We start from the raw sequence: 133043 nt of genomic DNA on the forward strand, positions 1-133043 counted from the left end.
ACAATAGTAACAGCAACAACCTTTATTGAGTCTGAAGCGTGCCAGGCACTGTTCTTGGCACTTTAGATGGTTTAACCACCACCACTAAACTTCCCTGGAAACAAATCTCCCAGTCACCCCTGTAGCCCATACTTAAGTTTGAATCAGAAATCTGTTCTCGCTCATTTCTAAGCTCCTTTGTATAGCATAACCCTGTCTTAGAAGTCCTTTCAAAAAAATTCAATCACACCTAAACAAATAAACAAAAGCAAACAATTGTTTGCTCCATTTTTGTTTTTCACCTGACATGAGTGAAGGCAGATAAAGAACCAGAATGATTCTGAGGCCTGAATGTGGGATGGAGACAAGGAGAAGGAAGCAGCATCTGAGGCAACAAAGCCTGGGGGTGCGAAGAAGCAGGCTTGAACCAGAAGAGCCCCTCCATGGCAGTATTGCCCTCAGGCTGCACCCCTGCCTCCCAGATGCAGCAGTCATGGCGATGCCTTTGTTTGTAAAATGCCTGGACCCTTCCTGTCTATGCCAATGTTCTTCCCATTCCTAAACTGGGCAAGGTAGAGGGAAAAAGATCTTTTAAGAGTGCAGTGCAGATCTAAGCTAAAGGACTCTGCCTCTCTCTAGTGCTTTGCAAACAACACCTGGTTCAGCCTCACCGCAGCATCATAAGGTAAGTGTATACCATTACTCTTTCCCCTTAAGGAGATGGAAAACAGAGGGGCTTGTGGCAATCTGAATGATTCTGCCAAGGTCACAGGCTGGGCCTGAGTACCTGAAGTGGAAAGAGGGCCTTGACAGTCTTATATCATGTTTGAATCTCCTAAACACGGGGTTACCGCCTAAGGGGGATCTTCTGCTCACTGCAAGACATGCCAATAGTCAAGAGGTGAGCAGGTAGGAGTGAAAGGACTTTTTATTACAGCTTGCTAACAAGAGGGAAGATGGCTGACTAATGTCTGAAAGAACCATCTCAAGGTGGCACAAAATCTTACGGCAGTTATATAGGCCAGTGGGTTATAGGGGAGAGGGTTAGGAATGTTGACCCTCTGGTGTTGCAGATGGGGAGTCGCCACACCAGATCTTTCAATTTTCATTGATGATGGCTATCAGCCTAGATTCTCCGCCCAGGGGGTCATCACATTCCTAGACAACTCAAAAGAACAAAGTTATCATCTTATCGCAGCTGGCAGGGGCCATAAAATCTACAGAGCCTGCAAATCTACCACAGACAGACTCTTACTTATCTAGGCAAACTAAAGCAAAGATTCAAAGGGGCTGATTAGTCAGGGTTATTCATAGCTCCAACATGGATTTCTTCTATAAGATGACTTCCCTTATGCTAACTTTGTGTTGAGCCGCTATCAATGGGAACATGGATTTAGTATTGAATATTGTACCTGACAACTGAAGTTCTTTAAAATCAGTGCAATGTAAATCTGAAGAAAGGAGCTCGTATTTATCATTTCACACACTGATGCAAACTTCACGTACCCTTTCCACCTTGGTATCCACCTGTACCTCTTGATCAGTGTTACGGGATGAGATTCTTTAAATATTTAGCATCTTCACACATCCTATTGCATCAGTCCTGCTGTATCAGGAGGTTAAAGATGCAAAGGTGGCCACGGCATGGAGTATTCAATGTGGCAGATATTTCGCACATCTCTGGATGCCCTTGCTGCCTCTCCTGGTGCTGTGGCTGACCCCAGCTCGCACCCTCAATGAAACAAAATATTTCAGTGGCACAAGAAGTATCTAGGTTAATAGCTGAAAATTTGCACCTGTTGTCTAACACAGCCAAACTGTTCAATAAGCCTCACATACAGAAATCCTTTAACCTATTATGAAAACTCAGTCAACAGAAGCAAATGGTAGCCTTTAGACAGAGCCCAGCATGGAGCAGGAAATTGTATTCCCAATACCTACAGATTTAGCTGATGCGAAACATAGTATTTAGGAATGGGGTGACAGATATCGGAAGACTGGTTTTTGACAAGAGACACAAATGGTCGGCATTCTCTGTGAAGCAATAAAACCTGTTTAATTCTGATCTGACTAGAGCTATAGACTTTCTCTGCCTATTTGCAAACCATCACCACCATCTTTTTTGTGTGTGTGTGTGTGAGGAAGATCAGCCCTGAGCTAACATCCATGCCAATCCTCCTCTTTTTGCTGAGGAAGACCGGCCCTGAGCTAACTTCTATTGCCAATCCTCCTCGTTTTTTTTTTTCCCCCTTTTCTCCCCAAAGCCCCAGTAGATAGTTGTATGTCATAGTTGCACATCCTCTAGTTGCTGTACGTGGGATGCCACCTCAGCATGGCTGGACAAGCGGTGCGTCAGTGCGCGACCAGGATCTGAACCCGGGCCCCCAGTAGTGGAGTGCGTGCACTTAACTGCTAAGCCACAGGGCCAGCCCCCCATCATCACCATCTTTAACACCACTCTCACCAGAAATCATCTGCTCTCCACGTGGGACACTGAACCAAGGATCTGGGTCCCAGTTTTGTGGGATCTTAGCATCTTAGCTTTGCTACACTGACACCAATAGACTTAAAAATACACCAAGCAGAAGAACCTGGACCAGCATAAGCAATTACTGGAATACAAGTTTAGGATCAAAAGAATTGAGTGTTGGAGGATGAAGATAGAATTTTAAAATTCCATTTTCAGACTAATAATGATACACAGCACCAAATGTATAGAATGAATGAATGCTGAAGCCCATAGCTGTCCAGTGTTGCCATGTATTCAGAAGAATAGCATCAAGATGTCTGAGGACTGACTGACTGGCCTGCATTTCATCCAAACATGTCACTTTGAAAGTCAGTTTTTCAAGGAAGATTATGTTTCAGGAGCTCTTCAAATGCTGGAAAGAAAAAATGAATAAGACTAACATCCACAAAGCAATAGTGTAAAGCAACATCCTTAGTTGTCTGTTAGGGAATATATGGCCCACGGGAATGCAGAGGAAGAGGTAACAGGTAGGCATTCTAGGCTCTGGAATGATAGAACGGCAAATTGGACTTAAATTTTCAGATTAATCAATGTTGATATCAGTGCAAATAATAAAGCCATATTTGTCAAGTTTTGTTCCCTGACCAAGGGCACTATTGTCCTTAGTGACCAAAAGAAAAGAGAAAGGTCACATGTGGTATTTACGTGCACCTTGCCCAGCTGGAGTGACCTGTCGAGGTGGACATTTAGTAATAGCCGATGGAGGAGGGTGGAGGGTATGGGGAAAGGAGCATCTCACAAGCACAAACCTGTTCATAATGCATCCCCTGCTATTATCAGGACAGAAGTAAGCCAGTCACCCCTCTGCCAGAGCAGTCTCCATATGTACCCACACACATATGCACATCATACACTTTAAATTTCTGGGTTTCGGTCCCAAGCAAGAACAGCTGAGTAGACAGGGGTGACTCTGTGGACATTTTTTATTTTTTTGACTGTCCACGTTCCAGGCCTTCCACTTCCCAGTGTGCTTGAAAGAAGTACACACAAGGAGCCTGTTGTGTCAGAGATACTACCCCCATCTGTGGAAGCTGCAGGAGCCAGATCTTTCCTCCTTCCTACTCCTGCGCAACCTAAGGTGGACAAATGACTTAGACGAGGCCAACTGAGTGCTGTCTTCCAAAACATAGACTCTAGAGTGAGCGTCACCAAGATGTTGGAACAGTGGAAGTCATTCTTTATGGCAAAAGTAGCAGCAGGAAGCAGACTAGATTGTACTTCGTGCCCTCTGGAGCTCACTTTATTCCTCCCCATTTTCCAAGCCCACTTGTTGAGGCTCCTCTTGAATCTGAGAGATGCTGATATCCTTCCAATAAATGTCCTTTTTGCTTACATTACCCAGAGTTGGTTTCTGCTACTTGCAACCAAAAATCCTGACACTGTTACGGATTCTGGAGTCTCCCATGCATACCCCTCCTGAAACTTGCCTAGTCTGTCAAGAACCATTCCTGATAGCAGCTCTCCACATCCAGGCTCTCAGTTATCTGGGAGATATATCATGCAAACATCATGCTTTCTAAGTTCTTCCTCCAAATTTCTTTGCCTTCCAATTCCTTTTCTGATATACTTAATGCCTGAGAAATTTCTCTGAAACTCTACTACTTGCTCCAAGTATTCCTGCAACATAGAAGTTGTCGGGGAAGAAAAATTTTCCACCTACCTTTCTAGGCTCTTTGGCTAGTCAAACAATTAAAATGACATAAATAAGATTAACAGGAGAAAAACAAATTTAATCACATGTGTATGGGAGCCCCATAAAAATATGAAGACTCAAAAGGCAGCCAGGTAATTTATGCTTATATAACATCCTGAACTAAGGAAAAGGGTAGGGGTCTGAAGATACAAAAGGAAGGAAGGCCATTCACAGGAATGCAGAGGAGATGTTTGGAAAACAAAGGTTGCCTTGTTATGCAGACTCTGGTAATAGCCCTCTTCCTGGTATAGGCCCTCTTTCCAATGTAAATTTAGGCAGTTGAGTCAGAAGCAAAGCTCTTTTCCTGACTCTGCTGGGCTTTGATTGCTTTTAGCTCAAAATAATCCTCATGCCAAAGTGGCATATTTTGAGGTGACAAATTCTGCTCCCCTTCAAAGTCTTAGTGGAATAATCTCTAGGAGACACTAAAGAGTCTACAACTGGACAAAACGCAAACTTTTTAATGCATTGAATTCAGTACATTCTCATCATGTACCCAGAGCTATTTTATTTAGTTAGGTTTTCAGGGAATCTAGCTTCTATTTGTCAGGTTTATGGTGCTGATGCTTCCCTCTCTTGCTGAGGTGTTCAGAGTCTTAATGAGATAGCGAGTGTAAAGTGCTTTGACAGCATCAGATGAAAAGTGCTAGAGAAGTCCCTAGAGAATGTCTTCATTTTGGCTTGAAAGACACAGGAAAATTAGAAGGCTTTAACAATCAGAGCTAAGTTTACAAGTAAACTTTTGGCTTTTCTTATGTGTCTGTGTGTGGTATGGTACAAAGGTTGAATTTTTTTTTTTTTTAATTTTTATCCTCCTAACTGTAAATGAAAGAGCCATGTTGAAACCCCCTTCAGGAAACATTAAATTCAAGTTCTCCATGATGGGTCTGTGGGATGTAAATAATCAAATTATTGTCTGCGGACCTAGAATCTCTTGAGCAAAGGGGAAATCTGTCCAGACTCGTATTTAGTTAACACTTCCAAGGGGAAATCTGGGATCCAAATTTTAGCAGAGTTATGAAAGGAAACACCCCCTAAAATACACATCTCCTGAGTAGGGGTCCCTTCTCTGAGATTGAGACAGAATATTCATTTGTTTCTAAGAGTTTGGATTTGGGGTTAATTTAATTACTTCTCAGGAAGCCAAATCCTCTGCTTTGAGGCAGATAAATGATGGTAAACAGCAGTATGCATGGATCAAAAGCCTTTTCATTTAGAATGAAAGGATGTGGGTAGAGGCAGCAGTCTCCACCAAGCCAAACTCCACAAACAGCGACTCATGGCCTACCCAGGGTGGGAGGCAGATGTTGACCCTGGAGTGGTGTGCAAGTAACAGACTGGTGTGTTTGACGGACTGGGGGTGAGACCAGATTAGAAAAAGAGAAACCCAGCAGGCCTGCAGCTCTGCCCCGGAATCTGAGCCTCCTCCGCAATAGCCACTTCTCAAGGGAAGCTTCTTAAAATGCAAAACTCACCTAATCTTTCTTTACTACGCAAACTGTTCACAATGTACCTTTTCTCCATTTCTTATCTTGGCTTAAAAAAAAAAAAAAAAAAAATCTTTGATTTCTTATTTGAAAAGAATTCCAAAGATCTCACTCAGGGAAATTGGAAAAATATACATGCAGTATATATTTGGAAAAGGACATGTTGGTCTCCTGTAAATACTGCCACGTATTTTTACAAGAAAAACAAATATTTATTTATTAATATATAATAAAGTGTCATTTCAAATCAGTGAGGGAAAGATAGAACTGGGACAACTGGCTGTCATTTTGGATAAAATAAATCTGATCCCTAGAGGATTCTTTGTACCAAAATAAATTCCAAATCAATCAAATATTTAAATATAGTTAATAATACATATTTGTAAAACAAAATCAAGTGAATTTTGTGTATAATCTCAAATGGCATAACTTTTTCTGGACATGACATAAGATTCAGAAGTATAAAGGAAAAGATTGGTAAGTTTAACTACATAAAATGTTAAAACTCTTTATGACAAACATGTCATAATGTCAAAAGATAAGCGACAAATTTTGACAATTTTTTAACAAATGTGACAAAGAGGTAATGTCATGAATAAATTGAGATTCCTTACAAGTTTATTTATTTATTGATTGATGAGGAAGATTGGCCCTGAGCTAACAACCATTACCAATCTTCCTCTTTTTGTTTGAGGAAGATTGTCACTGAGCTAACATCTGTGCCCATCTTCGAATATTTTTTGTATGCGGAACGCCACCATAGCATGGCTTGATGAGCAGTGTGTAGGTCCACGCCTGGGATCTGAACCCACGAACCCCGGGCCGCTAAAGCAGAAAGCGTGAACTTAATGACTACACCACTGGGCCAGCCTGTCTTACAAATTTATTTTTTTAAAAAAAGAGAAAGAGAGAGAGAAATAATCCAATACAAAAATCAGTAAGGGAACTGAACAAGCAATTCATAGAAAATAAAATAAAACAGCCTTTAAATGCAGAAAGGTTGAAACACACTCATAATTAAAGAAATACAAATTTGAAAAAAAATGAGTTAGTTTCTCCTATTAGCCTGACAAAGATGAAAGCATCTGCTAATCCTCACTGTTACCAAGGACGTGAAGAAATGGGCAGTCACATACGCTACTGGTGAGAGCATGAATTGGTGCAATTTTTGAAAGGCAACTGGCAATATCTAATAAACTTACACCTCTAGGAATTTATCCCACAGATATACGAATATAAACATAAATAGATATTTGCTACATTATTTATAATAATTTGTAATAATTATTTGTAATAATCAAAACACTGGCAACATCTTGCACATCTATCAATAGGGAATTGGTTAAATAAATTATGGAAAATCTATACAATAGATTGCAGCCATTATAAAGATTGGAGTAGATTTATATGCACTACTATAAAAAGATGTTCAAGATAGATAGTCAACTACAAAAAGGCTAATTGCAGAAATGTGGGTGTAATATGAACTCATCTGTGAAAATAAAAATGTGCTTGAGATGCAGACTCATTGGACATTTCTGGAAAGAGACACAAGAAACTTCTGATAGTGATTTTTCTCTGCATGGTGGGAATTTCATTTTTATTTTTACCCTTGTGCTCTTTTAATTTTTACCATGGACTTGCTTTACTTTTACAATGAAAATCTAGTTTTCAAAAGTGAAAATAGAGGGGCCGGCCTGGTGGCACAAGCGGTTAAGTGCGCGCGCTCGGGGTTTGCCGGTTCGGGACTCCGGGCGCACAGTGACGCACTGCTTGTTAAGCCATGCTGTGGCAGCATCCCAGATAAAGTAGAGGAAGATGGGCACAGATGTTAGCCCAGGGCCAGTCTTCCTCAGCAAAAAAGAGGAGGATTGGCATCGGATCTTAGCTCAGGGTGGGTCTTCCTCACAAAAAAAAATAACAATAATAAAATAAATAAATAAAAATAGAGGCTCATCTACCACTTAAAATTAATTAAATCAAAAGTTTTACTCAACAAATATATACTGAAGGTAGACTATTTACCAGACTCTGAAGATATAAAGATGTCTATGATGCAAGCCCTGTCCTCCAGGCTTACCTTATGTCTAGAGAGGAAGAGAGAGAGCCAGGCACCCAAATAAATAATTGTCCACCTAGATGAGTGCAGTAGGAAAGACCCCATCCTTCGGGATACCCAATGCTGTCCCAAGCAGGACTCCAAAGAAGCTCACACTGGACTCACTCACACAAAGCACAGCCTTTCTTGTGATCTCAGACACCAGAATAAAAACCCCACCAGGAGATGGGGTCTCCACAGTTCCCCCAGGAACTGGAATATAGCCATCCTTTGAAAGGCTTTTGTCAGTCACTCAATGAAATATTAACCTTTGGAACTCATCTCTCAGATGGCCCAGGTCAAGAGATCCAGCTCTCAAATATGAGCCCACACTCCCCAGGAACTGCAGGTCTATTAAGCCCTGGATACAGAGCAATTACGAGGAAGAGGGAGAGCAAACGCCTGAGGCTTTCATGATGGGCAGAGAGGTCTCAGTGATGGCTGTGTAACAAGTATTCATAAAGCGCCATTTGCCTCTTCCTCCAACCCCCGCTTTAATGCTAACACCCGCTTGTCAAAAAAGCTTGTTTGATAGTTCTAAGGAGATCTCAGAGGTAGAGTGATTTCCCAGCTCCCCACACTTCCAAATGGCGGGACTCCAACATCTGTGTTCTTCCCCACACAGTCCTGCTGTCAGAAGGAAGGATTGAGGTCAAGGAACAATCCAGCATATAAAGACTAACCTGGCCCGTCAGAGCTCTGAGCCCCACATGGTGCTTCCACCTGCAGCTCCTGGTGAGCACACACTTTGCTGTGAAGATAGCAAATGGGACTAATGAGCTGATCCCAATAGGAATAGAGCCTTGTGCAGAGATCTAAATCAAAAGATTTCACAAACTGGGGCAGAAATTAAAGATAAGGAAAGTTCCACTAGGTTGGGCAGGAGAGAATGTTAGCACCCCTCATCAGTAGCCTCGAGTGAGCATAGCTTTCATGCACAGCTGGACTCTTTTTTCTTCATACTCTGTGTTATCTCAACAGGCCTCCAGAGGGGTCCTCTATACGTGAACAGCATGAAATAGCCCCTCCACCTTCACAACCACTCCCCAGAGAGCCACACAGAAATATTGTGAATGCCACAAATCGAATGGGAAGAGGTGGCAGAGAAGTTCTCACCACTTTGCAGGGAGGGCAAAAGCACCTCCCCAGATCAGGATAGAGGGTTGGAGAGAGGGAGTCAGAGATTGGTCTTCTGTACCAACATGGCCAGACTTTAGAAAATCACAGTCTATCTAGGACACAGTCACCTTGTCTGGAAAATACTGCTTGCCTCACAAGCTATCAGGGTCAATGGAGACAACATTAGTGAATGAGTTTAGTAAGTGGAATGTCACATAGCATGTACCCTTTGCTCCCAGGTAGCTGACTCATACCTTCCCTACTCTGGGAAATAGGAGCAAACCTCTCTAGCATATCATCACTTCATAGTCAAGAAGCAGAGAAATGCAAGAGGGCGTAGTCCTACGGAATTTCTGTGCAACGGGTGCTCAAATTTTATACATGTTTGTAACTCTGGGGGAGGCTCAGCAGATAATAAAAGAGAAAAAAAGACATTTCACATTTGTCCTCCAAAAGAGATTAAATACATTTCACAATTATTATTTTATTTTTCCACAGAAAATACCAAGTAAAGAGGAAAGAGGAGTGTTAGTGTGACAGGACGCTGTCACAGTGTGATGGTAGGAGCCTTGGGAAGTTATTCTACCTCTGGGTGCCTCGGTTTCCTCGTTTGTAATGGTTCCTACTTCACAGGCCATGGAAGCACTTAGAACATGCCAAGTCCCGAGGAAGCACTGGATACCTGCTCTGTTGTCAATGGCCCCATTTTGTGCTGGAAAAACTGAGGCAGAGATGATAACTTCCTCTTTCAGAAACCAGAAAGTGGAGCAGTTTCCAAAGAAAGGCTGATCTCCAATCTGTGGATCTCTCTCAAACCTATTCCTTTCTCTCATTTTCTACAACACAGGAACGAAACCTCCTTCCTGGTCTCCCTGCCTTTTTGTTCTGCTCTAGTCCTGCATTAGTTTTTTACCAAGTCTCTCTACTTCTTAAGGGTCAAGTCAAACCTTACATTTTCCAAAACGTACTTCACTTCCACTTGGCATTCATAAATGAAGTTTGGTCCTCTCGCCCAGGCCTTGTCTACTTTCAGGCCCCACCCACCTACAGACCCTCCCACTCTTGGGATCTCCAACTCATAGGCCGCGCTCCCCAAAGAGCCACACAGTAGTGTGTGGGCTCCTCCTACTTGCAAGAGTAGCTACTCTTTTCTTTTCCATTTCTGAACTGACATGACTACAAATTTTACCTTAATTTTCCACAACATGTTGGAGACCAGGCTGTAATATTTAACATGATTTTCTTCTAGGCTCAGAGCTAACAGAAAAAATTAGGGAACAACTCGTAACTCCTATACTTGGCTGTCTCAAGGACTCCAAGCTTGGCCCATTTGCAGAAATTCCCCATAGGGGGCGCCTCTCTCCTTGGGCAGGCCATCTTCCTCTACCCTTTAGAGTGTTCCCAGTATGTCTAGGCTGGTCCATGACCAGACCTGAAGAACAAAACCAGAGGGGCCCCAGTCTAAGGCCCACCATCAAATGTTCATTTCCTGCTATTTCCCACAACAAATGGCAATAGAAATGTTGGAAATGTTCACTCCTTCCAAAAGAAACCCATCACCACCCGGCAGGATGGGACTTGACCCCCAGTCACCAACAGGAAGACTGTTCCATGTCTAAGTCTGAGCTGTATTAAAGGTTCAGTCCAGGGTGAACTTCTCTCCTCTCCATCCTGCTCCTTTCTCACTGCCTTGCTCCAGTACAAGGTGAAGATCACTCTTGCCGTCCTTCCTGCCCTCCTCCAGTCTTCCTACCTCCACAAGAACAAGTCACACTCTTTAGCCATAGCCCATTCTAAATCAAAACACAGAAAAGAAGCATTTCTCTAAAAGAAACACAGTCTTCAGAGATGCAAGAAGCCGACAACATAAACATTCACAGTTTCGTTGCTTATAGTCACAGCCTCTCAAACACATTTTCTGATTATGGTGTGCATTACATTTACCTAATAGAATTATATATTTGGGTTCTTTCCAGAGCAAAGAAACAGGCTGCTTCACAAGTACACTGCAGTCTTTATTTCACGCAAGAGAGAAAATTGCTTGGAGCTTTGAAACTCAGGTTTATCAGCTGTGGTCACTCCCCTCTAGGTTTCGAGAATCTTAGGACCAGGTTATTGCCAAATTCAGGTTCACAGCACTTGGTACTTCTTATTCTGCCAGACTTCTCTGCTAAAACAAAGCACAGAGCTCAGGATGGGAACTTAGACCTGACATTATTGCACCAGAATATCTATTTTCTTCCCCCACACCTTGATCCATAGATTGTTGTCTTTTGCCTCTGCAAATGATAACTGAACTTTCTGGCAAACCCATTCCCATCCTCTTCTGCTGAGACATCCTATCTTATCCTACTTCGGAGGTATGTGATGAAACCCAGCCTTTGAAGTTTCCACACACTGGGAAAGGCAAAGTCTCCCTGGCCCTGAAAGCAAAATGCCTTATAGAAATGTCCAATCTCTCTCTAAGTGAAGTTCTTATTTTGACACAAATTATGTGGAAGGAGGAGGGGAAGTCCCTGAAAAACAAATGAGCAACTTTTAAAAAGCTTTCAGAATCAAATGTAAAATTCATTAAGAAAAGTAATGGAAATTTTATGGCTGGTGCACAGATAAATCCATTGCTGCCTCTTAATTCATCAAGCACACATACAAGAGTGTATACCAAATTAATTGGAACTAACAGCCTCTTAGAAACTCTAACCAGCTCCAGACGCAGGGTAAACTAGTTGGAACAAAACAAAGAAACCCTCCTCCTCCTCCTCTTCCCAGGCCCTGGTTAAATTAAAGGCTAAGCTTTCTCAACTCTAAAAATGTTGCACAACTGTGTTCTTCCATGACTGTGAAGACATCATCTACCGTTCAGGCCCAAGCAGGGTCAGAATTTGACACAAATGAGATTTCTTTGGATATTAGGAATCCCAATTCTATTTCACCAGAGCTAAAAAGGCACAATCGAAGAATTCTTGAAAAGAAAGATGTTCTAACACTGCTGGTAGATGTGGTTCTGATCCGGGTACGTGGGTTAGGGAAAGGAAAGTTGAATGTGAATGATGCACTTCTTGTTACTTTTGGGATGATTTGGAAAGAAAGCTCTTAACCTCTTTCTTCAAGTTAATCCTCTAATTCTTGGGCACGGTTTCCTTCCAGTAGATCCAAGAAGAGAATCAAAGGGACTCTATATAAGTCTTTACCATTGTTTGTTTAAAAAAAGAATATGAAGGGCCCGCCCTGTGGCCTATTGGTTAAGTTCGGCACGTTCTGCTTCAGTGGCCCGAGTTCATGGGTTCCGATCCTGGGTGCGCACCTGTACCACTCGTTGGCCACGCTATAGCAGCGACCCACATGTAGAGTAGAGGAGGATTGGCACAGACATTAGCTCAGGGCTGATCTTCCTCAGCAAAAAAAAAAAAGACATGGAGGGCATGTTCTCCTGAAGACAAGTCAGCATTACCTACTTTAATCTAAAGTAAATTCTTATCAGACCATTGTAAATATTATTTTATTAGTAATTATTCATTATTCATAATTGACGACTTAATAATATTAATTTTGTGAATAACAAGTAACATTTATTGAGGGCTTAGTCTATGGGAGGCACTGTGCTAAGCGTTACACATGTATTATCTCATTGAACCATCACAACAACCTGATGAGATCAGTCCTATTGTAATTCCCATTTTAAAGATGAGGAAACTGATACTCAGAGAAGTGAAGTAACTTATCCAAGGTCAGCCAGCCAGCATATCTGTTCCAACCCAAAGTTAAGTTGCGAAAGCTCAACCATCAAGTGATGGCCTGATAGGTAAAAGTAGAAGGCAGAAGCCTGCAGGTTTTTGTCCTTAGAGAGACCATAGAAAATTTGGGTGAGCCAACAGAGAAGCTTTATTTTAACAACCACATATAGAAGATGGGTTTGGTCGGAAAGTGATAAGTCTAGATTTTGGTCCTGCTGTTTGGGATGCCAAATCGGAACTCTGAGGCTTTCATCCTTCTCTAGTAGGTTCCTTGAGGTTCCCCCATATGGAGAGGGGAGAGAATTTCCACCTGGTTCTAAAAGGTACTCATTTGAGGTTATTTGTCTAAGAAAGGAAAGATAATATGGAAACTAACAACTCCTTATTTACAATTATTATAAGTGCTGGGCAGTTACTGTGAGGGAGAAAGTCTTCTGGGAAAAATAACTCTCTAATTTGGGTTGCCCGTTCCTTTTGTCCTTCCCACCACGAGAAGGTCTCAGACAACTTCCAGACGACATCTTTGGAGTAGTGACAGCCTGAGCCAATATTGTCCATGGACTGGAGCAGCCTGTTAAAAGTTTTATAGCTTTTTGGGAGAAAGCTTTCCCAAAAAGATATAAAAATGAACAAATCTAACATGAGAAGTTATTTTTACTTGCACAGTGTTATCAATTTATCAATATGATAAACATCTGCTGATTGCCTTCCATATACCAGGCTCAAGGCAAAATCTGGAGACCGAAAGATGAGTAATCTTAAGTGATTTTTTTGCCTTTAAATGATGAAAATGATGATTCAAATAAGAAATTATAGTCATTTCAAATAAGGGGCTCTGGGGTTGGAACACAAAGGTAGATGCTTTGATCAGTCCATACCTTTTCAAAGATATCACATATCTAATAAAGTCTCTGGAGAATTGATAACTTCAGACTTGCAGCTTTTAGTGTATTTGTTTGTTTTAATTGTGTTTCTGGATGACTGCTTAATTAGCTGCTTGTAGGGAGCAGCAAGAAAGCAAATGCACACTGAGTTTTTTTCGGGGGTGGTTTTGGCAGGCGCTCTGTATCAAATAGAATTCATTTTTCTGTAAGTATAAGAAAATCTAACGAATAGCGGCTTAAACAGAGGAGGTATTTTTCTCACATAATAAGAATTCTGAAAGTACTTCCAGGGCTGACAGAGAAGCCTAGAATTGCCATTAGATACCAAATCTATCTTTTTCTCTACCATCTTCAGCATGTTGGCCTTCCTCTTCATGCCAGTTGCCTCCTGATTGCCAGATGGCTGCCACATTGCCAGCCATCATGTTTGAGTTCCAGAAAGGAGTAAGGAAGAAAGGGAAGAAGAGACACCAGCAGATTTCAGCCTTTATCTCATCAGCAACACTATCACATGGCCACTGCTGATGCCAAGGAAGACTAGAAAATCAATATTTTGTTTGTTTTGTAGTTGTTTTAACAGCCTCTCTCATAGACACAGAAAAGAGAGAAAAAGAAGTTGGAAACAAAAGTTTAGTCAATCAAGAGTTTCTGCCACTTCTTTCACCTGCTGTAAAGAGAGGCCTAGGCCATTTTTTAGGGTCTCTAGATGTTTTTAAAGGAAGAAATGCAGAAGAGGGGGAAGCTGCAAGAAATGTAACATATAGTTTAAATGTGTGTATTATGCATATCTAACAAATGACCTTTTTAAAAAAAAAAAAAAATGCAGTAACTACAAGTAGAACCTCATTTGGCAGTCCTAATCTTTCAGAGGCCAGGCCAAATAGCGCCCCTGCCTTCCCATTGCTCCCCTAGACTTCCGTGGTAAGCCCTGGTTATGGGTCCCATAAGCAATGATGATGGGAGGGGCTGGAGGCCTTCTCCCATCAATGTTCTCAAGAAAAATGCATCATAACAGTCTTTGCCACAAAAACTAGAAGAAGGGAATCTGAAATCAAAAGGACAGAGAAAGTTCTGGAAAAAAGTCCATAAATTATAAAGGGACATCATTTAATAATGTTCACAAAATAAGAAAGTATAACCCTAAAATATTTGGGAAGATTATGATTTAAGTGTTATTCTGAAGAAAATCACAGATTTTTACTTTATGCTATTCCCAAGTGTCCTTCTTATATTTATCTAGATCCGTGTGGCCCAGTAAAGTAGCCACAAGCCACATGTGGCTACTGAGCATTTGAAATGTGGCTGGCCCAAATTGAGATGTGCTGTAAGTATAAAATGCATTCCAGATTTCAAAGCTTTAGTAAGAAAAAAGAAAGCAAGATATCTCCTTAATAATTTTTTATATTGAATACATGTTGAAATGATAATATTTTGGACATAAGGAATTAAATAAACATACTATTAAAATTAATTTCATATGTTTCTTTCTAATTTTTTAATGTGGCTACCAGAAAATTTAAAATTACATATGTGGTTCATATCTGTGGCTTACGTTATATTTCTATCATACTGTGCTGGTTTTAGAAGGATATCTTAACAAACGTCTGTAACAGTTGCTGTTGATGCCCTACCCCATGTCCCCTTGGCCATTTCTGAGTTCACCAGCAGCATCCAAGGACGGTGACGTGCATGCCAACAGCTTCCCAATTCCCTCCTCAAAGAGATGTCTCCCTGCTTCTCTGCCTGAAGGCCCTCCCTAGCGCCCCAGGAGCTTGCTCAGGGCACGTTGGAAGTGCCCAGGATTCAATGCTCCAAGGAGCAACCCTCAACCAAAAAGAGATGGTGAATAAATCCCTCTGCTTCAGCAGTCCCTCGGCAGGACAACTGTGAAGTGTGTTTTACACGGTCTCTCAGAGGGTCCCCAGCTGGATGGCTCCCAGTTCCCACAGCAATAGCTTGTTCATCAACAGAGACTTTATTGACCCTTCTCCCTTTCCTATCTTACCTTATTCACGCTTCCTGGGATCACCTCCCAAATAAACTCCTTGACCCCGAGTGTTTGTCTCAGCTCTGCTTCAGGGGCCCCAAGCATTTTCACAGTCCCTCTTTGTAGGACACATGCCAAGCATCCTTTGACTACAACTCCCATTGAGTTCTTCTTCCTGGGCTATTATCAGAGAAGACGTCTTTAATTGCTATTGTTTTCCATCAGTTCATTTAGGATTCCATTGTTAATGGCTTTAAAAAACAACAAAGAGATTCTACTCTAATTAAACAAATGGTGTACCATTTGAAAGAGTTTGCGTATTTTTTTCTTTTCCAAGTAATTTTTTACATTTAAACTGTGCTTATGTAGTGTTGTCTTAATTATCAAGTCATTAAGGACATTGATATGGCCCTTTGAAACATTTTCTTCTGTTTTGGGGCAGTGGCAGATTCTTTTCCCCAACAGACTCACACTCGACAAAACTATTAAACACATTTCTCATCTGATCTGCAAAAAAAGGCACAGCCAGCAGGGCAGCTGTGTTGGTGGGAGACAGCCACCATTCCCTGGGCTCTGGAAACAAGGATCAAACAGCAGGTACAGCTACAGGATGTTCTGGATGCCCTGACCTGCAGCTCAGCCCTTGCCATCTGATCTACTATTCCTGCCTTGACAGTATGGTGTCGTTTTTAAAAAAAGGCTTTAGAATCCAATAGATCCAGGTTTAAATCCTGTCTCCACCACTTACTAGCATAAGCTTCTTCAAATCACTCATTCTTTCCGAGCCTCAGTTTCCCTATTTATAGCATGAGGATGGGAGCTATCACAGAGTGAGCATGAGGGACATTTGGCCCACATTTAAAAGAGTCTCATATTTAGATTGTTTACATTGTCTTCAAATAAAACCTGTTTGTATATATATGCACACACAAATATATACAATTTTTTTTTTTTTAAGGTTTTAAAAAACAGCTACAGGGGCCGGCCTGGTGGCGCAAGCAGTTAAGTGCGTGCGCTTCGCTGCAGCGGCCCGGGGTTCGCCGGTTCGGATCCCAGGCGCGCACTGACACACCACTTGGCAAGCCATGCTGTGGCAGCATCCCATAAGAAGTGGAGGAAGATGGGCATGGACGTTAGCCCAGGGCCAGTCTTCCTCAGCAAAAAAAACAAAAACAAAAAGAGGAGGATTGGCAGATGTTAGCACAGGGCTGATCTCCTCACAAAAAAAAAAAAAAAAAAAAAAAAACCTACATTTTTAATACACTTTTCTGTCATTTCTTCAGTTTCTTGTATACCAGCAGCCTTAGATGTATCCTGGACCTCCCTTGACCTAGACTATGATGAGAATAATAATTCCTCTATGTCCAACAGTTCCTTTCATTGATTCACAAAGAGCATTAGAAAACATGAGACATTTCAAACCACCCGTCCTTTCTTTCTTCTCTTTATTTCTTCTTGACAAGCTCCGCATGCAGCTCTCTCTCGGGCCTTCCCATTGCAGCCTTCCTGGAGTCCCTGGAGCTCCCAGTACTCTCTTTTATCTGCTGTCTGCTGTCAAATTGGGCATTCATGTGTGCCGTCGTTCCAGGAATGAATACTTCACGTGGCCTAGGATGCTCTCTCTCGTGAATTATCTCCGTGGAGGGCCCTGACAGTCTCTTTCCAAACCCCTAGAGCTAGACCCTGGGCTCTCTATCCCTGTCGGACAGTGGATCCAGCAAAGTCACTGGCATATGGTACTCAATCACTGCTCAGTTTTCCCCTCTTCTACCTAACACGTTTCTTCTGGTCTGAAATCTTCTCAGGAAGCTGGGACTTTATTCAGCGTTTCATTTAATTAGAAGTAATTACTTAGCACCTACAAAGTGTGGAGCACTTTGCTGGATTCTAAAATAAGGAAGAAAAGAAGACAGCTACAAAGGAGTTTAAAATGTAGCCCCTTGCCCTTCCAGGAATTTACAATCTAGTTAAATCTAGTACAGAGAAACCTACTAGGTCTTCAATAAAAGCTTGTTAAATGAATAAAAGATATATATACAATGAAAAGCTAAAGAATTATTGCCAGGGTTTTGATGAGGTTTAAGAGGCTACTGTCACAGACGCCTAGGAATGCCCAAATCCTGCCTTAGCCAGGCTCCCTTCCACACTTTGGTGTCCCTCACACAAGGGACAATGACAAACAGGAATTGAAGAACTGTGCTATTTTTAATTACCTGGAATTATGCTCTAAACTCCTGTGAAGCGTTGGTTGATAACCTGGTGGGTACATGTGTTCTACCTGAAGGCCAAATGGGTCTTCGCCATCTTCCTAAGCCCAAACCCAGAGCTTAGGATTGCGCCAGCCCCTGGCTAGAAGGTTTGTACAGGGTAGGAACACGATAAGCACCCACAGGAGAGGAAGGAGAGAGAGAGTAAAGCTGGCTGTGTTACTAAACCAAGTGGACTCGACTCTGGTGAGTTAAATAAGACTCTACACCAGTGGAAGTTGTCTCACAAAGTAAAGTGTATTTGCAGCAAATAGGAGGCCGTGAGGAATCATTTCCAAAGTCATGGCGTCCCCCAACAAAGGGAAGCAGGAACTTTTACGTCAGTTGGGGAATGAATATTCAAAAGGGGGAGGTGGGTATTCGCTTGCACAGGCTCAGTTGGAGAACATGCTTCCACATAAGGAGGCCTAAGCTCCTCCTGGAGAGATCTTTGCATTAAAATATGGCAAAGGTCATGGGCGTAGCTCTTGTGGTGAGGCTTGGTCAGTTTCAGGATGGTTGGTGATTACATCTCCTTAACATACAAAAGGAAAAGAAACAACACGGAAAAACAGTTAACTGCTTCCAAACCCACCTTTGAGTTTCTCAAGGTGCCTTGTCGGTGACAGCTGGACCTGTCAATGGCTGCTGCCTGTCCGAGTGCTGATTAACTTATTGAGGTCACTCGAGGGAGGCAGTACCTACATGTGAGACTTTTTAACACACAGTGGTCCTGACCATTAGTAAACACGGCCCATTTAGTGGACGGAAATTCTACCCCTCTTCCCCCTATGCTGATATGAAGCAGTATATCATTAATCCAGAAGAAAATAGCAGACAAAAAATGCTATAAAACTCAAGGGGAAGTGAATTCACTTTGGGCCAGAATAACAGAAGAGGTAACAGGATATTGTTTGACAGAGTTGCTCTTCTTTTAAACATAGAAGAGTCTTTCCACATGGAATAAGGCCAGAGATGAATTTGCTCCTCCCCAACCTTCCTCTGAACCTCCTAGGCATTCTTACAAGGGAGCTTGCTGTGTATTACTTCCCCTTTACAGTCTCAATAAATGCTTGCTCCATGGGCAACCCAATTATGCAGTCAATTACCAGCAAGTTCACAAGCTGATCCCTCTTTAAAACATATATACGAGAGGAGAGCTACTTGGTTGTTTAATGATATTCTTTTCACAACTTCTTTCTGGGTATTTTACATAATTGAATTGTCTACAAACAAAGCAAGGATTGCCGCTTCTAATAGCATGTGGCATTTCGTAGACACCTTTGAGTGAAATGTGACAAAGCACTTTAAACAAATGTTCATTAACTGTGTAGTTCTGTTTGAGGGCAAGACACTCTACATTTCTTAAATGAAAGTGTTCAAGCAATCTAAACATGTCTAAGAAGTATTGAGTAACTCTTGTTCATGGAGTATTATGGAAAATGGTATCTTTTGACAAAAATTAATTTTTAAAATGTTGTTCTCTCTTTTTCACTTAATTAGTGTATGTATATAAAGAAATGCTATATTTTACATTGGCTACATGAAATGACTTAAAAATTCTGTACTCCAACTCCCTTATCTATTCTACCTTATTCTCTTACCTGCACGTCTTTCTACTCCTTAGCCCAGGTCTACAGCCCAAATATGTTTTTCTCCCTCATCTCTGTCTTCATGGACCTGGAAACAGTGATCAATGTAATGCAGGTTGTGAACCTATCTTTTCCAGAGTCATTCAGCTTTTTCATGTGTACCTGGATCACACAATCAAGAGTCTTTAGTCTTGAAAATTTGGCAAGAATGGCAAAAACAAATCCATAAAATTGAAGGTGAAAAATCGTCGGCATTTAACACATACTTGTACCTATCAATATTTTTGCTATCCCATTATATTGTCCACTGATTTCAAAAGAAATACAGTATATGAGAAATGGAGAGAAGGGACATTGAGCCACTGGAAAACTCGGGTGCTCCAGATGGCTCTAACTTTCAATTCCTACCTATGGAATTTGGAAAAATAACCAAAGCATTTGTATTACTCTGCGTATTTTTGATATTCAAAAAGATCTTGAAGAGTTTTGGTATTTGGATACCTAAAGCATCACACTTCAATGTCCTCCAAGGCTGGAAGAAATAGTACACAAACTTCTGCCAGGGATATATTGAATAGGATTCTAGAAATGCCAGTTAGGCTAGCAATTGACAAATATGGGGACTGTGGACTTCCATATGTTTGCTCCAATATTTGACTTGTGGGCTGGTACAGCAGACACTTAAAGCAGACAGCCTAAGCAGCTGTCCACATGATTTAAGCAAAATAACACTGCGCTATAGATTATAGGGGATGGGGGTGAGGGGGAGGAGACAAAATGTTTAACCTGAATAATCCAGACTATCTCTAGAGAGCAAATTCACTAGATGATGATTCAACTCACTAATTTGATTGTTGCCATAATATGCCAAACAGATGGAAAATCAAGGCATGATGCTAGACTCTAGGATTCAAAGATAAGTGAGCTACAACACCTGCTCTCCACAAGATCAGAATTTAGTAGGGACATCCATAAAAGGAAGGAAGAGAGGGAGAAAAGAAGGGTGGAAGGGAGAAAAGGAGGAAGAGGGAGAGAGATAAATAAAAGGGAAGGGGAGGGGAGATAGATTCTACCTGGAGGGGGCTAAGGAAAGAGGAGATAACATTTAAACAGACTCTAGAAAGATGTGTCAGCATTCACCCGAAAGACAAGGTGATAAAGGCAACCTAAGCCATGGGAAATACTTGGGCAAGATATTTGCATTTTCTGTTCCATAAAATAGAGCTCGCAATCTGAATCTACTCTTTGAGTAATAAGAAGAAGAAAGACTGCAACATTAGTATAACATTCCTTAAAAACAGAAAATACATTTTAGCAATTACCTTTTGCAATAATCTAGAACAGTGGTTCTCAAAGTGTGATCTCCAGACCAGCAGCATGAACATCACCTGAAAACTTGTTAGTAATACAGATTCTCGCCCTCCATGCATTGGCTCAGAAACTCTGGGGATGGGGCAGCAGTATGTGTCTTAAGATGCTCTCCGGGGGATGCTGATGCTAAAGTGTGAGAACAGTTACCGCAGAGCGAGTAACATCAAAACATCCTGTGATATACTTTCTATATCATACCAGTGGAGATAATTAAAAGTTTCTTAAACCTAATTCATAGAAATGCATGTCATGCATTCAGTTTATTCCTAAACTTCTGTCCATGTATAGAAACACTGCCTGTCTTGACAAAAATTTTCACTGATCCCCAGCAAAATGAAATAAACCAAATGCTCAAGAGTTTTTCATGCAGCTAATGTTTTTCTCAATGAATAAATTTAAAGGCCTTTATCGTGAGATTATATCTTTCCTATCTTTTTACAGTTAAATTTTCATTCTTCTTATGAAATAATGGTAGTAAAAGAAGTGATTTTTTTTCAAGTAAACTAACTTGGCAAAATAGATTGCAGCCCTATGTTGGTCCTCAAAAATTTTTTTTTAAATATATTGGTCCAAAAGTCCAGACATCTATAAACCACTGAAATTGACTGGATATGCATAGCTTTGCCAGGAAAAAAAAAAGCCATGTGAATGTATTTTTCTACCTGAAAGTCAATCATGTTTTACTACGATTTTTATCTATTTGTATTCCAAAAATGTCTATATTAAGTTTGAGATTCAGAAAACCAAGTTTCAGGAGTATATAAATTTAATAAATGTCCACCATCTCTAATGATTTTTACTCTAGGATTACCATTTTCTTTATGAACTGTCATTTGGAAGATTTCTGACTGTAATAAAATATATATAACTATTTCTTCTATGTATATATGCCTGTGCGGGTACATTTGGTAGCTTTTTGAGATCCCCAAGCACCTTGCTGGGAACATAGGAAGGGTGAGTAGAGACAGTATCATAAATAAACTATCATTATTTATAATGTACATTCTTCCTTCTTATGCACTAATGCACAATGTTATTTATTAGTTTAATCACTGTTGTGAGAATTGTTATTATTATTTCATGACATAAAACTAAAAATGGAAATCGGAAAACAGAAAAGAGAAAAACACATTCTATCTTGAGGACATGTAAGATTTACTATACCTAATCTGTCCATAGACAAACTATATTTATTTCTATTTTGTTGTTAGTGCCGTCAAGTCGATTCTGACTCCTAGCGACCCTGTGTACAGCAGAGAGGAACCCTGCTCGGTCTTTTTGCACCATCCCCTCATCTTCTGGTGCTCTATCAGAAGATGCTCTGCTGCTATTCATAGGATTTTCATGGCCAATTTTTTGGAAGTGAGTGGCCAGGTCCTTCTTCCTAGTCTGTCTAGTGTGAAAGCTTCACTAAAACCTGTCCACCATGGGTGACCCTGCTGGTATTTGAAATACCAGTGGCATAGTTTCAGCATCACAGCAACTCGCAGCTGTCACAGTATCACAACCAAGAGACGAATGGTGTGGCTCCCTGACCGAGAAACAAACCTGGGCTGTGATGGTGAGAGCGCCAAATCTTAACCACCAGACCATCAGGGCTGGCTTTATTTCTATTACAATATCTTATTCATCAATGTATTGAACTGCCTCCTACTCCAGTAACCACTGGAGCATTAGTGACCACTGGAAAACAAATTTCATTTCTTCCCATCATCTCCCACGTCCTTCCCTTCATTAGTAGTCTTACTATAGAATCTTTCTAGTCAGGTTTCAACACCTCAAGCCTCAGATTGCTGCAAGGCAGAGTAGGCCACTTCTGCAGGCCTGGATGGTTCAGGGCTTTCTGGGGATTAAAAAATCCTGAGTGTGTCAACTCAGATGTCCCCATCCCAAGTCTCAGAGTCCTCTTCCCTCCCAGTCAGAGTCTTGACCTGGTGAAGTGCACCTGTTGGGTTGTGAATTCAACCTTCTCTGGAGATCAGCAGTTCTTGTAATTAAATACTGAGCCTGATCTTTAGCTTTTCTCACCCTCTGGCTGCAAAAGAAGAGAATATTTATATCTATCAAGGAGGACCACTAGCTTGCACTAATCAATGGCCTTAAATCGGTCATTGATCATCCTCAGTCTTTCACTAGTGCATCGATAGCCCCCAGCAAGAGCTATTCAATTAGTATTCCTTATAGCTACCACTTCCCCCAAACCTTCCCTGTACCTGAGGGACTGAACCCACCAGCCTGTTCTCTTTCACTGTTATCCCATCCCAGTCCACTGCTGGTGAAAGTTCTAACAATTGCACCATTACAGCGTGCCAAGGGCTAGCATTACTCCACCTGCTACCAGCACCAGTTGCAAGCAGCTTTCTTAGAGTCTGGGTCCTAGAACCACTTCCATCTCAACTGGTTTAGGCCAGTTTCCCCAGGAAACAGATACCAAGACAGTAGATTTCCATGCAGAAAGTGTATTGGGGAGTGCTCTCCTGAACCACACCTAAAGGGAGTAAGGAGCAGAACTGAGCAGAGAGAGATGTTGAACTAGGACAGAGATCTTGGCCCATCCCATGGGAGCTTGGAAGCTGAGATGACTCTTAAAAGTTCATCCACCTTGAAGCAAGAGGACTGGGCCTTTGTACCCTCCCACCAATTAGTCATTCAATAGGGGACACAACATTGAATGAGGCAGCTCCCCTCCTGGGGACGGACTCCACTATGAGCTCTCAGCAGGCAATGCTCCTGACAGCTGGGGGAACACATGCTTGGTCCTGAAGGGGGCATCTGGGCAGTCCATGCACCACAGTGTCCATTTCATTCCTGGGAATCAAGAACCAGGATGATGCAAATGATAAAATGGCCATTGCTTCCCAGCCTGGCATCTGCTGACTTCTCCAACCTCATCTGCCACAGCACCTCTACTCACACTTCTGCAGCCAGACTGGTCTCCCAAGTGTTCCCTAAGTAACCCACAAACATTACTGCCCCCAGCCTTGGCTCATAGCTTGCCTCCTGCCTAGGATACCCTGCTCTCCCCCCTCCTCTTTTCTCACTGTTTCTCATTCAAATCAAAGCCCACATTTTCCAGAAAGCCGTACCACACCCATGGCTCCAGCCCACACTGCCCTCCTCCTGTGATCCTGACAACGAACACCCTGTACTAATCAGGTGATGCTGAGAATTTCCTGCATCCACTAGCTCACTATTCTCATATGCATCTTCCCTGACTTCAACCAGACTTTAAGTTATGCTACTTGCTAGGATGCAACCTTGGACAGTGAGTGAGCAGGTCTCTGAGCCTCAGTTTCTCTGTTTGTGTTAAACCTAGAACTTATTTACTTACTACTTTAATGAATATCTGAGCACCTACATGGGCCAGGCCTAACAACTGTCCCCTTCTTCAAGAGGGGGAGCAGGGAGGTGGCAGGGTGACCTTGTTTATGGAATCTTTAGCTCAGCATATAAAAGCCGGAGAAACCCAATGGCCATGCCACAGCCTCAGCAGGAGGACAAAAGGGGAAAGAGGTAAGGGAAAGGGAGATTCTGGAGAAAACAGCCCTGGAGGTATGCAAGGTTCAAACTCCGACTCCAGACCCACCTTCTTCCGCTGTGACTGACTTTCTCTCTCTGAGACTCATTACTAACACCTGCTGTCTACAGCGACTCATTTTAACTCAATTCTCCCAAATCCTCAAGAACGATGTCCTCCCTCTCTCCAACTATAAAAGAAGTTCAGGAAAAACAGCGAAAATAGCAAATTCAAGTCAGTGGCGATGAAAAAGTAACTTTAAGAGTTTGTCTTTTGGGCCGGCCCTGTGGCTTGGTGGTTAAGTGCGCGTGCTGCAATGCTGGTGGCCCGGGTTCGGATCCCGGGTGCGCATCGAGGCACCACTTCTCCGGCCATCCTGAGGCCGAGTCCCACATACAGCAACTAGAAGGATGTGCAGCTATGACATACAACTATCTACTGGGGCTTTGGGGGGAAAAAATAAAATAAATAAAATCTTTAAAAAAAAAAAAAAGAGTTTGTCTTTAAATCTGTGCTAGTTCCTTTAGATTTTAGGGCCTCGAGGCACTGACCATTCTTTACTCCTCATTTACTTTAAAGATCCAGCTCCCTCACAGGTGTTTGTCTCGTTGGCTTTAAAATCATGCCCTTAGAATGAACTTCTCCAGAGCTGGGGTAAGTAAACATCCCTCTTCTATGAGATCATGTCTCCTTTTCATAAAGTATCTTTGTTCCGTTCTCCTGGAATTTCTAAAAATGTGCTTTCTGGATTTTGCAAATGGGAAGACCCTGGAGAAAGGAAGAGAGTGAGGAGAGAAGGGGGCAGGTGGAGGCCGAAGATAAAAACGTGGCAAAGCACAAATCTCAGCCCAGGCCTGTCAGAGGGTCTGCCAGGGCTCATCTTGCAAGAAGCACAAACATCCAAGAAACAGACTTTCAATCCCCACGTGAGGGAATCACGGTCGGCCAAATCTGCCGCCTTCAGGCTAAAGACCTATGTCTAAGAAGGTGCAAGAGGCAGTAACTGCTACTCCTGCCTGCTCTGAAGTCTCTGTGGATCTGTTTATTCCCTGCGCTACTTCATCGCCAATCCTCTCATTCCCAGGGTCTTGAAATAAACCCACAGGTTAGACCTCCACGATTATGCACAGGGACCCATCTTGTTCCTGACTGAGCTGCCTCCAACTCCCCTGTTACCAATTGGCATCTTGCCCTTGGCCCCTCACTTCTGTGTCCAGAAGCGCTCCTGGTGCCAGCTCTGGCTTTGTTCCTCCACGTGGTCTTCTCCGGGGCCCGGGAATGTTCGCTTTCAAGTCTCTTCCATGGACTCATCACAGAGAACAGTTATTGACCAGTGATGCTTCTGGAATTCAACAATGTGTTGGTCAGCAGGCCAACTGAGGAGAGGAGAAAAGATGGCAATGCTTCCCGGCAGCAAGGAAGTGACTGTTTCACCACAGGGACACATATGCTACTGGAGTCATAGCGTCCTCATGGATGGCCCATGGGCTATGACAGGGCATGTTCAGGGTCAACTCTTTTTTCCCCAATCTCGTTTCTGACCTTCTCTGCTTTTCCATAAGCCGGTGCTTTCTTTCAAACTCCCCTGTTAGCCCGAAGTGAGACCCTTATTCTAAGTCAGGATGCTGAGTGCTTTTGTCACAGCATTGCTACTAACTAGTAATATGAGCTAAGCAAGCCTTCACCCCTCTGGGTCTCAGTGTCTTTATCTAGAAAGTGAGGATGCTGGACCAGCTGCATTCCCTCCAGCTCTCAGTACACAAGATAACACGTGGGCCTCACACACTTGTTCTTCTCTACAGCTTCAGGGCCATCAGCTGGAACATCCCATCTCTCCCTCTGAATAAAGTTTAATTCCTGTTTCATTTTGCAGGTCCCCCAGTGGACTCCCTGTGTGGAATGGTAATTGGTCAAGTTGGAAATAAAGATAGCAGTTAAGAGAGCACACACCTTTCAGGTAACAGCTGGTTGATGGTCATTCCAGAGAAGGAGAAGAGGTTTGCCCTGCTCATCAACATGCTCCAATAGTAATTACCTCCACTGAACTATTCATCACTCTTTACACATACGTCATCTGAATCAAACCCAACAAAGTCGGCATTAGGATCTCCACTTCCTGGAGAAGGAAACCGTAGGTGGAGGAGCGGGCATTTGACTTTAAACTTCACGCTCTTTCGACTTTGCCGTGCCTGCAGGTCTTAGAGCACCAAGGGAAGGTTCAGGCCAGTGTAGTTAGGACATTATGAATGTGTAGCTACTTTTTGGCCTTACTGGTCTTATGTTTTACCTATTGTTTGGGCATCATATCCTCTTCCTATTAATATAGCAAAATCTGCTCTTATTTTTGGTATAAAACTTTTATTGTTTCACTAGTTTTCATTGACATATTTCCCTCTGTGTTGAGCGCTTAATAAGTAGAATAAAATTCCATTACAAAGTCAATGAAAAAATTAACACCTATGAGTGTTCCCAGACTTTACTAGGTGTTATGCTTCAAGGGGAGAATTGAGTCATGGTGCATTTAAGTATTTGCAATGATGAATAGGTCTGACTGTTCTCTTGAAATTTCTATGATTCTCCTAGTGCCTCGAAAGAGACTCCCAGTACCCAGACACTGTCACTTTTCTCCTGGACCACCCAAGAGTGGCCATGTGCCACACCAGCCTGTCATCCTGCAGCTTATTATGACGGATCCTACAACCCCTTCTGACCAGCCAGTCCTATCAACCTGTACTTGAATTTCTTAGGCAGCCCGTAAATGCGACCAGCATGATTGCCTTTCAGTTGATATAAAGCAGATATTCTCAACTTATCCTTCCTTTTTTTTTTTCTCTCTATAAATTTTTTGAAAGTTAAAAAAAAACAGAAAAGTAAACACAAAAACATCTCGTAGTTATCCAATTTCTACCCACCTAGAGCTAACCACTGCTAATGTGTCATATTGATTTCCACTCTTTTCTTTGATTTTTAAATTAAAAAATAACTTATTTTGATAAAAATGGTACATGCCTATTGTAAAAGCTTAAAGAATATAGAAAATAACAAAGCCAAAGGTAAAAAAAAAATTGAAATCCCACAGCCAGGAATAACTGTTCATATTAAGTTAAAAGGACCACATTTGTCTTTCTATGCTTAAATACAGATAGAAGGAAAATAGATAGAGAAAGAGCAAGGGGAGAATGCATTTATTAAAATGAACTTATTCTTATATATGCATCTTTCCATTCAAAAGTGTTAATTTGAAATTTACTTTGATTTTACAAAAGTAAAAGAAACTGCAGAGTGAAATAGAAGGAACTGTTGAACAACAAATAAATGTTTCCTCACTTTTTAAAAAAATATTTTTTAAAAGATATCTCTGAGGTTAAGAAATGAGTTTATTAAAAACATCAGAGGATTGCAGTCTTTTTTAAAGCTACTTATTTTGGTATGGAGTTTCTCTTCACTCCCTATTTGCTATGAAAGGTGAAGACTCATATTTTCACCTTTTTTCCTATTCTCTCTCCCTCTCCCTGATGTCTGTTAGCTATATTATTATTTTTACATTGTCTATGTTTATAACATTCACATTTTGTTCTTTACCCATAATTCCCGTAGTTGCTTAACATTAATTCTACGTTTAGAAGAATTCAGTGATGACCACCCAAATTTACTAGTGCTTCTACATTCCCGTATTCTGTATTTTGATTCATATGTTTAATGGCTGGCTTTTACTTGCGTGTAGTTTTTTCTCTAAGAAGTTCTTAGGGCGCCGCATTCTTTAAGTTCTTTTGTGTTTCAAAATCCCTTTACACCTGAATGTCATCTTAGACAAGTAAAAGAGTCCAAGGTCAAATGTTTCCCCATGAGGACTTCAGAGCTCTGGTTCCATTGTCTTCTGCCGTTAAATATTGTTGTGGGGAAATCTGAGACCAGCCTGGTTTTTTTTTCCTCCTTGTAGAAGACTTGCTTTTTTCCTCTAGATTCCTAAAGAATTATTTCTTTATTATTGAAGTTCAGCTTCTTACTTAAAGTATGTCTTTGAGCTTTATGTTCCTATTTTCCCAGAACACACATTCAGTGTGGATTTGGATTTGCACATTCACTTATGTCTCCCATTGTTTCTTCATTATTTCCTTGAATACTTCTTCAGAGATACTCAATATTTTTATGTTAATTTTTCCTTTGCATTTTACATCTATTAGCTTCAATTTAATTGCTTTAATTTTTGTCTTTTTAATTACACTTACTCAGATTGTCTCAAGCCTTTCTTCTATGGTAACAATTCAAATTTGAACAATGTTTAAATTTTTTGTTCTTTGCTGTTACCAATTGTTAGTTCTACAATGACATCAGTTAGTTCTTGAATTTAATTCCATAAAGCTTCCATAACTCTGATTTTACTCTACTGTTTTATTATCTTTGAGTTCTTGATTTATTATATTTGTTCTCTTATAAAGTCAAATTGGTCTATAATATAAAGTGATTGCAAAGAATTTTCTTCTCTTCCTTGAGTTATGTTTTCTCCTAAAATAGAGTCTGTGTAATATACTTCTTGCTTGCTCTCTTTGGTTTGTGGTTTGTTTATAGTTTCTTTTGCTGTAGTGGGTTTGCATTGCTGCCACACCATTTTTGTTTTGCTCATGCTCGACAGCCTTGTGTAGACTTTCTATCTGGTCTGATATATCGGGCTGACCTCTTGGCTTTCTTCCCACTGTATCTGAGACCAGTTTAGTTTCCTGTCCAAGAAACAGATGGGAGAACTCACTTGAGATGGTGGGAAGGGCAGATTCGGTTGGAAAACTGAATCTTGCTCTCTTTTCCACTATTTTGATACATGTACTGTACATAGTGTCGCCCTACCTAATGCAAATGGCGATGGGTGTATCTCACTCCCATTGCTGGTGAGCTTGGACTTCAGAAGGTTTCTCCAACTCCACGGTTAGGCAAATTTAGAAAATTGGTAAATCCTTCAGTATCCATGCCCACTATTCCTGAGTCAGATGAAGAAAAACATAAGGTCAGTTTGCTTCTCTTCAAATTTGGGGCTATTCGTGAGAATTCTCAGAATTTTATGGTCTCAGCAGTCTGGCTTCTGGAGGGTCCAGGCAAGGCTAGGAATCTACTCTGTTCCAGCATCTTCTGAGTCTTTCCATAGAAGGCAGTTTTTTACGTTTATTATACTACAGCATGTCTCTTTCCTCCTTTGGTTACTGTTTATGATTTTTTTGGCCTTTTACTATTTTTCTTTATTTCACTGGGTTTTGGGGAAAGGATGCAGTTAACCCAAAGTCTTCAAATGTTTCTAGATGATGGTAAATTGTACAACACACTCCCATGTGCACCCAGGGTTGTGATAAATTTCTGGCACACTTGCTGTGCCTCTTTCCTTTCTCTCTTACTCAAGAATGCATACAAGGAAAGCAAGGGAGAGCCACCCACTCAGTCAGTAAATACTGGCTGTGCAACTACTCTGTGGTATACACTATGCCAGATGCTGAAATAGAGCAATGAGGAGAACGGGGCACGGTCTGAGCCCTCATGGAGCTTAGAGCCTAGTGGAGCAGATAGACATTAATCAAAGAATTACACAAATAATATAAAGTTAAAACAATTCAGTTTTTTAAGATGAAAAGAATTCTATGGATGGAGGGTGGTGACAGTAGCCCAATGATATCAATGTACTTAATGCCACTAAGCTGTATGCTTGAAAAATGGTTAAGATGGCAAGTTTTATGTTATGTGTATTATACCACAATTTTTAAAAATGAGGTTAAGTATTATGAGAGGGAGAAAAATAGTGCTATGAAAGCATAGATGAGCGTAGGTCAAGAGACCCTTCCCTGAGGAAGAAATGATTGAGCTGAAATCCAAAGGAACAATAGGATGGAAGTTATTACAGGGATAACCTTGAAACCACTCCAACTTATAAAAAAGATAAATCATTCACAAATGTTGGTGCTTTATTATTGGTATGGCAGGATAATATATTTGAAATATTAACCAATATTTTTTCCTCCTATTTCCTTTCACCTTTCTACCCTTCTCCTCATGCCCACCCCCAAGCAGCTAGGTTCACCTGTACTTGTCTCGTGGGGAGAAGGGAGGCAGAGAGACACAGCAAGGGGAAAATCAAACAGCCTTTAAGATTCGTTCTAGATTTTGGGTTTTCCAAAAGACTAGGAATTTAGGTGAAACAAAGAGAATTGGGGGTACAGGTTTTTAGAGAGAAATCATGAATAAAAGAGCAAGGATCCTTCCCACTCCTAAATTAAAAAGAATTTCCAAGCTTGAGACAGAAAGCTTTAGGGAAAGCAATGAAATCATAGACGTTGGGGAGGCTGAGGAAGGGGCACTTTGGGCCAACCCCAGGGAGGCATTAAAATGCCCAGGTAAGTGTGAGATGACACGTCTGAGAGCAGGAAAGAGGCTCCCCACTCTCGGGGAAGAGCCCTGGGAAGATGCAGCAAGATTCAGAAAGGAAATGACTGCCTGGTGTCTCTGGGACAGCTAGCCAGGGCCACGGTGGCCTCACAGTGTGTGACAGAGCAATTCCTGTGTTCCTAAAGGCACAGGAGGTAGTAGAGTGAGCTAATGAATCTAAAACTCATGGGAGAGAGGATGGATGTCTCCTTGGCAACCTGAGTGAACTGGTAACCAAGGACCAGATGAATAATGGGCTTCTCAACAGATGCCTACAGCCCAGAAGACATCGAGGGCTTGAAGGACTGCCCCCACGCACACACCAGTGCCTTCACATTACCCTCCAACCCCTGCTACTCCACCCACCCCAGAATTAGAGACATTACTTGACTAAGATGAAGTTTCTGCTATCCTAACAGAATGAGGGAACAAAATAAAAACAGAATCACTCACAGGAGGATAAAACAAGCTATAGTTTTGGCTCCCTGATTTCCAAGCTGAGGTTCACAGTAACAGCAAATTTCTCCTATATCCTCCTTACAGTTTTTGGTAATATACCTGTGTGTGTACGGCAGGAAGGTTTAGAATCACTGATACAAATGTTCCCTACTAGGATATCATGTTGGCAAAGTCCAGCCCATCGGCCATGGGTGAGGGCCAGCGCTGAGCCCCTACAACAAAGGGATCTATAACAGTCGCAGGCCCCGGTGCAAGAGCCAGCAGCCCTGGCCCATTGTTTCAGCGTCTTGCACTGCTTCTGTCTGGTTTGTTACTTTTCGTCTAGGAATTTGATAAATGTGATATTTTGCTTAATGACTGTGAGGATGTCTCAATTTGTCTTTTTTTAACCTCCCACTGAATACTCAGCACCTAGAACAGCACCTGGTACATAGTTGGTCCTCAATAAATATTAGCTGAGTGACAGACTGCGTCTTTGTATCTTCTGCATAGTATAATGTCTCATACAGGGTAAAGAAGTTATATGAACTTCAAATGGCTGCCAGCAGATCTGAGTTTAACAGCTTGGCCAAGTCTCTATGAAATTCTGGATATACCCAAAAACAGCCTGATGCTTTTGGATAACTTGGCCTAATTTTTAAGACTCCAAAATTCAGATCCAGCTGAGTCTTTATTGCAAAAATAATTCTCAACATCTGGAATGTAGAATATGTTAATTGATCATTCCTATCAATATCCAGTTGAATAGAAGCCTGGAGGTTAGAACTCGCCGCTTTTAAAATATTATTCTTAGCTGTTTAGGCCTTTCAATATTGCGTTAGACTCACAATCCGAGGGTAACTCTGTGTTCAATGCTGAGAGCCATCTGTGTGGGGAGGAAGGCAGGTTCCATATAGCGTGGTTATGCCGCCCTCTCGTGGTAAAATGCCAGAGCATCTGAAACACTTGGGCAGAATACCTTCCTCCACTGCTATCAATAATAATAAATGTGTACTGACCACATTCTGTGGCTTTGTACACTTTACAGATATTATTTATTATTATTATTATTTATATTACGTATTTCATTTAATAAATAATTAAATGAGGTTGTTTCATAACCACCTTAGTTTCAAGGATACTGCTGCTATCCCCACATGACCAATGAGAAAAACCGAGGCTCAGAGAAGTTAGCTTGCCCAAATTCCCCGTAGAAGTAATAACTGAAAGAGCTTGGATTCAAACCCAGATGTGTCTGATCCCAAAGCCCATACACTTCCCAATATATCATACAAATTTTTATTAGCATATCATACAAATTATTATTGTTAATAATAATAATAATAATTTGTTCATAGTTGTATCTCCAGTGTCTTACACATAGTGGATACTCACCAAATACTTGTTGAATGGATGAATGACAGTGACAGCAGTTGTAGCTTTGCAACAGTAATATACACATGTATCAGTCTCCCGTGTTGAGTGCCTGCCGTGCACACATATCACACATATCATTTGATTATGCTCAAGCAGAGTTGACTTGCTCTGATATATTTTTTAGCTCATTATTTGAAAGCATTTAAGTCTTTTTACAGATACATGCATTCATCATTCAACAAGTATTTATTAAGAAGCTACTATGTGCTGAATACCGTTCAAGCTGCGTGAGGCTTCAACAGTTTGAGTGATGTACCTAAAGCCTCATGGCCAGTTTGCTGCCTTTCACTTCACTTATTTCAGAGCTGGAACTGGACCCCAATCTTGCGTCTACTTGCTGTGTGCTGTTTTGGAGCATATGGGCCTTGATTATTAACATCCTAGGTTATCTAAAGTACTTAATAGTTAGTAGCATGTAATAGCGTTTTTTAAAAGAAGAGAGGGTGGCCTGTGTGTTGTGTTTTTTAATTGCATTCATCAAAACAGGCCTGGCAAAATTGTCAGTATTTGTAAATCTAAACCTTGAGCAGTTTTTGTAACTATCAAGGGGCCTATTTCAGAAGTCATGAGCCCATGGCAAGACTCGGGATTAAAGCATAAAGACCCCAAAGCCACCACCTGTTTCCTAGCATGATGAGTCACTCCACAGCCAAACATTCAGGAAACATGAGCAAGGAATGGGAAATTTGAGGAAAGAGCAGTTTAGGTATCTATCCAAGATACTCTATTCAATTTGAAAACGAAATGAAAATATTTGAGTATATGTTTTTGAACCAAGGTTCAGACAGCGAGAAATGTAAGTCATTAAATTCCTATTTGTAAAACAACAAGGAATCTGAATAATCACTAAGATCCCTTTCATCTCCAAAATACTCTGATTGAAATTAGAGGAAAATTGCCTTTCTGTTTTCTTTTCTCCGAGATCAGAGAATCAATGTTCAACATACCCCACCGTGTTCTGAAATCTCCATCTTCTTTTTGTTACTGCAAATTTATTCATTCAATCAACAAAGATCTGTTGAATAATGCTACGTGCGCTGGCTTAAACAGCTTTGGGGTTGGGTTTGAAATGGAAGGAAAGCTGACACCATTGCTTTATATTCTGCCTTCAGCAATCAGCCCTTTAAAATCCCTGGATGTGTCTTTCTCTCTTATCTGAGGGGGGGTCACAGTAGGTAAGCAGATTTCTGGAGGCTGAAAGACCTCCAAAGTATGGCAGACAGGGAATGAGGAGTTGGCTTTGGTAGTGAGTTACCCCTAAAGAGGATGTTCCTGCCTGAAAAGTGGCCATGAGAGGGGGACGGGCAGGGAGGTCAATCTTGCAGACTCAGCTGATCAGTTGCAGGATGCGTTGACCTTCCCCTTCTCAAATCTGACGTCTGAGTGTCCAAAGCTGAATCCTCCCTTTCCCACAGTGTCACTGGCCTGCCTATAAATCTCTCTTCCTGAGAAATTGCTAAGAAAAGAAAATAGCACAAAAGCCTCAGTGTTCTCTTAGCTAGCTGGCCGCTGCAGGCAGCCAGAGGCCAAGGGGGGTGGTGGAAAGGCATTCACTCGTGCAGGACTCATCCATCATCCTAGAGGCTCTCTGAAGTCATGCCTGTGAGTGTCAGGGGAGCGGGAGATTCCCATAACACCCATGCATGGGGACAAGAGGGTTAAGGGATTGGAGGGCACCCTCAGGACACCCTGATGCCCAACATGTCACACATACCCTACAGACAGATTCCCCATATTCCAGTCTTACCAAGAGCACGCCTTTGAGTTACCGGGCTCCTGGCTGACTGCTGTCAAGGTGTTACAATCTTTAGCAAAGCTCTGGTCCTCTACAGGTCTATCAGCTTTTCTAAAAAGAGAGGGTGGGATTAGATGATATCCAAGGACCAACCTAGCCCTAAATTCCCTTTAAAAGAAAGTGGAAGTAAACTGTCACCCTAGGTCACCCCTTCATCTGCAAAATCAAATGTTTCCCAAGCTGCAGATTTGCAAACACATCCACCTTCCCAGCTCCTTGCCCGAAAAATTGCACAAGACTCATAAAATTTGCTTGGCTACTTACCTACATTTTAAAGGTCACTCTGTCTCCTACGGTTAAATTTTTCAGATCTCCTACTACAGTCCTAGTAAAAATGGAATATAAAGTGACACTAGATAAATGAATAAGCACCGGCTGGGAGGCTCAGTGTGGACAGGGGCTTTCTTGGCCACTCCCTGAGCTTCCTGGCACCTGCCTTATTTGGGTCATTTTGGTTTGTGTGTAGAAATGTCTTCCTCTAAAAGAAACCCTACTGCGTATTCACTCAATACTCCATATAACCTTGAATTCAAACCAATGTTTCCAAGCTCCAAACACATGAAATGCTCTTCTCCAGGCAGCCTGGCCTTCAGGCCTAACTGTCAAGTTTTTTTCACACTCCTTCTAGGAAAGGCCCTTTACTCAGTTCCCATTTGAGCACAAGCTGCTAGTTTGTTCCCTAGCAGCAACCCTTCAGGTATGCCCCAGGATCACAAACTTTTCCAATTTCATTAGAGAAAATGGCATTTTTATTTTTATTTTCTTGCCTCTTATCTGTACACCAGACAAGCCCCCTCAACTCTTCCTACACCCCCTCCCTCTAATTTACCTTCCACAAACGCAGGCAACAGGCTAACCTGGTTGCCTCCTGGGCCCAACTAGGGCTGATCTTTCCCAGTCCACAGTTTCACTCGAAGCCTCAGTCTGGCTTTGCTTACTTACTTTTGATGAAAATATAACATTTCTACTCTGCCTGAGCATTCATTCTGAGCTACCCCCATTTGTTTCCATTCAATCCCTTCTTATCTCTCTCCCAGTTCAAGGCTCCTGGCAACCTCACACAACTTCACTAACTCTCTCAAGCCTTCCTTTCAAAAGGAGTGAAAGTTGGGGTATCTCTTGTAAGCCAGAGATGACTGCAGGCTCAGGAACTCTGGAGTCCTGGTGATTCCCTCCCTAAATATCCATCTCCATTGACCCCGGCCCAACATGCAGAGAAAGAAGGGCCCAGCTGTTGGAGGAGGTCATTGAGAGGACATGACTACTGGTTAACTTTCCAGCTGACCTTCAATTGGAGGCTCCTCACCCCCTCCCCTGTACATTCTTCCCACTGTTCCCACAGTGGAAGCTGTTTTCAAGGACGCAGCCTTGAAAGAGTAAGGTGTTGTTGAGACCACCTGGACTGGATACATGACTGAACCCAGTTAAGGCCTCTATATAAACTTTTAAGATTCTGGCAGGGCGGTGCGGAGATGTGCTCATCTTACGACAGCACAAGACAAGTCTCGTATGTAAGTTCCCTCGCTTATTAAACCTGCCACTTATCAATCTGGAGTGGTCTGTCTCTTTCTTCAGTCTCTCCTTGCCCTCTGTGTTCGGGGGCCAGTTTCATATTTCATCCAGGGAACTCTGCAGCTTGTGAACCAACACGAGCATGCATGCTGAGAAGAGCCCCTACTTACTGGGTCCAGGCATGCACAGGAGCTGTGCACACACTCTGTGCATTATCTCCCCGACCCTGTCCTGTTGTTTGTGCAGCATCCCTGTGTCCTTTCTCTTGCAATTCTATTCCCAGTGTGCCAAATGTTTTTCATTAAAAGAGATTGCAATTAATTTTTTGAATCTCCGGAAATGTTTACAATATCTCCTAAAAGAAGTGGGGAATAGGGGATTGTGAATATTGCATATATCCATTGAGGACATAGTTGAACGTGCAAAAACTAAGGCATCTCTCTTTGAATGAGTCATAAACATCAGCAGCAAGCAGAATTGCCAGAGTAGTGTTATCAGTAATAATGCTGATGTTTTTATTTCTAACTCCTCTGTCTTAATTCTTAACTGATTCTGAACCCAGGAAAGGAAGAAGGTGGGATTTATTATCTTCCTCAAACCCCAATGAGGAAAACAAATGTTAAACAGATAATACATAAATTAGAAATTAACTACAAATTTGGAGAAATGCCATGGAGTATAACAGTGTATAAGAAAAACCTCGGTCCTCCTCCTGTGTGTCTCTCCTTGACTCTCACACTATCACACTCACAACACTTCTGACACCAGATGTGTGGGGATTTTCCCCACACCAAGCAATTCTCCAACATCAGTTGGGTGTCCTACAATTTATCTCAATTCTAACACTATCTACCTGGAGGTAGCATTAGATCGCACAGGTTAAGGGCTCAGTCCCACAAGACGCTCCCTCCTTCAGATGCCAATCAAAGGTCCAGGTTGACACCTGAGCTTCTGACTGATCAGCTATAAATCAGAGGTTCCCACAACCCCCTCCTCAGGTTCAATTAATTTGCTAGGGCAGCTCACAGAACTCAGGAAAACTGTTTACCAGTTTATTATAAAAGGATATGATAAAGGATACAGGTGAACATCCAAATGGAAGAGATGTGTAGGGCAAGGTAGGTGAGAAGAGATGCATCACTCTCCTAGCACCTCCATGTATTCAGCAACCCTGAAGCCCCCCAAACCGTGTTCTTTGGGAATTTTAATGGAGGCATGATCAATCATCAACTCCATTTCCAGCCCCTCTCCCTACTCTGGAGAATGGGGGATGGAGTTGAAAAATCCAAGCTTCTAACCATAGTTGGTTAGAACCATGGCTTAGTTCTTCTGAGTAGTAGCCCCCATCCAGGAGCCCACCTAGAGTCATCTCATTAGAACAAAAGACACTCCTATCACCCAGGAAACTACCAGGGTTTCAGGAGCCCTGTTGTCAGGAACTGGGGGAAGAAACCAATATATAAATAATTTTATTATCTCGTGCAGAGAGACCACAACCTGTTAATATTATGCACAAGCTCTTTTTCAATTTTGAATGAACATTTTTTGCATTACATGTGCACTTTGAGCTATAAAAATCATTGGGTGGTCTGGAAAAGAATATGATCATCCCTCACTTGACAAAAATTCACGTAATATTTTGGAGGTTAGAGTTTTCTGGTGGGATTTTTTGGGTTGTTTGGTTTTGTTTTATTTCTTTGCTTTTGGGCTGTGACCTTATAAGAATTTAAGCCCATGCTTATATTTAACTAACAATACTTTAAATTTAGGGAAAAAAAGACAAAATAAATTCTTAACTCTGAATTTATTTTTCTACCCACACTGCTCTGATGTCAGGTGTCAGTAATGCCCTGATTTGAGCAAAAGGGGATCCACCCTGGACCCTATATTTTAGGGTACACTCACACACACACACACCGAGGCATGTGCAAGCACCAAGAACGTACTCTGGCTCAATGCAAACTGCGACCTAAACATCACTCATAACTAACACCATCCAGACTGGGGAAATGGTTCTGCGTATCTCTTACCCTAAGCCTTTAAAACAGAAGGCAATTATGTGCAGACATCCTAAAAGGCTTTGTATTGCTGTACTGCCAATGTCAGAGGTAGACAGACACTGCTTTGGAAAGACACAATAAATTAATTTATCCCTCTCAGAGAGCATAAATGTAATAGCTTCTGCTATGGCCTGAATGTTTGTATCCCCCCAAAATTCATATTTTGAAATCTTAACCCCCAAGTTGATGGTGTTAGGAAGTGGAGCCTCTGGCAGGTGATTAGGTCATGAGGGCAGAGCCCCCATGATGGGATTAGTGCCCTTATAACAGAGGCCACAGAGAGCTGCTTTGTCCCTTCCACCATGTGAGGATACACGGAGAAGTCGGTAGTCTGCAACCAGAAGAGGGCCCTTATCTGGACCCAAACATGTTGACACCCTGATCTCGGACTTCCAACCTCCAGAACTGTAAGCAATAAATTTCTGCTGTTTATAAACCACTCGATCTGCGGTATTTTGTTATAGCGGCCTGAATGGACTAAGACATTTTTTCTAAATGAACTATCATTTCCCAGTAGTGCCAAGCTTCCATTTTTCTTGATGTACTTCATATTCCAATTCACAGTTGTGGAGCTTCTCACAAATTTCACAATGTTCAAGCAATTGCACATGGCATTGAAGGGACATTTTGCAGTTTTTAATAATTCATATTACTCTTAAATTTGTAGTAATAGGTTTAGACATAACAAGTATGAAGTTTGCTATTGATTCTTTACATTGGCAACTATATGGACATGGAATGCTGGAACTGTAAATGGTTTTATTTCTATAAATATTCATGTGATTTAATTAAATTTTAAGAAAAATTAAAATGTTTCAACTTTCATTTTTATTTGAAAAGTTAATATTTGTTATTATAATGTATACTTTACCTTTAATTTTAACATAATTTTGAATATTTTAAAAGAAAAATAATTTTTGAAAATACGTATAGAATTTCAGTTTAATTTGTTTGGTTTTAAATTTATTTCCATTTATATTTTTATGAAAATGTGTCTGTTATATACATTTTGAGTTCTACTGTCTAATGCTTTAGATCATTGAGATCATAATAGAAATAAAATATATGAAAGTGGAACTCAAAAAGAAAATAAGTAGAATTTCTTCAAAGAGGTATATTGCTTAAATATTTTTAAACCAGAAACGAAGAAAATGAGCAAATTTCTGTCAAGCATGACTCACATAAAATTCCTGACCAATTTACTATATATTCTCTATTTAATGAAGACTTAATTTCTATTTTAAAAAATAAAAATTAGCAAATTATTCTCATCAATTCAGTTTGAACAAGTCAGATGAACTTCCTACAACCACATTCTTTATCAAATGAATATACAATCACACATCACAAAACATGATTTGCACACAGAAAAAGCACAAATGCAGTTACTAGCACTTAAAAACGGGATGAATAAAGAGCAATCAATAATATTCAATAAAGATAAGTGAATGTCATTGAGACCCTTACTATGATGTTCTTAAAAGGATGACATTATGTATCCAAAATTTGCCAAGCATAATGATTCTTTTTGTGTAAAAGCAGAGTATTTACAGAAAATAATGGAAAATGTCTATGTTTTGTAGAAATGGTTTCAAATTTTGGTGCTAAAATAAACAAAAATACAATACAGATAAACATAATGAAGCAAATGATCACTCTCAAGGACAGAAAATTCAAAATGACAGTAATTTAATGAGTAATAATGTGAGGGAAGAAAATATACATAAAGTTTAAAAAGTTATTACTACTCAGCTCAAGCAGGTTGTACCACGGTCAAAATTCGTATTGAAAAATGTATATTCATTATATATATAGTCAAACTATCAGAAAAGGAAAACGAGTCAAAATTCATGTATGTTACTGGTTTCATATCAGTTGTGAAACTAGGTTTAGACTGAGAAAAACTGAGTGAAAAACTGAGAAAATAACTTTAAATTTAGGCATTGACTTAAGAGATTGATGAGAAAAGCTCAATGGCTTGCCTAATCTCACTAACACGGTTAGCAAACAGAAAGATGATTCAGCCAGAATTTTTACCAAAAGTCAGAAGCATTTCTTTGTGTTGTGTATGGAACATAGTTGGAATTTTGCTGGGAGAAATGGGCTCACCTGTACCAATAGAAATGCTATTCTTTGGAACAATTCAGAGATGAAATGCAGTATTTTCTGGATCTGCCCAAAGATGGACTATCATGATGCAACATGAAGTTTGACCCTACACCATAATTTGACACACAATGGGAATGCGGACTACGTGCTGTTAAAGCAATTAGATTCCACTTACAGACAAAATCTGAGATGCATTAGGAGAGTTCAGCAAAATAATATTCCCAAAGAGTGAATAATCATCAAAAATGAAATTAACTTTGAATTTGTGCTATCCATATTTATTGGGTATGGTCCACTGCTTACTATTAATTTTAAAGAAGAAACAAAACAAATCCAGTCTGATATTCCACTTCAAAAGCATTAAACTATATATTATTTTTACTTTACAGAATTTTTTTTCTAAATTGAAAGAAACTGATGTAAAATTTGCAACAGTAAAATTTGCAACAAAGGTGATATTCTAATAAAATGTAAAGAATTTTTAAAAAGGATATAGAAAAGTTTTCATGACTGTAAAAGGAGAAGATTCACGTATAAATATTTCTGAAACAAATTTTAGAGTTTGTTCTAATCTTCTGGCAAATCATAGATCAAGGCATATTGTTAATTGAAGAGAGCTTTTTAACATATTGAGTATCCAATTGTCATATTGAAGTTCTCTTTATAACACTTTAGCATTGAAAAATTTGAAAGAAGATCCATGATTGGATCTACATATTGCTCTAAGGAACAATTTAAATTATGATATAAAAATAGCAATTTTATGATTAATTAAAATATGTAATATTTTCCATAATAAAAATAATTTATCACATGCAATCCTACTACGAATTTGAACATGTTATATAATATCTGTGGTTTGTTTAAGTGATGCTTTAAGAACTTTATTGGCAATTCAAATTGCTATAGCCTCAGCAGCGTGGTTTTCCCAAATTGGAATTAAAAAACCATCTAAGAACTTAAATGACTCAAGAAATATTACGTAATTTGGCACTACTGTCAATAGAACAGAAATTTATTGAAAAATCTTGATTAAACAACATAATTAGAGATATTGCTAACATTAAGGCAAGGAAAATAAAAATTTTGGAATAAATGTGTAATTTGTAAATGACATATGTCTTTATGACTCACCCAAACACAACCATCAACAGAACACCCAGGCGTGTGCAATAATAATGAAATTCAGCTGTCTTTGATGTTTGCCGACCTGCAGTCATGTAAGACTGTAGCCTTGCACATTTTTTGTGAAGGTGTGTTTAGTTTGGCAGGAGGATAGAACATAATTCAACAGTTTGCTTGCTTAATTTATAACTTTTATTTTGTTAGAAACGTGGTATATAGACCTCCATTTGTACTCACGCCCAGAGCCCTGAAATGCTAAGGGCAGGCCTGGCAGGTGTGTCCATTGGTGTCCGTCAGTGGAGGAACACAGGCAAGGCAGAGGCACTCAGCATCGCCACCGTCCTTCCTCGCTACTTTGGTATCTAGCTTAATGTAAGTGTACGGTCTTTTCTTTGCATGGCAATAGCCTTCGGAGAATATCTATGCATGAAGATGGGTCCAAACATTATTTTTTAATGTGCCTTGAACCACAAATAATAAATTGCTTATGGAACGACTCTGAAAAACACAAAACCGCTGGAGACTCAGGCTCTTTCTCATTGAGAATCAAAAGTGACAGAAGGGCTGAGTATAATGATTTTCTTCCTAAAACTACAGTACAGAAAGAGGAAAAAAGAGTAACTTTACAGTGGAGAAATCTGACAAATGTTACCTCAGGCGGTGATCAAGGTCAACATCCGCAGTGCTAAGTTGTATTGATCGTATGTACCCTCAATATGATGTGACGAAAAAGGCCCTTCACCCCTGTGATCTTTCTCACAAAACCCATAACCACAGTCTAACCATGAGAAAAACATCGGACAAATCCCAAGTGAGGGACATTCTACAAAATGCCCTGCCAGTATTGACAAAATGCCCTGTCAATCTCATCAAAAACAAAGATCTGAGAAACTTGTCGTAGCCAAGAGGAACCTAATGAGATATGATTAAATGCAATATTCTGGAACAGAAAAGGACATTAGGTAAAAACTAGAGAAAGCTGAATAAAGTGTGGACTTTAGTTAACAATAATGTATCAATACTTGTTCATCCATTGTGACAAATGTACCTTACAAATGTAAGACGTCAATAATAGGGGAAACTGCATGAGGAGTATATGGGAACTCTGTACCAACTTTGCAACATTTCTGTAAATCTAAAACTATTCTCAGATTAAAAGTTTATTTTTTAAAAAATGTAATAGAACATGTCTGAAGGACAAAATGGCCTCAGATGAGGCATCCAGGCAGAAAGACACTCACCAAAGAGAGAGAGGAGGCTGGACTTGTGACACCGAGTCATCCCAGGGCTAAGACTGTCCTAGGAGAGGCCTGGTCTGGGCACAGCCAGGCATTGATTCTGGAACCTTCCTGCCTCAGCCATCCTGATGAGACTTGTAGGAAACAGCCATGTGTATGTCACCAAGACCCTTAACCCTGGGAGCCTCAGACCATTTTCTCTCTGAGCTGTTGCTGACAGATCAGAATCTGAGGGAAGGAGCTTCCTCCCTCCCATCTTGAGAGGGAGCCATGTCAAGTAGTGGCCACCAGAGGGCGCAAGAGGCCATCAAGAGCAGCTGGCAGAGCCGCCCGAAGGTCTGGGACGCTGACCTGGGAGGACACGTCTGAGTTCCTGCTCCCCTGGAGGTAGCAGGCAACAGGAGAACCACACGTTTGACTTTCAAGTCATTGTAAATATTTTAAGAGTGATTGAGGCTGTACCAGGTGTGTGTTTCTAAAGTCATAGCAGTGAATAAAGTGCCATACAACTCATTTTAGTTTCTGAACTTTGTGCCAACCGTCTCACTGATGGCAGACAACTTAATTTAATCTGTTAGAGGTTAAGTTTTCTTCAGTCTAATAAAGCAAATCTTTTTTGTCTTTTTAATTTTGTTTTTGTCACCTCACTTTAAAACTGAACCAAGCCAAGATCTATTCACCCGCCATCCCAGGGGGACATCTCACATATAGGGAAAGTTTAAATCACCAAGTGGCATCAAGCAAGGGGAGCATTCCTGGTCCCTGATCTTCCCCGCTGTTCACTCAGCCCAGCAATGCCTCTGACATCCCCCACCCGACCTGGCTCACACTTTGGTTCTGTGACATAGAATATTCTGTGAGTCTTCAGCCATGTATTTTTATGGCTGTCCACCCTCCCTGCCGAGCAACCAGCCTACTGGTTCTCAGGCTTCGCTTCCTCTCTCCTCGGGTACTTAAGAATATTCAGATCCCCTCCACTCCCCAAACCACACTCTGGACCCTCCTGTGACTAGACATGCCGTGTCCCCATTTTCACAGCTTCTCTGTGCCTGGTGATATGAGGAGAATCTATGGGGTTATCATTTGCTATAGACTGAATGTTTGAGTCTGCCCAAAATTCATAGGTTGAAACCCGACCACCCAGTGTGATGGTATTAGGAGGTGGGGCCTTCGGGAGGTGATTAGGTTCAGATGAGATTGTGAGGATGGAGCCCTTGTGAATGGCATTAGTGCCCCCATGAGAGACCCCAGAGAGCTTACTTTCTCTCTCTCTCCACCATGTGTGGATACAATGAGAAGTCAGCAGTCTGCAACCCGGAAGAGGGTCCTCACCAGAACCCAGCTGTGCTGGCACCCTGATCTCAGACTTCCAGCCTCCAGAACTCTGAGAAATAAATTTCTGTTGTTGATAAGCCACTCAGTTTATGGTATTTTGTTGTAACAGCCCAAACAGACTAAGGCAATGTCTCAAAAGGCCCAGGCAGAAAGCAAGGCACAAAATATCTTTATTTCAAACTCTCCAATTCAAGGAAGGAATTTTCCTCCTGTCCTGGACATTCATCATGACTGCTGCCAGCACACACACACACAAGCGCGCACACATACACACACAGCACGACAGGTCTGTGAGTGGAGAGAGGGAGGGTGGGGTCGTATGGAACACTCTGCCTCCTCTCCCCATTGTAGTTCATAAGCTCTGCTGCTGCAGATCGGGGTTCCTTTTACTTATCATTCTTCCTTCTTATTCCTGGAATAGGAAAATAAATTCTTTTCTCTTTGTGTTGCATCAAAATCCATCCTGCCCCACTTTAGAGTGATAGAAATCAAGAATCTGGCATCTTTGTTTCCTGCTATAAATTGTTCCCACAGCCATGGATGCTCTTTCCTTCAGCTACCAAGTGAGGAAGGATGACAGCTCTTCCCGACAGCTGAGAAAGAGCACATCAATTAATACTCTAAAAGATTATGCCCACCACATTGATTTTGACGAAAAGAATGCTAGAAAAAGAAAACGACTTTCTGCTAATGAGGGCAGGTAAGAGCTTAGAGTCACTATACTTTAAACATTTAAGAAACTATGCCCTTATTTTATGTTAAAGTCAGACATTCCTGGTTATGTGTAGAAATGGCACAGTTGAATCCTGCTTTGCCAAATCATGGCCTGGGTTGAGGGCTGTCATGGAACATCAGGAGGAAGGGTGGGTAGCCATGGAAATGAAGACTTTTTGAAGGCAGCAAGACAGAGGCTCATACATAGCTGTGGGAAGATGACATTCATGAGATCCAGGTATGAACTATCTGCAGAGTGCACTCACTTCCGGTGTGTCGTGAGCTTGTGTGTAGCTGAGTCCAAAGTAGCAAGACCCGTATTGCTCAGTGTGCCCAAATCTACAACCCTTGTGGAAAATATGATGGTGATTGGTAGTAAAACAATAAATATCCTGTGGCCCAGTGTTATGGCCACGGACGTGCACTATCCTGAACCCCCTTCAAAAGAACCTGCTGTGAAGGGCACCCTCAGTCCATCATGAATTCACTTGGAGACTATGCTTCTCCCAGCCTGGTCCCAGCCAATGGCTGAGCATGCAGGGGACTTGAGTGGGGCCACTTCTGCGCAACAAGGGACCCATCAGCCTCTGCTCTGGGAACCCCACCAGCTGAGACTTTCTCAGGACCCCTCTGCGGTCCTACCCAATCCCTCCCTCCTTCCCACCCTTCATAGATGGAAGACCCACATTGTGGTCTGAGGGCTCTCCCAACCCACTCCTGTTCCTTCTCCCCTTAATCTTTCTCAGGACTCTCCCCAATAAACTTTTTGTAGCATGTCTAATTCCATCTATGTCTGCTCCTCAGAGGCACAAATTGACATACTCAATAATTTCACTCTTATAAAGGTGTAATTCTTAATTCAAAATAAGCACCAAACCAAAAACAATTCATCAAAGCATTATTTATAATGGGGGGGACAACTTAAATATCCAGCCTCCAGATACTAGCCAAATACAGAACAGCCACTCAATGGCAAACCATAAAGCCATTAAAATTGTTTATGCATTTATTTGTGTAAATAATAATCACCAGTGGTAAACCCTACCCAGTTGAAATTTCTTTGACTCCTCTAATTTCATACCCTGATGGGGTGTGAAGCTCCCTCCCAAGCTCCTTCCTGAGGGTGGGAGACAGCAAGGCAGATGAGCGTTTAGGTCCCTCTGTCCTTCCTGCCCCTCAGAATCTGGCTCCCTGGTGTTCTTCCTCTGTCTCGCGGTATTAGTCAGGGTTCAACCAGAGAAGCAGACTTCAAATATGGGTATTTACATATATTATACACGTTTATTACAGAGATTTGACCTGACAGAATTGTGGGAGTGATTAAATAGTCTCTGTCTTTCCATCTGATATTAGAACTTGAAGTCCAAAAGAAAGACAGACAGAAAGGGAAGATGATGTAAGGCAGGGAGAGAAGGACAAGCTGGAGCCCTCAAGAATGAGCTGAAGCCCATGGGGACAGACTAAACCCACGTCAGTTCCTGTGGCCTCTGACTTTGATGATTGTTATGGGCTGAATTGTGTTCTCCCCAAATTCATAGGTTGATGTCCTAACCCCACGCAATGGTTAATTTTATGTATCAATTTGATTGGGCCATGGAGTGCCCAGATTAAACATTATTTCTGGATGTGTGTGGATGTGGCTGTTTCTGGATGAGATTAGCATTTTAATGGATAGACTCAGTAAAGTGGATGGCCCTCCCCAATGGCGGAGGGCAACATCTAATCCCCTGAGGGCCTGAATAGAACAAAAAGCAGAGGAAGGGAGGATTCATTCCCTTCCTGCCTGTCTGTTTGAACTGGAACAACGGTCTCCTCCATCCCTTAGACGGCGATTTACACCATCGGCTCCCCTAGTTTTCAGGCCTTTGGACTTGGACTATAGTTATACTCCTGGCTTTCCTGAGTCTCCAGCTTGCAGATGACAGATCCTCGGACTTCTCAGCCTCCATAATTGCATAAGCCCATTCTTTACAATAAATCTCCTTTTATATGTATAAAAAATATATTACATAAATATATATAATAATATAAAATAAAATATATATAATATAAATAGGATATATAGGAGATGGATAGATAGATAGATCCTCCTATCGGTTCTGTTTTTCTAGAAAATTCTGACTAATACACCCCAGCACCTCAGAATGTGACCATATTTGGAGACAGGGTCTTTAAAGAGATAATTAAGTTAAAATTAGATCATCAGAGTGGGCCCCAATCCAATATGGCTGGTGTGGGAGATCAAGATTTGGCCACCCTGAAATCTATCTCTTTACCTTGGTTGTTTTGTCTAAGGACATTTGACCTCCCCCACTAACTGCCTAAAGAATTTGACATGGTGGCTCCTTTCTGGAACAGATCTATCATGATGGCTGTAAAGATAACGTAGGGTAAATGTTACAATAGGAAAGGCACCAACAAGCCCCTCTTATCAGAAGTTCTGTCTCTCTGGCCACATTCTCTGGATGGCCCTGCGAGGAGTTGCCAGACAATCATTTACATTTATAAGGGAAATCTCCATTTGTAAAGGTATCTCCCTCTCTGTTTGGAGAAGAGAGGGGGATGAGCTCATTTCTAGAGACTTATCAATGTGGAAGGTGAGGCCTTGGGGCTGCATAATAAACCTTACTCTTGTTTACTGTGCTTTAGTGGTAATCTCCTGTAACTGACTCCCCCCACCCCGAAAATCCTCCTTTGTCATTGGCTGAACATGGTATTTAGGACGAGAATTTCTGCTATTGTGTTGAGAAACGCAGTGTCCCTGCTTTCTCCCATGTATACATGTTATTAAACTTGGTATTATTTTCTCCTGCTAACCTGTCTTGTTGATTATTTGGCCAGCCATAAGAACCTTAAGGGAAAGGGCAGAGGGAGATTCTCCCTCTTCCCCCTACACTGGTATCCTTATAAGAAGAGGAAATCAGAACATAAACACACACACGCAGGGAAGATGATGTGGAAACGTGGGGAGAAGATGCACCTACAGGCCAAGGGGAGAGGCCTCAGAAGAAATCAACCCCGCTGACACCTCAATCTCAGACTTCTAACCTTCGGAACTGGGAGAAAATAAATTTCTGTTTTTAGCCACCCAGTCTGTGGTATGATGTTACAGCAGCCCTAGCAAACCGACACGATGACGCTCGCATCCTACGGAAGCCAGAGCCCTTCTCCACGGAACTTTATGTACCCGGAATTGGAGACGCTGAAGGAGGATTCAAAGAGTGTAGGGCAGGTGCTGGTCCAGCTGCTGCTTCACACCGATGGGGTGAATCTGCAGATCACCAAGATCGTGTGTGGGCTACACAACATGTGGGAGTTGCTGCTTCCCCTTCCACCCTCCAAATCTCCACAAAAACCTTGTGACCCACCCTAGCTAGAAACGTACAGGAAAAGGAATTCTGGGGAATGCAGTTCAGCCTAGACAAGTTGGCATATTACAAAGCCAGCGTGATCGCCCGGCACAAAAGTCAGCCCCTTCCCCCATTCCCATTACAACAATCGTCCTCAACCGGGGCTGATTTTGCTCCCCATGGGATATTGGCAATGTCTAGAGATACCTCTAGTTGTCACAACTGAGGGTGGGGCTGCCATTGGCATCTAGCGGGTAGAGGTCAGGGATGCTACTAAACACTCTTCAACAAAGAATTATCCAGCTCCAAAGAGTCAATAGTCCCAAGGGTGAGAAACCCTGCATTATAACAACAAATCCTTCACACCAAGAACTCAAAACCTTAGCAGATGTAATGAAAACTGAGCTGGGGAAAGGGATGTGGGCAGTCACATCGCACAGTGCCCATCATGCCATCATCTCCTTTGCCTCGCCTCTCATCTCACCCTCACTTTGCCCTTCACTCCCACCTCCCACATTTCCTGGGAGCTCCAGGCTCCTCTCCTCTACTTTGCAGGGTCACTCCCCACTTCTCTGAAATCTTCGCATCATCCAACATCCTGAATTTCAAGATACCGTCTTATACCCCAAGGAGTTATCAAGATATTTTTACTAAACACTATGCCTTCTCTCCAAAGGGGAAATTTGGATGCCAAAAGATAAGGTAAAAAAATTTCCTCTACTTTGATATATACATATGAGTGTACCCATATAGTCATACCAAGAAAAAAAATGTGGAAGTATGTAACACAAGGCGTTATTAGGGCTTAGTTCTGAATATTGCAATTTGAGTTGTTTTCCTTTTTGTTTATCTGTATTTTCCATTTTTTCCCTCACTGAAAAGACATTTTTAGTAAAGGAGAAAAAAAAAGTCTATGGCAGGAGATATATAACAACATGTAAAGATCCTTACAAAATAATGCCAAATGAATAAAGTATCAAATTTAGCTGTATGTACTGTATGACACTACTTTTGAAGTGTAAAAATAAATAAATAAATAAGTCCAAGGGGCACAGGGAACAACAACAAGAGGAACAAACAGCTAGAAAGAAATATACCAATATGTTGTTTTGTTTGGGAACTCAAACAAGGAATGACTTTTTTTCCCCCTTTTACTACTTTCCCTAAAGTTTAAAAATTAACAGAATGTACACATCCTGTATAATCCCCTGGCGTAGAGTGTGGGCAGGACCCTCGAATATCATAGATGTCACTCCTGTGATTATGTCACATTATGTGGCAAAGGTGAAGGGATTTTTACAGATATAAGGTCCCTAATCAGTTGACTTTGAGTTATTAAAGAAGGAGATTATCCTGGGAGGGATAATCAGATGAGCCCTTTAAAAGAAGGTCTACAGTCCACAGATTTGAAAAAACAGACTCTCTCTCCTGCCGGCCTTGAAGAAGCAATGAGTTTGCTGCCATAAGTATACAGCTTCAAGGAAATGAATTCTGCCAATATCCACGTAAGCTTGGAAGAGGACCCTAGGTCTCAGCCTTGTGAGACCCTGAGCAGAAGACTCAGCTAGGTCTCAGCCTTGTGAGACCCTGAGCAGAAGACTCAGCTAAGCCGTGCCAAGACTCCTGACCCATGGAAACGATGAGATGATAAATGTGTGTCTTAAGATGCTAAATTTGTTGTAATTTGTTAAGCAGCAATAGAAATACGACCTGCTGCTTTCCAATGAAAAAATATATTTTAATAAATAAACTTTAGACTGGAAACCAAGAAATCTGGGTCTATATCACAACTGTTAACTAGCTATATGATCTTAAACAAGTCACTTCTTAAGACATGAGGTTTTTAATATGTAATATGAGAGCCTTTATAAGGCTTGAAAATCCTATGATTCTAAATCTTGCCAAAATAAACTCTCAGTTACTATTCTTTTTTTTTCCCCTTGCTTACAATGGAGTCTTACAGTGCTAAAGAAAAGTAGCCCATTAGTTAGGTTGTCAAAATCCTTTCATAATAAAGAGATTCTCTTTATGGCAGTATTTATTCCACAAGACATGGTACTTGCCTCCCTACAACCCAATTATAATTGTGGAATAAAATATGTAGCAAAATGCTTAAGATCAAATACGTACAAACTAAAATAGCACAAAGGAATATTTTATGAAAAAGGAGAAAGTCAAAAAGAAGGATTAAACTGGATGTACGCGTCTTGGAACTTAGAATGGGATTTTGAAAAAGAAGATCGTCCGAAAACAAGGGCAAATCGTTCAGCTAGAGGAAAAATATAGGACAGCACAGGACAGTGCAAGCAGTATAGCTGCACCTGAAGCAGAATGTATATGCTATAGACTGAATTGTGTCCACCCCCCACTGCCCCCCCCCAATTCATATGTTGAAGCCCTAACCCCCAATGTGATGGTATTTGGAGATGCAGCTTTGGGGAGGTGATTAGGTTTAGATGAGGTCCTGAAGGTGGGGCCCAATGGTAGGATTAGCACCCTTATAAGAAGAGACAACAGGACCGGAGAGCACGTTCACATTCTCTTCCTGCCGTGTAAGGACACAGCAAAAGGTGGCTGTCTGCAAGAAAGCTGTCACCAGAACTCAAACACGATGGCACCTTGATCTCAGGCTTCCAGGCTTCAGAACTGTGATAATTAAATTTCTTTAAGCCAGCTAGTCTATGGTATTTTGTTATGGCAGCCCGAGCTGCCTAATACATATGTATTAGGGGAAAAGGAAAAATGTGATTGGAGATGTAGGGGAGAGGAGAGAAAAAAGATGCTTGGTGGTCATGCAGGGGAATTTGAATTCTTTGCCCAAGATTGTGGGAAACCTTATAATTTCTTGAGCAAGAGAGTTTGAGGACAACGAGTCTGATAATGATCCCATCAGCAAATTTATGTGACATGAAGTAATGAGGGCTATGACTAGGATGGTGACCATGGAATTAGAAGAGAAGTAGAACTTTCAAGAAACATTAGGGGACAAGAATTGCTAGGACTTGGAGATGAATTTAATTGTTATTAAATAATGAAATCAGTTCTTAAGCCTGACAAGTGAGAAATTCTGATAAGGGAAATGGTGGATACCTGGCTAATTAACATGGAGGAGTTGATGAAGGAACCTGGCCCTCATCACTAGAAGCACCTGTCCCTCATTGCTCCCTGACTAAACTCCCAAGGTGTTCTGGAGAATCCATAAAAAACTGAAAGGTTTTTTGATACCTTTCTTAAGACTACTCAAGAACAGAATACCTGGGTTGATGTCTTTCTTAGTTGCCAGCTAATCAGTGCTAAAAAATTGCTAAAAATGCTCACTGTTTCCAGATGATCTCTAGCTTTTTTCTCCCCTCTCTTTCTTCCTCATAAATCCTGTTTTGCCTTTATTCCTTGACTCAGCACAAAAACCACTCCCTTGTATGTATACATGTACTCCCCTTGCGCATGTATATTTGTGTTCAAAATGTATGAATGTCTCTAAGTTATTCTGTGATGCAAGGGTGGACTTTCACTTCCATTTCTGTGCTTGTCTCTGAAGTCAGGTGCCAGGTTGAAATACTGGCACCCACACTCTGAGCTGTACAACTGCAGGAAGTTGCGAAACATTTCTTCGCCTTGGTTTCTCTGACCACAAAATGGGGATAACTAAAGCAGCTCCTTCGTGTTATTGTTAATGTGAGGCTTAAATGACAATTCCACATGTGAACTGCTACCACAGTGCTAGGCACATTGTGAGAGCACAGTAAATCTTAGTTATTTTGATTAGGAACTTAGTGAACCTAGGAACCTTCCAGAACGCCAGCAGGAGTGGGATAAGTAGAGAGAAATAGGCTACCACTCTCCAAAAATGAACAGGAACGTATTCTTGCAACTTCTTATGCGTCTTAAAATATTTCAGAACAAAAAGTTATTTTTTAAAAGATGAACAAGGACAGCCTGATAAGAAGTTCTCCAGATGAACTTCGCCCTCTATTCTAACTATCTTTCACGCAAGAGGCAGAATCAAACTGCCCGACCACACTTGATCCTTTATGTATTTATGCTGGATAAAAGTTCAACCTAATAATAAGGCTTTACTTTTTGATCTTCTGTTGTCAGAGTGATTTCTTATCTTATCGCTTTTTATTCTCATGACGGGTCTGAGAGGTAAGCCAAGTTAAGGATCCTGATTTTGTAGATGAAGAAACTGAGCCTTAGGGATGTTACATAACTTGCCAAAGGTTTCATGGTAGAGCTTTGCAGATGACACAGTCCAAAGCAGGACCCAGGTCTGTTCTTCAACATGGCTTCTTTCGTTTGGTACCCCACGGGACTGCTCATTTAAGAAGTGCACTTTTTAATACATTTTTTCAAATGAGGTATATATTAGTTTCCTATTGCTGCTATAACAAATAACCCCAAATTTATGACTTTAAACAACACAAATTTATTATCTGACAGTTCTAGATGTTAGAAGTTCAAAAATGGACCTTACAAGGCTAAAATCAAGAAGTTGACAGGGCTGTATTCCTCCTGGGGGGATAATCCATTTCTTGCATTTTCCAGCTTCTAGAGGCTGTGAGGCTGTCTGCATTCCTTGGCTCCTGGACTCTTTCAGTGGTGGCATCACTCTGACCTCTACTCCATCATCACATCTCTCCCATCCAAATACTAACCAGGCTCGACTCTGCTTAGCTTCTGAGATCAGATGAGATCAGGCGCGTTCAGGGTGGTGTGGCCACAGACTCCATCATCAAATCTCTTTCATACTTTGATCCTCCTGCCTCCCTCTTGTAAGGATGCTTGTGGTTACATTTAGGAACCATCTGGATAATCCAGGAGAATCTCCCCATATCAAGACCCTTAACTTAACCATATCAGCAAAGTCCTATGCCTTATAAAGTAACATATTCACAGGTTTGGGGATTAAGATATGAACGCCTTTGGGGAGGGGCATTATTCTGCCTGCCACGTTATCATTTACATACAGCAAAATGCATGGATCTTAAGGGCATGGTTCTATGAGTTTTGACAAATGTATATATTCATGTGACCTACATGCTGACTAGACTATAAAAGATCTCCATTACCCAAAAGTTCCCTCCTGCAACTTTCCAGTCAGTTTCCGCCTACCCACCAACTACTGCCTACCCAAGCAATTGCTATTCTGAACTCTGTCACTATTGATTAGTTTCACCTGTTCCTGTGCTCCATATGAATGGAATCATAAAGGATGTGCTCTTTTGTATCTGGTTTCTTTCACTCAGCGTAATGTTTTTGAGATTCATCCATGATGTACACATTTCAGTCATTCTTTTTTATTGCTGAGTATTCCACTGTATGAATATACCACAGTTTGTTTATCCATTCACCAGAAGGTGGACATTTTAAGTTGTCCCAAGATCTTTGAATATAGCTTGTCAATGTAGTTACTATGAACATTTTTGCACAAGACATTTTGTGGACATATGATTTCATCTCTCCTGAGTAAATACTTAAGAGTGAAAATGCTGAGTTATAAGGTAGGTATAGGTATACGTATAAACGTGTAAGAACTGTTGTCATTTGTATATGAGAGTTCCAATTGTTCCACGTCCTCATCAATATTTGACATTATCAGGCTTTTAAATTTTAGCCATTTTAGTGGGACTAAGTGATATTTCATTGTGATTTTAATTTACATTTCCCTGATGACTAACAGTGTTGGTCACCTTTTTATGTGCTTATTTTCTACCCACATATTTTCTTTGCAAGGGTCTGTTCAAATCTTTCCCATTTTTTTGTATCTTTATTATTAAGTTGTTTATATATTTAAATACATGTTACATCATATTTATATTATTCATATTATAAATTCATATTCATTTTATATCTATATTTATAGTCTACATAGTTTTTAATATATATTCATTATATGTTTATTATTGAGTTTTTCATACATTTTGGACACAAGTTCTCTTTAAAATACATGTACTGCAAATAGTTTTCCTATTTTCTCTGTGGCTCATTCATTTCTCCAAAGGTTTTAATATATATAAAGAGATAAATAGATATAGAAATGGATATAGATGTGTGTGATTGTATATATGTGTATTATGAGTGTGTATATGCATACATATACATACACACACACCCCTATATCTGTACACACACATACACACACACACACACACACACACATATTTCCCAGCTCTGTCTGCCAAGAGATTTTAGAAGCATTAACACACCCGTAGCAATGAGTATTCCTGAAAAGTAAATACTATTCTCCACGGAAAGAAAGCAGGCCTCCTTGGAGAAATGGCTGATTCCAAGCCTGGGTCACGAAAAGTAGAAAAAATGTAAATAGTGTAAAAATGTAAAGATATGCTCAAAGAATGATGGGGATATGTTAAAAAGATACAAGAGTCAGTTTGAAGGGGCACTCGCTGGCCAAATCTGAGATAATCTGAACTTCAAAATAATAATGATAGGAAGGATTGTAACCTATTGAATAAAGAATGCATGAGTCTACACTAACGTAAATTAAATAAATAAATAAGAGGAGAAAGCTCTGCCTACTACTAGAAAGCTAATAATAAATGTAGAAGGAATGATAGAAAATCACCATTTGGCAATCATCATGGTAATTATTGATTCAGGCAAATATCATGAATATACATGGTAAAACTAGTGGGTGAAGGTTTGAGGAATAATGAGATATTTACATAGTCTCAAAGTATCCTCTACAAGGTACATATTAATTACGAAAGGTAAATACAATGGAAACACCTCCTTCACCAATTGATGGAAATTATCATTGCCAGGATTTGGACTAACCAACAGCCTCTGGCTCCTGACACGATGCACTGAGAAGAATTCAGCATCACCTCTGTGGTGGTGTTACCCACCGTGCATAACCCGAATCTAATGATGACACAAACTGCAATTAGGGCACATTCTATGAAATAACTTGTTTAAACACTTAAAAAATGTCAATATCATGAAGTACAGGAAAACACACACGCACACACACACCCCTCAGGAATTCTTACAAGTTAAAGGACACTAATGAGACGTGATAAACTGAATGCACCTCATAATTTTGGATTTTCTGCTGCTAGAAAGGACATTATTGTGACCAATTGGCACAATCTGAATAAAGTCTGTAGATTAGATGATAGTACTGAACCAGTGTTAAGTTCCTAAATTTGATGACAGTTCTGTGGTTATGTTAGAGAATTCCTTGTTTTCAGGAAATATACATGAACATATTTAAGGACAAAGAGGCATTGTCTGCAACTTATTCTCAATTGTTTTAATCACATATGTGTGTGCCTGTATATACACACATTTTTATGCATATATGAAATATATATTTATTAACGTATATCTTACTATATATATAACACATATATTTCTTTTTTGTCAATGCAGCTTTTTGAGTTGGATTTATACAAAGTCAACACAGCTGGGAGCTTATGCAAGAACAGGAAGTGATCAAAAACCCTATTTTGCATCATAAATGTTTTCTAAACTTACTTCCAAGTGACTTGCATTTACAATATTATTTGAATATTTTGAAGATCCTTCTCTTGATAATGACTATTTTGTAATTACCCATCTCAGTTTCTAACCAGTGTATGAACGTCCTCTGAATCAAACTTTTGAGTACAATTGTTTTAATTGGTCACTTCAGCATTATATCCGAACAATTAATAAGAGGTTTGTGTAACTAATTGGGTCATTCCCGTGCAGGAGAGGGGAATCTCCAGGCCATTATCCAAGCCATGCTTCAGGACAGCCAGTCTCAGAGACATAAAAAGTAGCATTCTGATACCCCTTAATGTTGACCTAAAATCCGTAAACTATCTGACCTCAATCACTTCTCTGAGCTCCCCTGCTCCCCTTCTCCTGCCGTCCCCTCCCTCATCCTCTTCTGCAGCTACAAGGCTCCTTGCCGTTCTGAGAACATAACAGATATGCTCTTGCCTTGGAACCTTTATTGGGCTGCTCCCTATTCCTGGAAGGCTCTTCACTCCCACATCTTCACTGCTCACTCCCTCATCCCTTGAAGTCTTTGCTCAAATGTGAGCTTTACAGGGAAGCCTTCCCTGACCCCCTACTTTAAATTTAAATGGTCCCCTCTCTCCCTCTCAGTATCCTTATTCCCTTTCCTTGCTTTACATTTTTTCTCTGTAGCACTTACCACTTTCTAATGTATTATAATTTACTTATTTATTTTATTCTCTTTCTCCCCTTGGCTAGAATGTAAACGCTATGATTTTCGTCTGTTTTATTGATTGCTGAATCCCCAGCATCAAGAACTGGGTGTGCCTCACAGTAGGTGCCGAGAAAGCAAAACAAAGAGCAGTGCCTGACACTGAGAAGCCGGCCTGGCTCTCACAACTAGGCCGTGTTATTCTCCTATTGGACATAAACAATCTCACAGAATACCAACCACAGACAGGGGACTCTGAGACCAAGATAAAATGAGAAAAAGCAAGGCCTTGTCATAATTTTATCTAAGCACAGAAAAAAACAAGTTCTCTGTGCCACCCACAAAATACCAAACGCTTCCTCTCTCGGCCAAAATGAGTAACTGGTACTTCTCCACCAATGACAGCTTTGCCCTTGTTCTAGTCTCCTCTCCCTTAAAATAAGAACTATTGATTGATTTCTCCAAAGTCATAGAAATCAGGAGGACTTCTAACAGAATCCAATCTAGAGCAAACATGGATTGTCCCACAAATCACCCAACCAAAGCCCAAATCCTACAACAGGTTGTTTCTAAAACCCCCTTACTGAGACACCCCATTGTGTGTGTTCTTCCCCTTGCAGTAAGTACTAAACCTAATGTGTTCACTACAGGGGTGTTCCTGGCAGTCTCTGGCTGGAGGGCATTGGCAGTGCCCAAAAAATATTTGTTGAATGAATGAAAGAAGAAAGGAAGTATTATCCTATTAATATAATGTTCCTAATTCAACCTTCATTAATTAAATACATTGCCATCTACTCAGAATTTAAGTATTCTGAATTTCATGGGAGCTCCAAGCTGTTTATCTCCACTTTACAAGATTTACTTAATCAAGTTCATAGTGAAATTTAGTTTTAATCCAGTGTCTCTCCAGTACTGGTAGTTAACAAATCTATGAAAAAATTGAACCAAAAGATATCTGTCCATTCATTCAGAGTATAAAGGTATTCTGGCTTTTCCTTTATCTGGTATGAGTCTGCTCAGAAAAAATACACACTTCCAAAGTAAATGTCACTTTAAGATGAAACTTGGTAAATATATCCTGAACATGCACACACACACACACACACACACGTACACACACACACACCCACACCATCCCATTCATTCTATCAGCTTCAAAGCTTAGGTATATCGAATACACTGTTCCACAATCTGGGATCTATACTCTGACCTTAATCACATTTAATTATAATCATAGACAATGACATGAACATTCAAAGTTTATTTATTTTGATTACAAATTATGTACCTGCCATACACAATTCTGGAATTACAGGTGATACAATGAGGTATAAAGCATTGTCCATTTATTCATTCAGCTCAGAATACATATGAGGAGATGCCAAGTTCTATCTCATGATATGGTATAAGGATTTACATTTTGATTTATCCAGGAAAAAGAAACACAAAAATAATGACTTTAATTCACCTCATCTATATCAAAAAAAGTACATTCTTCTCCAAGCCCTGAGGGGAAAATATCCTGCTCCTGGCCTCTCCCTAATCCTGCCCTGGTAGATATGTTGACACAAGTGCTGGCAGCCTGCGCACATTGCCAGTCAAACAGATCCCTAAGAATAGCATGGAATAGGCTATACCCGACACCCGACTAGAGTTAGTGACAATCACTCCAATCTCAGGAAGAGACTCTGGAGTTGTCTCACCATCCTCAAGCGAAGAGCAAGCTGGATTTATGTCCTCACCACTTCAGATGGTTCTCAATGTTTGCTGGTTGCTTGATTCATTTCAATGGAATAAGGTCACATCAGTGTCATCTGCATAAAAAGGCACTTATTATCTACCTCTACGTCCTAGTCTGTGTTGTAATGCAGAGCAAACAGGTTTTCTGCAACTTGGAAATCTATGATAATGACCCAGAACACTGATACAGACAAGTTGAACAGAGTACACACAGCTGAGCAAATATGAAAGAAGTCTATGAATTAATAAATAATGTCAACATTTTAAACAAGTAGAGTGAGTACACAACTTTAACTGGGAATGTTGGCAGGAAACCTTGAGGAGCTTATGCTCAGAGTGGATAAGGCCATGGAGAATTCACGATCTTTTCACTAATTAATCATCATGCAATGCAGCAGGCTGATGAAATAAATCTGACTTTCCCACACCATATTCTAGATGTGCTCCGGAGACTTGGAATTTCCCCAGGAAGTCAAGGTCCTCTGAGAATTCTCAGAACACGTCAATTACTCATTGCTGGCTAATGACAATACTGCTAGCAGCTCTAAACCCTTTTCAAGTTAAGGAAATAAAACTAATTGTATTAGTCTTAATAAAAACTAATTTTTTAGTTTGTTTTGCTCCTTTGTTTCAACCAAGCAATCAGTAAGAAATAATATTTGTAGAATATTCTATAATGAAGAAAGCACTTTTTTCCTGCATATCTCTTTTGAACCTCACAACAAACCTGGTGAAGAGGGTATTATTAATATACTCATGCACTCATTTTACAGATAAAGTGCAGAGAAGTGAAGTAAATTTCCTATAAAATAGGGGTGCAGATGCTCCTTAATATTTTCCCGTAAGATATTTTAAGATTAAACTTATAGCAGATAGCAAGTACTTGAAAATTTTATTATTAAAACACTTTATAGGTAAGGTGTATCTATGAATCAACAAATAATTCTCAGGTGCTAGTAGGTGGCAAGGCCAATGCTATATACCTGTACACAGAATTATATAATTGTCTCTAGCCTCAGCAAGCTTGCAATTCACTTAAAAGGCAAGTTTGTGAATGTTCTGTAGATACTTACAGAAACAAAGATTAATGAGGACTGGCCTGCTCAGAAAAGACTCAGCCAAGATAAAATGCAAGTGAAATTGGGAAGGATGCCAGGGTTGTGGCTAAGAAGAAGCAAGGGCAGTGAGGAGAGCGTATGGAGCCCATGAGAAGACAAGAGTGTGTTAATGTGGAAATCTGGAAATGAGTAAAAGAGAAGTAGGAAATCTGTCCATGCAGCACCTAGCACAGGGCCTTAAATATAAGAAGCACTCAGTAAAGAAAAAGACGAAAAAAGAAGTTGGGTCTTAACTAAGCAGTGAACTTCCTCCAGTCTTATCAATCAGATAACCACCACTTCTGCGGAAGGCAGAAGGTTTTTCCCCAGTACTTGCCTAAGAAAGTAGAACTATCAGCACAAGTTCCTATTTTGTCAGTAGAAGTTCTGGTATTTTTTGATTCTATGACAAAGGCAGCCATTGAAAATTTTTGAATAGGAATATAAAAGCAGCATTTAAGGAAAATTAATCTGGCCATGGTACATGGTTTAGGTTAGAGTGAAGAGAGAATGATGTTGGTGAATATGGCTAGAACTCAGGCGCACCAGGCAGGCAAGGGAAAATGAGGGCCAATAGGGAAGTTTTCAGTGAGAAAGAGAAAAATGGTCCCATAAAGGAGTAATTACACAGTTCAAATGGTTAGGACTCGAGGATCAGTAAGATGAAAAAGGGAGGAAAATATACCAGATTTTACTCTATGATTTAAAATCAGAGGAACTCTGAGGGAACATTGTTAAAGACAGAAATAGAGATAAGTGCCAAAGAGGTAGTAGTAGAAAAGAGACCTCTTTTTCATGGGACAATATTTTTCCTTCATTCCCTCTGATGTGAATGTGAAACGGTAGTTAGCTTTTATTCTTTCCTGCAAATGAGGACTAGCTATCAAAGATGGAAGACAAATGCCCAGAGGTATCAAGACATGTGGCCAATGTGGACTTTTCCACAACTCGGAACTCAGGCTGTCTGGGTTCCATGCCTAAAAGCTGACTGTGGGTAGGCGCTAGGGAAAGCAGAATGACACAATTTGATGAAGGGTCCGGAACACCAAGCCACTGCCCTGCTACCCAGTGGGAGCACGCCTGGAGTTGGCACTTAATACACAAGGCTATTTCTGTTTCTGCAATACAATCACTGTCACCTTTATCTCCAAACACATCAACTTAGCCTCCTGAACCTAGTCAACGAAGAAGAGAACAATGTAACTTACAAAAAAGAGGGATGAGGTCAAGCGTTTGAAAGCGTTTTGCAAACGCTGTTGGCACGTTTTCCAGATTATTATCTCGTGGCCCTCATAAAAATGAACACTAGCATTGAAATGATCTGCACTGGGTGGAGTTTTTATTTTTCCTTGTCGGGGAGAGAAGAACAGGGAGTGAGTTCCATCCTGGTTTCTGTATATATGGTACTGTTTTATCTAAGTTGAAAAAAAATACCTCAAATTCACTCTAGCTGTTGTATTTTCCCTCAGTGTTGATATCAATATGTCCAATTCAAATTTTCTAATTAAAAGAAAGAAGAAGAGGAGCTTAACACATTACAAAGTCCTAACCTTATAATATTTGGTCCTTGATATTTATGTTGGCTCAAAAAAAAAAAAAAGCCTGCAGATTCATGGCCTTCAGCTGGCGTCTAGCCCACGTGTTAGCAAAATTCTCTTAGCTTCAGCAGCCACCTGCACTTTTAAATCTTGCCCTACGATAGACTGCGTTTCCCAAGAGCACACGCCAAGAGGGGCCCATGAAGTGCGTTGTGGGAACCGTAGTCCTGGGTGACTTTTCTCCCAGCCCAGGACTCACGCCCTGATTCCGGGACGGTTGAACTCAGGAGCTACCAATTAGCTGGGGCCATGTCGGTGAGGCCGTGGTCCAACCGGGAAAGCTGGTGTGGGAGCCTCGCATGATGATTGGCCAATCCATGACCCAGGGGGCGGGGCAACAAGGTGGGCGGGAAGATCGCGGTGATTGGGCTACGAGCCTGCGGCGGCGGGCGGGGATTGGCTGCGCGCTAGGGCAGGGAGGCCTGGGAAGGGGCGGAGGAAGGAGACCAGAGCAGGAAGAGCAGCGGCGAGGCGGCGGCGGCGGCGGCGGCGGCTGAGTCGGTGGTGGCAGAGGCGAAAGCGACAGCTCTGGGGGGTAGCAGCGGCCCCGAGAGCAGGATGCGGGTCCGGGTCGGGCTGACGCTGCTGCTCTGTGCGGTGCTGCTGGGCTCGGCCTCGGCGTCCTCGGGTCAGTATCCGCCCCCTCGGACTGGAGGCCCGGAGCCACCGCCCCCCGGCCTCCATCCCGGGGCAGGGCCATTGGGGCTCAAGCTGGAGACTCCACTCTTCTCTGGTCACGCCTCGCGCTAGCCTGTCACTCGCTGTCATTCCTTGGGCTTCTGTTGGCCTGGGCCAGAGAGGGTGTTAAGGGAGCTAGACATGGGAGGAAAAGAAGGGACGGTCACCCTGCCCATGCCTCTCCTCACTTAACAAACTTTACACGACTCCTCCCGAGTGAGGACTCCATGGGAAAGAATCCCGACAGCTGGCTTAGACCCACAGTGACACATGAGCCCTGCTGGAGCTTCCTGGACTCGCGTGATTATGTGCTGCCCTGGGTCTGAAACTCTGGGTTTGGGATTGTAAGTTAAGTAACTGACACACCTCGGGCTGTCACTGGGCAGAGCCAAGTCCATCAAAACCAGGATGTTGACAGTGGTTTGGTGGGTTTGCCTAGCACCTGAGATGGTCCTTGGTCTCTTTGTCTATTTAAAAGTGAAGACTTCTGATGTAACTGTGTCCACTCCCTACCCCTTTTTAAAAAATATTGCTGAGAAAGTGGTGTTTACCTCTGTCACAGTGTTTCTGAGTTGCCCCAGTTTGTTGACAGTATTTTTATGATTTTTGAAAAAACCTTGGTCCCTGTAAATTGAAAATGGAGAGCAACTAGTTTTAACTTTTTATATAGATATAGATATTCATGTGTTTTATGAATTGATTTTCCAATTAGCTGATTTATACTCTGATTCCGAAAATAATTTTTCTTTTTTAATTGTTTAATCTGCCTACATCTGAAAACCTGTATTTTGAGAGTGTTGATACAGAAATGCTTAGTGTGTCTAAGTGTTGGTAAAGAAACAGTGCAATAAAGCTTTTAAATTTTAATCAGTTTCAGTTAACAAGACAGCTGTTCTGTGGCTTTAAATTTTTTTGGAACAAGGCAGGGTATAAATGTCAAACTCTTTTTTTTCCGACAGAAAAATTCCCAGATGGTTATTTGAATCCCCAATTATCTGTCCTAGTTGTAAGTCAATGCCATAACATCATTCTGCTTCTAAAATAAGAGGTCTAAACCTAAAATTCTATCCATAACGTGGTTTGAGATACCATTTCGAAAGCAACAAGCATATGCTAGTTACTTTACTGCCAACATCATGCTTTGAGGTCTGCCCCCCTCCCCTTTTAGTGGTGGTTTGCGTTCATGAGCAAATCTTTAAAACTGTGTATAGCTCTTGAGGCCCTGCTGCCAGTTATTTGATCAAAGGAAGTATGAGATGAAACTGTTGAGTGTAGTAGGTAGAGTGTCTGGTGGGCCATGGTCCAGCAGCGTCGGAATTTCTCTTAGAGGTTGGTTAAAAATGCAGTTTTAGGTCTGGAACAGGTGGGGGTATCTGTAGTTTAACAAGCTTCACAAGCGATTCTTCACAGTCAAGTGTGAGAACTACTAAAGAATATGGTGTATATCTCTCAGAATGCAATTTGCAGAATTTAAAGAAAATTAAAGCATACAAACATTTTCCTGCGTCTTCCCTTGACTAGATTTCATATACTTAGAGCTCCATGTCAGTGGAGATGATACCTGAAGAAGTCATTTATCAACAGTTGGGATTCTCAGGATATTATAATAGAAGACTGTTAATACTGAAGTGTTAAATCTTTGGGTTGTGTTGATGTAAGTAGAGGACTAGGTTCAAGAAATGTCTACTCTGATTTCCATAGTAGTTAAACTGTACCAAAACGTTTCTCTGGTAGAGGCAAAAACCTTACTTAGCTAGAACTAAAACAATATAAATGTGTATGCTGGCAGGTGATAAAGGCAGTACTGTGCTCACGTATAGTGCAAATATCATAAAACATTTATGTGAGATAAAGTTTTTTAAATTGAGTACATGGATTTTCAGTTGACATTTTGCTTATTTATTCATGATGTAAGCCTCATTTCTGGTTTGGATTTAAAGATTTGCTCTTATTTAAAAATAAAGTTTTTGGTCATAATTTTGTGTTGACTTAAAGTTTGAATGTTAGTGGTTACCAGGTAGAATATGGTAACAAAGGGAATCTTGATCCTATCACTGTTAGTAACTGTTATCTAATGTCTTGTTTTAGAGGCATGTAAAAAAATTGATACTTTTATTAGAAATGTTTTCCTTGTGAATACAAAATTTAAAGGAGGAGATTAAAAAGATATTTCTCCATTTTCTCAAGATAGTGAAAAGTATATAACTTGTCTCACTTGGAAACACATGTTTTCTTATTTTCGGCAGGAAAAGGCAAATGGTTTACTTTTTTTTTTCTTTATGCCAAACAACGTTACAGAGTCTTTTAACTTAGGTCCACTGCCAGGTATTTCAGGTAATCGTTATATTAATACCATATATTCAAAGAGTAGGTTTCAGATTGCAGAGGATGTTTAATTTCACTGTTCTCTTGTTCATTAAAACATCCTTGTGACTCAACAGGGCAGGTGGTATTATTCCTTTTGACACGCTGAGAAAAAGGAGGCTGAGCAAGCTTGCCACATTGAACCACGTGTGTAAAATTAATACGTGATGGAGCCAGGTTTTGACCCTAGCTCTCCAGGCCTTGGATTTGGAGTAATTAAGAATCAGGAGTATCCTAGGATCTGCACAGATTCAATGGCAAAGCAGAAGACAGGGTGTCTGGTCTCTTTTCATCAAACTCTTAAGACTTTCTGTGTTTCCAGGTGTATAGGTCTGTTTAATTTACACAAGTTGGACAATGAATTTATAATGATCACATCTCCCTGAAAGAATGTCCCTGGTACTTTGCAGTTTTGTTAGCTGATATAATAAAAATGAAAATTGGTCTTTTTCAAAGGGAGATGTACGATTACTGAAGTGTAATGTAAACTATCATATTTTGGATGTGGTACTGTAGAGTGAGAAATCTGTTAACTCTTCCTTGAATACTTTTGCATTTCTCTTGTTGCTTGATGTCTGTATTCTGACAAAAGCATTACTATTTATTTATGCATAACTTCAGTGTCTTTAATCCTTACCTGACTACTACATATCAGAAGTTTCTAGGTTATAAGCAACTTCTTTAAAAGTGTTATATGAATGGATATATCAATTTGAAAGAGAAAATAGCTTATGCTTTAAGACTACCATCTGGAGTAGGCATTCCCAGTTTAGTAAAGAAGAAAGAATTCTCTTATTTATCAGTAACCTTAGTGTATATTCCTAGTTTGTGAAGAGAGAGAGAAGCATGATGCAATTCACATGAAATAACCCTGATGTCACAAGTTCCCATGTCTCTTGGAATTCACAAACACATTTTGCTACTCTAATGCCTAACAGTTTGTAAGGTCTCAAATGTACATGTCTTAACATTTATTATATATATTTATATTACCTATTAGCTACATTTGTGACTTGTTGTGACAAGGTACTAAATTTGGTGATTTAGTGATAGTGATTGAAGAGTTCCAACTAATCTAAAGTTTCAGTATTTAGGGATATACCATATACATTTAATGTCTGCTCCTAGATGTAATAACTGGTTAATGTTTGTGATTAATTAAATACATCTGCACCTATGACTTTAATTTATAATAGAGATGAATTTTTTTCCTTTATCCAAAGATTTGCTGGGAATACAATTTGAACCATATGTTAGAATTTGGGCTTTGGGGAATACTTGTGAAGAAGTTAGCATGAAGGTTAATTGTTAATTAATTGTCATCACTAAATGTTATGGACGCAGTGGGGCTAATGGGTGGACTTCTCTCCATTCACCAGAAATAAAACATTTGGAAGGTAATCTAAAAGTAGTGAATGTGAAGGTCGCTGTAATTTAAGTTTTCTTTGAATTGGCAGCACTTTCATATATGGCAAAAACTTCACTAGTAGACTGGTTTTCTCAAATATTCAAAAGAAACAAATACTGTGAAATAGAGTTGTGTATTTTGTACATAATGAATTGGTTATACTACTTAAAGTTAGCTCAGTACTTTGATAACATGAACTCCAAAACATGTTTTTGTTATACTCTAGAGAGTTACAAGTTACAAATAATATTTAGGATATAACCATGTGAAGTAAAGATAAATGGCAACCATAACACCAAATTTTGTAGTAAGAATCACATGGTCTTATAGCATTGTGTCTGCTGGTTAATTTCTCATATAACTTAAGGAGCAGGCAATACTGAAACTCACTCCTGGATAAAATCAGGTAATTTTAAGAGTAAAAAGGAAACTTAGAGATCATCTGACTGTTGTTTTGTTTTGTTTTTTTTACTGGCCAAGAATACAAAGATCAAACATTTGCGTATGGATGTGGGGCTGTTGAATGTGTTTATATAAGAGCAGGAAAAAGAATAACAAGTGTCCAGAATAGAAGTAATAGGAAAACACAGAAAGACTAATAAAAGGAAAATTAATGTAATCGGACAAAGCCAACGCAGCTGATATAAACTTGGAAGAAAGGTGTAACTAGTAGCTGAATTAGTTGTTTGTTTAATATAAGCTAGTGATTTCTTAATAAATAGATCTTAAATGAGTGAATACATGGTAGTATGATGCTACTTTTTACCTGTATTTGGTTGTCTCTTCAGTAAAGAGGAACACGAATCCTAAATATCTTAGTCTAGCAACTCTGCTGTCAAATAATTCTTAGTGTCCATCTTTAGTAGTCTTAGTGAACAGTAAAATGCTAATCAGCACTAAAATAAGCTCCTGTAACTCCAGAGGCTGTGCAGAGGAAAAGAATAGGTGTAATCCTGAACCACAAAATCAGAGATTTATTTTTATAAATTTAGTAACTCATTCTTTAGTAGACTAAACATATACAGAAGAATTGGATGGTATCTGAAGAAATGTCTGTTTTTGGTGGTAGTGGTAGTTGGTCTTCCTTTGTAACAAATAAAGCTAATACCATTCCTGGAGAAAGAGAGAAAACTACCCTCCTAACTCCTTTTTTTCCCTTTCACTTCGTCTTCTGAACAGTTGGCTGAATACAACCAATTTTTAGATAATTCTAGATTTATTTATCCAGTGTCTGATTATTATTTGTTGTACTTACCAAATGCTTTCTTTTAGTAATACCCGTGATTTCCCAACAAGAAATAAGACTAAATTGTCTTAAAATTTCTTTACAGATGAAGAAGGCAGCCAGGATGAATCCTTAGATTCCAAGGTGTGTACTAAAACTTGCATTGGTCAGTTTTTGATGCCCAATTTAGAAGCATGAATTATATACCTTAGAAAGGATATGAAATCTACATCTTTTGAGCAACGGGATTGGACTAAAAGAATAGGATAGCTGGTATCAACATTAGTTCTAGTTCTTCGGGGAGAAAAAAAAATCACTGACCTACAGGGGAGAGAATAATAAATATTTCCATTAAGAGTGTTGGTTATTATGTTTAATTTCAACTTGAATGTGCTGTGTGTGTGTGTATGTTTAAGAGCCTTAAGGCAATAACATTTTTAACTGCCCAATGAGAGATTGATTTTATTCCTATTTTTTTAGTTTTTTTAACTTTGAAGACAGCCTCTGCCGTTTGTTTCCACTTCTTTTTTTTTTAAAGATTTTATTTATTCAGTTTTTTCCCCCCAAAGCCCCAGTAGATAGTTGTATGTCATAGGTTCACATCCTTCTAGTTGCTGTACGTGGGACTCGGCCTCGCGTTGGACGGAGAAGTGGTGCCTCGGGGCGCTCCCGGGATCCGAACCCGGGTCGCCAGCATCAGAGCGCGCGCACTTAACCGCTAAGCCACAGAGCCGGCCCTGTTTCCACTTCTGTCAATTTAAAAAAATCTATTGAGTTAATGCACTTAAATTGGTTGATTGAATGAATAAGACTGATTATTACATATCTAAGGAGACCAATCAGTTATGATCCCTGATCTCTAGAGGGAATATAGATAAGAAACAGGAAGTTATAGTACAGGGCTATTATAAGGAGAAGTAAGTTCCCCTACATGCTCCCAACATACCACTTACTTGAGAGCATGTAGGGGAAGACCCTATCCCAGACTTTGAGAATTAAGGAGGGCTTCCTGGGGGAAGTAACAACTAAGTTGAAATTCAAAGAAAGAGTCAGGGTTAGGCAGGTGATGAAGGCACGTGACAAACACATCCTGAAGTCTATAGTGATGAGAGAGTATGGCACATTCAAGGAATTGAAGGAGATTCATCTGGATTGGTAAAAGTAATGGTCAAATTAGAGGGAGTCTTGGTACTATAGAAAACTAAAAATACTTTATATCCTCAGACTTCTTTGCCATCAGATGAGTCGGTAAAGGACCACAGCTCAGCAGGCCGAGTAGTCGCTGGTCAGATATTTCTTGATTCAGAAGAATCAGAATTGGAATCACCTATTCAGGAGGAGGAAGACAGCCTCAGGAGCCAAGAAAGGGAAGTTGTCACAGAAGAAATCAGCTTTCTAGAATCTCCAAATCCAGAAAACAAGGACTATGAAGAACCAACAAAAGTACAGAAACCAGGTAGTCTAGACATTTTCTTTGCTTTTACCTGATATAAGAAGGAGACAACTGAAATTTTAAGCTAGTGTGGAAAGTTGAGAAAAGTCTAATTTTACTGATTATTAACCACATATAACATGTAAAGTGTAGTTTTATAGGATTTTCTAGATTTTAATATATCCAAGTTGTTCCCTTAACAGATTTGCTCCAAGTTACATAAGCTGAATTCAGTAATCAAAACTGCGTTTGTATCATATTAATATCCTAACATTTCTCTTTGGACTCCAGTATGCAATAATCTGTCAGAGTGGTACACAAAATAGAAGCTCAGATGCGAAGGATTGTCCAACATGCTGCTTTGGTTATTTTCAGAATCATGTTAGGATTTTTACTACAATAACCTTTTCAGTCATCCTACGTAATTTTATTTAGGTGTTTATCCCTCTCCAGTTGAAGCTTATGTAAACTTTAATCCTCTTCTAACTTTCACCTTGACACCTCTATTTTTAAATTTAAAACTTGATCTTTCTCGCAATAGAGTGTGCTAAATTCCAATCCTTTTAGAAATTAATTATTAGTGTGTCCACCCTGTCCTGTCCCACCACCGTTCTGTCATTTAGTTCAAAGGTCACTGCCATACCCACTTATTATTCCATTATTAGCCACTCTCAGGAATTGATCCAGATTTTTTACCTTTTAAAAATATAATTTTTTATTACAAATATTCCATACTCGTGAATAGAAAAACCATTTTAAAAAATTAAAATTAGCTTAATCCCATCAGCTAGAAATAACAACTATCATGAAGACGACTCAGGAAACCTATGGTTTTAAGAAGACTAAGTTGGGTCAAAATGTATATACTATTTTACAGCCTGCATTTTGCACTTAATGGTTTATCTTGAACATTTTCTCATATCATTTAGTATTCTTTTACAATTTGATGGTTAATGGCTGTAAAAAATTTTACATGTAAATATACCATAACTGAGAAATAGGTTGTTTACAATGTTTTCTTTCTGGGAAATTGTTTTAGATGTATCTTTTTGCACATTTATGAAAATTGCCTGAGAATTAGTTCTTAAAAGTAAATTTGCTGTATTGAATATAAAATTTTTAAAGAATTTGATACATATTGCTAAATTGTTCTTCAGAAAAGTAATTCTGTTTACTCCTTTGAAACTACTCCTTTTCCTGTACCTCAGCCAAGTGTGTATTTCCATTTTTAAATTTTTGCCAAATATTATAGTTTATTTCATTCCTTTTTATTTTTTATTAGGGAGATTTCCAAACGTGCACAAAAGTAGAGAGTGTAATGATCCCCCCTACCCACCGTCACCCAGCTTCAGCAGCCATCAACACTCTTGTTCTTGTTTTATCTTTACCACCTCACACACATTAACTCTTTTTTTTTAGAGTATTTTAAAGCAGATTCCACATGTTATTTTACTTGCGTATCTCTAAAAGTAGGAATTTTTTTCAACAAAACCACAATAGTATTATAACACCCACAAAATTAGCTGTTATTCCTTTAGCACCCAATACCCAGACTCTTCAGTTTCCCAGTTGTTTCAAATGTCTTTTTAGAATTGGTTTGTTTGAATTACTATCCATGCTAAGATCTTAGGTTTCTCTTAATCTGTAACAATTCTCCCTCTCTTGTTTTTAACCATTTTATTGGTTAAAGAAATAATATCCTTTGTGCTATACAATTTCCCACATTCTGGATCTAGCTGGTCGTATCCTTGTAATGTCATTTAACTTGTTCCACTGTCGGCTGTCTAGTCTATAAACTGAAAGTTAGCTCTAGAGGCTTGGGTAGATTTAATTCTATTTTTTATTGAGAATATTTCATAGATGGTGTTGTATCCTTCCTATTGCATTGCATTGGGAGGCACAGAGTATCTGATTGTCCCACTGCTAGTGATAGATTGATCAGTGAGGTTGGGTGGTATTAGCTTGATGGAGCTATTCGAAAGTTTCTCACTCACTTTTTACCTAGAGGTTTGGGCAACCATTTTGTATGTTGTTTGCATCTATTATTTCATTAGGAGTGGCAAAGTGATGACTTCCTAATTTATCATTCCTTCTGCATTTGTTACCTGGGATTCTTTTATAAAGAGGAACTTTCCCTCATCAACTATTTTGTTACCCTGAAATTTAGTCCATACAGGGAAAGCAGGATAAATGCTTGCTTCTGTCCCTTGAAACGTTTTCAGATAATGATTTGGTGCCCTAGCAACTTCCAGAGGAGACCAGTGAGCATGTTTTTGTTTGTTTCTGTTTGTTTTGCTTTGCTTTTGAGCATCATTGCAAATCCATGGGTTTTATATATTTATGCTTTATTGCAATCATTCTTTTTTATTGCTCATGTTCTCCCATTTTTGGCCATTGAGAGTCTTTTTAAGTTCATTCCTTTGTCCTTTTAACTAATCGTAGGTGACTGAAATTTTCAGGCAGGACAAGATGTCCCAAATTTATCTTGTACATTTCCTGACCCAGAAGTGAATCTCACCCATTTCTCTAAGGAACGCAGATTCCTTTTAGTGGGAAATTGTCTTTAAATACTACAATCTAGTCACGAGGGCTATGCATTGCAACTGAGTTGTCATCACTAATAGGCCTTTTTGATGAATAAGGTTAGGAAATGTACTATTCATACTGATTCTTCCACTTCAAATTAAATATTACAGGTGAGATAGCACAAAGGGTCGAGTTGACAAATTGGACTCACAAGAATCAGAGTATCAAGACTGTCTAATATTTTCAAAGATATAGTTATCACAAGACACAGGCAAAGTGTGGAGAAGTCCTTGACTGCCAGAGCTGCTCCCAGGTCCTGTCTTGCCTCTATTAAGATGCGCTTTGACTTAGATTTTAACACCTGAGGCCTCTAAGTGATACATATGGAGTGTCACTTCCACAAAAGGGAGCTATTTCGGTTTGAAACATCTCCAGTTTGTTCTCTGATAACTGCATAGCTTGCGTGATATTTTCTAGGAAGTCATGCCTCCTAAATACATACATCCCAAGTTTGTGTACAGTGAGCCACCTAGACAGACCAAGTCCATCCTGCTAAAGCATTCCATAAATAAGGACTCTCGTGGTGGTAAATACCTTTAGTGTGTTTGCCAGAAGGTCTCTTGTTAGCATATTTCTAAGATGATTTGATCATGTCACCTCCCTGTCTCTCTGTTTCTTAGGCAGTAAAAGGAGAGAATGGATTGCAGGTCTGCTGCTATCTATCAGGGATTTTGCTGCTTCCTTTTACATTAATGCCTCCTTTCCCCGATGATGGAAATCTTGGTACCTAACCACATTAACGTTATATTGCTTTATCCTAATACATATATATTTATAGGTTCAAAATAACGATGGCAACCTTACTACTAACAACAGGACCACTGAATGCAGTTTAAGATTTCTTTATGGTTCTTTTTGTTCTTAGTATATATTTTACTAGGGATTTGTAATATGGTGTTTTTAAATCACTTGAATAATTCTGTGTGGTTATACCAACAACTTTATAAACATTTAGATTCATTTGTTTTGGTTTGTTTCAGTTTTTTATTAGTTACTTTGTTTTTTCCTTTTCATTTAGACTTGTTTTTAATTTAGTATTAATACATGAAAAGGCTTATGTACTTCTGTATAACATAAATTGCATATGCATGGCTTTGTGTATGTGCAGTGCCAACTACATTAGAACTGGGTTATATGACAATTACTTCTAGACTTGCTTCCTTTGTCAGCCTCTCATCCATGTCTCTGCCATATTGATCTTCCTAAACCCTAGATTTGATCCTATAACTCTCCTATTTACAACCTTTCATTATCTCCCCACTTGCCTGCGAGATGACGTGCACACTCCTTAGCGTGATCCACAAAGCCTCCTGTGTGCAACGTGCCTGCCAGCTTCTGTGACTTCATCTCCTGTGGCTCTCCCCTAAGCACCCTTTTTCGGTGACACTGAACCCATCACTGTTCTTCAAATACACCGTGCAGTTTATGCCTCTGGGCCTTGGTACAAGTTCTCCCCACTGCTTGGAATACCTTCCTCATCCCCTTGCCCAAATTCATCTATCACATTTCTACTCATCCTTAAAGATGAACTTAAGTTTCTCCTTTCTGAGGCAGTTCCAGAACCACCCAAGTGTACTTGAAGAGTCTCATGTATATAAGAGCTTCCTATCCGGTGTCCTTGCTTTCGTCCTTTCCCCTGATGTCAGTTCTCTAACAGCAGACAGACTGATCCTCCTTCCTGTTCTGAGACCTCCAGTAGCTTCCTGTCACACTCAGAATACAGTCCAAACAAGGCCCCTCCTCTCTCTCTGACTTCATCATCTGCCACTCCCCTTCACTCCCATGACTCCAGCCACACTTGCCTTCTTGCTGTTTGTTGAAGATTTCACACTTATTCCCAACTATGTCAGGAGTCCCCAAGACCACACCCCAGGCTTGATGATTCTCTAGGAAAACTCACAGGACTCAACACATTAGTTGTATTTACAGCTATGACTTATTACAGCAAAAGAATACAAAGCAAAATCAGCGAAGAGAAAGGTACGTGGGGTGAAGTCTGGGGGAAACCAGATGCAAGCTTCCAAGGGTCCTCTCCCGGGAGAGACACACAGTACGTGTTTAATTTCCTCAGCAAAGTTGTGACAACACGTGGGAAATGTTGTCTGTCAGGAAACCACGTTAAAGACCTGGTCCCTGGAGTTTTCGTAGGGGGTTCATCATGTAGGCACTCTGTGCCTAGCACATACCAAGATTGCAGACTCCCAGAAGGAGAGCAGGTGTTCAGCATAAACCATATTGTTTGTACAGTTGGGATGAGTCACTTATAACAGTTAGGGTAGTGGGAACCCTTCCAAAATCTTAAGTTCCCAGCCACTAGCCAAGGGCCAACCTTGTAAGCCGGCATTTTCAAGGACAGAAGTTTAGGTCTGCTATGTTAACCTATGAGAAGACCTATGCCAGGTCTTCTCTGCATAGTCTACCCCCTTGGTCATTGGCAGACTTGTCTTTACAGCAAAGTTATTGTCAGTAAGACCCAGACAGCAGAGTGAGACCAAACTGCAGTATTGATTTCGTTTATGCCCTTCACAAGTCCTGGACTTAGCCAGTTAACAAATCCCATTAATCATAAAGGTCTACTTTAGAAAGCCAGGTGGCTTCCTCCTTAAGTTTCTGCATTAACCTTTTTTTACCTGGCCCGAAGTATCAATTCAAGCCCAGCACAACTCTGGCCAGTAAGCTGAAGCTGACTTGAAAGCCTTCCAGGGCTGAGGCCGTGTTGTGTTAATCAAGGTACACATACAGAAGTACAATCCCAAAGGGCACATGTGGTAACCCTGGAAACAAAGAGTTTACAATTGTTAGGGCACCCTAAGCAGGACATATATTAGTCAGGCAGTACGTTGTGGCCTCCTGCCATGGGCGTCTCGTCCTAGGGTTCCCAGTCCAGTCCAAATAATTTAGTGCAGTCCTTGGTTCCAGAGAGACTGCCAGTCAGTTCCGAACAGTTTTGTTGTCCGTGATAGCAGTTCATCCACCTTGTAAGTGTGGACACTATCTTGAGGAAAGTGCGGGGGCTGGGCCACCTCCTGCTGCCTTGTAGTCAGCCCTGTCAGGTATGCTCATAGGCTCAGCGGTCTGAAATCAGAGCACTCTCAACAGCTTGGAGAGGTGCACGGAGAGCTTTCCTGTAGGAAGAGGGAGAAGCTTCCGAAATAGTTTCAAAAAACAAGGATCATAATGCCATCTCCCCTCCCTCTTGCCTCTCCAAGGGGAAGGGGTTTGGTTTATTTTCCTTAGTTGTTATAAAACCAGTGTTTCCATTCCACAGTCATTATTTTAAATTTTTTTCAATCATCCCCTACTCTCATCCAGACCTTTGATCGTGTGGGGTTGTGTGCAAGAGGAGAAAAAGATCTTCACAGAAAAACATTTTTATACAACTGAACCAGAAAGGTGACAGTCAGGAATTCGTCAAAACAAAATCCTGACTTTTCAAAAAATTTCAAAATAGGTTTACATAACCTCCCACTCCTTTCACCCTGATCACTTACTTATCCACTGAGTATCCTAGAAAAGATCAACATCTTTCTCAGGGCAGCTCCATTGAATACGCAGATTGCACTGAGGTGTGTGTGGCAGGAGAGAGGTGAGGGAAGCAGTCAGGTAGGTAATCAGTCCATTGTTGCAAGTTGCAGCTAATCAGGAAAGCTTTATGGGAGGAGTCAACCCAAGTTTGACATGCTCCAGAGGGGGTTGGGAGTCGGCTCCACCTGTCAGGAGAGAACAGAGGGTCACAGTCCCTGTGATGTACCGTCTCGCAAATTGCAGCTTTGGGCAATAGTCACAAGTGAAGAATATAGTCAGTCTCTGTATCAGAAATATAAAGCCAGTCAGCAGCTGGATTTCACTGGTCCTATCAAAGAGCAAGCCCTTTCTCGTGGGCATTTGTATGTGACCCGGACAGTCCAGCCAAACATTCATGATTTCCTCCCAGTGCAGGGCCCCACAGAGAGGTGGCCTACTGTGCAGAGGTCACAGAGTCTGAGTTCTGTTTATCGAGCCTGTGCCTGCTCTCGGCTCAGCACAGCTCACACTGAGGCTGGGAGCCTGTACCAGACAGTATCAGGTTTTAGCTTAGAGTTAAGTCCAGGCAATTAGGATCTGTGAATTCAGGATTTTTACAAAGCCAGCAGCTTTTCTTCTGCAGCAAAGGCAAGATGCTGCAGGGCCAGAAAGTCTAAGTGGCAGGCAAGGCTTTCCTTGGCCGTTTTTGTCATGTCAGCCTTCAGGTCCAAGTTGACCACTCGCTAATATGCACGAGTCTCTAAGGGTCAGACCTTCGCTTTCACAAGCACTCATTAGCCAACTAAAACCTGCTTTTTAGAACTCCAAAAGTATATTTCCATCTGTAGATCACCTTTATTTCCTATTGTCTCGCTTTTTCCAGAGGCTCCAATAAGCAAAACTCCATATCTTCCATAACAAAACCCATCAGTTAACAGAGACTTGTTCTGTTTCCAGTACTCAAAGAGTTTAAATTCCAACCCGCCCACTGGCAGCAAAAAGCAAGGAAGTTGTGTCCCACTAACACATTTCTTTTTTGCAGCTTCTCCAGATCAGGATGATTCCTCTGGCACGTATGGGATTACCAGTATTTAACATTTTATATCAATTTTTACCATACATCCAGATGTGATAGAAACAAAATACAAGGCGACTAAAAAAATTTCCTTTTTTTTTTTCTCATTACAAATTTACTTTAACTCCTAGCAGTAAATTCAGCATTTGCAATGTTAACTTTATAGCTGCCAGGGAAGATCTGGGCTGGAATGCCCGGGAGGGAAGGGGAGAGGGAGAGGCTACTGCAGCAGCAGCTAGCCTGAAAAAATTGCTGGAGTGTTACCTCCCTCCCTTATTTTTCTGGTTTATCTAAAATTTTGCTCCAGCCCTGGGACCTGATTTAACTCCCCCAGCCCCACTCAGAGGAGAGAGCAATGCAAACTTTTAACATTTTTGGCCCATTCACCTTTGGGAATTTGGGGAGAGAACATCTGGAAGAGAGAATAAAACCCAAAGACATTACTTTCACCAGCATGGCCAGAAGCGGCTGGGGATCCAGCGAGCCCAGTCTCCTGGAGTTAGATCTATCATTTTCAGATTCCACAGGTAGCTTTTACCTGTCACAACAGGTAGCAGCAGCTCAGCTGCTACTGCATACCATGGATGACCTCGTAACCACCTGGGTTGACAAAGAGTCATCCTACCCTGTGCCTTATCCTTCCTTTCCCAAACAGTGCTTTCACCGTATTTCAGTGAGTCAGGGGCGTTCTAGCAAATCCCACTTCTGATGCCAACTTATGTTGGGGGTCCCCAAGACCATCCCCAGGTTCGATGGTTTGCTGGGAGGACTCAGCTGTACTCACAGCTATGATTTATTATAGTGAAAGGATGCACAGCAAAAGCAGCATGAGGTGAAGTCCAAAGGAAATAAGGTGCAAGTTTCCTAGGGTCCTCTCCCAAAGGAGTCATATGGTAGTCACTTCATTCCCCCAGGACATGTGACAACACGTGTGAAATGTTGTCTTCCAGGGAAGCTCGTTAGAGACCCAGTGCCTGGAGTTTTTAATGGAGACTAGTCATGTAATCACTCTCTGCCTACCATGTGCCAAAATTGCAGACTCCCAGAAGGAAAACAGTTGTTGAGCATAAACCACATTGTACAAACTGTTTAGGCACAGTGAGTCACTTCTGTCGGTTAGGGTGATGGGAATCCTCCCAAAATCTGAGTTCCCGGATGCAGCAAAGGGCCAAACTTTCATACCTGTTGTGTTAACTCTTTTCTGCACATCATCTCAAACATTTGTTGAAAATGAGTAAATGGTCATCAGGAAGGGAATGATTACTCTGTGGTGTTCCCTATTACAGAATACTCTTAGTTATTTTAAAAGGAACATGTTTTGTTGCGAATAACAGAAAATCCGTTAAACAGTGGCAGAAGCGGAAGTTTGTTTGGCTCACGTAACCAGAACTCCACAGATAGGCAGTTCAGGATTTGTGCCATTGGGGACTCTGGTTCCTTCTTTCTCTTCTCTTCAGTCTCCTTAGCAAATGGGCTTCATCCTTGTGGTGCCATGTGGTGGTGGCTGTACCTCCAGGTCCTGGGTCCTCAGGAAGAAGTGGTGCGTGCATCAGAAGAACAGAAACCTCTCCAAGAAGTCACTAGTAGAACTGCCAAAACTATCACTTGACCGTCCCTAGCTCTATAGAAGGTGAGGAAGGGCTTACGGATTAATAGTTAGCCAATCTGCACTCTCTGCCACCTGGAAGAGTGTCAGTATTAGGTGAAAATGTCACGTTGTAAATAATTCACTTAATATGATTCTGTTTTGGTCAGGGTTCTCCAGAGAAATAGAACCAAAGGCCATCTGCCAACAGAATAATTCTTGCTCAGGGGAGGTCAGTCTTTGTTCTGTTATACCTTCGACTGATTGAATGAGGCCCACCCACATTATGGAGGGTAATCTGCTCAGAGTGCATTGATTTAAATGTTAATCTTATCCAAAAAACACCTTCACAGAAACATCTAGAATAATATTTGATCAAATATCTGGGCACCGTGGCCCAGCCATTTGATGCACATAATCATCACAAGTGCCTTATGTGAAAGAAAAGCCTTTTTTCTCCCCCCTTGTGTTTGCAAGTGAAAAGAAAAATGAACATCTTCTCTACTAAGTCATTACCTTTGGAGAAATGCAATGGTAGCTAAAGATGACTCTGATTTTTCTTTAATTTTGTGTTCTCTCCTGTTGCTTGGATTGTCTTTTCTGCAGTAAACACATTATAGTCTTAAAAAATAAAAAGAAGAAAAATTAAATAACCAGCATCTTGCTGTATTTCGAACGGCACAAAAGGAGCTGAGTGTAAACTTAACTAAATCATGCTTAAAATTGGGTTCTGAAGTAAGCAAGTTGGTTAAGTAATAGGATGGCATTTCTCCTTCACTGTCACTTGCATGGGAGTGGCAGGGAATAAACAAGCCATAGTTTAGTAACCAGATTAAACAGAAGATAGATGGGTAAGGAAGCATAGGCCATAGCCTACAACAGGTCCTAACTTTAATGAAAAGATTTTTTGTTGTTGTTATTGTTGTTTCTTTTGTTTTGTTCGGTTGTACAAGAAATTATTTGTGCAGGAAATTCCTTTAGAAGACCATCCTTGTGGGAAAGCACCCCACCGGGGCTTTTGAAACTCTAAGAACTATCTTTAAAGCCATTGTTTAGAGAAACTCATTGTTCTTAAATAGTTTTCCTGAGCAAGTTTCACTCTGTATGGTGTCTGACAGTGCCTGTCACCCAAGTGTCATGAAGCTTGTTACTTTCTTCTGGGCACATGGGCCAGTGCCTGCTTCTATTTCTACTTTAAAATGATTAGTTATTTCTCACAGAGAGAACTGAGCTTGTGTGAACTCTCATCTGAATGTTTTGTTGATTCTCCATATGACTACATTTCATTTTTCTTCTGAAAAATACATTTTAATCCTTAAAGCAATGCCTTCCTTAGTGTACTCTGCCTGTCAGTCTTTCCTTCCTTCCTTCTTTCATTAACATATGTTATTTCTCAACTGTAGTTAGCAGTTCTCAACCATAGGTGAAAGCAGTCTGCTTGTAGCAAGTTAAATAACGCTGGTATTTTCCCTAAGAGATTACGATACCATTTTCTTAGACAACAGTAAATGCCTCTTTATTTGGCCTATACCATTTGCTTTATCTCAAGTATGGTTTACTTTAAATCATCTGTACTTGTGCTTTGTTCTTAGTACAGTTATGTGTCACTTAACAATAGGGACACTTGCTGAGAAATGTGTCATTAGGCGATTTCATTGTTGTGTGAACATCATAGAGTGTACTTACACAAAGCTAGATGGTATAGCCTACTTACATACCTAAGCTATATGGTACTAATCTTATGGGACCACCATCGTATATGCAGTCTGTCATTGACCGAAATGTTGTTATGTGGTGTATGACTGTACTTTGGGATTTTTGATTATGGTTAATTGGTTGAGTTTTTATCTTGGTGTTTACTAAAATTGATTAATACTATATGACAGTTGTCTTGAGGTTGATAGCTTTTTAACATTAAATAATGGTAGTTCAACTATTTTTGACTACAAATATATTTGACTAAAATGCTACTTCTGTGTTTTTGGAAGTATAAGATTGCTTCAAATAAGCAGCATGATTAAATAGTATTCTTCTTCTTCTTTTTTTTTTTTTTGGTGACGAAGATTGGCCCTGTGCTAACATCTGTTGCCAATCTTCCTTTTTTTGCTTGAGGAAGATTCACCCTGAGCTAACATCTGTGCCAGTCTTCCTCTATTTTATGTGTGGGTCACCGCCACAGCATGACTCAGAAGTGGTGTAGATCTGCGCCCAGGATCCAAACCTGTGAACCCAGGCCACCAAAGCGGAGTGCGCCAAACTTAACCACTACACCACAGGGCCAGCCCCAGATTAAATAGTATTCTTATTAACAGAACACCCATCTAAACTTACTGATACAATATCAGTCTTTGATGGCAATGTTAAAGCTCTTAAAATGAGAAATTTGCAAAGCTAAATCCCTTGCCTTTGTCTGTATGGATCAGAAAGTTGACGTTTTTAGGGCCGGCCCCGTGGCTTGGTGGTTAAGTGCGCGCGCTCCGATGCTGGTGGCCCGGGTTCGGATCCCGGGCGCGCACCGAGGCACCACTTCTCCGTCCATCCTGAGGCCGAGTCCCACATACGGCAACTAGAAGGATGTGCAGCTATGACATACAACTATCTACTGGGGCTTTGGGGGGAAAAAATAAATAAATAAAATCTTTAAAAAAAAAAAAAAAAAAGAAAGTTGACGTTTTTGGATTTGTTTTGTTTTGATTTTATGATTAAAAATAAGGAAAAGATGTGAGTGTTTGTATTCCTAGGACATTTAATTCAGTATGTATAGCAATGTTCTAGCCATATTTACATTGTTCTCTCTCTCTTGGATTCTTTCCATCAACATTCAAACGTGCCATAATATCTTATATTTTAAAAACCAGATTCCCTTCTAGCAACCACCCCACTTCTCTACTCCCCTTTATAACAATATTCTTTAAAAGAGTTGTCTATATTCACTAATTTTACTTCTCTCTTCCCATTCTCTAATCCGACTCCAGCAACGCTCTGGTCCCCTGCAGACCACTAAATCCATTCTTCTCCAGTCACGTTCTGACTGCTGAATATCCGGTCAGTTCTTGGTCCTCATCTTACCGACCCTTCATGTATTTCTCCTTTCTCTGAAGATAATTCTTCCCTTGGCTGCTGGTTTCTCAGAATCTGCCTGATCTTGAAACATCAGGTTGCCCCGGGACTCAGCGTTTGATCCTCTGCTCTGTCTACACAGCTCTAGTGACTTTCAGCTCTGTCTCGGTTGATGTACAGGTTTCCATGTAAAGGCTGCACTGTAGTTGATTCAACCAATCTCCTATTGATACATCTTTGAGTTCTTTTTTGGTTTTATGTTTTTAAAATTATAATAATGCACAAATGCTCTCTTGCACATATCTCTGTATCCTCGTGGGAGCATTTCTATAAGTAGATGTCCTAGAAGTAAGTGAAAAACAGACTCTAATGCTATGGACTGGGCCGGCCCTGTGGCTTGGTGGTTAAGTGCGCGCGCTGCGATGCTGGTGGCCCGGGTTCGGATCCCGGGTGCGCGTCGAGGCACCACTTCTCCGTTCATCCTGAGGCCGAGTCCCGCATACAGCAACTAGAAGGATGTGCAGCTACGACATACAACTATCCACTGGGGCTTTGGGGGGAAAAAATAAAAATAAATAAAATCTTTAATGCTATGGACTTTTAAAATTCTAATAGATATTAATATATGTCTTTCTTTAAGAGGTTTTACTAATTTATGCTTCTGCCAACAGTATGCAAGTTCCCATTTACTCATACTCTAACCAGCACTGAATCATTTCGGGTTTTGATTAGTTTATTTTGTTTTTGTTTTTGTTTTTCCTTTTCTAGCTTTCTTGAATGATTTTAATTAACTTTGCAGGAGCAAATTTCTACTAGTTTAAATATAAAGCGGTTCATTATTATAAATTCTCATATACCATACTCTCAAGGTCTAAATAGATTGTGATACTGTGTCATTATTGTAGAGTCAAAATATGATTCCTTATCTAGAAAATGTGAATTTCTACATGAAGGTGCGGAATTGGCTTAATAACACATCTTTCCCCTTTCATTTTAAGTGTCAGATTTGATTACTGGCTGTTGTTAACTTAAATTGTGTAATCAGTTAGCTTCATTATGCCAGAGCACTGATTACCATTGTTTTTTAAACTGGTACTATTTTTGTGGCAGTTTTTAAAATGATAGCTTTGAAATTCTTGCAGAATTTCTCCATGGAAAGAAAATTAACTGAAATTAACGCTATTGTGAGGAATACTATCTACTTGAGATAATTGACCTGAAACTAGCAAGTCCCAGTCAGTAACTTTTGGAAGAGTTTAAAACAAGTTTAACAGGTAAAAGCAGTTTCCCTATTGTGCTTTTTCTTGGAGAAGATAGCTGAGAGAGAATAATTTTCTTTCTAGTAACTTACTGATAAAAATATTATTTTGACCAAGATTCAGTTTAACTAAATTGATGAAGCAGATGCACCCTGGGAGTTCTTCCTAAGTTAGTGCTGAATCAGCGATAGGTTAAAACCTTTTGTTGCCAAAAACCTTTGGGTTCCCTCTAGTTTCTTTACTGCTGTATAGTTCCATCACATGAAAGAGAATTCTTTCATATATTTGAACCACTTAGAAAGTATTTAGATTTGGCAAACTAGAATTCTTGTGACAAGCTCTTTGTTTTTAAAATAAAAATTTCTATTATCATAGAGAAAATCAAATATTCTTTTAAACCAATGTATATTATTTAATTTGAAATTCAAGTTTACAAACAACAGTTTTACAGACTGTCTTTCTAAAGCAAATTTGAATCTAGTAGCAGTGCACAAGAGTGTCTTTTTCAAATTCTATAGTCAAAATGACCCCTCTGAGATTGTTGCTAAAGGGTACTTTGTTTATACATTGCTTTAAAAATCATTTCTTAGAAATGTGGGCAGATCAAAGGTGAAGAAGTTATATGCCTCTGGTCAGTGATTACCAGGATGATGAATGACATTTACCTGGTGGTAAACCATTTGAAATTCATTTTGTCTTTCATGACTTACTTAAAATAGTTTTAAAATTAATGTCCCAGGATATATCCTTCTTTACACTGGGAAGAAGGCAAGTGTATTTTCCAGCCTTTCGGAGCAGGAGTGCCAGTAATAACAATAGCAGTTGCCATCTCTTAAACTCTCATTACCTTAAGTGGCAGGCACCATGGTGAGTCCTTGACATGTATTATTTCAGTTCATCTTTGTAAGTAACTCTGTGCAGCAAGGACTGTTACCCCTATTTGTAGATAAGGATGTTATCTCCAAATAATTTTATGGATTAGGAGAGAGGTTAAATAATTTGCTCAAAGTGTACGGCTAATAAGTGGCAAGGTTTGAATCAGATGTTCTGACTCCAGAACCTATATTCTATAATCACTAAGCTCTACTGCCTAATTAAATTCTCCATGTAAAAAGCAATGAGTGGAAGTTGACGTGTATTCATATTTAACGGTGTATGGTTCTAGGCTCAGCCCTGGCCCTCTAGTCTTCTTGTATACCTCTCAGCATTCTTATGCATACTCTTGGCTTCAAATACATCTATAACTGGAGAACTTGCTCTTTGGCTGCAACTGAATAGATGTCTGAGACATCTTCACTTGTTTTGTTCTTTTATAGCTATCTTGAATGTAGCAAGATCAAAGCTTAACTTGTCTCTCTCCTGATCTATTTTATCCCTACTCAGTAACCTACTCCTCCTTTAGTGTTCTCTATCTTAGTAAGGACAACCATCTACTCACTTCCTGAAGCCTAATACCTGGGAGCCTTCCTTGACTCCTCTGTCCTCTCATCTGCACATCTAGGCAGTCAGTAAGTAGTACCGTATCCACTTCTGTGGCGTCACTTGAGTACATCCACTTCTTCATCCCATTGTCCTCCTCAGGCTGCCATTACCTCCCAATTAGACTACTGTTACAACCTTTAAACTGGTCACCTTGCATCCAGCCTTGCTTCCCTTCATTCCATTGTCCACCCTCTTATGTACGTATGAGCATGTCACTCCTACTTAAAACTCTTGAGTGAGTTTCCATTGTTCTCAGGATAAAGTCCAAACTCCTTAATAAGATTGTCACACCTCCCTGGTCTGGCTTCTTCATGCTTCTTTAGCCTCTTCTCTTGTCCGCTTTGGCACTCACACTACTTGTTCTGACATACTACACTCTTTATTTTCTCCAATGTGCCATGCTCTCTTTCGTTTGATCTTCACACGCACTGTTCTTCTGTCTACAGTACTTCTCCCCACTCCACCCTGCAGCGTTTCATCCACCTCTTGCTCCTGCACATCCGTGAGGTTCAGTGTAAGGTTCATTTCCTGACAGGGAAGGCTTTCCTTTGCATAACATCGATCACACTTCCATTTAATGTCTCTCTTCCTTGCTAGACAGTAAGTCCTGTATAGCAGAGACCCCAGCTCCACCTCATTTCCAGTGCCTAGCCTAATTCCCAGCACCTAGGAGATACTTGAAAAGAACTTATAGAACAAATCAGAGATATGGTCTTTACTCTTAACAAGCTCAAAGTCTAGTAGGAGCTAGAGTATGGTAAAGAAAGAACCTCAGTGTTTGTGATAAGTACTCTAGTAAAATGCTGTAGGATCACAGAAGAGTATATGAGTGATTAACTTTGCCTAGTAGAGCATTTTCCCTGTATAACTTTCTCTTATCGAAGAAATTGACTGACATCATTCAGATAGGAAAAAGGAGAGTTGTGCTGAATGGTGGAGTTGATTCAGTTGCATTTGCCTGATTTTTTGCTCACTAGTTGGGCAGGAGTTTTACAGTAGACTTTGAACATTCTAAGGTTATTATATCTCAAGACTTTCAGAAACTCTAAGCTAGATATCAAACTGGGAAGTCAGCTAGCCATGCTCACTAAGTTGACTCACCCTCAAGTCATCCCTAAACAGAATCAGTGCTGGCCCTTTATGTTCCCCATTACAAATCATGTATCTTCATCTTCCAATTCTAATAGTTGAAATTGACAGTGTTAACTCCCTGAATGCCAGAGGTGCTGTTCATGTTTAGATTTTTTTTTTCTTATCTTTCCAGCTTTGACTGCCATTGAAGGCACAGCACATGGGGAGCCCTGCCACTTTCCTTTTCTTTTCCTGGATAAAGAATATGATGAATGTACATCAGATGGGAGGGAAGATGGCAGACTGTGGTGTGCTACAACCTATGACTACAAGGCAGATGAAAAGTGGGGCTTTTGTGAAAGTAAGTATTTCTCAGTAGGAGGCATGTCCATATTGCTTTATATCTCAGGCAACATTTTTATGGCCTTTTTCTAGCCATCCTTTTTCCACCTTGGTCAGAAATGGTCAGTATTGATAACCTGGTTATCACCTTAAAGAATGGACTTAAAAGCAGGAATTATGCTGTGTACTTACTTATTTCCAGACTGTCACTTGGCAGCTTATCACACTCGTGTCTTATTTAGAGATGGTTTTCTGTTGGTGTGCACAGGTTGTTCTGAAACCCTCAGGCAGGCTGCTAAATTAATTAACGTAAAACATTTTTTGGCAGTAAAGGAAACAGAACATTATGGCAAAGGTTAATAGTGGTTAGAAGAAAAATAAATAATACCTTTTTAAAATACTTTGAGTGAAATGTACTGTGCTAAGATAATATTTGATAAATATAGTATATTTAACCATCCTAAATGTTAATGTCACTATAAAGGGTTTGAGCTCTAAAGGCAAGTTATGTTTTCAGGAAAAACTTTCTAACTATAAAAGAACAATGGAAAATCATGAACATACCTCCTTTGATACCAAATAACATTTTCAAAATAATGGAAATAGTGAATGATCATTAACTGTGTTTGCATGACTGCCGAAAAGAAACAATCGGTATTGATGTTTGATAAATAATTGGTGTAGAATTAAAATCCATTTAAGTGTATCTACTTTTTGTTTTTAGCTGAAGAAGAGGCTGCTAAAAGACGGCAAATGCAGGAAGCTGAAATGATGTACCAGACTGGGATGAAAATCCTCAATGGAAGCAATAAGAAAAGCCAAAAAAGAGAGTAGGTAGCACAGCCAAGTCTGTTCCTCCCCTAAGATGGGCCATTACTGAGACAAATAGCTAAAAACTTTTTATTTTAAGTATTCTGCCAAAGACAGGATTTCTTAAGTTGCGTTACAAGAAAACTTAATATGATATGTGGATGTTAGTGGTATTGCTTTTATCAGATTTTAGCTTGTTGGGATAAAAAGGTTATAACTGCTGGTCCCACGAATGAACAATGAGCAAAATGGAAATAATTGACTGAAGTTATAGTAGTTTCTGAGAACGAAGAATACTTATGTGATTCAGAATTTAAAATGACATAAAACAAACAAAAGGAATTGTTGTCAGGTGTTTTGTGTTTTGGTTTTGCTTTGTAATTTTCTTGCAAAATTTAGGAATTTGTACTTGGAAAAAACATAAAACAAGTGACTGTCTTCTGACATTTTATGTCCCTTTAATTTCAGCTGATTTTTATTATAGTCTGTGTAGAGATTTAACAAGAAAATTGCAACGGTTATCATATCGTTGGATATTTACTGGACACCATATTGTTACAATTCTCTCACTGCAAATCTAGTTAACTTTTTTAATAGAAGTTGTTAGAATTACTATTAGTGTAATTAGACCCTTCTAAGATATCAGGATAACCGAGAGAACTGGTACCTTACATAAAAACAAAGTAGCCAGCATGTTTTTTCTATACATAAGTAATATGACTTAGTAGAAATAATAGGATGTCAGAGGGATTCTATAGAATAAAGAAATTACTTATGCTACATTTTAGTAGATCTTGAGAAAAAATTTAATGGCAGTTCCAAAATATTGCTAATTTGTTTTTTAATTCCTTTCATTTAAAGAGCATATCGGTATCTTCAAAAGGCAGCAAGCATGAACCATACCAAGGCCCTGGAGAGAGTGTCCTATGCTCTTTTGTTTGGTGATTACCTGACACAGAATATTCAGGCAGCTAAAGAGATGTTTGAGAAATTGACTGAGGAAGGCTCTCCCAAGGGACAAACTGTAAGTGTACTTTCAGTGGAGAATCTCTCAGCACACAGCACTTGTTTATTTTAACAGCAGTTTACTCTTTATACCCTGACTTCTTTTGACAAGACTGGAAGGCAAAATATCTTTAAATATTAATTTTGTGCAGATCATTTCCTTAGTCTGAGAACATTTATATTCACTTAAGGTGTTTTTGCATTTTGCCACAATTATGTTTGTAGTTTTCCAAATTAGATATGTAGAGAATGAAACAGGAAGGTAATTCTCTGTTTTTTTATCTGAAATTACTCACCATTGCATTTTTTCCAGAGTTCAGATGATCCAGCTCTTGTTAATCTTGGTGTTTTTTAAAAGAAATGTTTTATTAAAGAAGCAGTGCATGTCCATTGTAGGAAACTAGAAATACAAACTAAAAAAACTGAAAAAGTAAACATCACATATGTATCACCCAGACATGAGCATTGGTACCATGTTAGTGCATGCATACCCTTCTAGACCTTTCTCTTGGTGTATATGTACGTGTGAGTTCTTTATTAAAATAAAATGTCACCGTCTACTGTTCCATAACTTGCTCTTTTCAATAAACAGCCTTCACCTTTCCATTCTAGTAAATTTTTACATCATATAATAGCCATACCATATTCATATGGTATTGAACTAGAACATTTTCTTTATCCCTGTTTTATCCAAAGCAGTCTCCAGTCCAGGACTACATCTTATATTGGTTGTTATTTCTAGCGTAGCCCCTGTCTTTCTTTTTTTCTGTGTTAGAGATAAGGCCAGTTTTTCTGGAGAATGTCCTACTTCAGTTTGTCCATTTGCTTCTTCATGCTGTCCTCTAGTTTGTTTTTTCGTCATCTATATTTCTTATAAACTGGATGTCACAGCTAAAGGCTGATGAACAGAAAGTATTTTTGGCTAGACTGCATTATAGGGGATGTTCTGTATTCCATATTGCATCACACCAGTTGATACATAATACCTGCTTGATTCCCCATTGGTAATGGTAAGATTGACGCCTGGATTTAGGGGACCACCACTTTCATTTAAAATGCCTTCAATAATTCAGGTTTATTGAAGGTGTGGGATTTGCTTAAAGATAAAACAAAATATCTAGTCATAGTTAGAGGAAGTCTGTTTCCAGACTGTTTAAACAATAACAGAAACTGACCATTGTTTTCTATAGGACTGAATACCTAACCAGTCTGCAAGTCTTATGTAGTCTTGGTTTTAGTTCATAAACAGGTTATATCTTAATTGCGCCTCTTTGTTTCCAAACCTTTTTTCCCTTCTTTGCATAAATCAGTTTATATGAAATTCACACATTTAGTCTTTATCTTCAGACACATTCTGCTCTGAAGAATGGTTTTACTTTTAAGGCATATTTTCCCTCTAATAATAGAACCCTACAGTGCCTCAGTGCTATAGATGTTGTAAAGCTCCCTCCCCATGGTAATTAATTCTAACTGATGAAACAAAGTGCCAAAATCACAGTGGCTTAACACTGAGAAGAGTTGTTTCTTGTTCATGCCAGGTTCTCTGCAGCTCTCCTGCCTGCACCACTCTCTTCCAAGTGGGGACTCAGGGTCAAGGGCTGCTTCTGTCGTTTAGCTACACCGTCTGGAACACAGGGCTTCCAAGGCATTGTGAAGGGAGAAGGGAGGGCTGGAGGATTCTCTGGGAAGTTTTTAAGAGCCAGGCCTAAAAAGGGCTTACGTCCCTTCTGGCCACATCACAGGCACGTGGCTCTACCTGACTACAAGGGAGGCTGGGAAATGTAGAAGAGCTCGTGGATTTTGATGAGCCCTGGCACCTGCCATTTCTACCTTTATAACTTTAGCTTATACTTTCATGTTATCAAGGGTGATCCTCAGAAGACAAAGGGTAGAACCTTACCAATGCATTATTTGGTTGGTTGGGTTTTTTTGTTTGTTTTTAACTGGTGTGTGTTCTAGCATTGTAAAGTGACCTTTCTCCCTTGACCCCTTGCAGCCTCTTTTTATTCCTGGGGTAGTGTGTCTTGGTAATCTCTTGACTGTTTTCATTGTGTATCCCCCTTTGCATAAGCAGATAATATGTTGACATACTGACATAGGAGTTGTTTTGTTCTCATAGTAGCTGTTAGTCAAGATAAAGTAAAAGCCATGTTTAAGTGTGTGGAGCTTTGTTTTTCTAGTTAATATTTCATTAAATTGTCTTTGATCTTCAGGCTAAACTTTTTGACTTGTTTAAAGTTATAGTTCATTGTGTATTTTGTAAAATCTTGAATGCATTTCTAAGGCCCTTTAATTCCACAATTGTGCATACCCGTGCAGTTCAAATCTTCTAGCATTTAAAGATTGTGCATCTTTTCATAGTTCATAAAACTATGTCTGTCTTGGATAAACTTCCACCAAAGGAGGAATTCTTACTTTTCTCATTTTATTTCAGGCTCTTGGCTTTCTCTATGCCTCTGGACTTGGTGTTAATTCAAGTCAGGCAAAGGTAAAACTATTAAAACTTTATTGTATACTGCAATTTGAATTGAGTAAATATGTGCCCATGTTCAGTTACGCATCTTTTCTTCTTTCACAGGCCCTTGTATATTATACTTTTGGAGCTCTTGGGGGCAACCTCATAGCCCACATGGTTTTGGTAAGTAAGACTTATGTGGAAGGCTAATAACATTGGGTAGCAGAGTTTGTGGTTTACAAGTGGCCACAACTTGTCTAGCCTTCATGATTGAGATTTACTTATATTCATTAAGCCCAAATATTCAGTTGAACTGCCTTCAAATTCTAGTTAATGGATACAACAAATTGAAAATTGGGAGAGTCCACAATTTTTCTTTAAAATGGTTAGTTTTGCTGATTGCCCTTAAAATAGAAGTCTGATAAATGGCTCTTTTTAAATTTTCTATAAGGTGGAATTGTTAGAATGATTTTTCAGATTGGGTTACACTGATTTTACATTTAAATTGATGAAAGACTTACTATACAGAGAACTGTGTCCTATAAAGTTCATTTAAGCATATCTCTTCTGTGTTATCTGATGGCATTGATCACTTAAATGGCTTATTGGTAAATATAGAATCTTTCCACCAAATTCTTTTCTGCTGAGGTGTTTAATCTGCCTTCTGCTTTATAAACTGACTTTGGATAAGTCACATAACCTCTTACTCATGGAAGAAGCAAAAAGGAGTCCAGGCAGCAGGAGCCCTATGTGCAAAGGGACAGTGACAAGAGGGAATGTGACGTTTGCAAGAAGACGCAAGCACTGTAGTGTGGCTGGAGAGGAGAGTGCCAAGTCGTTCATCAGCAGAGCAGGTAGACAGGAATCATGTAAACGGCTGTACGTCGTGCCAAGGAGTTTGGACTTTGTCCCGTTACAGGGGTAAACCGCTGAAGGAGTTTAAGCAAGTGAAAAACAAGGGTATTGCTCTGACTTTCTGAAACATCCCTCACTAATTTTGAAGTTCTTTCTTTTCATTCGTTTTTTAATCTACAGTAACATTTATTCCTTAAACAGTAATTAAGTTCCTTTTAGGTGCATTTTCAAGAAATATGAAACATTTTTGTATGGCAAAAGTATGTTTTAAATATTTTTGACAGAATCTTTTTTTATTGTTTACCAATCTTCTTAAATAGTGGCTACAGAATAAGAACATTAAATATTACCCGTTTTTGTACAGTAATACCCTAAGGATTGTTAACGTTTGCAAAGTTATTTGAGTCTGTGCTAAATGACTCTGGAGAGCTCTACTTTCTATTTTCTGCTCTTTATAATTAGCTATCTTCCCCCTGATTCTGTTACTGGTCACGTACACAGGTTCTTTACCTGCCACACGAGAGGGGCCAAATAAAAACTGGAACGCCAGGCTTATGGCAAGGAAAGGGTTTTTATTTCGGGTGACGTCAGCCGGGAGACAGAAGTGAGCCTTCAAATTAGTCCCGTCTGCCCAGAAGATGGGAGGCAAGGGGTTTTAAAGGTTTCGAGGAATGTGGCTGCTTGTAGGGAGGGGGAGCCTGTGGCCTTGCTGGTTGGCGCCTTCCCTCCAGCCTGCATTTGGCCTTATGAGGCTGCTTGCAGGAAGGAGGGTGGTGAGATAAGGGAATCCGCGGGTGGGTGTCCTTGGTTGTCTGCCTCTGTGGTGGAGGGTAGATTCTGGTGCCAGGAAGCCAAGGAGTTGGGGTCTGGAAGCTTCAGCTTCTTGATATTCTCTGGATATCAGTTTCCCTGTCACAAGCCTCAAGAACTGGTAATTAGCCAAAACTTCTGTGTGAGCCCAGCATGAGGTTCCCTGGACTTTTAACAATTTGTAAGTTCTATCTGCCTTGTGAAGGTCAGGGTTACAAAAGTTTTAAAAAAACAATATTTACATGTGAATATAACTTAGAGAAACAGGGAAAGGGGATGAGTGCTTTTGGTTTTAACCCCATATATCCTGAGTTTAACGTAGGGGAACTGATATCAGGGCTGGCATCAATTCTGAAGTCATTTGTTGCTGGTGTTGTTGTGCCTGCTTCTAGTAGTCTCTTGTCTTCCTGATTTTGCTAATTTGTTGCTTCTTTGCTGGTTTGGAAGATTAACCTATTTTTGTTAAAATTGTGTCTAAAATATGATTCAAATCTGTTCTAAAGAACCTAAGTAATTTTGTCCTACAGGTAAAATGAGCACACTTCATAAAGTTGTTGGCATCTGTTTTGATTTCTCTAGGAACTTTATTTATTTCCTAGTTCTTAGCTATAGTCTGGTTGTTCAAGTTGCTGAATAAATTACCTCAGAACCTAAAACTCAGAATAAATGAGGTGATGGTGTACTTGGATCAAAGGACAGAAAATTTATTCTGAGTTTGGTTAGCTTTGTCCCACAAAGAATGCCACTGAAGCACATGAAACTGTCTCCTCACTTGAAGTTGTATTTCAGGGTTACCGATACTGGGCTGGCATTGGAGTCCTCCAGAGTTGTGAATCGGCACTGACTCATTATCGTCTTGTTGCCAATCATGGTATCAATTTTTTTGCCTTTCACCTTACCAAAAAAAATAATAATTGTAGAATTAATTTTAAACGCATCTATTTTTATTGTGATACTTGAAATATTGTGAATAGCTGTCTTAAGTGGAACCATCTTTACACTAGTTGATTCAGAAGTACTTTTTTTTTTCTAATTTTGCTTTGGGTTCCACTTCTTAAATATTTAGTGGAAGAAAACTGAATTTAGTTTAGATTACTATTTTGTGCCCTGTAGACTACTATAGAAACAGTTTCCTTTAACATATTGTCTGTCAACATTTGGCAGCTGGGATTGTATTTCTCTCTGTGGGTCAATTCTGACTTTCATCCACATAATTGCTTTGTCCCTTGTTTCAGTTGCTAGTGATATATCGCTGACGGGAGGCTCAGTGGTACAGAGAATCCGGCTGCCTGACGAAGTGGAAAATCCAGGAATGAACAGTGGAATGCTAGAAGAAGATTTGATTCAGTATTACCAGTTCCTAGCTGAAAAAGGTGATGTCCAAGCACAGGTATGTGTTTAAACATTTCATGGGATGTCTTACTGTGTTGTATGTTACAGTCTCTGGGGGCAAGCACTTATGTCTGTAAGTAACATTTTCATTGCTCTGAGCAGTTGTTAGCTACATTATTATTAGCTACATATTAGTCCCACACTCTCAAGACGTTCCATTTGGATTCATCTGGGATGTGGCCTAGGCATTGATCGTTCCTAAAAGCTGGCCAGGTGTGACTCTACTGTGCACCACAGTTGAAAACCAGTGCTTGAACGGAGCAGTGTTACAGTGACGATGAAGGCTCTCACTGGAGTAGCCAAGGACGGAAACTGTCACTTTCTGAAAACAAGTCTCTGGAATGTTTGGAATTTCGGGTGCTCTTCAAAGCTATTTACTGTTCATGTTTCCTTTGCTCATCTTAGACCATAATCTTCTCAAGGTCAAGGACAGAAGTAGGCTTGTTTAATGTAAATTGTATCCTGTATAATTTATTGTTTTGTGGGCAATTTTGATATTAAAATAAAAGAGAACATCAGTGTCTTTTTTGCTATTAAGTTTACAGTTCTTTCTGATTTAGAAATATATAGAGATGAGCAATACTTTTTAAGAACAATTAATTTTAAGACTAACAGAGAGGAGTCTTAAGTTAAAAAAAAACTCCAGTGAAAGATAAATCCAAATCTTAGCTCACGGAAATTATAATCAAGTTATATTGTCCAATTAAACATCTTTCTTTTACATTAGAGACCAATTAAAATTCAAAACAATCTACATGCCCAATGATAGAGCATGTCATATTTAGCTCAAATATGACACTCCAGTATAGTGAAATTCTATGTAGCCATTAAAAATTATGTAGAATACTACTTTATGTGGAAAGCTGATTTCAATGTATTAAGTGAAAAACTCAAGTTAAAAAAAAATCCATGTATATATCATTTTTTCTTTTTTTTTTTTACTTATTGAATTATAACATGAATACAGAAAAGTACACAAATCTGAAATGTACAGCTCAATGAATTATTACCAAGTGAGCCTCTTGTGTGGCGTAACTGGAACCCCAGAAGCCCCTCTTCAGAACTCTTCATCACTAACTCCCCCCTCCTCCCCATGGGTAATGCACTGAGCTGACTTCTAACACTATAGATTGGTTTGGCCTGTTTTTGAATCTTATTAAAAAAAAGATCATACGGCATTTTTTTGGTATCAACTTTTTTGCTCAGCATTAGGTTTCTGAAATTAATCCATGTATTTTCATATAGCTGTAATTCATTCATTTGCATTGCTATATGGGATTTCATTGTATGAAAATCCTGCAATTTGTCCATTTTACTCTTTCCAGATTTGGGCTTTTGCCGATAACACTCTGTGCATATTCTCATACATGTCTTTGTGCAAATACTGTCTTAAATTTTCATAGCTTTATAGCTCTTCATATCTGGTAGAATACTTTCTCCCACTCTCATATTTTCATTACATTTAGCTCTAATTTTTAGTGTAATTTCTTTTGACCCACATGTAATTTAGAAGTGAATTGCTTAGTTTCCATGTACATGGGGATTTTCTACTTAACTTTTATGATATTGATGTCTAGCTTAATCCACTGTGGTCCAAATATACTCTGTATTGATTTCAGTTATTTGAGATTTCTTGAGACTTGCTTTATGCCCCATCACTTGGTCAGTTTAGGCAAATATTCTGTGTGCTAAAGAGAATAGAAATTCTCTAGCTGTTGGGTACAGTGTTCTATATGTGTCAGTTGAGTCCTGTTTCTTAATCATGTTGTTGAAATCTTTTGAATCCTTACTGAATTTGCCTTTATGTCCAGTGCTGAGACGATATTGTTTAAATTTCCCACTCTGATTGTGGATTTGTCTCTTTCTTCTTTTAGTTCTGTCAATTTTGATCTATACGCCTTAGGCCACATTGACTATATACAGACTTAATATTGTTATCTTTCTGTGGAACTAACTTTCATATCACGAAATGTCCTCTCTCATTTCTAGACATGTTTTTTGCTTTAAATTGTACTTTGCCTAGTACTAGCATAGCTACACAACTTTCTTTTGGTTAATTCTTACCCAAAATATCTTTTCTATCTTGTACTTTCAACCTTCTTATGTTTAAGGTATGTATGTCTCTTGTAAGCATCGTATGACTAGTTTGTTTATTTTTTATCCATTCTGGCAGTCATTTATTGAAGTAATTAATGATATATTTGGGTTTAAGTTTTCTATCTTACTTGCTTTTATTTTGCTTTTCCACATTCCCTTTTCTCTCCTTTCTTACCCTCTTTTGGTGTGAGTGTTTTTTGCTGTTGCATCTCTTCTCCTCTACTGGCATGATAGACATTCTTCTACTACTCCTTTTATCAAAGTCTAATATGAACAAGCACTTTCACCATTTCCTGGACAGTGCAGCTTTACAGTACTTGTATGTGTTTTAATTTATGTATTTTTAACGCCACAAATATTACTCTATGTAGTCCATATAATTTACATTTGCTCACAAATTTACTTTTCCATTGTTCTTTATTTCTTACTCCATCTCTGAGCTTCCCAGGATAATTTTCCTTCTTCCTAAAGAACAGTTCAGTATTTCCTTTAAAGTAGATTCATTGGCGTTGTCTGTTCAGTTCAGTTCAGTTTTAGTTTGTCTGAAAATGCCTTTATCTCACCTCCATTTTAGAAGGATACCTTGTAATTAAAAGCAGACATTTTTAGTTTTTAAAAAATATAAATTAGTTAAAGTAGGGTAATATCTTCAGGAGTTAAGACTAAATCTTTAATTTTTTGATTATGAACAGAAACCTTTTTATGATCAAATGGTTTTTTGTTGATCGAATTTAATTACCTGCTAGATGCTACCATTTACTTATGCCTCGTTTTGGTTAATTTTCAGGTTGGTCTGGGACAACTGCATCTGCACGGAGGGCGTGGAGTGGAACAAAATCATCAGGTACCTTTCTGTTCATCGAGCTTTGCGCTTCCTGTTGTAACAAGAAATGATTCTCCACATGTATTTGTTCCTAAGTCAATGATAACGTCAAGCTTGTGTTATTAAGACAACCATCACAAATGAGCTTTCAAGATCTAACTAACCCCCGAGGAAGCTGAAGAATAAAAATGTGATTATGCCATACAGTGGTGGGAAAGGTTTTATTAATTGTAACACCTAGTTCTCAATATTGCTGAAAATACATGAGCAATGTCTTGGTTTTCTAGAGGTATGTGATAGAAGTATGTCTTAAAACTCCCATTGGAAAACTTTTCATAGAACTGAGGAAAATTCAATGTTGAGTTTGTGAGAAATTAGGAGTATAGAACTATAGCAGTCAACTCTATATCCAGTCACCAACTTTTGTCTGCTTTATGTCCTACGTATCGCTTATCTCTTCCCTTCTTTCCATCAGTACACTTGTCACTGTGTGAATCATCTACTGCTTGCATTTCCTAAGCAAGAGCCTGTCTTTGTAAACTGCACATCTGATCGTCTGGTTCCCTTGCTTAAAACTCTTGAGTGGTCTATGACTTCCACTGGTTTAAAGACCAGAACCTTTAACATGACCTCCAAGGCCTGGTACCAGTCTGTTTACCTCACCAGCCCCTTGCGTTGAGTCACAGGCACACGGACCTTTTCTCAGGTCTTTGAAAATATTAAGAAACTCCCTGTCTCAGGACTTCTGGAATGCTAGTCCCTCAGTCTAGAGTGAATATCAGCCCCCCCTTCTTTCTTCGTGTAGCTAATTCCTACTCATCCTCCAGAACTCAACTGTTAATATCTCTTCCTCTAACAAGTCTCACTTGACTCCTGATCCTGCTCCTGGAATAGGCCGTGTACCACAGTTATGATTTCTGAAAATCTGTATTCCTTGTAGCCCTTGTCCCTTGTAAATTAGCTAATTGTGTAATTAAGTTATTTCCTCTGCTAGAACGTAAGGTCCAAAAGAGCATGGACTGTGCCTGCCTTGTTTGCCACTTTTATTCCCAGCACCTGACAGTGCCTAGCACTTAGTAAGTTGCCAATAAGTGTTTGTCAGACTAATACAACTCTGTTTTTCTACCATGCCAGTTAAGTGTTCTAATTAAGGTTATTTCATATACTATACCCCATCAACACTTAAGAATTACATCATAACAAAATACATTTATCACTAAAACTATACCAAATATCTATGCTTTTTTTATTTATTTACTTAGATGGCCTTTTGGCAGCTTTCACTGTCTGTAGGTCATTAAAATGTATGTCATTAGGCCAGTGAAGCATCAGATGAACTGGTTGATAAAAATATCAGGCGAGAGAATAGAATTCTGGATAAGAGTTTACTGCCTATCTTTTACACAAGTTTGGGGATACTCTTGGTGGTGGTGTGCTGCCTACGTGTGAAGAAACTACACAATGATAAATGGTTTCACCAGCTTCACAGGAGGAAGAAAAGGAGTTCCCGATATGTAATTGCATCAATTCAACAAATATTTGAGTACCTACTATGTGCCATTCACTGCTAGGCTTTCAGGATACAATGCTAGAAAAAATACCTTTGGTCCTTGTCCTTACAGAGCTTCAAGTTTAATAGAAGCATTAGATATTTTAAAGATGATCACACCAACAAATATTTAACGAATTGTGATTATTGGTAAGGAGGAGGATTAAAGGGTCCGATAGTAGGTTAACCAGTGGGAGGTGGCAGTTGTCAGGGAAGACTTCTCTGAGGAGAAGTGGATGACATTTAAGTTGAGCCTAGAGGTAAGATGACTCCAGGCCAAAAAGAACAGTATGTCCATAGGTCCTGAGGCAGGAAGGGACAGGGCTGGTATACTCTGAGTGCAGAAAGCGAGATGAAGCAATACTGAGATAGGCAGTATCTGATCACGTCAGTATATTCCCTGCAACACTTCAGGGGGCGGTAAGGACCAGCAGGTTGAAATTTACGAGCAGTCACTTTGGATGACCCCAAGAATAAAAGCAGGGAGATCAGGGAGGGGAGTATTCCAGAAGTTCAGGTGAGAGATAACATAGCTTAGACGAGAATTGTGGGGATGGAGGATGGTAGATGGATTCAAGATGTATTTGGTGGTAAAAGTGACAGGACTTAGTGATGGATTGGATATGAGACTGAGGAGGGGTGGGTACCTTGAGCAACGTGGTGTTGCCGTTTACTTAAACTGAGATACTGTGATTTAACAAGATTTTTTAAATGTTCCTGAAATAATTATTTTGGTTAAAAGCCAAGAGCAGATTCTATTAAAAACTAATTATTTTAATGAATTCTTTTCTCACAGAGAGCGTTTGACTATTTCAATTTAGCAGCTAATGCTGGCAATTCACATGCCATGGCCTTCTTGGGAAAGGTACGTACATCCTGTGAATGTGTTATATGATAGCAAGAGGTGTTTCCATGGTAAGCACATATTGTATTCAAGATCTACAATTTACCAAAAATAAACTGGAAATAAAATTTTCAATGCAAGAATATTGTATCTTGTCTTAAAGTAAGTGCTATTCTGAGACATTTTCTTAGATAACTTAAATGTAATGTAGCATTTACTCATTGGTATGTTAATTCTCCGTTAAAATTAGCTATCGCTGTCTGAACTCCTACTTTTTGTGTATTGTATGCAATAATAAGGAATTTATTCTTTATTCTGTGCAGTTTTTTGCTGTCTCATAATTGCCTGTTTCCTTCCATGCTGAATAGAGGCAATTAGAGTTTGTTGGAATTTATCTGCAGACCTTTTAATTGTCTTAAATGTGACAGCCATCGCCTACCTCTCAGTGACGTTCTTTTCTCAAGCAAGGAAACATTTACGTCTAGCGACTTACTGAGTAGAGTCCATATGTCACAGCACAATCTCAAACTTCCTTTTTCATTATTTTGAAAATGAATACAGTGTAAACCAATGGATAGTTTCATCTATAACCAACTCCTAAGGTTAGGAGGCTCAGATAAAATGTATCCTGAAAGTTTTTACAAACAGAAAAATCTAATCAGTATTTGCCACATGATCACAACTAGTTAATTGGGGCCTGAGAACTTTATATTTACACATTCTAACTATTACAGCATAGAAATTGGTGTTTCCTATCTATTTTTGTTAAGCATAGAAGAACTTTTCATTTCATAGTCTTGCTCTGAATTACTAATTAGCCCTATCTCAGAAAATGATTTTCTTTGTTTTCTTAATGTGTACGTGGATAAAAACAGTATTAGTCATTCTGTTCTTTCTCTTGGCCCTTTATCAGGGTCCATACCTGATACTCTAATCATTCAGTCTCTGAAACCTTTTAAAATAACCTTTTAGTTATTTCTTTTCCTAAACTTAAGACCTACCCTTTATCTCATCCTGGGGACACTAGTGGTAGAGGAGAAAGGAGAGTGTACATAGCTGACAGCTCTCCTTTTCCTCATTTAATCACTGATCCCAGCAATTTATCACCCATCTGACTGCCTTGGAATAGAGTGAGAAAGAGATTCATCTTGGGGTTAGAGATGAAAATCTTCTCCTGAGATTGACCTGTGAACTGATTTATATATTCATGTTTATAGGTAAGTCCTAAATTTGATATGACATAGAATATATAATGATATGAAAGTATTTACTTTTAAGGTTTTTGCTTTTAATTCTAAAATATCCTGTGGGGAATTTTAAACTTGGTTGAAAGATTTCATGAGACCTAACAAAAACCAGAATAAGATGAGTTAGGAGAAAAATGTAATTGGAGAGAGGGTTATAGCTCTTAATAAAATTGGGATCTGTTTTCCAGATGTACTCAGAGGGAAGTGATATTGTACCTCAAAGTAATGAGACAGCTCTTCACTACTTTAAGAAAGCTGCTGACATGGTAAGACCTCATGACTCAGTGTATTGAAATGTGTACCATATTGCTATTATTTTAATAAATAAGTTTATTATATTTAAGGATTAGTCATAACCAACTCATGCCATAAATTATTGAAAGCACTTATTTAAATATGATTCATTTGAATGGATTGACTAGAAAAACCTTCCCAATAAAAAGCAATTTATTTTTTTTAGGAAGAAAATTATTGAATATTAAGTCTCAGTCTCAATTTCATTAAGAGGTTTCCTGATCAGGGAACTATTGATTTTAGTAATGGAATTGAGAGTTATATATTTTATCCTATTTGTATTGCAACTTGAGGTTTAAAACTTACATAATTGGGTACTTTTGATAATCATAATACGTAATTTAGGCTTTCTTTGGCCCAAAGAATACTACGTATGAATACTTAAGACCCCATATACCTCCAGTGTGTACATTTATCTCTTTGCCAACTACGCCTTACTGTAGTTCTAAATGTCAGTTGAGTATTTCCCAAAGAAGGGCTGTGACACTTTTTTAAAAGATGCCTTCTGTCCCTCTGAGTTTAGGTGAATTCCAGATTTTTCTCTTTTAGGTCTCAAGACGGTGATTATCTTTGCTCCATGACACATCAGTAATCTTAAGCATATCTTTGCCAGCTAATCCCAATATTGCTTTTATTAATGGTTGTTGACAGTACCCCATGGCATCTTCTTTATTGGGGAGGGAGGTTACCAATGAAAAACTGCCAAAAAAAGTGACCTACTTTTATTTTTAGAAAGATGAAATACATTAGTCATGTTTTGTTTCATAAATTCATGAAACAGCTGGTCATAAGGTAAGTCACCAAAATTTAGTTCTAAATGAATTTACTGTTTACTCTTTTTCATCAAATTATTGAAAGCCCCCAAATCTCTAAAAGTCAGTATTATGTTCAGCCTAATGAGAAGGAGAAAATTCTGTTTTGAACTGAAAAGTGCTAAGACATGTTTTGAATATGCTTGTAAATTATTTCTTTTGCAGTCATTTATTCTTGCCTATTTTTTAATGAATCCTTTCACCCTTTTGTCTCTGGTTTGCAGGGCAACCCAGTTGGACAGAGTGGGCTTGGAATGGCTTACCTCTATGGGAGAGGGGTTCAAGTTGTAAGTTTCGAATCTAACACTCTAACTTGAATAAGCAGTCAGCTGGTGAGGTAGGGAAGTATTCCTTAACTAGCTTCCAGTTAGCCCAGGTGAGGTTATTTCATTCTAACCAAAGCTGACCCTTTTCCTGTTGTCTCTGAGTTTGGTTCCCTACCACTCTTTGCCCCGTACCCGCCATCCCAACTGCCTTCTTGGCTCTGTCTGGCACCTTCTCCTCAAAATGTGAAGCTGTTTCTCGTTTTTCTTCCTACCAACTCTTCCATCTCTCCAAGACTTAAACGTCTCCCTGCTGCTTCTTCACTCAAGCCTAAGAAAATACTTAAGTCCCTCCCATTTAGGAGGAGGAAAGCTTTCTATTCTACCCTTTCTCCTCCTAGCTGCCATCTCTCTTCTCCCCAGCCCTTCACTGCAAAGCCACGTTTCTCCAGAGAATAAACTATATTAAGAACCGACGAAATCCAGCCATTTGTGACAACATGGATGGACATTGAGGGTATAATGCAAAGTGAAATAAGTCAGAGGGAGAAGGCCAAATACCGTATGATTTCCTTCATTAAGTAGTAGATAATAACAACAATAAACAAACACATAGGGACAGAGATTGGATTGGTGGTTACCAGAGGGGAAGGGGGGAGGGTGGAGGGTGAAAGGGATAATTCGGTACATGTGTGTGGTGATGGGTTGTAATTAGTATTTTGGTGGTGAACATGATGTAGTCCATGCAGAAATAGAAGTACAATGATGTACACCTGAAATTTTTGCAATGTTATAAACCAATGTTACTGCAATAAAAAAAAAAAAAAAAAGACACAGATGTCCATAACTCTTGGATAAATGACTTACTCCTGTAATCTTGAATATTCTCATCTGTAAAACATGTAGTATTATTGTGTGCTAATAATTTCAATCTTGAAGGGTTGGGAAGACTGAGTAAGTCGATTGAATTTAGTGTTTATTGTAGTATCTGTTGCATGGGATTTACTCAAAGCTGTCAACTAATATTTTTGTGATGTGCTGAAATAAAAATCACAGCCCAAATAAAAAAATAAATAAATAAAAATAAATAAATAAATAAATAAACTATATTAGCTGCTTCCAGACACTCCTTAGCTCTTAGCACTGAGGCTTCTGCCTCATGTAACTGCTCTGTACAGGTCACCAGTAACCTCCTAAATGTCAACTCCAGTTGACATTTTTTGGTTCTTCCTCACTTGAACTCTTTCTTCGCTGGAGTTCTGTGACTGCAAGCTCTGTTGGTTTTCCTGGGCCATTGCCTCTCATTCTCCTGTGCTACTTCCTTGTGTTGGACACCCCTGAATTTTCATTGCTTTCCTCTTCTCTCCTCTATATGATCTCTCCCAGCAATATGTTATTTTAATTTGGGCCTGAAACTAAGAGCTAGATTTAGGATTCTAATCTACAGGTATTCTGTAGCACAAAAGACAGTAACGTGTTCTCATTTTGATTCCTTCTAGTCATTTTAGGATACTAAAAATCAGTCATGATCTTTGTTTTAATTTTTCTCTATGGATATGTATGATATTTGAAATCTAATAGTCATATAGTGTTTGATAAGCTACACAGGGAAGGAATGGATAGGGAGAGAATAATTTTCATTTTTTAATATTAGAAAAATTGATGTTTAAAAAGGATTTGTTGGTTAATAGAAAAGATCTGACTGTTTCTTAAATCTTGGCCTTGTGTCCCACTAGCGTTGTTGACGTTTTCTGAGAGCAGACATACCAATTGTTTCACAAAAACTCTATTTGCTTTTCTTCACAGTTGTAAATATCCCCCTATGAATTAAAGTATATTACCATCTATATATTTTAAAAAATTAGAAGGTAATTCTTTCAGTGACTCTTCAAGAATATTTTATGTGTGCTTTGTTCATTCTTTTTAATGAATGCATCTCCTAACTTTCTCATGAGCTTTGTCATCATGTGATCTCTTTTTCTACAGAATTATGATCTGGCACTGAAGTATTTCCAGAAAGCTGCTGAACAAGGCTGGGTGGATGGGCAACTACAGCTTGGCTCTATGTATTATAGTAAGTAACGTTGGAATTAATGATGGCTACACCAAGATCTAAATTACCTATTTTGGGGGCCGGCCCGATAGCGCAGCAGTTAAGTGCATGTGCTCCGCTTCAGGGGCCCAGGGTTCGCAGGTTCAGATCCAGGGTGCGCACCAACGCATCACATGTCAAGCCATGCTGTGGCAGCATCCCATATAAAGTAGAGGAAGATGGGCACGGATGTTAGCCCAGGGCCAATCTTCCTCAGCAAAAAGAGGAGGATTGGCATCCGATGTTAGCTCAGGGCTGATCTTCCTCACAAAATAAATAAATAAATTACCTGTTTTCCACTAGATGCCAGTATGATAGGGAAATGAGAGCTTTTGAATTCTGGCTGATTAATGTTCTCCCAATTTAATGATTTGTGCATCTTGTTTTTCATTGTAAATTATATTCTTCTGTATTAATATACAAATCTGTATTAATAAGATTGACGTCTTTTCTGAGTAAGAATTCTGAATTTCATTTAGTTTATGAAAGTCTTATGTAGGGCTTCTTATGTAAGGCTTCTTGTGTAAGTCCTCTCTGATGCTTCAACTAAACCTTATTTAAGACTACTCCTAACCTATTGTGTGGTTTTCCTTACAGATGGCATTGGAGTCAAGAGGGATTATAAGCAGGCCTTGAAGTATTTTAACTTAGCCTCGCAGGGAGGCCACATCCTGGCTTTCTATAACCTGGCACAGATGCATGCCAGCGGCACAGGAGTGATGAGATCGTGTCACACCGCAGTGGAGGTGAGGGGTTTTCTACCAACTTGTGTACAGGAAATTAATTTGCCCAATAAGAAGGTCTACCATTTTATTTCTAGTTTTCTTTGCGTGATTTCTCTAGAGTAGAAGCAGACTCAGTCTGCTAACACAGATATACTAAGGGAAGACTCTGAGGGTCTGTGTGTTACTATCACGCTTATTTATTTCATTTGTCTCTCCCTACTAGAATCAACGTTTACAAGGGCAGATATTGTTGTCTGCAGTCTCTCTAGCACCTAAGATAGTATCTGAGATGTAGTCAGCGTCAAAAAAGAGTATGTTAAACAGATGTAGCAAAGGGGAATCTAGTATTTCCCTATTGGAATTTTTCTTCTTTAGCTCACTCATAACTGGCATTTCAGAGTGATGTTGATAAATGCTTAACAAAGTTTCTAAACCTCTCTATGCTTGGGGTTCCTCACTTGTAAAAAAGAGCTATTAATAGGACTTAACTCATAGAGTGGTCCCTCACGAGCCTCATGGGAGGACTAAGTGAGTTAATGTACAGACTATGCATAAATCACCAGAACAGTGCCTGGCCAGAGTAAGTGGTGTATAATTGTTTGCTATTATTTTTATAAACCTGTTCTAAAGACTAAGTGAAAGCTTCAAATAAACATCCCAGACTTTTATATATATTTAATAAAACTGCCAGAGATTCAGAGAGCAAGCTTAACAATCACTTATAGCCAAAGTGCAAAAATGGTTTTCTGGCATATCTTTCTTATTTTTTAATTGATTTTTTTTTCTTTCCTGTTCTCACAGTTGTTTAAGAATGTATGTGAACGAGGCCGCTGGTCCGAGAGGCTTATGACTGCCTATAACAGCTATAAAGATGGCGACTACAACGCAGCCGTGATCCAGTATCTCCTGCTGGCCGAACAAGGCTACGAAGTGGCACAAAGCAATGCAGCCTTCATTCTGGATCAGAGTAAGGTTCATTTGCGTCCTGCCTTGGGTTTAGAATACAAGGGTTCATGTCAGGTTAACCTCTTCAAAAAGAAAAGCCACAAAGAAACTTCTTTATTGCTGTAAATAGAACTTAACACGCCTAAAAACGTAGCAAATCACTTAAGCTATTTTACCTCAGATCTCTCAGCCTTCAAAGTTAGTTTTATAATTAGAGTTGACAGTAGAAATAGATTTGACATTCATCGTAAAATTAACTGCTTTCAATAAATGCATTTTTCAAAATACAGCAGATACAAAAACATTGTTTTCCAGCAGTATGTAGATCCCTAGAAGTGGCTCAATAATTAGTCTAATTATTAGTTCTGTGGACAAAACATGTTTCAAGAAGTAGTGTTGTCCTGAATGCAGTGGTTCCTTTGAACTCAGTATTTTATTCTAATACTTGTATAATTTCAATACAATACTTTTTTCGTTTAATATTTGTTATATCCTAATTCTTGTTTAAATTATGCTCCACACATCCACCCTAGTTTGCAAATGAAGCCTAAAAGTCTAGTGCCTTTCCTTAAATGCCTGGTTTGTATTTCATCTTTCCCCATAGGAGAAGCAACCATCGTAGGGGAGAATGAAACTTACCCCAGAGCTTTGCTGCACTGGAACAGGGCTGCCTCTCAAGGTGAGTGGTTGGTTAATTCTAGGATAAGAGTTTCACCCAGAGACCTTTCTTTTTGTTTCTTGTTGGTTTCGTTTGTTTGGTTTTTGGTGAGGAAGATTAGCCCTGAGCTAACATCCATTGCCAATCCTCCTCTTTTTTTTTTTTTGTGTGTGTGTGTGTGTGTGTGTGTGTGTGTGTGAGGAAGTTTAGCCCTGAGCTAATGTCGGATGCCAATCCTCCTCTTTTTGCTGAGGAAGACTGGCCCTGGGCTAACATCTGTGCCCATCTTCCTCTACTTTATATGGGACGCCGCCACAGCATGGCTTGACAAGCGGTGCATCGGTACACGCCCAGGATCTGAACCTGCGAACCCTGGGCTGCTGCATCGGAGTGTGTGCACTTGACCGCTGCGCCACCGGGCCAGCCCCACCCGTCCTCCTCTTTTTGCTGAGGAAGATTGGCCCTGGGCTAACGTCTGCGCCCATCTTCCTCTGCTTCATATGTGGGACGCCTGCCACAGCATGGCTTGATGAGTAGTGCATAGGTCCGCACCTAGAATCTGAACCAGCAAACCCCAGGCCACCGAAGTAGAGCGCACAAACTTAACCACTGTGCCTCCAGGCCAGCTGCTGGTTGTTTTTTTTTTTAATCTCCCATAAAGATAAAATCATGTCATTTATCACCTTGAAATTAAGCAGAGATACTAACTATTGCTTAACTTGTTTGCATCATGATTGGTATTTGTTCTTAAAATGAAAGTTCTAGTTGCGGGATTTCTAAATTGAATTGCAAGGTCTTTGTATTGGACATTGATATCATGCTGTGGTTTACTCTTTGGTTTTTAGTTTGAGGCCAGTATATTATGTAAAATGAGACTTGAATAGAATGTATAATAGAATATTAGTCTAAAACCCAAAAGATTCTGATCTTTCCCCACTCTTTTTCATTTGAATATTTCTTTCTCACATATACTACTCTCAGCATTGTCTGCCCATCCATTCTCCAAGCCTAAACAGTGGTCCAGTTGAACTATTTTTAAATATAAATGACACGATAGAATAGAGCATGATCATTTGAAGAGTATTATTAGTGAAATTGAGGGTACCACCCACCTTGTTTTATCTCTGCCTGACTGTTAAAAAGCCTTCTTCAGAAGAGCAACACTTCTAGTTTAAATTTTTACTGAATTTATAGGTTGGCTGAGGATTTGTTATAAAGTTTGTGTTCTACAAATTAAAATTCTATTTTATGTAAGCTTGTTAACAGGAGGAGAAATAGTCATTTGGTCTGTTTTAAACACACGTTATTTATTGGCCGTTTTCATTTAACTTTTATTTAAGGCTACACTGTGGCTAGAATTAAGCTTGGAGACTACCATTTCTATGGATTTGGCACTGATGTGGATTACGAGACTGCGTTTATTCATTATCGTCTGGCGTCTGAGCAACAACACAGTGCACAAGCTATGTTTAATCTGGGATACATGCATGAGAAAGGACTAGGCATTAAACAGGTGAGTGTGGCTTCAAAACACATGTTTGAATAATATAATTGTGATTTGGAGGAAATGTCCGCATTTTTATAGAAAATAGGCTTTCTTTGGAATGTGCGTAGCTTTTAGGTACTAAGTTATGACACAGTTTTGTAATACTGCAAAGGACTGCCCTTACATTGCATCTCTCTCATCTTCGAACACACAAACACTTTGATACCCACACTGTTATGTTTAGGCTATTAAGCCAAAGACAGAGTCATGGACGTGACACTGCAGTGCTGCCTCTATCCATAACTCTGTGTTTGAGAAACTATCTGTCCATCTTCAGCCAAATTCTATTGTTTCTAAATAATTTTGAAATGAATTAAGATGTTTGCTACTGATAAAACTGACTTCTGATTCTTATACCTTCTTAATGACGTCTAACATTTTTTAGACCATGGTCTTAAGTTTTTGCCTCTGTACCCTTAAAAGAATTTTGAAAAACTGTGTTTCCTCTTGCACATTTTTAATTTGACATTTAAAATTTTTCATCATAAGTTTCAAAGAGTCTAAGTTCTAGCTGTTTTAAACACTAACTGTTCTTTAAATAAAGTAACTAAATTACTCTAAATATCAAAATAATTTGATACCTCCATTATTGAATGTTAAAAACACACAGCAGGGGCAGCCCAGGGGCGAAGTGGTTAAGTTCACACGCTCCACTTGGGCGGCCCAGGGTTCGCAGGTTCGGATCGAGGACGCAGACCTGTGCACCACTTATCAAGCCATGCTGTGGCAGGGTCCCATATATAAAGTAGAGGAAGATGGGCACAGATGTTAGCCCAGACCAGTCTTCCTCAGCAAAAAGAGAAGGATTGGCAATGGATGTTAGCTCAGGGCTAATCTTCCTCACACACACACACAAAAAAACAGCAAATTCATTAAATGAAAATTGTGGGGCCGGCCTCATGGCTTAGTGGTTAAGAGTGCACCCTCCGCTGCTGGCGGCCTGGGTTCGGATCCTGGGCGCGCACCATCACATTGCTTCTCCGGCCATGCTGAGGCCGCGTCCCACATACAGCAACTAGAAGGACGTGCAACTATGACATATAACTATCTACTGGGGCTTTGGGGGAAAAATAAATATAATTAAAAAAAAAAAAAAAGAAAATTGTATCTTTTCCTTTTCTCCCTGAATTTATAATTTCAGTCCATGTTGCCATAGAATTGTATAGTAATGTTTTTAATGCTTAGATCTTTTACTGAGCACTCTATTGTACTTATCTGAAAGAAACAAGTATATATTCAAATTTTAAATTTTGTTTCCTGTGATTATAGGCTCTAAGTGTTAAGAAAAATTCTTGAGATATTATTAGTCATAGTTGGCCAATTATTAATACACTATTGATCAAATCAACATAATGATATAAGTTTTGATAAGATTTCGCTTTTTGTAGTAATTATTGAAAATGCATCTTTTAATGAGATGAATTAAATTTTAAAAATTAGTTTAAGTATCATTGAGTAGATTTAGCATTAATTCTATTTTCATTTTTATAAATGTGTGATTTGAACCATGTTCACATAAATAAGTATATGGGAATTGGAAGAATTTTATTATAGCAAGGTCACTTGATTCTGTGAACTGCTTTAGAGTTACATGCTCTCTTAGTCAGTTCAGGCTACTATAACACAATAGCATACACTGGGTGTCTTAAACAACAGACATTTATTTCTCACAGTTCTAGAGGCTGGGGAGTTAAAGATCAAGGTGCCAACAGATTTGACGTCTGGTGAGGGCCCGCTTCCTGGGTCATAGATGGTGGTCTTCTCGCTTTTGTCCTCACTTGAGGAAAGAGCAAGAGAGGAGCAACGAACTCTTTAAGGACTCTTACAGGGCTGCTGATTCCATTCATGAGAGCTCTTCCCTCATGACCTCATCCAATCCTAATAACCTCTCAAAGACTTCACCTCCTAATACCGTCACATTAGTGGGTAGGGTTTCAATATATGAATTTTGGGGGGGACCCATTTAGTCCATAGCATATGCCAAAAATCAGAGTGATCTGTCATTAAAATTATTTTTAATGGTCTGTCACCTGACAACTTGGTTAGGTGCCCGTTCAGTTTTGCTGAAAACAAAGAATTGGAAACTAGAGACTTGCAGAAGGATTTGTTCCCTGATCACTGCAGTCATTCACTTTCTCAGTTTCTGGGAGGAGTACCTAAAAGGAGTTACCAGGGCTTATCAAATAACTAATTATACTCCTTACTCTGTCACTTAGAGACACTTTGTTGACCTAATGTGCTTAAGGGAAAGTTGTTCATTTCATTTTGCTAATGCACTATCTTTTGTCAAAGTGCTTTTTATCATAGTTGAATATTAATTTTATTTTAATTCCAATATGTAAATTTTGATATTTTACATTTATGTTAATATTAGATATTTGAATATAGCTTTATCAAGACTCTGGAGTGCAGGCTGAGTGCATTCAGTTAATGGAAGATCTATGCCATGTAACATAGTTATTGAAGCCTCTCTTCATTGTCAGACCAGTCAGCCAAGTCAGACTTAGTTTCTATCAGAAAGTCTGACTTCATTTTTTAATTCAAATAAAATTAATATGTGTTTGACTAATAGAAGGATCACACATAAGTTATGGTTTTTGTGGGATACAGTTAGTAATAATTTACTAAAAACAATCAAAATTAAAGTAATAGAACTCAAACAGTCTGTTTTTATAATAGGTTATAAAACAAGAAAATCAGTGTCTTTTTATCATCTCATGATTTAATTTGTAATGTAATATCATGTGTAGCTTATATAAATTCTTGTGAATAAAGACTATGATAAAATGCATAGTATTCCTTTGATAAGAGTGGAGGTAGGGAACTCTGGGATTCAGCTTTTAAGAAAAATGATGTATAGAAATCAAAATACTTCCATTAGTTTTTATAAGACATCATGATCACCTTTTTCTATTTTTTTACTCTTTTTTAAATGAAAGAGACGTTCATACTACTAAAAACTAATCAGTCCAGCATCTGGTATAGCTAGAAAAATGTTAAGTATTAAATAAGATGAGGCTTGGGTAAGATTGGAATAAATAATTCAGGATATGATTGATAGATAAGATTTAATTACCCTATTGAATCATCCACACAGAGTCTGTCATCACATAAAAGTTTAATCCATTATCTTGAAAAATACGGCACTCCAAAAAAGATTTGTAACATTTTTTTGACAGTCAAAGATACTAACCATACTGCTACTGTTCAAAGGTGCTCCTCTTTTTAATAACACACACTAGGGACAAGAATGGGGAATAGCTGAAAGTAACTGCTTATATTTAAATATGTGGAAGAAGTCATTTTTAACGTTTAGCCTTTCTTTCCCATGTCTCCTAGGAGTTCAGTATTCTTTGACAACAGGGCACGGAAGAAGTGAGATTGTTAAATTTCATAACTCCCACTGTCCCATTCTACATATATCTGAATGCAGAACACTCCAGTCTGGGCCAAAATTAATAATAATGTATTTTGCCCTTTACAGAAATATGTCTAAGACATGGAAACACATGCTGTGAGTCCCTTAACACTGTCCATGCAAGTTCCCCTTGGAAAATCTTGAGTTTGTCTTCCCCAGTTTGAAGATCACTCCTCCGAACTGAAACCAGGAATTGCTTACACTGACTGAAGTTTTTGTTTTTTTTTTTTAAAACATTCTCCTTTATTTTATTTATTTATTTTTTTAATTTTATTTATTTATTTTTCCCCCCAAAGCCCCAGTAGATAGTTGTGTGTCATAGCTGCACATCCTTCTAGTTGCTGTATGTGGGACGCGGCCTCAGCATGGCCGCAAAAGCAGTGCGTCGGTGCGCGCCTGGGATCCGAACCCAGGCCGCCAGCAGCGGAGCACATGCACTTAACCGCTAAGCCACGGGGCCGGCCCTACACTGACTGAAGTTTTAAGTAGGAAAAAATAAACTTGAGGTTTATAGGTCACCCCTGGAAATCTTCAGATTAACAGTGTTGTACATAGATATATAGCTGTATCCAGCATATCTGCACAGCAAATGGGATGCCAGATCCAGGGAACATGAGCTAAGTCTTAAATTTTTTCAATTCAATTTTTCAAAATTAAGCAGTTAGATAATTAAAGAAATATAACCCAATTAAAGCTTGAGTTTTTTTCTTTAGGTAGGGGAAATTTTAAAATGAAAACTTGAAAGTTAAAATAAGTTTTCCTAATATGTAAACTAAATAATAATTCTTTTTACTTATTTTAACAAGAAATGAATTTTGGTTTATTACCTGTATTATAGGATATTCACCTTGCAAAACGTTTTTATGACATGGCAGCCGAAGCTAGCCCAGATGCGCAAGTACCCGTCTTCCTAGCACTCTGCAAATTGGGCGTTGTGTATTTCTTGCAGTACATACGGGAAACAAATGTAAGTGGTCCAGGCCTCTCTTAATTAAAATACAAATGATGTAAGCTCCTCAGTCCAGAAGTTTGTATTTAAAAAGTTGGAGTAGAGGAGAGGAGTGTCCTGCAAGTGTCTGGTCTCTTCCCTTCTTCCCCTCAGGTGAGGTACCAGCAGACCTTATCAGGTGAAGGGTGAATGTAGCCCAAAGCACTTACAGGTTCCAGGTAGCATTTGACAGTGGTTCCCAATGCTGAAGCCTTTTTTGTTGATGCAGTTGTTTTCTAATTTAAGGAAAACTGAGAGTAACCCATGGCAGTTTGAAACAGGAGTTAACTAAATTCAGTAAACATTAAATCAGATGACTGCCTAGCAGTGACTCAAACCAGTCCCTTAAAAAGAGAATTTTAAAAAAGGGAAGAAGAAGTAGAGCCTGAGAACTTGCCTAGGCTGTTGTACTTCAGATTCTTTTGATAGTGAAACATGTTAAAAACGCCACCGGAATTTTGTCCTCTAAAAATACCTTGAATTATTTAAATAAGCTAATGGTAGAACTTAGATAGGAGGTGGGTTACTCATTCCTTTTAAAACTGCCAACTTTAGTTAGTATTTATATGTAGGTGCTCTTGAGTTCTTCAGTTTTACATTTTGTTTTCAGTACCTATAGTTCCTCATAATGGATTAACTGGTGCAGCATTTAACTCTGTGAGTCCTAAAATGTATGCAAACACAAGGGCTATTATAATTCATTCCAGACCAGAAAAGAATGATGTTTCAACCTTTTGTTAACCTCTTTCAGAAAAGGTTGAGACAGCATTTCAGCATTAAAATCCAGAACAGGCTTTCCCTCCTACGTTAGGGATATAAATATAGTCCATGCTGCTCCCGCATCTATAAAGAGAAATTTGACTTCTGGCTTTTGCAGCCCTAGCCGTGCTACTGAGGTCCTCCAAGTGCAGGGCTCCAGAGGACTAGAGGTGTTGGACTCTGTCCTCCTAATTGCTTATATATTTGTAATGTCAAATTTATAATTGCTTGATAGCATGAGTCATGGTGTGCTGTACCCTCTCTGCTAATTGAAATGATCTTTGTTCCTTTAATTAAAAAGCTAACAGTGTAGCAGCCTGCTTTTTCTCTCTCAGGACTATTTCAGACCCTTGTCTCACAATTTTTATTACTAATAAACTGTTGATTACAGTCTAGGATTCAGTCATGCAATACACCATACTAAGTATATTATATCTTTGTTGTTTTGTTTTAATACAGAAGTATAAAGAAGACTAAAATGCCCCATAATCCTACCACCTAGATATTCCAATTACAAAAAAAGAGTAATAACTATTGATGGTAAGAAAGTCAAACAGTACAGAAAAACACAAAGTCTCCCATCGCAGGTCCCTCCCCAGGAAACACAGTTAATAGTTTCATGTTATTTTTTTCCATAAAAATTTAGCACCTGTACCTACGAATACATAGCATGGGGACCTTTTAAATGTAATTTTATTTAAACATAAAGGATTATATGCCATATTTACTTTCTTTGTGGGTAAGTAGCAGTTAGAAAATACCAGGAATAACTTAAGTGACACTGAAGCAATTGAAATATCATAGACCAAGAACATAACATTTAAGTTCAAATTCGGGTGTTAAATATTTAGTTAAATCCTAACTAAAAAGCATTATTCATTCAGCTGTTGAACATTTGAATTCCTGCCATGTTCAACTACAGAAGAGAAGTAGAATAACCCTGTTGTCATTAGAACAGTGGTGTGCCATCACTGCAGATAGGTTACAGGTGTGCCAAGATACTGGGTTTCCTGCCCCCCACCTTGGTCCTCCATCATCCCCAGTGTTCCTTTCAAGTATTTGCTGTGAAAAATGGTAAGAAATTAGTGCGTTCAATTACTGATGGAAAGGAACCCTGTTAGACACTTTATATAGAGTTATGAAATAATAACTAGTTCCTGAGACATATTATTGAGTTTCCATTGAAAGCTTTTAAAACCTCTTTTTAAAAACACATTGTAAAATGTTTCTAAAACCAATTATTTTAATAATAAGTTCTGTATTTATCTCTGATTTTGATATAACTTTCCTGCTTCCTTCTCTGACATTTTAGTAATCATAATCATTTTTATATTATTCTCATTAAGATTCGAGATGTATTCACCCAACTTGATATGGACCAGCTTTTGGGACCTGAGTGGGACCTTTACCTCATGACCATCATCGCATTGCTGTTGGGAACAGTTATAGCTTACAGGCAGAGGCAGCACCAAGACATGCCTGTACCCAGGCCTCCAGGGCCACGGCCAGTGCCACCACAGCAGGAGGGGCCACCAGAGCAACAGCCGCCACAGTAACAGCCACTGTGTCCAGCCTTGATCAGTGACAACCAAGGAAACTGTTTGCTGAGAACATTTGCGTTAGATTTAGGACTTGGGATCAGTGGCCACCTCCTGGAAGAGGCACAAGGAAGCATTGAATTCCTGAAGCTGCTTAGAATCCGATGCCTTTATTTTCAGGGATAAGTAACTCTTACCTAAACTAAGTTGAATGTTTGTTTCAGTACCGTATGGAATAACAGCTCTCAGTGGCTTTCCTTATTTTTTTTTTTTTTTTTTCCTGGAAACATGTGAGACATTCAAAGTAATGTCTGCTGTATCCAGCTCTCTTTCTTGGGTCCTGTTGGTCCTTCTCTCAATGTGCATAATTTCTTCTGTCAACCACCTTTAAGGTCTCATGCATCGACACTAAAAACGGATCATTGTAAAAAGGAAAGCCTAGTCTGTTGCAAGTTTAACCTTAACATGTTTGAAAGTCTGAAAATAGAACTTACCTTTTAAGTAAAAAAAAAAAAAAAATCTTCAGAGTGTTTCAAAACTACAACAACAGAAACTTCTACCAAGCCACATGCAAGTATACATATTCCTCATATTTGTTATTTTAAAAGGGAAGGTTGGGAGGTTTCTTATTATTGGTGTTTGTCATACTTTCTACCATACTTCTCTCCTTCAAAGACGGAAAGGCTTTGTTCAAGAGTTTTATGTGAACTTCACTTCTTTGGAATGGATTAGATATAAAAAATTGTGAACTGACTCCTTGAGCCAACGTGTGAATTTACCCCACCTACTCAGTGTAATTTGCTTGTTTAAGTATACAGAGCCTTGATCTGGAAGCTAGAAGATAGACTAGGTGGGAGAAATCAGAAAACAAGAACTCTGGGTGGGGTACCAGGATCGTAGACACACTTTCCCAAAAGTCGAAGCATTTATTCCCAGGATTTATTTTATTTTGCATGTCTTATTGCAAAAGAACAGATCACCCTCCTGAATTCTTTAAATATGAAATATTGTTGCCAGGATATGGCATACAGTAACTACCATTATAATACTAAAACTCAGAGAATCTAAGATGCGTTAAACGCAGTGGTTGAGGAAAGCCAAAGCCTGTGCATACTGTTCGGTAGAAAGTCAGCCACTTGCTAAGCTATTACAGTCACCACCCGCCCCCTGTTAACATTCGGAAAATCAAGGCTGTTACACTTCAGAATTGTCAGGTTAGATAGTATGGAAAACAACAACAACAAAGACAAATGAGAACTTCACATATCATGCAAATGAAAACATTGAAACTGAAACCGAACTTGTATGTCTTTTTATTTGTCAGATGGTGGTATTCGCCAGCCTGTATCTAGTCTGAGACTACATTAGTATCTGAGCAGGCTTTCTAGGCCTGCTGACCTCAGCCTGTTTATATCAGCCTTTATACTCTGTCCATAACCCCTCATCTGCCAGAAAACTTGAAGAGTTTATTACCTGTAGAGTTGTAAGACTTTGGTTTTTGAAGTTGGGATTGTATTTAAAACTAGATTTAATTAGTCTATAATGAATATGAAGACTTTAAATGTGAAATTGTATGCTTTTTTGGTTTAGAGTATTATGAGAAGCCTGGTAAGCAAATTTTACTCCAAGATAATTGCTGCCAAATTTGAAGAGGTGGTCATGGAGAGAACAGTAGGTCTAAAAGCAATCTGAAAGGTAGGAAATTTTACCCTCAAAAGTGTAATGTCGCTTTGGGAAGCTCCTGTAAATATTCAGACTTGTTTGATCTCTTACACTGAGAGATTTGAGGGCAGTTGGTACAATATTTTGATGCCCTCACCACTGCCTCTTCTCCCCACCCTTCAAAATAAGTACGATCCACGGTAGCAGCCACGCTTCATTTCGAAGGAACTGTTTTAATTTATTTAAAAGTTTAAAAACCCTCTAAGATAACTAAAACTTCCTTTTTTCCCTCCCCATCCACCTAATTTCTCCTTTAACAACATTTTTATCTCTATCTTTACTTCCCTCCATTAGTACTTTGAAAAACAACATTTTGTCAAACATTTCCCTACGTAAAGCTAGATGGGAAAGCTCGGTCTTGTTCTTCATGCAATAACAGACTTCCTGTTGGTTTACCACTTGCCGTGTCCTTTTTATTATTAATATTCCAAATATCCTTTTCTTGGCTTTTTTCCACCTCCTGTTTTACCTTGGGTCATTTGCTACTAGAAATTTGAACGGTATATTTCAAATAACTTAGTTCCTGTGGCTTCATGACTTCAGTCCTCATGACAGTCTCAAAATACTTTGCTCCCTTTTTCTGTTCATGGGACATGATACCTAAGCAAGTAGGAACTGGGTTTGGTGTTTCTCTTAATAAATAATGCTCAATACTTACCTAATCAAATGGCATCCATTTGAATAAAGTGACAATAACTAAAGCTAGTTAATGTCAGTGACATTAAACTAACTCCAGAATTCAGGAGTTTTAACGTTAGAATTTAGAGTTAGCAGATAGAGTGCGGCTTCATTTCCCCATGGTGGCCCGTCTCTCCTGATCCCTTTTATAGTCTGTCTTCCTGCCTTCGAAGGTGATGACAGCAGTACCCTATTAGCTTCTGTTCTCTTGAGCACTTGGTTTGTTGGTTAGCTGTTTCAGTCTTGAGACTATCTATTTAGCTTCTGTTTTATGTTACAAAGGTAGCATTGGTGTTGGGGGTTTTTTCTCTTTTTGTGTTTGAAGTTTCTGTTTTCTGAGTAAAGCTTATCTTATTTTTGATTAATATTCAATGGCACAGAAAAAGTACACCAAAAGCCTTTTTTTTCCAAAATTCATTAGTTAGCACTTAAATGAGAATAACTTGTGAATCATTAATCTTAATACTCTTGAGGATTTGTTACCCTTGTGCATATAAGGTTAATTAGTGAGTTTTACTGCCAGGCTGTTTTTTTCTCTGTACCATTGGGAAGTTTTAGAAACTTCTGCCCATGATCTGGTGATGATCTGATGCTTTATAATTAAGGAGCTACTGTTGCCTCCAGGAAACTAAAGTATTTCATCAAGGTTTTTTTTTTTTCCAGTTTTTTGCTTTGTTTTTCCCTCTTTTCTTTGCTCCTCATGTTTGTTCTTCAAACCAGGGTTTTGGAGGTATGCATGCAAGCCTATAAATGAAGACCACAGCTCTTCACGTGTGTAGCATGTGTATTATTGTCTAGCTACATCTGCAAAAAACTTCCTTTACAGAGGTTTGGACTAACGTTTCACATGCACATTTCAAAACAAAATGCTTCAATAAACAGCCCTTTTACCTGCTGAGAAGAGAAGTGGGCTGTGCTTGTCCCCCTGACAGCTAGTATTTGTTTTGGAAGTGAATTTAGTATGTTACACAATATTATGACTAGAAGTGTGCAAGAAATAAAGCAAAAGAAACTTCTGTTTTCATGAAAATATTTTTCATGAATCATTGCTCTCAAATGAAAATATAAAATTTCTGAATATCATATTGTCTGCGGCACTACCTGGTTTTTAAATGTGTAGTAGTCATTGAAAAGAAACTAAATTTCTCCTTCCACTTGGTATTTCAAGAAAATTGAAAATATCCCAAGTAAAAATGATTTATATTTAAAAGTGACTATTTGCACAAGTAAAAATCTGATTTTGTGTGCCTGAGAAGAATGTCTTGGTTATGTGCAGGGAGCCATCTCAATGCACTGTTTTTCCTATTGGGAATGACAAACAAGCTGACACTATTGTCTTTGATTAAAAAAAAAGAAATCACAATGTTGATACGATCGAGGTGTAACCACTATCAATATTTAGAAGTTTAAAAAGACCATAAGCTAGCATTGGAAGGAACACCATGGTAGACTTTTTTGTAAATTTATTTTGTATTTAATTAAATGCAGTATAAAGGCTGGTGAAGTGTAATATAATTGTGTAAACAAATCCTGTTAATAGAGAGATGTACAGATTCGTTTTGTACTGTATCTTGAAACTTGTGAAATAAAGATTCCACCTCTGGTTATCCTGTATCCTATAATGTACTGTGACCAATCAGCTTTCCAGTTAGACTTAATGTGCATCATTCAGTTTTTAATGAACCTTTTTAAAATTTCAGAAGCTTTTGGAAACATTCATTTGGGGCAGTTTGAATCCATCTTTCATTCACTTTTAACTCCTGAAATTCAGATTTCTATGAGTTGAATTTTGCCCTAGGGAGAATATGAATTTGCTAAGAAATGTTACCATTTTTTTAATCTCTGAAATCTTTGACCTGAATCAGCCTGTGATACATAGTAAGCATGCTTTACTTTAATCCTGATTATAGTAAAATTTATCTAAAGTTTGTTTATGCATTTTCCTTGTCCCAAAAAGTTTTTAAGAGGGCTTACAGAGCTGTATACAACGCAACGATAAAATTTACCTGGAATAATTCAGATGACCTAAGTAAAGGGGAAATGAAAAAGAAAACAATGTTAAACCGGGAGTGAACTTCATACACAAAATGCAGGTTAGAAGTGGGCTAAAAATCTGGCCCAAACTTGCCTGCAGCCAATTCAAAAAGGAAATTGAGCTAAAATGTTCCAGTTTAGAAGCATCAGATCCTTGGATAAAAAGTCTGGGCAATGCAGATTGTAGCAAGTGAGAAATTGGATCTCAAATTTTACTTGTGGGAGCACAATCAGCCACCCCAGATGACCTTGACTGACCTTGGCTAAAATAAAAATTGTGGGGGAGTCGAATGTCAGAGCCGTAACATCAGCTGTCTGACCATTCGACCTGGAGTTGGAGTGAGGATTCACCACTTAGCCCCTTTCTGACAAGTCGTTAAAATGAGTCCCCGGTCTTCACCGGGTGTCTCTCCTTTAACTTCCCTTATGACACTAAATTTGGTTGGTTGGTTATACCAGCCTTGAAATTTGCTTATACTGTGTTACAGCATATATGTGAATATATGCAAGTGAAAAGTTAGAAGCAATTTCTGTAGTAGAAACTGAAGAAAAAGAAACCAGGAGGAGGAAGATTTTTTACTTTTTGGATATTTTCCAAATACTTGACTAGTCAAGTAAACATAAAAGGAGCTTTAGAATCTACCAGTTCAAGAGGAGGTGCTGCGGTGTTATGGGTCTTGTATATTTCTTCCTATTTTATTTCTGCCACCATTTCTGATGTTCAAGCCATCAGACTGAACAACCTTATGATTGGATCCTGAAAATTCTGCCAACCTTGTAATTTATGGTTAGTGTTACATTTTGAGCAAAACTCTGATTTTCCTAGTGGCCAAATATTTTTTATCTGGATTAATTTCTTTTAAACATAACCTAATATTAATGCTGAATTGTGTATTAAGAACCACTTCTAAAAACCCCACATAATTTTTTCTAAAGTTAGTTAATTGATCGGTTAATTGACTTCAGAGCATTCATATATTTCCTGTTGTTGCCCAGTCTAGTTTCCTTTTGCCTTCTCTCTACCTCCCAGTAGAAAAGTCTGTTAATTAGCCTGTCAGAATTGAAAAGAATTTCTCATAAGTCTTGTATTAGATAAGCGAGTCAAGCATCCTAAACAAGGACTCTAACTTTGAAACTAAAGATGTCATTGAGTTTTGCATGATTCAAGATTTAAATGTGAACAAGAGAAACCTCCATTCTTGGAAACAGATTTATTTCAAGACCTGAGAGCACAGCTGTGGGTTTCAGAGCTCACGTCTGGGTTTCCCCGCTCTTCACCCAGGCCTTGCCTATAATTTTTTTTCTTAGGAAAATTTGATTAGCTGTATTTTTTTGTTCTAAATGAAATCTGTTGGAACAAAAACTAATCCTGATTGTGCAAGGGAGGAGGGGGAGAAAGTGGAGGGAATCATCCAGCTGGTCCTGTTTCCCTTATGTACTAGTAAAGAATTGACTTGAATTTTTCCAACCTACACATGTATGTTATTTTCTTTTGCATACTATTTGGACAACGTTGTTTGGCTGGTAACATCGTACACCAGGCATGAAAATGTACTGCCAGGACAGACAGGTGACAACTTCGCACTATTTTCCTGTGGTCCCTGTTTTGACTGTGGATGAAATAAATGCTGTAAGGGGAACTGAACAGCAGCCTTTATTATTTCAAAAGCAAGAAGAAAAGTAATTGAAGAAGCCTTAAGTTTGTCTAATTGGTATCTATATTTCATCATTCATTGTAGACTTTAACTAAAACTGCATAACTAACTCAATTGGTTAGGAATAGGACATTTATGCCTTAGAGCAGCGAGATAGAGAAAAGGCCTGGGAACTGAGATGAAACTCCAACCTTAACTACAGAAAAACTAAAGTGCATCCCATTAGACCTGTTACCACTAACAAAAAGGAATGTTTAATTGTGAGTCACTATTCCAGAGCTATTCCATTATTCCATCAAGAGTCATGATGACAAATGGGACAGGTGCATAAGGGAAGAGTCCACACACAACCTCCATGGCCTGTAGTTGGGTCTCATATTCCCAAGAGGTTCCCTCACTGACCATCCTGAGTTGCCTAATCCCTTCATAAAAGAGATGAGTGATCAGTCCTGACCACTGAATGGCCCTGAAATGCCAAGGAAGAAAGAAAAAATGCCATAGTAAGGGGCACAAGAGTGCTGGTCTGGGCTCTAGTCCTCAGGTGGGCGGATGGCCTTGGGCAAGCCACTCACTTTTTCATTTTTTGGGTTTTTTTGGTGAGGAAGATTCTGAGTTAACATCTATGCCAGTCTTCCTCTATCTTGTATGTGGGTCGCCACCACAGCGTGGCTGACAAGTGGTGTAGGTCTGCACCCGGGATCTGAACCCGCGAACCTGGGCTGCCAAAGTGGGGCACACTGAACTTGACCATTATACCACGGGGCCAGCCCCAAGCCACTCACTTTACACATCATGAGACTGGTTGCCCTGGATGGTTGTTAAGGTCCTGCCAGCCCTTGAAGGTCTTAAATGCCAAAAGCAATTGAATTGACATTTTTTCGCTAACATCGGACTCTTATAGGACTTCATGGTGGAAAGGACACATTCCACTGTTCTAAAATGCTTGGCTCCCAGTAATTTTCAGGCAAAATTGCCCTTTATGTTAAAAACTTTATAACAAAGGGTTTCATTTTGTCTTTCATTCAACAGCCTTTTTAAATCACCTAGTTTGCTCTAGGCACTGAAATGTGCAATGAATTTAAAGATGAGAGATCAGGCTCTTGTCCTCTGGGGGTCATTGTCACCATTTGATTGACCACAATATGTGAATATGTGACAGGCACTAAGTGCTTTACATGCATTATTGAATTTAATCTTAAATACTCCATGAAGTGGGTACTAGTCATGTCATTACCACTTAACAGATGAGGAAACTAAGGCTTAAAGAGGCTTAGCAGTTTGTTCAAGGTCACTCAGCTACTATAAGTTACAAAACTGGAATTCAAATGGAAGACTGTCTTGACTATAAAACCCAAGTTCTTAAGTAGTATGCTTTGCTGTCTCCTTAATGCAACGTAGGTTTATAATGGACGGGTGACGAAGTGCTGTGGGGGAATGGGAAATAAGTAACAACAAAATGTGCAACATTCTCCAGTTTACACATTGACCCTGTTCTGGTCCATGCTAACACACTGTTCAGTTTTCAGCATGTGCTGCTAGAGCAGGGTTTGCAGGCATCTACTGTTGCTTTACAATTTTAAATGCACAATAAAAACCATCTAGAGCACCCCAGGGCCATCTCTGCTCCACCATGTTGCGGCCTCTGCTGGAGAAGCTTGAATGGCTTGAGGAGTCATGTGACTCGGGCCTAAGCCTTTTTCTGTTTGACATCTGGCAGAGCCGGTATATCCATCCAAGAAGGCTCCTTCACTCACACCTGGCGCCTGGGCTGGAATGGCCAGAACAGCTGGGCACTGGCTGGCATTGCTCTCTCTACATGTGGGGGTCTCAGGGTCCATAAAATTGCCGTGGAGTGGGCATTCCGAGAGCCCCAGGTGGAGCTGCAAGGTTTCCTAGGACCTGCCCTTGGAAGTCCCAAATGTCATTTCCACTGCATCCTCCTGGTCAGTAAGTCACTTGGGCCAGCCCAGATTCAAGGGGTGCGGAGTGGAGGACTCCACCTCCCAGTGGAGACTGGCACAGGCAGACAGGGAGGGAAGGAACGCATGGCGACCATGTTGGGGCCAGGCTGCCACAATCACAGATTCGTTTTCTTTCATGGCATCAGCAACCTTTGAAGTTAATAAATCGTCCATTAATAAATCACCCGTTAGTTATGGAAATCATCAGTGTTTGACTTGCTTTTAGATACTTTCTCTGTATACAATTCCTGCTATTAATTGTGGGAATACAAGGGTGACACACTGAATCAGACATCAGCCCCCACCCTCAAGGACTTCATGCTGCTTTCTCTGATTTCAGTTTTTAAGAGCTTCTAATGTAACTGCCAATGCTACCAACCCGGTTTGTCTACAGATTTAGCAGTAGACTCCCACATCCCTTTTCCTGAAATAGCTGACCTGGTGACAAAGATTAATAGAGCTAATGGAGGAGAACGTGTGTGTGCAGCGGTACTCATACCTGGCTTTGTTCCATTCTTCAAACTGCCTTCCCTCCCTCCCTCTGCCCTCTGGCCAGACCCACTCTCCTCCTCCGTCTCTGCTCAGACTTGCCCACCCCCACATGAAAACAGGTCCCCCTGTTATGCATCCCTCTGTATTTTTCTTTATAGTACTTCTTATCATTGATTATTCACAGCATTTGTTTAACCTTAGTCTCCCTGTTGGTAAATCCCAGGAGGACAGGCGCCATTTCTGTCTTTTTCATCCCTGTGTGCCCAGAGCTTGGCACAATGCCTGACACATAAATCAATTTGATTAATGTTCGAATTAGTCGATGGACTTAGAAATAACATTCTAAAAGACGGTTAAGATCCAGAGTCAGCTCTTGAGAAAACCTGCCCACTGTGATTTATCTACTTCACGTAAGGTTTCCCTGCCTCCCTGCCCTATTTTCCTCATTGCCACCCAGGGAAGAGAAATCCCTGCTGGAAAACAGCTCTTACAGGAGGGAGGGGAAAGGGAGTGCATCTGGCAGTTGCTTTCATGGCCTATGGAGGGCCCAGGAATGACAACTCCTACCCCACAGAGGGGTGGCCGTGCTCCAGAAAGAGAGGCAGGAGGGCTCCACATTGAAGTGACAAAGCCCTTTGCAAATTGAAAAGCAGGAAACATTAGTACATGAGCCACCACTGAAAAGAAACCAAGACAACCTCTGAGTGGCAATTCCACTCAGTACTGCCTGGATGCTAAACATGTCCAAGACCTTGAGGCAGGAAAGAGATCTCCCCTGGAGGGGTCAGTCAGCCAACTGCGATGCTCCCCGGCCCTGCTGCTGCACCGCGTTCCACATGTGTCTAGTTATCCAGGAAACGGCCTTTCCACACAGATCTTTCTTCATCCAGTATATTGAGGCTGTCGTGGGAACATGATGAAAAACTGGCAAGGAATATAGTTAGGGAATTCGCTTAGGTTTTTCCAACAGTCTTACCAAGTAATATTACTATTAAAAACTGACAACTAAGAGATTTTTCAATATCTCTTCATTACTGAAAGCATCTCACCCCTTTCTTGGGATGTTGTGGCGGGGGAGATAGATGGCTGTCTTCATTCTATGTCCCTCCCCCAGGTGGCCTCCCTCTACGTGTTTGTGTAAAAAAGCAGGCCAGTAGGGAGGACCTGGGGCAGTCTCCTCTTACTCTGCCTGGCGTCGCTTTTCTCGCGGGTGGACAGTCAATTGTACTGGGTTATAATGTAGATGCTACACGTTCCTTTGTTGTTGTTGTTGTTGTTGTTGTTGTTTAATCTCTATCTTATGTCTCACAGCTGATCATTTTAAATCTGTGACTAGTTTCCTCTGAAAATTAAGACTTTGTAGTTACCACATGTTCCACTAGAGGACACCAAAGGGCTACATCTGAGGGAAGGTGAGGCGTAAAAAGACGAAGTCGTTTCTGGGGATAGGCGGAATCTGAGGGGCATCTGCTCCCCGACTTCCCACCATAAAATCATTGTAACTGACAGAAGCATCACAGAACTTTAGTAAGTTACCCTGGACCAACAGTGTGAGTTGTGAAATGTACACACAGCTTTCTTGCTGGTGTTACTGACACAAGTGATATGTCTGTCCCCTGCCACCCAAAATATTTTAGTCATTGTAGTGGGTCCAGTGGTGGCTCCCAAAGACATTTTTATGTCTTAACCCTGGCACCTGTAAATGTGGCCTGATTTGGAAAAAGTTAAGAATCTCGAAATGAGATATTCTGGTTATCAGGGTGGGCCCTAAATCCAATGACAGGTGTCCTTATAAGAGAAAGGCAGAGGGAGAATTGACACAGATCCAAGAGGAGAAGACACAGAGACTAGAGTCCATGTGAAGACGGCGGCACCCAACACCATGCATTCTCAACGGGGTTCCCAGGGGGAGCATATTGGTTCTTAGAGGGGGAGGGAGTGTGTGAAAAAGTCTTAGGTTAATGGTTTGTCGCCTTCCAGAGGACCACAGAACATAAGCAGATACACAGTATGTGAGTGCTAATAAAATGTTATTCATGGAGGGGCAGTGAGGGAAAGAATGATAAGGGGAAAAAAATCTACACAAGTCTCCTTAGGGGAACGATCGTTTTTAAAAAGTTGAGAATCACTGCCCTACACCCATGCTGCTTATACATCAGTACTTTTAATTTTTAAGATGACATCAGGAAAAATTAAGACGTGACAAAACAAAAAGAGAAAAAAGTAAAAAATAATTGGCATCTACGAATTTTGTTTTTCCTCAGAGAAAGGCATTTTAGGCTCCTCCCTTTTCTAGCCCCATAAATACAAAAAACATACGTTGGGCACATAATTTAGGAATGAAAAATCAAGCTCACTTTCCTTAAGAGACGGACAGTCTAGAGAGGGGACAGACTAGGCCACACTGTCAACCCAGCAGGTAAGAGATGTGATGGAGGTAGGGCCAGGACACAGGTGGACCCACCCCTCCTGGCTGGTGAAGGAAGGTGGTAGGTGGGGCAGACTTCCTGAAACAGGAGCTGGAAGGTAGAGGACAAGTTGGAGTCCGCCAGGAAAAGGAGGGCCAGAGGGAACACCCCCCATCTGAAAACAGACGCTTCCTCTGTGCTGGCGCAGGTCCTCCATCCTCTTCATTTCTGCTGTTCCCACGCTAGTTAAGATCTTCCAATCACATCAATAACAGTCTTCATGCCATCTCTGCTCCCCTCCCCTCTGTCTCCCCTGTATACCAGACCAATCTTCCTCAAACAATTTGCAACAAACACGCATTTCCTCTGCTCAAGAGCCCTCCACGGCTCACCATTACAGGCTAAGGCCCGCCCCGAAATTGCTGCTCGGGATTCTAACAACCTAGCCCTTCTTTCTCTGCCTCTCTCCCGTATAACCAATCCTGTGTTTTCACAGACACTGTCGCACTAGAGGTAAAAATATGGTCACATTGACAGTAACAAAAAGGCTGTTTCTTTGGCTCCAGCTGCAACCTCTCTGTGAGAACACTTGACGGGTCTCAAATCCCTTCCAGTTAGTTCTTCGAGTCCCCAGGCAGGCTCAGATAGGGTCTTAGAATCTCCTGCTGACTAGAGTAAGGTCTCCTGTCTTCTCCAGTGGGTGATGTTTCTCCTGTGTGATGGGGACCCCTGCCCCAGCGTGCTCTGAGGTACCCCACCCCCTCCCCGGGAGAATGTGTCCCTCTGCCCCATTCCCTCCATTGGCTCCAAAGCAGCTTCACCGTGTGCGCCCACTGGAGAGGCATGTTCATGAAGCAGCTCCTTCAGTTTTATTGTGGCCCCTTAGACTCTTGCAGAAAGCTGGGACATCGACTGAGCTTCAGACCCCAGGCTGTACTTAAATTTGACCCCTCGTCCATCTCTAGCCTGTTGTCCTTGGAACACATCTCTATGTTTTGACTGCTAACTTGCAGTGAGTTCTTTCCCATGAAGATCCCAAGACAGGGCTGGATCCCCAGCAAATACAGCTTAGGTTCTCAAACTGAGGCCCCCGGCATCTACGTATCTGGCCCTTGAAGAGACATGCTGAAAGTGTCCCCTGACCTTCAACCCACAGTCTTTTTCCATCCTCCGAGTTCATTTCTTTATCATCTGGGCCTCTATTTGCATCTTCATTGCCGCCTCCTTGCACTTCTCCTTGCTGTATTTTGTTTTGTTTTTTAAAACACTGAGGTAGTGGAGGACAGAGGCTGTCCTCAACAAGTCATCCTGTCTGCCCGGCTGTTGAGTGCAATGACTTGAAAGACAAAGATCCGCTCCCATAAGTCCATCCATAGGCCACTTCCTCAGACCTCCTTGTCTCCCACCTTCCAGCCCTGCTCCTTCCACACCCCGGAGAAGCTGAGACGCACAGAGAGGCAGGCACTTGCCGTGGGAAACCAATGGTGTGCAGAGGAAGTGTCCCTCACTGCAGGTAACTCAGACGTGGACAGGGGGAGGTCTGCTGTATAAGACGATCCCGTTTTCCAAATAGGAATCCCCATGGCCTCTCGGTGTTGTCTTAGTTTGCATTTCTTTAATGAGTGAGGTTGATCATCTTCCAGGTACTAGAATTCACATGCAATTCTTTTCCTGCGAACTGTCAATCATGTTGTTTGCTTGCTTCTCCTATTAGATTGTTGATCCTTATTGATTTCTGTGAGCTTTTACAGAATAAGGAAATGCACCTCTTGCTGTAAAATGAATTGCGTTTTACAGGTTGACATGTGTTTTCTGACTGTGCTCATACTGGTTTGGGTCATGCATACTTTTTTTGGTACATAGTCAAATTTATCAATCCTTTCCTTTATGGTTTCTGGGATTTGAGTGATAACTAGAAGACTTTTTTCTTTTTGAATGTATGTTTCCAGAAAACAAAGAAAGGATATCTTAGAAAATATGGAAAATGATTAGGATTGGACCAAGACACCTGGGTGCCCAGGGTAGGCTAATGATTGAGATGTTTCAAACTAATATTCTTTAAATATTTGTTCAAATTCATTACGAGAACAGGGTGGAGGATGGAGAGGGTGGCAGTAGAGGCAGTGCAGTCTCTCTCCACTGTCCCGAGCAGTTCAGCTTTCCCCCTGAGCATGCGTACCTCACGCAGGAAACAAATGGTCTATGTTAACAGGACCCACTTCCTGGAAGGCAGCTGACAGCCAGCCAGGGCTCCTGGGCAGGCCCCCTGGGTGGCTGTGGGTCCTGTCCCTTCCCCCAGACACACCTGAAGCAGCCCTTCCAGTCACACAGCCACTGTCCCTGAGAGGAATTCTTGTAAATGCAGTTTTCTTCATGCAGTTGTACAGTCAGCCCTCCTTATGGGGGGTTCCGCATCCTTGGATTCAACCAACCGCTGATGGAAAGGCCTATGGTGGTTGCGCCTATACGTAACGTGTACAGACTTTTTTTCTTGTCATTATTCCCTAAAGAATACAGTATAACAACTATTTACATAGCATTTACATTGTATTAGGTATTATAAGTAATGTAGAGATGATTTAAAGTATACAGGAGGATGTGCGTGGGTTATATGCAAATTTTATATACGCATATACTATGCCATTTTATATAACGGACTTGACCCTCCTCAATTTTGGCATCGCTGGGGGTCCTGGAACCAGTCCCCGGAGGATACCAAGGGAGACTCTATTTCAAGGGTGGTTTTAGCGTTTCAGTGACATTTTGTTGCTCTTCATGCCCTGAGGGATCCACCCAGCTGGCCAACCCTCCAGCCTGGCTCTGCTCCTGATGAACCGTAAGAAGAAATTGTCTTCTCAGGTCAGATGCGGGAAGCCGGTTCAGGCCCAGGAAGGCGGGCGAGAGCTGGCAATCGTTTGGGAGGAGGAAAGCAAGTCTCATGGACTGCGAAAGGAAGCAGCTGGGTGTGGTGAGGGCAATGGCTTCCTCGTCTCTTTGTGAGCCGCAGAAAGGGGTTCCGAAAGGGACAAGGAGCCATGTGTGAGCCCCACATGTCTTCAGGCGATAAAAGGCTGCTGTGTGGTAACCAGCCCTGAACTAGAGAAAGACTCACAATAATTTTTTGTAATTTGAGTTTTTTTTTTCATTTCAGCTTTATTGAGATATAACTGACATATAAAATTCTAAGATACTTAAAGTGTACTTCATAATGATTTGATATATGTACGCTCTGTGAAAGGATTTTCCCCATCTAGTTAACACATCCATCACCTCACAAATTTATCTTTTTTTATTTTTTTTTTTTGGTGATAACATTTAAATTCTACTCTCTTGGCAAATTCATTGTGCCTTCATGCGTCTTTTCCTCAGACTGTCCATTGTAATTACACACAAGGGAGTTTAAGAGTTATTTTAAACCATTTTTGGTGCCAAGTGAGTAAATGAGTGGAGAGGAAGGAATAGACTTTTCCTGAGTGACATTTGTGAGGACTTTAAAAAATCTAGAAACTCTAAAATCAAGAGAAAACTGTGTCAATAGTTCAAATGTTTTTGAATAAGTCAAGACAGAGGCAAGATTGTCATTGGACAGCTGAGTTCACTCATTCATCCCAGGTCCTGCACCAGCACACAGAGCGCAGAGTCTAAGGGAGGCTCCCAGGGTCCCTATCGTTCTGCTAAGACGCCTCCCTGTCCTGGACACCAGTGGTCTCAAGACTACAAACCCTGAGAGATCCCCGACAGTCACCCTCTTCCTTCTGCTACCAGCATCTGACTTTGCTCCAACATCAACATGCACAGTTCAGAGGATGTGCCATGCCGTCTAAGCCAGTCATTGCAATCCTGTATCCTTTCGACAACAGGGATTAGACTAAGGCAGTGTGTTTTTCAATCGTTTTTTCATTGTTGACATCCTAAGGAACTATTTTAGATATTTTTTTCCCTAATCTACCTTCTCTGCCCCGTGGCATTTTAATACCACAGATATACTGGAATATCCGTTTATGTACTGTATGTATATGTGCACTTCATAAATAAAAAGAGATTTCTTTGCTCCTGCCAAGAACTTACTTTTACGCCTTTTGGGGGCCATAAGGTCCCTGCTGAGGATGCGCAGTGTAAGGGATTGCAACACTGTTGATAACAGCAAAAGATTGGAAATTACTTAAATGCCCATCAGGAAGGACTGGTTAAATAAATTATGCTACACCCAAGGCATATGATACTATGTAGCCACACACACAAAAATGAGGAGTCCTGCTATGTACTCATATGGCAAGATGTCCAAAATATATTAAGTAAAAAATGCAAGGAACAGAACGATGTTTACAAAATGTACCATTCTTATAATGGTAAGAGGAAGAATGGATATATGTGTTTGTACATGCCTAAATTATCACAGAACAGATATCTGTGGCACTAGTGACACTGGTGTGCTTAGAGGGAAGAAAACGGTGACAACAGGACAGGAATGGGAGATAAGCCTTTGACTGTACACACGACGTGATGGTGCTGCCTATTAAACATTACATTAAAAGTAAACAATCTGAACGTAAAGTTAGCATTTATGCTTTTTGGTACATCTTCTTAAAACATTAGTGCCAGCAAAATTATACTTTTTCACTTTTATATCACCAATCGAAGGATTCTCTCATTACCTGGGTGTAAGGACCTGATAAGAGAGCAAGTGGCTTTTGCCTCCATTTTCTGTTTCTGCAAGAGTGGAGTAACGTTTTATCACCGGGTGGTTTTCCATAGCCCCCCACAACTGGAGGAAAACTCACTGTGGAGCTCGAAAATGGAACTTCCTGGACTCCACATTTTCATCTCGCTGCTCACACACACGGGTAACTCCTGCATAGCCAAAAGTTGATTATTCACATTGTGGTTTGTGTCATGACTTTTCAAACCTGCCACAGTAACTTCCGTCCTTGGGCAAAGTGCCCTTGCCTGATTTGGTGAACATTCTGTGGCCAAAATTTCCCCCAAACATTTCTGCCTTCAGTGACTCATTTTCTAGGTATGGAGAGTCATAAGTCAAAAAAAAAAAAAAAAGAGAAGCTCTTCATACATTCAATTTGCTGAATCCTTCCCCTTTTTGTCATTAACGTTATTACTCAATTGGAGGAGGCCTCAGTTAAGCTCTTGTCTAAATTTAGTCATCAGGTTGCCATCAACAAGTATTAAGTGAGGGCTAAGTGTGAATTCATGGACTCAGTGCTGTTCCACTCTTGATGGAACCCATGGCTTAGTCCAGCCACTGCCGGGGCGTTTTGGTGATGATTAACTTGTATAGAATCCTGGACAAAACCCACAAAACCACTGAGGATCGCTGACCTCCTTCCCATAGGATGTGCAAGCCCTGTGAATAGGGTAGCATGTTCACAGCTGCTAGCCAACAGAGGCGACACCCTTGTGTTGGTATTGTTGTTATTTCATCTGGAATTCAAAAATATTCAATCTTTAATGCTTGCAAATATGATCTCCAAAATACCTAGGGACTGCCCCTTTAGCTTTGGTGAAAGGACCCAGATCTCCCTCTGGTTGATGTAGCCTGGCCAAGAGTGGGGACACAATCTGAGGATCTGAGGGTGAAGGGCAAGAGTGGCCCTTCCTGCTGAGGTGTTGGGGTTAGTGGGGCGAGGAGCATGGGGCTGGTAAGGAGGGAGGGGTCATAGGGAATGTGTAGGGGCTACACGGTTAGAGGGGCAGCTGACCTCTGTGGGTCTCTCTTGGGTGATAGAGGACCAAGTCCCCCAAGTCAGCCTGCTGCAGTCATGGGTAATGCCTAAATGGGGTGTGATATGGGGCTCCAATGCCAGGCGGCTGGACTTCTAGTTCTCCACCTTGAAGAGGCACCACTTTGAAGCCATTTCACTTTCTTCACAAAGGGCCTGTCTACATCCTGACCTAACAGCTCTTGCTGGTGCCCAAAACCCTTAGAGATCACCAAATGTTGTCTAACGTTTTTAAAAAACAATTTTTATCAAATTGTTTGTTGGTTGTCATTTTGCCCTCTAGAGAAAAAGAGCTAGTTGTACACTCAGCAACTGGAAGTCTTCCATTCCTTTGATGCTTAAGAAAACTTGTACAAATTTCCAAATTAAAGTGGAATTAAATTAAAATGTAATATGTTATATTTTAGATTTATTCTGGAAATAATGAATTAGGGTGTGGGGTAGGTCTCAGAATCACACAGAGAAAAGCTGAAGGAGCAGACAGCTCTGAGGATCTAGCTAACTGAAGCTGTTAGCCCAGCTGTTGGAGATGAAGCCACACTCCCTGTCACTCTTTAAGGACGCAGATCTCTAGGCTGACCCCTTAGCGGGGGAAGGGCAGGGCACTTGATTGACAGCCTCACTAAGGCTGTGTGGACTTGGGGAGAAGGAGAAAAGGATTCTGAGCAGGCAAAATAGTAGATTCCATTACAAGCACCATATTTATTTTGTGCTCCTAACCCATTTTTTTTTTTTTCAGGCAATCAACAATACTCATTCAAGTGCCCAGAATGTCCAGAGCCTTAAACTAAGGGTTCAAGTATTTCCCCTTGAGGAGCTGACAGTCTAGCTGGAGTACAGAGACACAAACACACCCACTAGTCAACTTAGAAACTGAGATATAATCAAGTACAATCATACACACTTTAAAAAAAGAGACATATCTGAAGCAGAACCAGCAACTAGTCACTGTTTGTGACTGTCCTTCTGACAGTCTGAGACAGAAGAATCTACTGCAGTGATTACCAATTTTTCCTAGTATGAGGAGTAAAATTTTTTTTTTTTTTTAAATTTCAGGGACCTCCACGTAATAGTCATGCTTTTGTATATCCAGTTATTGAACTAGGAAGGCCCACGCACACCCTTCACCAGCGGCTTGCAATGACTTCGATTTCCACCAGGGGGCGCCAGCGCACATGTTTTTAACCATGAGTCTGCTGAACGGCACACCATTTAGATTAGATTGAAGACGTGACTTTTAATAATTCACTTAATTTGTTAACAGCTCTCCCAGCACCACTAACATAAGATAGACTTTGAATAACTGTCTTGGAGATATCTATGGGATAAAAGAAAAGCATAGGTCCTGGAATCTGAAGACGTGATTCCTGTTCTGCCTCTACATTTGTTGGCTGTGTAATCTTCATAAATTATCAACGTCAAGTTGAAATAACATGAAATTACCTTCCTTATACAGTTGTTCTGAAGAGAAAATGTCTTTAACCTAAAGTATCCTTCAGCATAATCCTCTGCAAAAATCTCCCCCCTCTCACCCTCGAGCTTCTTTGTGAGCAGTTAAAAATAATGGATAAGTGCCTCTTGGGGGCAAGTAGATAGCAGCTGCTCCTTGTCGCCTATAAACATCTCCCAAGTAAATGAAACGTCTAGATCTGTGCTGTCCAGTACAATACTATTTGCTCCATGTGACTATTGAACACTTGAACTGTGGCTAGTCCGAGGTGAGGTGTGCTGTGAAGTGTAAAATTCACGTAATTTTCGAAGACGTAAGTGAAAAATAGATATAAAATAGTTCATTAATATTTTTTATTTGATTATATGTGGAGATAATATTTTTGATATATCAGGTTAAATAAAATATATTATTAAAGTGAATGTAGCTACTGAAAATTTAAAATGATGTATGGACTCACATTATATTCCCATTGGACAGTACTGGTCTAGGCTACACCGGTTTCCAGTTTCTGTCTTGCTGTGAGGTTCCAAGATGCAAACATGAACATCTTAGAGGGAAAAGAAGTTCCAGGTAAGCCTGGGACTTAGTTCTTCCACTCCTTGGAAACCATCCTATAGAAACACACACGGGTATCTGTACAATGTGTGTGTGTTTGTAGTATTGTTTGTGGCATGAAGAAAGAAGCTGGAAACAACCTAAATGTTCAACAGTTGGGGACTGGCTAATAAATGATAGTTCCCCCTTATATCGGACATGTGCAACCATTAAAAAGGTAAGACAGTGGGCCCGCCTGGTGCTGTAGCAGTTAAGTTCGTGTGCTCTGCTTTGGTGGCCTGGGGTTCGCTGGCTTGGATCCTGGGCACGGACCTAGGTGCTGCTCATTAAGCCATGCTGAGGCGGCATCTCACATAAAGCAACTAAAATGATGTACAGCTATGACATATAACTATCTACTGGGGCTTTGGGGAGAAAAAAGGGGGAAAAAAAAGGAGGAAGATTGGCAACGGATGTTACTCAGGGCCAATCTTCCTCAAAAAAAAAAAGGCAAGACATTTTCCGTAAGAACCACGTGAGATGTTGTACACCTAAAACTAAGACAATGTCACATGTCAATTGTATCCCAATAACTTTTTTTTTTAATTTTAACAAAAGAACCACCTGAGACACATTAAAAATACCAATCCAAAAAACTTTCTCAGGCCTCTCTCTGAGAACTTCTGACTTAGTAGGTCCGGGATGAGACTTGTCAACCTCTGTGTTTACAAAGTGCTCCCAAGAGATTCTGATTTCCAGACAAGTTTGAGACACACCAAAATAATTTATAAGTTATGTAACTACATGGAAAAGATAGCCAAGATAGTGTTCAGAATATTACATGATGATTTTTGTTTATAAAACTATTACATATGTATGAATGTATAAATATACATATTTAGGCATAGGAGAGGTTTGGATGGATATGCACCCAACTGCTCCCTGTGGTTGCCTCTGGGAGGTGTAAGGTGAAGAGGACTTGCCATTTTTACTTACATACTTCAGTGTTTGTTTATCCATCATTTAAAGGGAGGAGGAGGAGCACCCCTCCTGATTTCATCAGTTCCCAAGTGTTGGGAGGGGACGCAGGGAAGGGAGGCGTCAGCTGCGCTCACACAGCCTAAGTCTCGCAGCCCGGGGGGCGGCCCATCGTGGGGTCCCCGGGCTGGGGCAGGTCCTTCCCAGGAGCCCTGTCATGGCTCTGCCCTGGCCCCGCAGCTTCGGTTCTTCCCCCTCCGCTGCCCCGACGCACGGGGGAGCCCGAAGGCGACTTGAGTACACGACTTGGGAAGAAGTCTTTCCAGATGGCAGCTTGGCCGGTAGCAGAGCCAGAGCAGTGAGGTCACCCGGCACAGCTGCGAACTATTTCAAGGAAACAGGTGGCGGCTCTGGCCTCTTCCAGGCTGGGAGTTTGCTGAGCGAGGCCTCTTCGACGGTGACCTCAAAGCCCAGCCACAGACGCCCCTGCGGTCGGGAAAGGGGGGCGCAGGGTGACCTGCTTCCCGAGGAGCCTGCAGACATTGCCTCCCTCCAGAACGGCAGTCGCAGCCCTGGTGACACATTCATTCGCGGGGAGCTTTAGGAGTCCTCTGCCCGGGCTGCACCCCAGACCTCCAAAATTGGACTCTCTGGGATGGGGCCTAGGCATCAGCGTTCTGAAATCTCCCAGGTGATTCCAGTGTGCAGCCAAGGTCGAGACCACCGGTCTAACCCTTGCAACTAATGTCCCTGGACCAGCAGCATCCCCTGGAAGCTTGTTAGAAATGCAGAGTCTCAGGCCCCACCCCAGACGTAGTAAATCAGAATCTTCAGTTCCACAAGGTCCCAGGAGATTTGTGAGCACTTTAGGGGTTTGGAAACGTTGCTGTAGACGGGGGTTAGGAGATAAACGCACAGACTCTGGTAGCTTGAAAAAGGGGTGGAATGTGGCAAAGCCCCTGACTCCTGTGTGTTCCTGAGGGACCTCTTAACCTCTCTGAGCCTCATTCTCCTCACTAATAAATGCTTCTCTTAGATTGTTCTGATGACCAAGCCTGACAATGCCTGTAAAGGGGCTGGTCCTTAGCACTCGGTGAATAATGAGCTCCTAGTTTGTTAGGATTGTGCTGTTTTTAATCCTGAAATGCAACCTGCTCACTTGGCCAGCCTGGTACAAGCATGTGCTGGCCATCCTCCTTGTCCAGCTCATCCTCCTGCCAGCATCCAGTGTCTTTTCTCTCCAGGGGCTCAGACACCGAGACCAGAAAGTCATGGCTCCATCCAGACGGTCTCCGATCCCAGAGTTGTTTTTCCTGTTGAAATCATGTGATTGCTCCATCGTTAGGAAAAGAAAAACAATAAAAGGGAGTAGGTTCTCATCATCGCCATGGAAGCTGCAAACGTGGAGTGTTTTCTGTGCCAGCTGGAGAGGAGACGGGTTTGGGGAAGGGGTTTGCCAAATTCCTGCCTGCCTGGGCTTCTTAATTGCAGATTAACCTCAGATTGAGAGTCTGAGAAGCTGTGTGCAGGCCTCTGTGATGATTTGGAGAGTGGTACGCTGATCATGACGAGCAGTAGACAACATTGAGCAACGCTGTGCTGTCAAGGATAACACAGCTTCATCCAACAGCGAAGCCCTCTTCATTCACTTAACAAACATTAATTAAGCATTTTCTAAGTGCCAGGCATTGCACTATTATCTCATTTCATCATCAAAATTACCTCTTGAGGCTGGTATTACCCTCATATGATAGGTGAGAAAATAGGTGCAGAGATGTTTGGTTTGAAGGCCAAACAGCCGTTGGATGATAGAATTAGGACTCAGACGAGGCTTTCCTGCGTCCACAGCCCATCCTGGTTCCCTCTACCATACTGCCTCTTCTGCAACCCAGGAGGATGCAGACATGGGGGCTGGAGCTCTTTCTAGTTAAAGATTGGATTTGTGTGTGTGTGTGTGTGTGTGTGTGTGTGTGTGTGAGGAAGATTGGCCCTGAGATAACTTCCGTGCCTGTCTTCCTCCACTTTATATGTGGG

General features: G+C 40.1%; 1 protein-coding gene across 1 annotated transcript; it reads left to right on the forward strand.

Annotated features, from left to right (window-relative positions):
- Window positions 1-60826: 60826 nt before the first annotated feature.
- Window positions 60827-115366, forward strand: SEL1L (SEL1L adaptor subunit of SYVN1 ubiquitin ligase). Its single transcript, XM_004426424.3, has 21 exons — window positions 60827-60991; window positions 66145-66182; window positions 67263-67494; window positions 83286-83453; window positions 84159-84264; window positions 85106-85268; window positions 87684-87737; window positions 87828-87887; window positions 90159-90240; window positions 90605-90759; window positions 93646-93702; window positions 96027-96095; window positions 97510-97587; window positions 98652-98714; window positions 100677-100764; window positions 101380-101528; window positions 102309-102474; window positions 103057-103131; window positions 104451-104623; window positions 108913-109041; window positions 111168-115366. Exons 1-21 carry the CDS (start codon window positions 60922-60924, stop codon window positions 111375-111377), a joined length of 2385 nt encoding a protein of 794 aa, XP_004426481.1. The 5' UTR covers window positions 60827-60921; the 3' UTR covers window positions 111378-115366.
- Window positions 115367-133043: the final 17677 nt, after the last annotated feature.

Source organism: Ceratotherium simum, chromosome 24, assembly GCF_057802395.1.
Source record: "Ceratotherium simum simum isolate JZ-2026a chromosome 24, ASM5780239v1, whole genome shotgun sequence".
NCBI lineage: Eukaryota > Metazoa > Chordata > Mammalia > Perissodactyla > Rhinocerotidae > Ceratotherium > Ceratotherium simum.

What these genes read in the sequence shown, in the direction of transcription:
- SEL1L (XM_004426424.3), top strand. Translation starts at nt 60,922, where the DNA reads ATGCGGGTCCGGGTCGGGCTGACGCTGCTGCTCTGTGCGGTGCTGCTG. An exon ending in AAGGTGATGTCCAAGCACAG is followed by an intron (nt 90,760 to 93,645) that starts GTATGTGTTTAA and finishes GTTAATTTTCAG; the next exon opens with GTTGGTCTGGGACAACTGCA. An exon ending in CGTGTCACACCGCAGTGGAG is followed by an intron (nt 101,529 to 102,308) that starts GTGAGGGGTTTT and finishes CTGTTCTCACAG; the next exon opens with TTGTTTAAGAATGTATGTGA.